We start from the raw sequence: 116,214 nt of genomic DNA, 5'->3' as shown, positions 1-116,214 counted from the left end.
CATAAACTTTCTCCTCAATACCCGGAGGGCTAAAGAGATCATTTTCATCAAAACCGACCTCCCCAAGCTTAGAATTTTCCATAGCATTAGCAACAATAGTGTTCAAAGCATTCATATTAATAACATTCCCATTAGCATGCATATAAAGTTCCATGGGTTTTTTAATTCTCTCTTCAAACACATCATGTCCTAATTCAAGATAAAGTTCATAAAGATCTCTCATATTTTTGTTGTTTTCCATTATACCTAACTAGTGTAAACAAGAAACAAAAAGATGCAATTGCAGGATCTAAAGGAAATAGCTTCGAGTACTTACAACGGCGCCGGAAAATAGCTTAGTAGCCGAGATCCGGAGTGTGAGTACCTTTTTACCTTTCCTCCCCGGCAACGGCACCAGAAAATAGCTTGATGTCTACGCCCCCTCCTTTTCCTGTAGACAGTGTTGGGCCTCCAAGAGCAGAGGTCTGTAGAACAGCAGCAAGTTTCCCTTAAGTGGATCACCCAAGGTTTATCGAACTCAGGGAGGAAGAGGTCAAAGATATCCCTCTCATGCAACCCTGCAACCACAAAGCAAGAAGTCTCTTGTGTCCCCAACACACCTAATAGGTGCACTAGTTCGGCGAAGAGATAGTGAAATACAGGTGGTATGAATAAATATGAGCAGTAGCAACGGCACCAGAAAAGTGTTTTGCTATCCAGGACTGGCGTGTGGATGATGGTGGTAATATTGCAGGCAGTACAGATGCAGTAAAACAGTAAACAAGCAGCGATAGCAGTATTTGGAAACAAGGCCTAGGGATTATACTTTCACTAGTGGACACTCTCAACTTTGATCACATAACAGAATAAATAGATAGATGCTAGACTCTACACTCTCTTGTTGGATGATGAACATCACTAACTGTGTAGGATTACGCGAACCCTCAATGCCGGAGTTAACAAGCTCCACAATATTCGATGTTTATATTTAAATAACCTTAGAGTGCATGACAGATCAACATAACCAAACCAAGTACTAACATAGCATGCACACTGTCACCTTCACACTACGAAAGGAGGCATAGATCACATCAATACCATCATAGCAATAGTTAACTTCATAATCTACAAGAGATCACAATCATAGCCTACGCCAAGTACTACACGATGCACACACTGTCACCATTACACCGTGCAGGAGGAATAAACTACTTTAATAACATCACTAGAGTAGCACATAGATAAATTGTGATACAAAACACATTGCAATCATAAAGAGATATAAATAAGCACTTCACTATGCCATTCATAACAGTGAATAAGTATTCTGTGAAATATAGCCTAAGAGACCCACGCGGTGCACACACTGTCACCTTTACACACGTGGGACTAGGAGTCTCCGGAGATCACATAAGTAAAACCCACTTGACTAGCATAATGACATCTAGATTACAAGCATCATCATATGAATCTCAATCATGTAAGGCAGCTCATGAGATTATTGTATTGAAGCACATGGGAGAGAGATGAACCACATAGCTACCGGTACAGCCCCGAGCCTCGATGGAGAACTACTCCCTCCTCATGGGAGACAGCAGCGTTGATGAAGATGGCGGTGGTGTCGATGGAGAAGCCTTCCGGGGGCACTTCCCCGTCCCGGCGGCGTGCCGGAACAGAGACTCCTGTCCCCCAGATCTTGGCTTCGCGATGGCGGCGGCTCTGGAAGGTTTTTGCGGGTTTCGTCGATCATCATAGGGTTTTCGCGACGGAGGCTTTAAGTAGGCGGAAGGGCGACGTCAGGGGGCTTGTGAGGCCACCAGACACTAAGGCGGCGCGGCCCCCCTCTGGCCACGCCAGCCTGTCATCTGGGGCCCCTGTGGCCCCCCTCTGGCGACTCTCGGGTGTTCTGGAGGTTTCGTGTGAAAATAGGCCCCTGGGCGTTGATTTCGTCCAATTCCGAGAATATTTCCTTACTAGGATTTCTGAAACCAAAAACAGCAGAAAACAGGAACTGGCACTTTGGCATCTCGTCAATAGGTTAGTTCCGGAAAACGCATAAATATGACATAAAGTATGCATAAAACATGTAGATATCATCAATAATGTGGCATGGAACATACAAAATTATCGATACGTCGGAGACGTATCAGGTAGCAGAGGCCCATGTGCCTTCGGCGGCGGGACGCGGGATCTGCGCGGCCGATGGGGAGGTGGCGCCGGCGTCAAGGCTGTCGCGTGTACGAGGGCCAGAAGCTCGACCGGCGGAGAGGGCAGGAGCTCGGGGGAGAAAGGTGGAGACGCGCAGCGGACGAGGGTGCAGCGGCCCCGTGCAGGTGAGGCGGGCGAGGGCGTGGCGGCCGTGCGCGGAACTAGAGCCGCCATGGAGCTGCTTGCGAAGGGGAGCTAGCGAGGAGTTTCGTGGGGAAGAAAGATGTGAGCGAGAGAAGAGATAAGGTGGGGCCCGCAGGGACACGCGTCGCACGATGCAAGCGGAGAAATCGATCGCCAAAACAATGCTTAATTTGGAGATGGGAGGTATCGATCCCCCTTCCTCTTCAATGCATTCGAAGTGCTCTACCATTTGAGCTACATCCCCATGTATATTAAACGCATCAACTCAAACAATTAATTTGTTATTTATTCGTGGATCAAGTAAATAATTAGCAACCCCCAAGTTAACGTCACATATCATACTTCTCACATCGATCTCTCTAGGCCGATTCCAAAAGTAAACTGGTATATCCACGAGGCGCGCTGAATCCGATGAATCGAACACGTACATACTACGTACTGTGTATAGAACTATAGATACAGCAACCCAGCTAGCTAGCTAGGGATCACGTTACAAGCAAAACGCACACGACCAAAGCAAGCATCACATTACGATACTACGTACAACGTGTATACGATGGACTTTGAGCAGCGAGTCACATAGAGCGACCGTCGATACCCAACGGAAGAGACCATAGTTTTAGAGCATGTCTAACAGGTCCCTTATAACCCGTCCACCCCGTAAAATTCCGACGAGATACGAGACATGCGTGGTTTGGGCCGTCTAGCACGCCCTGTATTCGGGTCGCCCCGTTTCGGCGGAATACGGGGCCCAGGAAATCGGCCCCGCCGCCCCTTACTTATACTGGGCGCAGGTGCGAGCCCTCACTCGCAACCCTAGCTCCGTCGTGCACCGCCGCCTCCTCCATCCTGCTCCGGCGAGAAATTACTCACTCCCCCGCGCCGCATTCTACCCCATCTCCGGCATGGACTCCCGCCGCCGCAGTACCGCCTCGCCGGCGAGCGGATCGAAGCGATCCCGCTCACCGAACAACGTGGAGGATGCCTGGCGGCTTCAATGCAAAAGATCCGCCGCCGGGAGCCGCCGCGCGGCCTGCAAGTACGACGGCGGCGCGTTCGTCCCGCCGAAGCTCCGTGACTTCACGCGGGGCGGCCGCTGGTACCACGAGGACCCACCGCTCAAACCGATGAGCGGCCCCAAGTTCGAGGCGTGGCACGCCGAGTGGGAGCGCCGCCGCCGGGTGAACGAGGCATGGAGGGCGACCATCGGGAGCACCAGCGGCGGAGGTGCTCCGCTCGCCGGCGAGGAGGAGGAGGAAGACGAGGACCAGGACCCCGCCTTCTTGAAGGCGATTGAAGAGTCCCTCAAGGACGCCGACGAGAGGAAGAGGGCGGAGGAGGAAGATAGGCGGCGGCCATCGCCGCCGTGAAGGAGGCGGAGGCGCGGGAGGCGGAGGCGGAGGCCGACGGGTACATCATCGACCTCTCCAACTAGAAGTCGCGATCCATGATCGCGCATTTTGTATGTAGGTACGTCGAATCCTATGTATGATCGACAAACTATGTGAATGAACAAGTTTCCCGGGGTTTTAAATTTACAAATATACGTGGTCAAATACGGGGTCTGCTAGACGGAGCGGTGTATCTACGAGCATTTTTTTTATACGGGGCGAAAAAGCGGCAAAATACGAGGCAGAAAAGTAAGGGACCTGCTAGACATGCTCTTATACTACTCCGTATTAAAAATATGGGCCTATCTAACCGGCAACGATCGAGGGGGAAGTTCAGACCAAGGCTCCAGCCTATTGATTACACATGAGTCTTCCAAACGAAATTAACAAATTAGCTAGCTGGCCAACCATCGGGCAGCATACTGCCTATATAAACCCATCCCTAAACCCAAGGACTCTGCAACACGTACGCCCAGATCCATCAATCAAGAGGCACGTCCATGGCTGCCACCGCTCACGACCGCGTACAAGACTACAGCACGCTACGCCTAATGCTCGGCGGTGCCGCGGGGATCCTGTTCCTGTACCTCCTGATCTTCACCATCGTACCTCTTGACCCGCTCTACTCCGCCGCCATCGATTCCGTCTCACGCCTCGATATTCCAGCGGCGCCGGATCTCCCGCTCAACCCACAGTTCAACCTCACGCTCCGTGTCGCCTCGCGAAGCCTCGGGCTCAGCACGTGCATGGAGGCTGGCACCTATGTGGAGGTGTCCTACCGCTGCGTCCTGCTCGCTGCCAGCGGCGCCACGCCTGAGCGGATCTGCGCCGAGGCGCGCAGGCCGAGGGATGTCTCCGTCGTCGCGAGCGGCGCCGGCGTGCTTGTGCCGGGATACATGATGGACGGCCTCGCGGCGGACCTGCGGAACGGGGTGCGTGCCTTCGAGATCACGGTCAGGCTGTCCAACGGCGACTTCGACAACCTGAGGCTGGGGTCGTGCGGCGGCAGGCGGATCGGCGGGGACACGGCCGCTGCCTTGGAGACTACGTGCCAATCGTCATACATGTGCCCTGACCAGGACCGCAGAAGGATCTTCCCGCAGGCGACAACGAAACGCACCTCTAGTCTATCCAAAATTATGTAAATTATAAGATCATATCGGTGGATGATCGTACCGCAGGTGAAGTTCGATTTGATGCTCAAGACGACCCCTTAAAATGCGTTATAGGGATTCACTCCAGCTAGGTTAAACATTGTTATTAGTACTCCAATTGTCTAGATACATTCATATTTTTCAGATCATCTTTCATTAGTTTTACTTGCAGACCGTCATATATAGGTGTATGATCTTGACCCTGAACTTGCTAGTCTTGCATTGTAGACATCGTTTTATTTGTGGAATACTGGATGGAGAATTTACTGCAATGCAAGCACCGCCAAGCACAAGAACGCACAACTATTAGAACTTTTTGGACTGTATTAAGAGTTCTCAACTTTATCTTTCTATTTATAATGGGCAAATAGCTCCTACGCGACATCGTGGTAGGTGTATATGATCTTGACCCTGAACTTGTTAGACTTACATTAATTGTAGACATCGTTTTATATGTGGAATACTGGATCAAGAGCTTACTGCAATGCAAGCACCCCGCGCCAAGTACAAGAATAATAGTTAATACTACTCGTAATTAAGCATAAATTTCTACCGTCCATCATCAAATATCTTGCTTCCCTAGCTTGCGCTGGGGCACTCGATCTCCAAAGCTCCTCCATCTCAAACCATCCTTGGCCCACATCACCACATGATCACACCAACTTCCTTGGCCCCGGGCCATGGAGCTAGATTTTCAAACTCCCGCACCCGGATGTGCATGTCCATCTTAAGGTCATTCGGCACATTGACCCTGGCATGAGAGGGACTCCACGGTACGACACCAGCACGTACATGCGAGGCTCGGTGCACTAAGAGGACTAGAAACCCTGCGAGGGGATGCAGAGGGTGAGGTTAAACTCTGATTCTAGCGTTTCTCTGGTGGGGAAGGTCTGTCATCTGGGTCGAGACTGTTAGGATGATGATCTATTTTTTTATTAGAAAACATAAATGTTGATTCTTTTGCATGAACATTTGCATAAACATGAACTATAGTAAAAATACAAGTACTCAAGTTTTTAGTTTTTAAGTTTCTTTTTTTTGCGAATCGATTTTATGTTTCAGTTTCATTCTTTTTTTCAAATTTACTGCTTATCCTGGAACATATGCTTTTGGGAACCAAAACTCCATTGTCATTTGTTACATTATGAGAGGTGGAATCATATTTCTAATTTATTTGTGTACATTTGCACACATATTCTGATTTCCAGGGATATTTTAGTGTACCAAAAAAGACATATTTTAGCATTTATGGTGCTTTTTTTTTAATTTGGATGGATGGACTGTTTTTTTTTTTACACAGAAGTTGTTTGTTTTGCAGGGGAGGAAATTTCGTAGTAGCCATTTGTGCTGAAAGGGTCGGGTAGTTGCTTCTTGGGCTTGAGCTCGTCAAACGCCCACAAAGCTATAGCCACGGCTGCCACGCGAATTCGTCACTACTCACTACAACATGACATACCTTTGGTAACACAATCTTGTGTTATTACATGTCTAAAATTGTGTTACTAGGACAAAAAGTAACACATTTTGACATGTGTTCCATTAGACCATGTTACTAAGTGATGTCCACAATCACACTTGTTAATTGTTGCCATATGCTAAATTTGTGTTACAAGTAACAATGCAGTAACACGCACATTATGTATTACTAACTGTGTATCTGTAACACTGTTTTGTAGATACAATAACACAGGTAGTAACATACTTCCGTAGACGTAAAATATTTGTGGTAACATAATTTTCTAACTTTGGCAACATAATTAGCAACACCTTTTTAGCTTTTAGACGCAATTAGTAACACATTATCCACATATTGTAACACTATTAGTAACACATTACAATCCTAGTACCACAATTTGTAACTATAGTAGTAACACCATTAGTACCATAATTAGTGTATTTATTATTATTATTATTATTATCAGAATACAATTTTATGTACCAATTTATGGAATATATATTTATTTAATGAAATCACTACACATACTTGATTATTTAATTCTAATAATCTTCGGCACCATTAAAATGACAAATAGATAGAAGCACGACACATCCACAAATTAAATATATCAAGATATTTATACAAAAGAGTGTAGGATACAAATGCATTATAATAAATAAATACCTATATATTCAGAATTCGCATATATATTGTGGACAAAAACTTGTGGACTTTTATCTGAATTTCATCTGAAATTGGTTTTGAACTATAACACAACACATATTTGTAGCATATATGGACAGCTCCTAACGTTATATTCTGAATATATAGGACACCATCAGTTTATGTGCCACTGCATTTTGTAGGTTCGGTTTGGCGATGCAGGTACTAAAACCCCAAAAGCAAATAACTTAGTGTTGTGCAGATGTACAATTCTAGAAATTCCTGAAATATTTCTTGATGCCTCTCCATTAATATTGTTTATCCAATCATGAATTTTGAAATAAAAGATACATCACTATTAAGTAGGGTTAAGGGTTATCATCCAAAAAATGAGCTCTATTTTAATGCCAACCCAACATAGCTTTACCTTGGGTGAAGAAGTACGCCTTCTTTTTTAGGAGCGTTATTTTTTAGTCTTCTACTAGATTAGTCTTACAAAAGAATCAGCCATCTAATCTCTAGTTTCCCTCACCTACAAAGATGCAATAATAACTGAAAGACAAATCAGAAGTAACGAGAACAAAAACCAGGCAAAACATATGCTCCTTGGATATTTTTAGTATCTCAGGACTCAATATTACTGCAGCAGGCTACTCCATATAGCATGTTGCTGCAGCTCATTATGTCTTCACATAATGAGAAATGGAAGGATAACAAGAAAATATCTCATAGTAATGTCAACAATCTAACTATATCACCACAAAGCCAAGATTTGAAAACCCCATTTCATCTAACCATCACCACAATCTTCCAACTTCCAAGTGAATAGATCAATGCATACTCCACACTGTATAATGGTAAATGCATCTCAGCTGAAACTGTGCAACTCTCCAAATTTAGAAGAAACATAAACCGTTAGCTACCAGCGCTAATGTTGGAATGCTTACTACCAATTGTAAAATGAAAAATTTATTTATATTAAATCTAGTTTCTTCTAGCTTACGAACATTATAAATGCTTGGTTCTGTAATAGACTTATATATCGTTCAACATGGAATTAGCTATTAGGTATACAACTCAATTAGACTAACCCTACGTACTCCCAAAGAACTGCAATTCTAACTAGCACAAGGGATGCAGCAGGTCTCTCCGACACCTCCATGCTCCCAGGTATAGTAAGGCCATCGCTGCAATCAGCAGATTTCAAGAACCCCTCTTCTTAGATTAAGCAAAGTTGTTGGGTACAACTCATGCACGTGCTACTAGTACAACTCATGCATGTGCTACTAGTACCTGCATGTGCTACTAAGTAACTCGTGTGTGTGTGTAAAACAAGTAGCAGCAAGTCAAGATAAGCTACATCAGGTGATAAGCTGCTGCAAGTCAGGATAGTGTTCAGGCCAGTATGCAGGACTTCAACTAGTCGAAGGCTACGCCAGCTGTACTTTAAGTCGAGTTTTCAGTTCTGGAGAAGAATAATGGTTGCCTGGAGGTGGTTGCTCTTTTACACCTTAATGGTTATCTTTTTCGTTTCGGTCGTGAGGCGGTGGGGTTCCAGCCAGACCCTCGGTTCCGACCTTTTTTCTGGAAAGAAGGAGGGGATGATGATGGTTCTCATGGCTCAGAGGAGGACAGGCACGACGAGGCCTCTGCTGATGCAGCGCCGGAGGGTGCTGGTATGGATGTTGATGGTCATCCTCCCACGCATACAGGCACAACGGCGGTGCAGACTGCGCAAGTGGCGTTGACTCCGTTCAACCACTCGCCGATGACAAATAGAGGGCGGCAGATTGTGGCTCGTGCTAGAGTCGAGTCGCCGCACTTGGTCGCCTCTTCTCCTGTGGCTCCACGGGAGCCCTCACCTTCCAGAGTTCGGAGTTTTATGCAGGGTCGCACTCGTCCGGTCTCAGTTATACCGCGGGTGCAGCAGCCACTGACTCTGATATGCGTACAGCGCGCGTCCGTTGGGAACCCCAAGAGGAAGGTGTGATGCGTACAGCGGCAAGTTTTCCCTCAGAAAGAAACCAAGGTTTATCGAACCAGGAGGAGCCAAGAAGCACGTTGAAGGTTGATGGCGGCGGGATGTAGTGCGGCGCAACACCAGGGATTCCGGCGCCAACGTGGAACCTGCACAACACAACCAAAGTACTTTGCCCCAACGAAACAGTGAGGTTGTCAATCTCACCGGCTTGCTGTAACAAAGGATTAGACGTATAGTGTGGATGATGATTGTTTGCAGAAAACAGTAAAGAACAATAGCAGCAGATTGTATTCGATGTAAAAGAATGGACCGGGGTCCACAGTTCACTATAGGTGTCTCTCCCATAAGATAAATAGCATGTTGGGTGACCAAATTACAGTCGGGCAATTGACAAATAGAGAGGGCATGACCATGCACATACATGATATAATGAATATTGTGAGATTTAATTGGGCATTACGACAAAGTACATAGACCGCTATCCAGCATGCATCTATGCCTAAAAAGTCCACCTTCAGGTTATCATCCGAACCCCTTCCAGTATTAAGTTGCAAAACAACAGACAATTGCATTAAGTATGGTGCGTAATGTAATCAATAACTACATCCTCGGACATAGCATCAATGTTTTATCCCTAGTGGCAACAGCACATCCACAACCTTAGAACTTTCTGTCACTGTCCCATATTTAATGGAGGCATGAACCCACTATCGAGCATAAATACTCCCTCTTGGAGTTAAGAGCAAAAACTTGGCCAGAGCCTCTACTAATAACGGAGAGCATGCAAGATCATAAACAACACATAGGTAATAGATTGATAATCAACCTAACATAGTATTCTCTATCCATCGGATCCCGACAAACACAACATATAGAATTACAGATAGATGATCTTGATCATGTTAGGCAGCTCACAAGATCCGACAATGAAGCACATGAGGATAAGACAACCATCTAGCTACTGCTATGGACCCATAATCCAGGGGTGAACTACTCACTCATCACTCCGGAGGCGACCATGGCGGTGAAGAGTCCTCCGGGACATGAATCACCTCTCCGGCAGGGTGCCGGAGGCGATCTCCAGAATCCCCCGAGATGGGATTGACGGCGGCGGCGTCTCAGTAAGGTTTTCTGTATCGTGGCTCTCGGTACTGGGGGTTTCGCGACGAAGGCTTTAAGTAGGCGGAAGGGCAACGCGGGGGGCCACACGAGGGCCCCACACGCCAGGGCCGCCCGGCCAGGGCCCAGGCCGCGCTGCCCTGTTGTGTCGGCGCCTCGTGGCCCCACTTCCTTTCCCCCTCGGTCTTTCTGAAAGCTTCGTGCAAAAATAGGACCCTGGGCGTTGATTTCATCCAATTCCGAGAATATTTCCTTTGTAGGATTTCTGAAACCAAAAACAGCAGAAAACAGCAACTGGCTCTTCGGCATCTCGTTAATAGGTTAGTGCCGGAAAATGCATAAATACGACATATAATGTGTATAAAACATGTAGATATCATCAATAATGTGGCATGGAACATAAGAAATTATCGATACGTCGGAGACGTATCAGCATCCCCAAGCTTAGTTCCTGCTCGTCCCGAGCAGGTAAACGATAACAAAGATAATTTCTGGAGTGACATGCCATCATAACCATGATCATACTATTGTAAACATATGTAATGAATGCAGCGATCAAAACAATGGTAATGACATGAGTAAACAAATGAATCATAAAGCAAAGACTTTTCATGAATAGCACTTCAAGACAAGCATCAATAAGTCTTGCATAAGAGTTAACTCATAAAGCAATAAATCAAAGTAAAGGTATTGAAGCAACACAAAGGAAGATTAAGTTTCAGCGGTTGCTTTCAACTTGTAACATGTATATCTCATGGATATTGTCAACATAGAGTAATATAACAAGTGCAATATGCAAGTATGTAGGAATCAATGCACAGTTCACACAAGTGTTTGCTTCTTGAGGTGGAGAGAAATAGGTGAACTGACTCAACATAAAAGTAAAAGAATGGTCCTTCAAAGAGGAAAGCATCGATTGCTATATTTGTGCTAGAGCTTTGGTTTTGAAAACAAGAAACAATTTTGTCAACGGTAGTAATAAAGCATATGTGTTATGTAAATTATATCTTACAAGTTGCAAGCCTCATGCATAGTATACTAATAGTGCCCGCATCTTGTCCTAATTAGCTTGGATTACCGGGGTCATCGCAATACACATGTTTTAACCAAGTGTCACAAAGGGGTACCTCTATGCCGCCTGTACAAAGGTCTAAGGAGAAAGCTCACATTTTGGATTTCTCGCTTTTGATTATTCTCAACTTAGACATCCATACCGGGACAACATAGACAACAGATAATGGACTCCTCTTTAATGCATAAGCATGTAGCAACAATTAATGTTCTCATATGAGATTGAGGATATATGTCCAAAACTGAAACTTCCACCATGATTCATGGCTTTAGTTAGCGGCCCAATGTTCTTCTCTAACAATATGCATGCTCTAACCATTAAAGTGGTAAATCTCCCTTACTTCAGACAAGACGGACATGCATAGCAAGTCACATGATATTCAACAAAGAGTAGTTGATGGCGTCCCCAGAAAACATGGTTATCGCACAACAAGCAACTTAATAAGAGATAAAGTGCATAAGTACATATTCAATACCACAATAGTTTTTAAGCTATTTGTCCCATGAGCTATATATTGCAAAGGTAAAGAATGGAAATTTTAAAGATAGCAGTCAAGCAATTTACTTTGGAATGGCGGAGAAATACCATGTAGTAGGTAGGTATGGTGGACACAAATGGCATAGTGGTTGGCTCAAGGATTTTGGATGCATGAGAAGTATTCCCTCTCGATACAAGGTTTAGGCTAGTAAGGTTATTTGAAACAAACACAAGGATGAACCGGTGCAGCAAAACTCACATAAAAGACATATTGTAAACATTATAAGACTCTACACTGTCTTCCTTGTTGTTCAAACTCAATACTAGAAATTATCTAGACTTTAGAGAGACCAAATATGCAAACCAAATTTTAGCAAGCTCTATGTATTTCTTCATTAATGGGTGCAAAGTATATGATGCAAGAGCTTAAACATGAGCACAACAATTGCCAAGTATCAAATTATTCAAGATATTTTAGAATTACTACATGTAGCATTTCCCGATTCCAACCATATAACAATTTAACGAAGAAGATTCAACCTTCGCCATGAATACTATGAGTAAAGCCTAAGGACATATTTGTCCATATGCAACAGCGGAGCGTGTCTCTCTCCCACACAATGAATGCTAGGATCCATTTTATTCAAACAAAAACAAAAACAAAAACAAACCGACGCTCCAAGCAAAGCACATAAGATGTGATGGAATAAAAATATAGTTTCAGGGGAGGAACCTGATAATGTTGTCGATGAAGAAGGGGATGCCTTGGGCATCCCCAAGCTTAGACGCTTGAGTCTTCTTAGAATATGCAGGGGTGAACCACCGGGGCATCCCCAAGCTTAGAGCTTTCACTCTCCTTGATAATATTGTATCATCTCCCTCTCTTGATCCTTGAAAACTTCCTCCACACCAAACTCGAAACAACTCATTAGAGGGTTAGTGCACAATAAAAATTCACATGTTCAGAGGTGACATAATCATTCTTAACACTTCTGGACATTGCATAAAGCTACTGGACATTAATGGAACAAAGAAATTCATCCACCATAGCAAAAGAGGCAATGCGAAATAAAAGGCAGAATCTGTCAAAACAGAACAGTCCGTAAAGATGGATTTTTTTGAGGCACTATACTTGCTCAAATGAAAATGCCCAAATTGAATGAAAGTTGCGTACATATCTGAGGATCACGCACGTAAATTGGCATATTTTTCTGAGCTACCTACAGAGAGGCAGGTCGAAATTCGTGACAGCAAAGAAATCTGTTACTGCACAGTAATCCAAATCTAGTATGAACCTTACTATCAACGACTTTACTTGGCACAACAATGCACAAAACTAAGATAAGGAGAGGTTGCTACAGTAGTAAACAACTTCCAAGACTCAAATATAAAACAAAAGTACTGTAGTAAAAACATGGGTTGTCTCCCATAAGCGCTTTTCTTTAACGCCTTTCAGCTAGGCGCAGAAAGTGTATATCAAGTATTATCAAGAGATGGTGCATCGACATTACCTTGGGCTTCACCCTTACCTTTCTTGTTCTTTTTCTTACTCTTTGGCTTAGGGAATATATGTCTACCCCCGGGTGTAGAGGTGAATTTTAGGTGGCCTTCTCCCATGTCTATGACTGCTCCCAATAGTTTCAGCAGGGATCTTCCGAGTGTGATTTGTCCTGTTCCTGCACATTCAATAACAAGATAATCAATGGATATTGTTCTCCCAAGAATGGTTGTATGCACACCCGCAGCTATTCCTTTAGGAATTATAACAGAGTTATCTATAAGAGTTATTCATTCTCCCCCTTCAACAAATCCCCAAAGTTTCAAAGATTCATGAATACTCTTAGGCATTAGGCAAAATTCAGACATAATATCACAATTAGCATGAAGAGTTTGGTCACCGATAGCAATTTTAATAGTAGGATCCCATAATGAAGGTTCAGATTTCACTAAAACTTGATCAAGACGGTTACGAACATATCCATAATTTTCATTCAAGCGAGATGCACTTGTCTCAAGAGTGTTTAATCTATTATAAATGCTAATGAGGGCTGAATCAAAGTTATTAGCTGAATCATGTGATGCAACCAACTTCTTTATGGCATTAAAAGCTTGATCCCCATTGCAATGAAGGAAATCTCCTCCCACTAGAGCATCCAAGGCATATCTATAGCGAATCATAAGACCAAAATAAAAATTACTAAGGAGCAAACTTAGAGTCATTTGAGGTTCAGTTTTACGATAAGAAGTAAAAATTCTGGACCAAGCATCTTTAAAACTCTCCTCATCCCCTTGTTTAAAAGTGAAGACTAATTCCTCAGGTGAAGAAGTAACAGGTGCAGAGCTAGACATGGTAACAAAAGTAAAATGCAAGTTACTAATTTTTTGTGTGTTTTTGATATAGAGTGCAAGACAGTAAATAAAGTAAAGCTAGCAACTAATTTTTTTGTGTTTTGATATAATGCAGCAAACAAAGTAGTAAATAAAATAAAGCAAGACAAAAACAAAGTAAAGAGATTGGATTGTGGAGACTCCCCTTGCAGCGTGTCTTGATCTCCCCGGCAACGGCGCCAGAAAAAGTGCTTGATACGCGTACAGCACGCGTCCGTTGGGAACCCCAAGAGGAAGGTGTGATGCGTACAGCGGCAAGTTTTCCCTCAGAAAGAAACCAAGGTTTATCGAACCAGGAGGAGCCAAGAAGCACGTTGAAGGTTGATGGCGGCGGGATGTAGTGTGGCGCAACACCAGGGATTCCGGCGCCAACGTGGAACCTGCACAACACAACCAAAGTACTTTGCCCCAACGAAACAGTGAGGTTGTCAATCTCACCGGCTTGCTGTAACAAAGGATTAGATGTATAGTGTGGATGATGATTGTTTGCAGAAAACAGTAAAGAACAATAGCAGCAGATTGTATTCGATGTAAAAGAATGGACCGGGGTCCACAGTTCACTAGAGGTGTCTCTCCCATAAGATAAATAGCATGTTGGGTGAACAAATTACAGTCGGGCAATTGACAAATAGAGAGGGCATGACCATGCACATACATGATATAATAAATATTGTGAGATTTAATTGGGCATTACGACAAAGATAGACCGCTATCCAGCATGCATCTATGCCTAAAAAGTCCACCTTCAGGTTATCATCCGAACCCCTTCCAGTATTAAGTTGCAAAACAACAGACAATTGCATTAAGTATGGTGCGTAATGTAATCAATAACTACATCCTCGGACATAGCATCAATGTTTTATCCCTAGTGGCAACAACACATCCACAACCTTAGAACTTTCTGTCACTGTCCCAAATTTAATGGAGGCATGAACCCACTATCGAGCATAAATACTCCCTCTTGGAGTTAAGAGCAAAAACTTGGCCAGAGCCTCTACTAATAACGGAGAGCATGCAAGATCATAAACAACACATAGGTAATAGATTGATAATCAACATAACATAGTATTCTCTATCCATCGGATCCCGACAAACACAACATATAGAATTACAGATAGATGATCTTGATCATGTTAGGCAGCTCACAAGATCCGACAATGAAGCACATGAGGAGAAGACAACCATCTAGCTACTGCTATGGACCCATAGTCCAGGGGTGAACTACTCACTCATCACTCCGGAGGCGACCATGGTGGTGAAGAGTCCTCCGGGAGATGAATCCCCTCTCCGGCAGGGTGCCGGAGGCGATCTCCAGAATCCCCCGAGATGGGATTGACGGCGGCGGCGTCTCAGTAAGGTTTTCCGTATCGTGGCTCTCGGTACTGGGGGTTTCGCGACGAAGGCTTTAAGTAGGTGGAAGGGCAACGCGGGGGGCCACACGAGGGCCCCACACGCCAGGGCCGCGCGGCCAGGGCCCAGGCCGCGCCGCCTTGTTGTGTCGGCGCCTCGTGGCCCCACTTCCTTTCCCCCTCGGTCTTTCTGGAAGCTTCGTGCAAAAATAGGACCCTGGGCGTTGATTTCGTCCAATTCCGAGAATATTTCCTTTGTAGGATTTCTGAAACCAAAAACAGCAGAAAACAGCAACTGGCTCTTCGGCATCTCGTTAATAGGTTAGTGCCGGAAAATGCATAAATACGACATATAATGTGTATAAAACATGTAGATATCATCAATAATGTGGCATGGAACATAAGAAATTATCGATACGTCGGAGACGTATCAGACTCCGTCTTCTACTTCGCCTCAGATGGGTTCAGTGGTGCAGCCACTGTCGGTGGAGCCGCTGTCCGCTGCGTTCGCGCAGCATGCGCAGCCGACCGTGGGGACTTTATGCGCGCCGGGGTCGACCGGGGGGAGGCCGGCCTCGCCGTCCCACCAGGCCGTGACACCCAGGTCGGGGCGGCTGCCCACGGGGCAGCAGGCCACGACGGCTTTGGCCTCGACCCCCGCGCCGGGATCCTCGCCACAGTCGGCCACGGCGTCCCCGCTTCAGGCCGTTGGTGCGGCCGCTCCGTCGGTGCAGCAGGGCGTCGCGGAATCTTCTTCGCCGGGGCAGCCTGCCTCGGAGGGCGGCACGCAGGAGGGCCGAATGGTCACGCAGGCCGTGCCTTCTCCGCCTCTACCAGGTCCGAGTGGCGAGGCGGTGGAGGAGCAGCAGACTCCGGGGACCGAGCCGCCTATGGCGGTTAAGTCTTCCGAGCCAGCGACTCCGACGGCTTCCGCGCCTACGACGGACATGGCGGGGATGATACAGGGGGCTTCTTCACCCACTAGCCCTGTATCGTCGGCTTCTTCTTCACCAGCTGGTTCTCCGCCTCGCTCGCCCACTTCTTCGCCAGCCTCCTTGCAGCAACCTTCACCCACGGTTCCTCCTCCGGTCGTTCAGCCGACGGTGAGGAGGAGTGGGAGGTTTGCTCTTTCGGAGGATGGGGCGGGGGCGACGGACGAGGACGTCATGCAGCGAGCCATGCGACGCAAGGCGGAGATGAACCTTGACACGGTAGGTATTAAACAACCGTCTAAGTCTTTTGTTTCTTTTTCAGATACTCGTATTTCTTCTAATTTGAGTAGCCTAGGGGTTTCCTTGGGTAGTCGTTCTGACGAGATTTCTGTTTCGGCTAATGTGTTGAGACAAACGGAGCTTGACCGTTTAAAAGTTGCCCCGAATGACTCCACTGGGCCTGAAATGGCAATTATAGACGATGATGAAGATGATGACATCCTAGATGGTCAAATTCTCTCGGCTATAATTGGCAATATTTCAGAAGTTGATCTAGAACACGTGGAGTTTAGTTCTGATTTACAAGCGTCCGAACGTGGTTCTCGATCATCGGCTGGAAAGAAATCTTGTAGGTATGGCAAGAACTCTAAATCTAAAATAGTTTCTCGATGAATGGCATGTTCCGGAATAGCAGAGGTCTTCGCGACTTGGCTAAGCATTCCCACATTGCTGATGGTTGTAGAGATTATGATTTAGATTTTCTTGCTATATCGGAGACGGGTAGGCGAGATTTCTCTCAAAGTTTTCTCGACCGTTTGTCGGGCGGCATTAACTTTCAGTGGTTCTCTCGCCCGCCACGAGGTAGGTCAGGAGGCATTTTACTTGGCGTCCGCATAGACACTATGACCGTCTTGGCTAGTTCTGATGGAGAGTATCATATTAAGCTCGACATTCAGAATAAAGCAGACGGTTTCGTGTGGAGTCTGGTTGCTGTGTATGGTGCCGCCCAAGAAGAGTTTAAGGCTGACTTTTTACGTGAGTTGGTAAACCTTACAAAGGATAATCCTTACCCGATTTTAATCGGAGGTGATTTTAATTTGTTGAGGTTTCCTCATGAGAAAAGTAAAGGCCGCTTTGATGGTCATTGGCCTTTCTTGTTCAACGCTGTCATTGATAGCCTTGATTTAAGAGAGGTGTTTATGACTGGTCGACAGTTTACTTGGGCGAACAGCTTGCCGGAGCCCACATACGAGAAACTAGATCGCGTGTTGATGGATACCGAATGGGAAAATAAATACCCTATGGTGTCAGTCCGCGCACTAGAACGTATTGAAAAACTGTCTGACCAGGCTCCCATCCTTTTAACCACCGGGAATCCCACATCCGTTTGTAAGCGGCCGTTCAAATTTGAACTTGGCTGGTTATATCGAGAGGGATTTCATGATATGGTTAAAAGGGTTTGGGATAGACCGGTCGGGGGGAGTACGCCCATTTTGAGATGGAATAATAAAATGCGTTCTATGCGCAAACATCTCTCTGGTTGGGCTGCCCATACGGCTGGTATTCTTAAAAAAGAAAAGTCTCGCTTATCAACTGTGATTGATGAGCTTGAGGCTGTTGCGGAGACTAGATCCCTGTCTACACATGAGATTGAGCTTAAAAATCAATCCAATGAACAGATGGCGGGTCTTCTTCGCGAAGAGGAGGTCAAATGGTATCAACGATCCAAAGCTCAATTCATCTTGGAAGGAGACTCGAATACGCGGTATTTCCATGGCTTAGCTAATGGGAGACACCGGAAAAAACGTATTCACTCTCTTATTCAAGATGAAGGGTTGATTGAAGGCCATGAGCAACTCAAGTCTTACATTACTAATTATTATAAGGGTCTGTTTGGTCCTCCGGAGGAAAGTACTTTCTCTCTTAACGAGGACTTAACGGATGATATACCCCAAGTTTCTTTGGAAGAAAACGGCTTGCTAACCGCACCTTATACTGAGAAATAGGTTAAGAAGGCAGTTTTCCAAATGGAATGCAACAAAGCACCGGTCCAGATGGGTTTCCAGCAGAGTTTTATCAAACTTTCTGGGATACTATTAAATCGGACCTTCTAGATTTGTTCAGTGATTTACACATTGGACAACTAGAATTATTTCGTCTAAATTTTGGTGAAGTTATCTTGTTACCGAAAATTAATGAGGCAGAAAGGATCCAACAATATAGACCCATTTGCCTATTAAATGTAAGTTTCAAGATTTTCACGAAAGTGGCCACCATTAGACTTAATACGGTTGCAGATCATGTTGTTTTACCATCGCAGACAGCCTTTATGCAAGGACGTAATATCCTTGATGGAGTGGCGGTTTTGCATGAGACGGTACATGAGATGCATTCTAAGAAATTAAATGGGGTTATTTTAAAGCTTGATTTTGAGAAGGCGTATGATAAAGTTAAATGGTCTTTCCTTCAACAGACACTCAGGATGAAAGGCTTTTCGCCTGAGTGGCGAGCTCTAATTCATGACTTCGTGTATGGAGGTAGTGTTGCAATTAGGGTTAATGATGACACCGGACATTACTTCCAAACACGAAAAGGGTTACGCCAAGGAGATCCGCTATCTCCGATGTTATTTAACATCGTAGCGGATATGTTGGCGGTACTCATAGAGAGAGCCAAGTCTGATGGTCAGATTGAAGGTGTGATTCCACATCTGGTTGATGGTGGCTTATCTATCCTTCAATACGCTGATGATACAATTCTTTTTATGGACCATGATCTTGAAAAAGCTCGAAATCTGAAATTAATTTTATCAGCTTTTGAGCAATTATCAGGACTGGAAATTAACTTCCATAAAAGTGAATTGTTCTGCTTCGGTGATGCCCAAGACGATGTAGCTCTGTATACAGAGTTATTTGGTTGTGGGCAAGGCCAATTTCCGATTCGCTATTTGGGTATTCCGATTCACTATCGGAGACTGACAATTGCGGAATGGAAATTAGTGGAAGAAAGATTACAAAAACGCCTCAGTAGTTGGAAAGGAAAATTGTTGTCCCTGGGTGGAAGATTGGTACTCATTAATTCAGTACTAACTAATATGGTACTGTATATGCTATCATTCTTCATCCTACCAAAAGGAATTCTGCATAAACTCGATTATTATCGATCCAGATTCTTTTGACAAGGGGACAACGAGAAAAAGAAATATCGACTGGTTAAATGGAGTATAGTTTGTAGTCCCAAAGATTAAGGAGGGCTTGGAGTTCATGACCTGGAGGTCAAGAATTCAGCTCTTCTGGGTAAATGGCTTTTTAAGCTACTTACTGAGGATGGGATTTGGCAAACTATACTTCGGAGAAAGTACATCGGCTTGAAGACATTATCTCAGGTGGTTTGGAAACCTGGGGATTCACACTTCTGGGCTGGTCTTATGGCGACAAAACATGTTTTTTTTCGATATGGGACTTTCACCATTAAGAATGGAGCACAGATACGTTTCTGGGAAGATGCTTGGCTCGACAATGCACCCCTATGTGAACAGTATCCCGCTTTGTATAGAATTGCGCGTCGCCAAGGTGATACCATTGCAACTGTAATGGCTACCTCACCCCCGAATGTGACGTTCAGACGGGTTTTACTAGGACAAAGGCTCGTGGCATGGAACAACCTAATTCAACGGCTTGGAGATATTCAGTTATGGCCAGAGCCAGATGAATTTCGATGGAACCTCCACGTAGATGGTTCTTTTTCTGTAAAATCTCTATACAATGCGATGCTACTTTCTGATTTACCAGTTGATAATAATAAGAAAATTTGCAAGATGAAGATACCATTAAAAATTAAATTTTTTGGATGGTATCTTCGTCGAGGGGTAAATTCTCACCAAAGACAATCTTGTTAAGCGGAATTGGCACGGAAGTACACGATGTGTTTTTTGTCATCATGATGAAACCATTAACCATTTATTCTTCCAGTGCCAGTTTGCGAGATCTATATGGTCAGTCATCCAAGTAGCATCTACCTTGTATCCTCCGACTAGTGTCGCTAATGTCTTTGGCAATTGGCTTCATGGTATCAGCTCAAGGTTTAAAATGCTTCTTAGGATGGGGGCGCTAGCAGTTATCTGGGCGCTCTGGCTATGTAGAAATGACAAGATCTTTAACGATAAAAATTGCTCTTTGTTGCAGGTTATCTACAGATGCACATGTATTCTCTGTTCGTGGTTACCTCTTTAGCGTGTGGAGAACCGAGACCTGTTTATGGAGGTCTGTACACGGTTGGAGGATACGGCGAGGGATACTTTTTCCCTACATGGGTGGCAGCATAGTCTACGGATAGTTGCTCCACCTAGCTCTTAGGCGTTATATGATTCATCGTTCCGATATGTATTTCGCCTATTTTTGTTTTTTTTGTAACTTTGGTCACTTCAGACAACAAACGGCTGTGTGCATCCTGGTTATGCAGAGGCTGGGTGTAATTGCTTCTTGAAGTAATAAAGCATCCTTTATCGGAAAAAAAGTCGAGTTTTCACATCATGTATGCACTAGCTAGCTAGTCGTATAAAACGATATGTAGTAGCCTCCTCTAAACGTACCAATTAACAAAATAAGTGAGAAACAGAAAGTTTGCTCCCCATATGAGAGTATCTCTCTCTAGTGTGTGCGTGTATTTCATATTTATCTTAGCAACAACATTTCTATCATTTAAGTGCCCACCAATTTCAGATGAAATTCACATAAAAGTCCACAAGTTTTTCTAGATGGATAAGAGCATATCTTTTCACTTGTCAAACATCCAGCGACAATTCAAATTGCTAATAGACACGAATTTATAGCAGATAAATGAGGAAATGGGAAAGAAGAATCAACCTACTAAAGTTCGTAGTTTTGGACATGGAAATAAATCATAACAGGTTGTGGGTGTGCCATGTGCAATTTGGGTCGCAGAACAGAACAATCCTACAAAAAAGAAACATGTGAGTGCATGATATTCCAATGTATAGGTTGCAGAGTTAATATCATACAATACAGTCAATGGTTACTGCAGGACTGCAGAATCAGATCGGCCATTTACTTCTAACTTTTTTTTGGTTTTGTTTTGACCGATCAAACTGTCCAACTAAACTAGCACAAAATGTTTATTTGTTTTTACTGGGCCAAACTTTACTCAAAGAACTTAACAGCTGATTCTAGGAGGACAAAACGAACTTTCCTTGTAACACAACCATATTAATCTACCGTTTTCGTGAGGAGCGAACCAGCAGGGGGGGCTCCTCGTCGTGGATACAGATCGTTGTTGATGGGGTAAGCTATAACAGAGGGGCAAGCAATATTGTAGGTGATCAACCTTACAATTACCAAACTTAATTTGAAATCAACCACTACATGGCAAAGAATGGTGGCATGGGAAAGAATGAGAAAAACGGACGGCAAAGAACTTGGACGGCAAAGACCCCTCGGGACGCACAGTAAAGAAAATATCGACGGTAAAGCCGTATCAAGGCGCACGGCAAAGCCACCGAACACGGCAAAGCACAAAAGGCATCGCCGTGCACGCCTTTGCCTAGTGTTTTTAACAAACGCACGGCAAAGCAAGTCTTTGCCTATTGTTTTTAACAAACGCATGGCAAAGAAGCCTTTGCCTAGTGTAAGCGCACGACAAAGATGTAAAAACTGGATTTCTTCTCAGCTCAAAAGACGTGGTATAGTTATTAACAAACGAACACTTAGCCCAGTGGCAAGGTTGCACGCTTTCCCTACTCCGCGCCCTAGGTTTAAATCTCAGGCCAGCCATTTTGGAGCTTTTTTTAGATAAAACATGTTTGGCACACAGCAAAGAAACGATCTTTGCTGTGCGGTCGCACGGCAAAGACTTTGTCGTGCAACGTTGGCGAGTCGCATGGCAAAGCATCCTTTGAAGTAAGTCAGTAGCATTGACGTGCGACCTTTGTCGTGCGGCGTCGTGCATATAGGACCCTTTGCCGCTGTGGCGGGGGACGTTCTAAAAGTTTGGTAGGGCAAAATCATAGGCATACATTATTATTTAACTTCAACCATGGGTAGTTTGGAGGAGGGGGGGGGGGGGGGGGGCAGATGCCCCCTCCCTATATTTGTATTGTGTAAGTCAGTTTTTTTTCAATTTGTAAAGGATCCCAATCAAAATTTGATCGCATCACTCAACATAAAACTTATTTATTTAAATTGGTATACTATTTATAAATGCAAGGTAATAGCAACATCTTTAAATAGAAGTAGAACCTATAAACATACCAAAAGTGAAGTTTTATTTCCATCCAAAAGTCGTAGACAGTACAAAAGATATAGCTTCTTTTCAAAAATCTTTCTTAGTTTCTCCCTATATTTGTATTATGTAAGTCAGTTTTTTTTTCAATTTGTAAAGGATTCCAATCAAAATTTGATCGCATCACTCAACGTAAAACTTATTTATTTAAATTGGTATACTATTTATAAATGCAAGGTAATAGAAATATCTTTAAATAGAAGTAGAACCTATAAACATACCAAAAGTGAAGTTTTATTTCCATCCAAAAGTCGTAGACAGTAGAAAAGCTATAGCTTTTTTAAAAAAAATCTTTCTTAAGAATGCTACACTTACGGGAGATTCGTACGGAATTCTTTTACGGGATGAGTTGGCAACCAGCGAGCGGCCACATGAGATCTTGCAAGAACTGGTGAAGGACTCTCTTCCAATCACTCAAGTCCACGTCGTGCCCGTAAAAAAATCCCATACAGATCTTGTAAGGATAAGTTTTTTGCTTTTGAATGTATATCTCGCTCTATGTAGCACACTCATATGAAACATGTCTATTATTTTGATGTTTCTAATGTTATTATTCATGATACTTGATAAGTTTTATTATATTTATTGGGACTAATTAACATATTAATATTTATAAAAGTGCACATGGTTTTTAATTACACTTTGATATGTAAGGATTAAATGTATATTAGACTAATCACGAAGTAGCCTCTCATTGTGTTGAAATTTGGAATTTCTCAAAATTTATCCCTCGTGGACTTGTTCTTCTAGATCGCCAAAAGTCTTTGGAAGGATGATATCAAATAAAGTAAATCAAGAGATGAGAGTTGTGTGCCTCTTCTAAAACTTTCGTTTGCCTATTTAAACATCTAAATCTGAGTTCTTATGGGACCAAAAAGTCTGATTTACTTAACATAAAATAATGAATATTGTATACACATAAGAACATACGTAAATATATGTAGTTTTTATCCAAAAATAAAGGTAGGTCAGCTGCCCCATCTTGCCCTAAGGGGAGCTCCGCCCCTGCTTTGCCGTGCAAATAGTTGCACGTCAAAGTCTTATTTTCCCGTAGTGAACCACAAACATCAAATATAGAAACCACTCAGGGTCTGGTGAATTACCTAGTGGTGTAGGGGTATGAACAAACTCCTGTACTCAGACAAGATGCGAGGGCCTGAACAAATTCCTACAGTAGATGGGAACAGCGAGCCCAACGTGCTAGTTGCTAGGAGTAAATTAAATATGGAGTGAAAACTAAAATGGGATACAATCAACTCAATTAAGATGTAAATGCCATGGATTGAGGTTTCCGTTAGACCTCTGACCGTATCTCTCCTACTACTCAAATCGTGTACCTAATAATAGACAGGTCAATGACCGAAGTGCATGCAAGCAGATCCGAAATAGATGAACGAGTATATCTATTGAGCTACATCGATCAGCTCGCTCAAAAGTTTATGAAGGAATTTATATTGATTATCAGTACGCGCAACCCACAAGGAACAATTGAAAAAAAAAAACATATGGAAAGCGTACAGATATATAGAATCTTTGGAGGATTATGCACGATACAATGCACTCCAGCAGTTGATCTATCTCACAAATATAAATTAGAGCGAACCTTTGGGAAAGAAGAAAGAGCAGCGCGCGCTACACAGTACGATGGCGGCTAGGTCTGCTGGCCGTTGGATCGGAACGGGACGACGGGTGCGACAAAGTCAACGCGAGCAGCGAGGGGTAGTCACCATACTCACCAAGCGGGCCGCATCCATGGTGACTCCAGGATCAGCGGAAGGACGGCGGTCACCATGAGCGGCGCGGCTCAGTCACCACGTCCGGCGGGGCAAAGTCGATCACCATGGGCAACGTTGTCGTGGCCTCGTGGGATTAGAGATGGGGACTTGGGGTGGCCTGTGGGGGGCGGAAGAGAGGGTGGCGTGCGGCGGGGGGTACCGCGGAGATCTTGGAGCGGGGGATTTGGGGAGGGTTTGCAAAATAAAAAGGAGGGGATTCAGCGGCGGTTTAGTTTCTAAACCCTTAATCACAATATCTAATTTATGACAGCTCATGAAAATTGAAATTTAGTGATATCTTCTTCATTATACTACCATTGATCAAAGAGAGTATATAGCATAGATGCTAGCATGAAAAGCTACAATACCGAGGAGCAAATAAACACACAATATCAATTGATATGAGAAAAAAACAACTAAACCCAGTAGATTGCATGCAAGCGCAATGTAACAAAATTTGGGCTATAGGAAATCCCATTTCCTCCTATGCTCAACATCATCATGCACATGAAGTTTGATCTTGGGCCATCCGTCCACATATGCTCCTGATTGAGCCGCAAAACACTCATTCTATTGGTGTACGTACGAAGTAAATCACACTGTAGTAGAGACAAATCATCAAAATGTTGAGTCAGTATTAGAAAAAAGGTGGGCCAACTTTATAGTATTGAGTAGAATAAAGATATAACATGCTTTAAAGATAAGACAAGGATACCTTCGAAAAGGGTAACATATCCATCCCAGAACGTGGGACCGATGGGATCAGCCATTGACATATCATGAGTATGCTTATGCTTATTACTAAAACTATTTGAAGTTAACTTTTTGAATTCAAATCGAGCATCTCGAGAAGCTCTGTCTTCTAATTGTAGAAGCGTGTTTTGGGTAACTCTAAAGTCATCCTTGGGGTCGTCAATGAGTCCAAATTCCATTTTCTCTATCACTTCCGCATTCAGAACAAAGAATCTAGCAAATTCAACTTCCATACCCCGGCCATAGTAGACCTTTATCGCCACTTTTTTAAGATGGAACTTGAGGCACTCAACTGGATCATCTGGTAAGGCATACTTCCTCACATTTTCCATATACTTGGGCGGATGGTTTGATAAGCAAGGACGGTAGGCCCATGTATCAAACTGAAGATATACATAATAAAAAAATTAAAACAGTTGCTAACAAGTTAATTGGTAGCGTGATAGCCATTTAAGAAAAGAAAGAGATATGATCATATGAATACTCACGCGGATATACAACCTCTGCAAGCAGGAGAAACACTTGAGAAAGTTGAGAACTGCATCTAAATCTGGGCACTTATACTCAAGAGCTAGAATCTTCACCGTGGGTATTGTGGTCGTCAAGCTAACATCGTTCCTTTTCTACTAGAAAAAGGAGTTTAGCAAATGCATGTGAAGAATAATATGATAGACTACATATAGCAACGGGATGATTTTCAGAAATATTCAGTGAAACTACCTGAAAACCTGTTTTCCCAAGGTGAAGTTGTGTTATGTCTCTACCGATAGAACCGAGTATCTTGAGCTTCGGAGCATGAACCACCCGGACTGTGGTTTCAAGTGGTGGGCTCATGTAAACATCCTTAAGCAGAAGTACCCTCTCGAGGAAAGGGGCATCCTCGATAACCAGGTCCGTAGAGTGTCTTGATGGCGGTTGACGGGCTTGGTGGAGTGTCTTGATTCGTCCCCGGCAACGGCGCCAGAAAATAGCTTGATGTCTACGCCCCCACCTTTTCCTGTAGACAGTGTTGGGCCTCCAAGAGCAGAGGTTTGTAGAACAGCAGCAAGTTTCCCTTAAGTGGATCACCCAAGGTTTATCGAACTCAGGGAGGAAGAGGTCAAAGATATCCCTCTCATGCAACCCTGCAACCACAAAGCAAGAAGTCTCTTGTGTCCCCAACACACCTAATAGGTGCACTAGTTCGGCGAAGAGATAGTGAAATACAGGTGGTATGAATATATATGAGCAGTAGCAACGGTGCCAGAAAATAGCTTGCTGGCGTGTAGTTGATGGTGGTAGTATTGCAGCAGTAGTAACGCAGTAAAACAGTAAACAAGCAGCGATAGCAGTATTTAGGAACAAGGCCTAGGGATTACACTTTCACTAGTGGACACTCTCAACATTGATCACATAACAGAATAGATAAATGCATACTCTACACTCTTGTTGGATGATGAACACATTGCGTAGGATTACACGAACCCTCAATGCCGGAGTTAACAAGCTCCACAATTCAATGTTCATATTTAAATAACCTTAGAGTGCATGAAAGATCAATTCGACTAAACCAAGTACTAACATAGCATGCACACTGTCACCTTCATGCTATGTAGGAGGAATAATACACATCAATACTATCATAGCAATAGTTAACTTCATAATCTACAAGAGATCATAATCATAGCATAAACCAAGTACTAACACGGATGCACACACTGTCACCATTACACCGTGTAGGAGGAATAAAACTACTTTAATAACATTGCTAGAGTAGCACATAGATAAATTGTGATAGAAAATACATTGCAATCATAAAGAGATATAAATAAGCACTTCACTATGCTCTTCATAACAGTGAATAAGTATTCTGTGAAATATAGCCTAAGAGACCCACACGGTGCACACACTGTCACCTTTACACACGTGGGACAAGGAGTCTCCGGAGATCACATGAGTAAAATTCACTTGACTAGCATAATGACATCTAGATTACAAGCATCATCATATGAATCTCAATCATGTAAGGCAGCTCATGAGATTATTGTATTGAAGCACATAGGAGAGAGATTAACCACATAGCTACCGGTACAGCCCCGAGCCTCGATGGAGAACTACTCCCTCCTCATGGGAGCAGCAGCGGTGATGAAGATGGCGGTGGAGATGGCAGCGGTGTCGATGGAGAAGCCTTCCGGGGGCACTTCCCCGTTCCGGCAGCGTGCCGGAACAGAGACTCCTGTCCCCCAGATCTTGGCTTCGCGATGGCGGCGGCTCTGGAAGGTTTCTGTGGGTTTCGTCGATCGTCTCAGGGTTTTCGCGACGGAGGCTTTAAATAGGCGAAGAGGCGGCGCAGGAGGGCTGAAGGGGCGACGACACTATAGGGCGGCGCGGCCAGGGCCTGGGCCGCGCCGGCCTATGGTCTGGGGGCCCAGTGCCCCCCCTCTGGTCCTTCTCGTGTGTTCTGGATGCTTCCGGTGAAAATAGGAACCTGGGCGTTGATTTCGTCCAATTCCGAGAATATTTTGTTACTAGGATTTCTGAAACCAAAAACAGCAGAAAACAGGAACTGGCACTTCGGCATCTTGTTAATAGGTTAGTTCCAGAAAATGCACGAATATGACATAAAGTGTGCATAAAACATGTAGATAACATCAATAATGTGGCATGGAACATAAGAAATTATCGATACGTCGGAGACGTATCAGCATCCCCAAGCTTAGTTCTGCTCGTCCCGAGTAGGTAAAACGATAACAAAGATAATTTCTGGAGTGACATGCCATCATAAACTTGATCATACTATTGTAAAGCATATGTAGTGAATGCAGCGATCAAAACAATGTAATGACATGAGTAAACAACTGAATCATAAAGCAAAGACTTTTCATGAATAGTACTTAAAGACAAGCATCAATAAGTCTTGCATAAGAGTTACTCATAAAGCAATAAATTCTTAGTAAAGGTATTGAAGCAACACAATGGAAGATTAAGTTTCAGCGGTTGCTTTCAACTTGTAGCATGTATATCTCATGGATAGTTGTCAATGCAAAGCAATATAACAAGTGCAATAAGCAAGTATGTAAGAATCAATGCACAGTTAACACAAGTGTTTGCATCTAGGATAGAGAGAAATGGGTAAACTGACTCAACATAAAAGTAAAAGAATGGCCCTTCGCAAAGGGAAGCATTGATTGCTATATTTGTACTAGAGCTTTTATTTTTTTTAAACATAAAGAGAGCATAAAAATAAGGTTTTGAGAGGTGTATGTTGTTGTCAACGAATGGTAGCGGGTACTCTAACCCCCTTGCCAGACAAACCTTCAAAGAGCGGCTCCCATTTTATTTTATTTTTGGGTGGCACTCCTTCCAACCTTTCTTTCACAAACCATGGCTAACCGAATCCTCGGGTGCCTGCCAATAATCTCATACCATGAAGGAGTGCCTTTTAATTTTAGTTTTATTATGATGACACTCCTCCCAACCTTTGCTTACACAAGCCATGGCTAACCGAATCCTTCGGGTGCCGTCCAACAATCACATACCATGGAGGAGTGTCTATTTTTTTAAATTAATTTGGGACTGGGAATCCCATTGCCAGCTCTTTTTGCAAAATTATTGGATAAGCGGATGAAGCCACTAGTCCATTGGTGAAAGTTGTCCAACAAGATTGAAAGATAAACACCACATACTTCCTCATGAGCTATAAAACATTGACACAAATCAGAGGTGATAAATTTGAATTGTTTAAAGGTAGCACTCAAGCAATTTACTTTGGAATGGCGGAGAAATACCATGTAGTAGGTAGGTATGGTGGACACAAATGGCATAGTGTTGTTTGGCTCAAGGATTTGGATGCATGAGAAGTATTCCCTCTCGATACAAGGTTTAGGCTAGCAAGGTTGTTTGAAGCAAACACAAGTATGAACTAGTACAGCAGAACTCACATAAAAGACATATTACAAGCATTATAAGACTATACATTGTCTTCCTTGTTGTTCAAACACCTTACTAGAAATTATCTAGACCTTAGAGAGACCAATTATGCAAACCAAATTTTAGCATGCTCTATGTATTTCTTCACTAATAGGTGCAAAGTATATGATGCAAGAGCTTAAACATGAGCACAACAATTGCCAAGTATCACATTACCCAAGACATTATAGCAATTACTACATGTAGCATTTTCCAATTCCAACCATATAACAATTTAACGAAGAGGAAACTTCGCCATGAATACTATGAGTAGAAACTAAGGACATACTTGTCCATATGCAACAGCGGAGCGTGTCTCTCTCCCACACAAGCATGATGTAATCCAATTTATTCAAACACAAACAAAAACAAAAGCACACAGACGCTCCAAGTAAAGTACATAAGATGTGACCGAATAAAAATATAGTTTCAAGAGAAGGAACCTGATAATTTGTCGATGAAGAAGGGGATGCCTTGGGCATCCCCAAGCTTAGATGCTTGAGTCTTCTTGAAATATGCAGGGATGAACCACCGGGGCATCCCCAAGCTTAGACTTTTCACTCTTCTTGATCGTAGTATATCATCCTCCTCTCTTGACCCTTGAAAACTTCCTCCACACCAAACTCAAAACAAACTCATTAGAGGGTTAGTGCACAATAAAAATTAACATGTTCAGAGGTGACACAATCATTCTTAACACTTCTGGACATTGCCCAAAGCTACTGGAAGGTAATGGAACAAAGAAATCCACCCAACACAGCGAAAGAGGCAATGCGAAATAAAAGGCAGAATCTGTCAAAACAGAACAGTCCGTAAAGACGAATTTTAAAATGGCACCAGAATTGCTCAGATGAAAATTCCCAAATTGAATGAAAGTTGCGTACATATCTGAGGATCACTCACGTAAATTGGCATAATTGTCTGAGTTACCTACAGAGAATTAGGCCCAGATTCGTGACAGCAAGAAAACAGTTTCTGCGCAGTAATCCAAATCTAGTATTGACTTTACTATCAAAGACTTTACTTGGCACAACAAAACACAAAACTAAGATAAGGAGAGGTTGCTACAGTAGTAAACAACTTCCAAGATACAAAATAAAAACAAAGTACTGTAGCAAAATAACACATGGGTTATCTCCCAAGAAGTTCTTTCTTTATAGCCATTAAGATGGGCTCAACAGTTTTAATGATGCACTCGCAAGAAATAATATTTGAAGCAAAAGAGAGCATCAAGCGGCAAATTCAAAACACATTTAAGTCTAACATGCTTCCTATGCATAGGAATCTTGTAAATAAACAAGTTCATGAAGAGCAAAGTAACAAGCATAGGAAGATAAAACAAGTGTAGTTTCAAAAATTTCAGCACATAGAGAGGTGTTTTAGTAACATGAAAATTTCTACAACCATATTTTCCTCTCTCATAATAACTTTCAGTAGCATCATGAGCAAACTCAACAATATAACTATCACATAAAGCATTCTTATCATGAGTCTCATGCATAAAATTATTACTCTCCACATAGGCATAATCAATTTTATTAGTTGTAGTGGGAGCAAATTCAACAAAGTAGCTATCATTATTATTCTCAACATCAAATATAGGAGGCATATTGTAATCATAATAAAATTTATCCTCCATAACAGGCGGTACTAAAAGACCAATATCATTATCATAAATAGGAGGCAAAGTATCATCAAAGTAAATTTTCTCCTCAATGCTTGGGGGAATAAAAAGATCATGAAAACCAGCTTCCCCAAGCTTAGAACTTTCTATATTATTATCAACAATGGTGTTCAAAGCGTTCATACTAATATTACTACCAGCATGCAAATAAGATTCCATAGGTTTTTTAATTTTCGCATCAAACAATCCATGTTTTAAATCAGGAAATAGAATAAGAAGATCATTCTTGTCCATTATGCCAAACTAGTGTAAACAAGAAACAAAAAGTTGCAATTGCAGGATCTAAAGGAAATAGCTTCGAGTACTTACAACAGCGAAAATAGCTTAGTAGCCGAGATCCGGAGTGTGAGTACCTTTTACCTTTCCTCCCCGGCAACGGAGCCAGAAAATAGCTTGCTGTCCACAACTGGCGCGTAGTTGACGTGGGAGGTTTAATGGCGGTTGACGGGCTTGGTGGAGTGTCTTGATTCGTCCCCGGCAACGGCGCCAGAAAATAGCTTGATGTCTACGCCCCCTCCTTTTCCTGTAGACAGTGTTGGGCCTCCAAGAGCAGAGGTTTGTAGAACAGCAGCAAGTTTCCCTTAAGTGGATCACCCAAGGTTTATCGAACTCAGGGAGGAAGAGGTCAAAGATATCCCTCTCATGCAACCCTGCAACCACAAAGCAAGAAGTCTCTTGTGTCCCCAACACACCTAATAGGTGCACTAGTTCGGCGAAGAGATAGTGAAATACAGGTGGTATGAATATATATGAGCAGTAGCAACGGTGCCAGAAAATAGCTTGCTGGCGTGTAGTTGATGGTGGTAGTATTGCAGCAGTAGTAACGCAGTAAAACAGTAAACAAGCAGCGATAGCTGTATTTAGGAACAAGGTCTAGAAATTACACTTTCACTAGTGGACACTCTCAACATTGATCACATAACAGAATAGATAAATGCATACTCTACACTCTTGTTGGATGATGAACACATTGCGTAGGATTACACGAACCCTCAATGCCGGAGTTAACAAGCTCCACAATTCAATGTTCATATTTAAATAACCTTAGAGTGCATGAAAGATCAATTCGACTAAACCAAGTACTAACATAGCATGCACACTGTCACCTTCATGCTATGTAGGAGGAATAATACACATCAATACTATCATAGCAATAGTTAACTTCATAATCTACAAGAGATCATAATCATAGCATAAACCAAGTACTAACACAGATGCACACACTGTCACCATTACACCGTGTAGGAGGAATAAAACTACTTTAATAACATTGCTAGAGTAGCACATAGATAAATTGTGATACAAAATACATTGCAATCATAAAGAGATATAAATAAGCACTTCACTATGCTCTTCCTAACAGTGAATAAGTATTCTGTGAAATATAGCCTAAGAGACCCACACGGTGCACACACTGTCACCTTTACACACGTGGGACAAGGAGTCTCCGGAGATCACATGAGTAAAATTCACTTGACTAGCATAATGACATCTAGATTACAAGCATCATCATATGAATCTCAATCATGTAAGGCAGCTCATGAGATTATTGTATTGAAGCACATAGGAGAGAGATTAACCACATAGCTACCGGTACAGCCCCGAGCCTCGATGGAGAACTACTCCCTCCTCATGGGAGCAGCAGCGGTGATGAAGATGGCGGTGGAGATGGCAGCGGTGTCGATGGAGAAGCCTTCCGGGGGCACTTCCCCGTTTCGGCAGCGTGCCGGAACAGAGACTCCTGTCCCCCAGATCTTGGCTTCGCGATGGCGGCGGCTCTGGAAGGTTTCTGTGGGTTTCGTCGATCGTCTCAGGGTTTTCGCGACGGAGGCTTTAAATAGGCGAAGAGGCGGCGCAGGAGGGCTGAAGGGGCGACGACACTATAGGGCGGCGCGGCCAGGGCCTGGGCCGCGCCGGCCTATGGTCTGGGGGCCCAGTGCCCCCCCCTCTGGTCCTTCTCGTGTGTTCTGGATGCTTCCGGTGAAAATAGGAACCTGGGCGTTGATTTCGTCCAATTCCGAGAATATTTCGTTACTAGGATTTCTGAAACCAAAAACAGCAGAAAACAGCAACTGGCACTTCGGCATCTTGTTAATAGGTTAGTTCCAGAAAATGCACGAATATGACATAAAGTGTGCATAAAACATGTAGATAACATCAATAATGTGGCATGGAACATAAGAAATTATCGATACGTCGGAGACGTATCACATATGAATATACAATTTCAAACAAGTTTGAAATTTCAAACAAGAACAATTCAAGAGGAATATATAATATTCAGTCTCGGGTGATCATATACAAGAACAACTTCAGACAAGTTTCCATATACAATTTATCGCATTATAAGTTTTTCGTCCTCGTAATAGTGTTCTCCTTTAGGATGGCGGACTTCCTTCATCAAAAATCCTGCCAATTCCTCTTGAATTGGTCGGAAGCGAGCTTCTGGATTAAGCTTTTTCCGCATGTCATTCCTCTACATGTTGATATCCTCAGGCCTCCGCTCAGAGGTGTATCGCCGGATGAACTCACACACATAGTATCCACATAGATTGGTCCTCGGTGGCTGAATATCCACATTAGCTATCCTTGAAAATATTAGCTCATCTTTGAATTCACCGGTTATTTTATGTTTGAACATTTCCAAACCCTACAAGGGCAAAGAAATTAAATGAACAAGGGAGTTATTAGTCACTTGATATAAGAAAACGAACGAAAGATGCCGATATAGTGCGCAAATGATTGAAAATAATTACTTTTGCAGCATTTCTCTTATACCGGACCAATGCTTTGAATCCATATTCAGAGAGTCCATGACGAGAACTCTGGAGTTATCAAATTCAATTGTTAGCAGAATCCAGTGGAACCTGCGGACACGTTACACGCACAGTCATGCATAAGTCATCGATTAGACATAACATGCATGGAGTAAACAAAAGAGAATGTGCACAAGACAGAAACACTCACCCAAAATGGTAAGTAAATAGAATTTGACTTTTGAGTGACTGCTTTGTAAGAAACCGATACAAGTCTTTCTCCACGTCTTGGGGGTATCTTTCTAACACATATCCATTAATGATATGTGGGTCAATGAATCCAACATCAAGGATGTTCTTTCTTTTGCATTCCCCAAGCTTCATTCTGCATAATAGCGTACACAAGAATATAGTTAGGACAATATAGTGCATGCAATGATAGCGTACAGAAGAAAATAAATCACTTACAGAATGTAGCAACTCGGGATAGATTTGTCGAGCTCGCGCAGATTGAACAACTAGAAAAATTCACTCGTATGAACTTGTTGTCAATAGAAAGAGTAGATTGAATCTTCACTATGGTGAGAGAGACAGACACCCGCAAAGCCACTTATGCAATACAAGTTGCATGTCGAGCGTGGAGCAAGTCTCATGAACGCGATCATGTAAAGTTAGCCCGGGCCGCTGATACGTCGCAAACGTATCTATAATTTTTGATGTTCCATGCTTGTTTTACACCAATTACTATATGTTTTAAGGGACTAACCTATTAATAGTTGCAAAAGTGCACAAGTTTTTGGTTTCAACTTTGTTGTGCAGGAAATAGGCAAATATGGAAGGAAATAGGTCATTATGGTGAAATCTGGAATTTCCCGGAATCTGTCCCTGCTGAACACTTTTCAAAGATCGCTTCGAAACTCCATCAAAACGACGTCCAATGCAAAAGTCGTGAACTACAAAGTTGTAGAGAATTTCAAGCCGAACAATTTGGACATCTTATTCGTCCAGAACGGACAACTTATGCATCCATCAGAGCAGAATTAGTGCGGAGGTTCGTGCAGTATCGGGACTCCGAAAGTTGGTGACGTATTTGACACAAACTCTTTCCATACCTGAATATTTCGGCCCAGCCACGAGTTGTGAGGCTCATGAAGGACAGAGGGGAGTCCTGGGAAGGTTCTAGAGGTGCCCAAGAGCCCTTGGATCAAAGGGGCATCCATCCCATGACCTAGATTGCATCTCCAACACTATATATTGATGGGAAACCCTATTTTTGGAGGCCCCAAGCATTGTCACGAACTCCTTGGCAGCAGCCAAGGAGGGGAAAACACTCATCTACACCAGCACCAACTCAAGGAAGAAGAAGGCTAAGGGTCGGCGCTCCCCCATGATGCCGGCGGCGGGGAAGGAGTCCCCCGCGCCGGCGCCGCCGCCCACGCCTCCGCCTCCCGGCGCTCCTCGCTGAGCCCTCCAACGTCTTCACCGCCATCTCCATCACCATCTCCTCCTTGTATTCAGTGGTTCATTCTCTCATAAACCTCTGTACCGTCCTATGTAAACATGGTGTTTGATGCTATAATATTCATCCTATGATCTATGTCATGTTTATGTAGTATATTTGTCTTTTGATTGCTTTGTTGAATGTCTATGGTTCATTAGAGTTGTATGTTGATATGGTATTGTCCTTTGGTGTCCATTATACTTGTGCGCGCATGGATCAACACCATAGGGTTAGTAGTATGTGCAAAGGAAGGGGGTAGTTCTGCCGGAGTGACAGAAACCTGAGGGCTCAAACCGGTTAATTGCATGTATGGGAGTAAGAGGACCATAAACTTAAGGCTATGGTTGGGGAAACCTTAATGCATTGTTAGTATTTACGGATGTTTGCTAACAATTCAATCATATAGTACTTGTAATCCCAAGTAGTGGAACGCTTGTATATTTAGCCTCTCCCACATTGAAAATTACATCAAAGACAATGAACTAAATGTCTTCACTAATTAATCTTGGACAAAGCCACCACAATTACCACCAATTTTCCACACTCATGGTACTGTTAGTATATGGTTACTTAGTGTACTTTATTGTTGCATCACTAACATTTACTTTCATGTATTTATTATCTTGCAAAGCTATCTCTCATACCCGTATTGCTACCATAGTTTTATTTCCCAGATAATGCAAACGTTTAGTGCGCGTAGAGTTGTATCAGTGGTTGATAGAACTTGAGAGAATACTTATCCTACCTTTAGCTCCTCGTTGGGTTCGACACTCTTACTTATCGAAAAGGCTACACACGATCCCCTATACTTGTGGGACATCAGCCGCTTCATCCCACCATCCCGCAAGATGCAAAGTAAACTAACTAAAGACAACAAAAGCATCAACGCCCACAAAACCATTGTGTTCTACTCGTGCAACCAATCTATGCATAGACACGGCTCTGATACCACTGATTGGATTCGTAGCATAGAAAACAAAAAATTTCCTACCACAAGAACGAATAACAAGCCAAGATCTAATCTAGAAGATGGTAGCAACGAGAAGATCATGAGACTAACCCTCGAAGATTTCCAAAGCCTACGAGATTAGATCTCGTTGTTGCTGTAGTCGATCACTTGCCGCTTTCGAAAGCGCGTAGAAGATCTTGACGATGCCACAGTCGGGCAGCACCACCGTACTCGGTCACACGTTCGGTGTTGATGACGACGTCCTTCTCCCCGTTCCAGCGGGCAGCGGTAGTAGTAGATCCTCCTCGGAATCCCGACAGCACGACGGCGTGGTGTCAGTGGCGGTGGAGATCTCCGGCAGGGCTTCGCCTAAGCGCTACGGGAGAGTGGTGGAGGAGGGAGTGGTGCTAGGGTTTGGGAGAGAGGGAAGGGTGCGGCCAAGGGCAGCCTTGATGTGGCCGGCCAGCCCCCCACTCCTCCTCTTTATATAGGTGGAACACCCAAGGGTTTGCCCAAAGATCTGAATGAGACCCCAATTCAAAAACTGCCATATGGACGAAACCTAGGGGGACAAGGACTTCTCCCTTTCCCCCTTTAGTGGCCGGCCAAGGAGGTGGAGTCCACCATGGACTCCACCCTCCCACTTGGTTGGCTGGTTAGGGTTGGTGGAGTCCAACCGGGACTCCACCTTCCATGGTGATTTCTTCCAGAAGGTTCTACAACATTCTAGCGCCTTCCATAAATGCACCGGATCATTTCCAAACTTGGAAAGTGACTTCCTATATATGAATCTTATTCTCCGGACCATTTCAGACCTCCTCGTGATGTCCTGGATCCCATCCGAGACTCCGAACAAACATTCGCACTCCATTCCATATTCCATATCTACTTAAAACGACATCAAATCTTAAGTGTGTCACCCTACGGTTCGTGAACTATGCAGACATGGTCGAGACTCCTCTCCGACCAATAACCAATAGCGGGATCTGGAGATCCAAAATGGCTCCCACACATTCAACGATAACTTAGTGATCGATTAAACCATTTACATACGATACCGATTCCCTTTGTCACGCGATATTTTACTTGTTCGAGGTTTGATCATCGGTATCTCCATACCTCGTTCAACCTCGTCTCCGACAAGTACTTTTTACTCATACCATGGTATATCATCTCTTGTGAACTATTCACATGCTTGCAAGCTAATAAGATGACATTCCACCGAGAGGGCCCAGAGTATATCTATCCGTCATCGGGATGGACAAATCCCACTCTTGATCCATATGCCTCAACTCATACTTTCCGAATATTTAATCCCACCTTTATAACCATCCATTTACGCAGTGGCGTTTGATGTAATCAAAGTACCCTTCCAGTATAAGTGATTTACATGATCTCATGGTCGAAGGACTAGGTAACTATGTATCGAAAGCTTATAGCAAACTGAACTTAATGGCGTGCTCTTATGCTACACTTATTTGGGTATGTGTTCATTATATCATTCACCTAATGACATAACCTTGTTATTAATAACATCCAATGTTCATGATCACGAAACCATGATCATATATTAATCAACAAGCTAGTTATACAAGAGGCTTACTAGGGACTACTTGTTGTTTACATAACACACATGTATTTCGGTTAATACAATTATAGCATGGTATGTAAACATTTATCATAAACATAAAAATATATAATAACCACTTTATTATTGCCTCTTGGGCATATCTCCAACAATATTCGCCTTCCATTTCTCGCGATGTCTCCATTGCATCTAATACCCTGATCAGACCGAGTGTCTCCATTGCATCTAGTACCACTCCAAGAAATAAAATCATTGAACCCCTGTGTATTCAACAGAATCTAGAGTATATGATTCGCATCAACTTTCCAGAATAATTATTGAATTAGTTATTCATCCATAAACTTTTTTACAGTCCATGTAATGTTTTTTTCAGATAATTTACTTTTTTGAACTTTTAATCAATGTAGGATCACACCATAGACCTCAAAGTATGTTGATCAAAAGCAACATTATATCGGACGTGCATATTTTTGATACCGTGTTTATGTAATTAAGATTTTTGGCATCTTGACAACTGAGAACATGCGATATCTTCTTGATTAAACTATTATTTATTACAAAGGGCGTGTAACATAGTTGTTAGTGGAACAAGCTACAATACCAAGGAGCAAAGAAAGTAACCAGCATCCAATAGAAAATAAAACTAAACCAGCTGGACATCATCATCATTCACATGAAGTTTGAGTTCGGCTCCTTCTGTCCATATATGCTTCTGAGTGGGCCACAACATTAATTCTGTTTTTGTACGAAGTAAATCACAATGTAGTATAGACAAATTATCAAAATGGTGAGTCAATGTCGAAAAAATGTGAGTCGGATTTATAGTACGGACTATAATAAGGATATCAACATGGTATCGTGTTGAGACAAGGATACCTTGGAAAAGGGTAGCATATCCATCCTAGAAGGAGGAACCTACTGGATCAGCCATTGACAGATCATGGGTCCGCTCGTTCTTGTTTTTATTGCTCAAAGTATCTGAATTTAACCTTTTGAATTCAAATCGAACATCACGAGAGGCTCCGTCTTGTAATTGTAGAAGTGTGTTTTGATTAGCCTTCCATTCATCCTTGATGTATTCAATGAGTCCAAATTCCATTTTCTCTATCACTTTTGCATTCAGAAGAAAGAATCTTGCAAGTTCAACATCAATAGGCATACCAAGGTAGCGCGTAAATGCCACTTTTTTAAGATGAAACTCAAGACATTCAACTGGATCATATGGTGAGGCATACGTCCTTACATTTTTCCTATAGTTTGGCGGAATATAATCTAGCTGGAGATAGAAAGAAAAGATTGTAAGGACAATTGCTAAGGGAGATAGACATTTCAGGCAGGGTAAATTAAGAAATGGTAGTATGAATACTCACCGAGATATACAGGCTCTCCAAGCATGTGAAACACCTAAGGATGTCCAAAACTGGATCCAAATCAGGACCAACATAATCAAGAGCTAAAACCTTCACCGCGGGCATTGTGGTTGTCAAGCTAGCAGCGATCATGTTCTACAAAGGAAATATGAGTTCAAGAAAACCACATATTAATTATAGACTCAATGTGTGAGTATGCAACAATGATTGGTATATATAGTGCTGCTGGCCTGCTGCAACTACGTACCTGAAAAACTGTGGTTCCAAGGTGGAGCTGAGACATGGTATTACTTAGCCAACCTAGTATCTTGAGTTTGGGAGCATGAACAAGCCGGATAGTGTTTCTGGAAGACGGGTAGCCGAAGTCGAGGTCAAGCAGAAGCAACCTGTCAAGGCTAGGGGCGTCGTGGATCACAAGCTCTTGGGCCTTAGGGGCGCGGGAGTAATAGAAGCCGATGCTCCTTAAAGTCGGGGAGCTGATACGGAGGCGCTCAAAGCCCACATTCTTCTCCAGAAGGAGGCTCCTCAACGCAGGGCAGCCGGAGAGCATGGCGCAGAGAGCCTCCTCCGTCAAGGTGACGCTGTAGAGGCTGAGCCTCTCGAGGCACGGGAAATCCACGACCAGGTTGGCCGGCAGGTGGCAGCGGGTGAAGGAGGCCACGCGGAGCGCGGGCGCGAGGCGGAACACCGATGGCGGAAGCACTTCGCCGTGGTAGCTGTAGCAGAGGTCGAGCACCTCGAGCCCGGCGACGACTTCCCAGGAGCCGACCCAGCCATCGATCCTAGCGTCACCGGCGGCTTCATCGATAACCTCGTGCCGCCGCGTGCGGTACCAGAGGGGGCCGATGCCGATGATGTGGATGCGGCGGACGGGGCCGAGGTGGCTGGAGAGAATCTTGGAGATATTATAATCAGGTAGTCGGCCGTTCCGTCCGCGGCGGCCGGCGGCGAGGTTGAGCGGCGCGGACCGCCAGATGTGGCGCCAGCGGCGGGAGAGCACCTGCGTGCGGCAGCCGTCTCTTGTTGGGAGGAGGGAGACGATGGTGCCCAGCACCGCGTCGGCTTGGTTGCTGATGAGATCGGGGGGAGCCGCCATGATTTTGTCGCCGCGAGCTGGGAGCATACGTGAACGCGACGGACGAACGAGGCCTTCACCCAATCACCCGTTTTTTTGTTTTTTTTCTTCTGCTTTGTCGTGGCTTAGTAGTAGTATTTCCGCGAGCATAGTTGGCTTGGCTGGTACTGGTACTCTGGTAGCACGTCCGAGTTGCTTTCGAAATTATATTCGAACCCAACAAACCGGATGGTTTTAGCCTCCATGTATGATCGGTGATCCACATCTGCCAGCTCACGAGTCAGCAGGTGGAGCCCATAAGCTGAAGACTCCAGAGCTGACACCAAGCCGAGGAGGATGAATGCTTAAAACGTTTATAAGTAATAAAATGCAAAAATAAGGCAAAAAATAGGTGCCTTTTATGTCATCTCCTCCTTTCAAGATTATGATTTGTGCAGCTGCGTACATCTTTGTAGAATTGTATAGGATTGATAATTGATGATTGATTGTGCCGGTTTACAAGAGGATTATATAGGAACCTAGGCACCGACCTAGTCCTATTACAAAACCAACTAGGACTCTTAAACTTAATACAACTTATATTTTAACATCCCCCCGCAGTATCAACGGTAGGCTCAACGACGTTGAGACTGAACCGAATGTCTTGGAACGGAGTAGTCGCCAAGCCTTTAGTGAAGATATCAGCAAACTGAGCAGAAGTCGGAACGTGTAGAACACGAACTTGACCGAGAGCCACCTTCTCGCGAACAAAATGAATGTCGATCTCTATATGCTTGGTGCGACGGTGCTGAATAGGATTCCCTGACATGTAAACAGCTGAAATATTATCACAGTAAACAATAGTAGCTTGATCAATAGGACGATGCAGCTTCGACAGCTGGCGCAACCAAACCGTTTCAGCAACCACATGAGCCACAGCGCGATACTCAGCTTCGGCCGACGAGCGGGAGACCGTGACCTTTTTTTTTGAAGACCAAGAAACCAAATTGTTACCAAGAAAAACACAAAATCCAGATGTGGACCGTCGAGTATCGGGACAACCAGCCCAGTCTGCATCAGAGTAAGCAATCAAAGAGGTGGGAGAGGATGTGTTTATGCGAAAACCTAAATCTAATGTGCCTTTGAGATACCGAAGGATACGTTTGACATGGTTGAAGTGTGGAACACGAGGATCATGCATGTATAAACATGCTTGTTGAACAGAAAAGGAAATTTCAGGACGAGTAAGAGTGAGATACTGAAGGGCACTGGTGAGACTACGATAGAGAGAAGGATCAGAAAAAGGATCACCGTCAGCAGAAAGTTTGGAACCTGTATCAGCTGGAGTACGGGACGGTTGACAATCAAGCATACCAGCACGAAAAAGAAGATCAAGAGTGTACTGTCGTTGAGACAAGAAAAGACCAGAGGAGTCACGGATGACAGCAATACCTAAGAAGTGATGAAGAAGATCTAAATCGGTCATAGAAAATTTTGTGCGAAGAAGAGAGATAATATGATCTAAAAGACGTTGGGAAGAAGCTGCGAGAATAATATCATCTACATATAGAAGAAGATAAGCAGTGTCGGTATTGTGATGAAAGATGAATAGAGAAGTGTCAGAACGGGAAGGAGTGAAACCAATGGTTTGAGCATAAGTAGAAAAACGTTGAAATCAAGCCCGTGGTGCTTGTTTAAGACCATAGAGAGATTTGTTAAGTAGACAAACATGATTAGGATATGAAGAATTTTCAAAGCCAAGAGGTTATTGACAATAAACTGTTTCTTGGAGAGATCCATAAAGAAAAGCGTTTTTGACATCAAGTTGATGGATGAGCCAAGAGGAAGAGACGGCGATGCTAAGAACAATACGAACAGTGCTGGGTTTGACAACCGGAGAGAAAGTCTCATCATAATCGATGCCGTGTTGTTGAGAGTAACCACAACATACCCATCGAGCTTTGTAGCGTGCGAGACTTCCGTTGGAATTAAATTTGTGTCGGAAAACCCATTTACCGGATACTATATTAGTGTTTGATGGACGAGGAACTAGTTGTCATGTGTTATTTTGAATGAGAGCATCATATTCATCTTTCATAGCTACGGCCCAATTAGGATCGAGGAGAGCTGATTTGTAGGATTTTGGGAGAGAGGAAGAGACAGAGACGTTTAGATTGAGACGATCTTTGGCAGGTAAACGAAAACCGGATTTGCCACGGGTACGCATGGCATGATCATTAGTAGGTACTGGAACAGAAATAGCGTGAGGAGGAGGTGTGGGTGATGAAGAATCCGCGCCTGGCGCAGCGGAAGAAGCGGACGCGTGAGTTGTTGGTGAAGGCGATAGTGGCGGGAAGTCTGCCGCGGGAGAGAGGTCGATGGTGGCGGCAGGAGAGGGCGCGGCAGGATCGGCTACCGCGGTAGAGAAATCGGCATGTTGTGCTGCCGCGACAGGAGCGACAGCGGGATGGGATTGTTGAGAGAGAGGAAAAATAGTGCGACAAGGGGGACTGGGAGATAATGTGGATGGGGTAGGGTCTGGAGTTTGACGCTCGGAGAAATGGAAAATATTTTCAGCAAAGGTTACATGACGAGACACATGAACACGACCACTAACAAGATCTAAGCACCGATATCCTTTATGTTCATCAGAAAAACCTAGGTGGACACACGGGATAGAGCGAGGTGAAAGTTTGTGAGGAGAAGTAGAGTAGGAGTTAGGAAAAAAGAGACAACCGAAGACACGAATATCGGAGTAGTTTGGGTGAGAAAGAAATAAAGAGAAGTATGGTGCGGTGTGAGAAGTGTCTTTGGATGGTCGAATGTTAAGGAGATAGGTGGCGGTGTGGAGGGCTTCAGCCCAAAATTTCGGAGGCATAGAAGATTGAATAAGGAGAGTACGAGTGATGTCATTAAGAGTGCGAAGGGAACGCTCGGCCTTGCCGTTTTGTGGAGAGGTATAGGGGCAGGAGAAGCGTAAGAGAATTCCATATTGGAGAAAGAAATTTTGATTTTTAAAGTTGTCAAATTCACGACCATTATCACATTCTCTAAATCGAATTGGGAGGAAGAAGTGAACCGAGACATAGCGCTAAAAATTGAGAAATATATTGTGAACGTCGGATTTGTTGCCTAAAGGAAAGGTCCAAATATAGTGTGTGAAATCATCAAGAATAACAAGATAATACTTAAAACCAGAAACACTTTCGATTGGTGATGTCCAAAGATCACAATGAAGTAATTCAAAAGGAAAAATTGAAGGAGATATGCCCTAGAGGCAATGATAAAGTGGTTATTATTTATATCTTTATGTTTATGATAAATGTTTATATATCATGCTATAATTGTATTAACCGAAACATTAGTACATGTGTGATATGTAGACAACAAGAAGTCCCTAGTATGCCTCTTAAACTAGCTTGTTGATTAATGGATGATTAGTTTCATAATCATGAACATTGGATGTTATTAATAACAAGGTTATATCATTATATGAATGATGTAATGGACACACCCAATTAAGCGTAGCATAAGATCTCGTCATTAAGTTATTTGCTATAAGCTTTCGATACATAGTTACCTAGTCCTTATGACCATGAGATCATGTAAATCACTTATACCGGAAAGGTACTTTGATTACATCAAACGCCACTGCGTAAATGGGTGGTTATAAAGGTGGGATTAAGTATCCGGAAAGTATGAGTTGAGGCATATGGATCAACAGTGGGATTTGTCCATCCCGATGACGGATAGATATACTCTGGGCCCTCTCGGTGGAATGTCGTCTAATGTCTTGCAAGCATATGAATAAGTTCATAAGAGACCACATACCACGGTACGAGTAAAGAGTACTTGTCAGGAGACGAGGTTGAACAAGGTATAGAGTGATACCGATGATCAAACCTCGGACAAGTAAAATATCGCGTGACAAAGGGAATTGGTATCGTATGTGAATGGTTCATTCGATCACTAAAGTCATCGTTGAATATGTGGGAGCCATTATGGATCTCCAGATCCCGCTATTGGTTATTGGTCGGAGTGAGTACTCAACCATGTCCGCATAGTTCACGAACCGTAGGGTGACACACTTAAAGTTGGATGTTGAAATGGTAGAACTTGAATATGGAATGGAGTTCGAATATTTGTTCGGAGTCCCGAATGAGATCCCGGACATCACGAGGAGTTCCGGAATGGTCCGGAGAATAAGATTCATATATAGGAAGTCATATTCCAAGTTTGGAAATGATCCGGTGCATTTATGGCAGGTTCTAGAAGGTTCTAGAAAAGTCCGGAAGAAATCACCATGGAAAGTAGAGTCCCGGAGGGACTCCACCTTGCATGGCCAGCCAACCCTAAAGGGGAGGAGTCCAAGGTGGACTCCCCTAGGGTGGCCGGCCAACCCCCCTCATGGAAAGGGGGAATCCCACCCCAAGTGGGATTCCCACCTTGGGTAGGTTTTCCTACATATGGGAGGTTTCATTGTTGGGGTCTTATTCGAAGACTTGGATACCAACACTTGGGGATTTCCATCTATATAATGAGGAGGAGAGGGAGGGGGCTGCCTACACTTGGCCGCACCACCTAGGGCTGCCCTTGGCCGGCGCCCTAGCCTCCCCCTCTCTCCCCAAACCCTAGCGGTCTCTCTCCTCCACCACATCCCGCACGCTTAAGCGAAGCTCCACCGGGTTTCTCCACCACCACCGACACCACGCCGTCGTGCTGTCGGATTCAAGAGGAGCTACTACTTCCGCTGCCCGCTGGAACGGGGAGATGGACGTCGTCTTCATCAACAACCGAACGTGTGACCGAGTACGGAGGTGCTGCCCGTTCGTGGCGCCGGAAGCGATCGTGATCAAGATCTTCTACGCGCTTTTGCAAGCGGCAAGTGAACGTCTACCGCGGCAACAAGAGCCTCATCTTGTAGGCTTTGGAATCTCTTCAAGGGTGAGACTCGATACTCCCTCGTTGCTACCGTCTTCTAGATTGCATCTTGGCTTGGATTGCGTGTTCGCGGTAGGAAATTTTTTGTTTTCTATGCAACGTTATCCTACAGTGGTATCAGAGCCGTGTCTATGCATAGATGGTTGCACGAGTAGAACACAATGGTTTTGTGGGCGTTGATGCTCTTGTTATCTTTAGTTTGAGTACTTTGCATCTTTGTGGCATAGTGGGATGAAGCGGCTCGGGCTAACTTTACATGACCGCGTTCATGAGATTTGCTCCACGCTCGACATGCAACTTGTATTGCATAAGTGGCTTTGCGGGTGTCTGTCTCTCCCACTATAGTGAAGATTCAATTTACTCTTCTATTGACAACACTAGTATCACCGTTGTGGTTCATGTTCGTAGGTAGATTAGATCTCTCTCGAAAACCCTAAACCACGTAAAATATGCAAACCAAATTAGAGACGTCTAACTTGTTTTTGCAGGGTTTGGTGATGTGATATGGCCATGATGTGATGATGAATATGTATGAGATGATCATTATTGTATTGTGGCAACCGGCAGGAGCCTTATGGTTGTCTTTAAATTTCATGTTGAGTAGTATTTCAAAGTAGTTGTAATAGTTGCTACATGAGGTGAACAACCATGAAGATGGCGCCATGGACCTTGACGCTACGCCGACGATGATGGAGATCATGCCCGTTGATGATGGAGATCATGTCCGTGCTTTGGAGATGAAGATCGAAGGCGCAAAGACTAAAGGGCCATATCATATCACATATGAATTGCATGCGATGTTAATCCTTTATGCATCTTATTTTGCTTAGATCGCGACGGTAGCATTATAAGATGATCCCTTACATTAATATCAAGATAATAAAGTGTTCTCCCCTCGTATGCACCGTTGCCAAGGTTCGTCGTTTCGAAGCATCTCGTGATGATCGGATGTGATAGACTCAACGTTCATATACAACGGGTGTAAGCCATGTTGCACACGCGGAATACTTGGGTTTGCTTGACGAGCCTAGCATGTACAGACATGGCCTCGGGACAACGGAAACCGAAAGGTTGAACACGAGTCATATGGATGATATGATCAACATGTTGATGTTCACCATTGAAGCTACATCATCTCACGTGATGATCGTTTTTGGTGTAGTGGATTTGGATCGTGTACCACTTAACAACTATGAGGGATGTTGTATTAAGTGGGAGTTCATTAGTAATTAGATTAAAACATGAACTAATTATCATAAACATAGTCTAAGTAGTATTTTGAATTAATTTTGTAGTATTGGCATCCGTTTACTACTATGCGCTAGTCTTGTTATTGAGATAGAAATACTGTTAAATCTGATAAGAAACTTTACGGATTAGTACCGTATTGTTAAAGAATCAAGAATTGATTAAGTCCTATTGCAAACTTTTAGTAAACCTCACATTGTTGATTCAAAGAGCTATGGTTTCAATTAGTACCCAAAGTTATCTTGTCTCCGTGAAACTTGAAGTTCAAATCTGTTTGAAAAGTAAGGAGCTGAAAATTTAGTTTTCAGAAATAATCAAGGTATGAGATATATGTGATATCTAAGACCTTATTGCAAGATGATAGAATATAAATTTGGTGAGACTACATAAACTCATAAGTTTTATGGGAATGTATGAAGGTTGAAGACGCCAGGCGTCACAATCCTCCAACTATTGGGGCACTAATAATATTCGCATATCCATGAAGTGACCATCCTTAATATGCACCGTTGCTAAGACTCGTCGTTTCGAAGCATCACGTGATGATCGGGTGTGATAGATTCTACGTGTGCATACAACGGGTGCAAGCTAGATTTGCACATGCAAATACCAAGGTTAAAACTTTACGAGCCTAGCATGTACAGACATGGCCTCGGAAAGTCGTCATGATATGATGGATAAAACTATGAGTGAAATTGTTCATCATATTACAAAGTTACTAATAGTGAAATCTGAAACACTTGTCATATGATGATCAACTTCAAAGTAAGAACCTCAAGGTTATTGGTATTTGACCAACAAACCTAGAAGTTAATGATATTGAAGTGTTTTTCTGAATAATGAGGAAAGCTAAAAAGAGAAACTACAAAAGATATTTTGGCAGAAAGAAAAGAAAAGACTAGAAAGTCTAGCTCGTGTATATCAATGATATACATGTTATGGATGTATTCCTCGTTTGGTCACACAATGAAATTCTTGGGTATTTGTACCATATTGGTTGGTATGAAGTGTCATACAAAACAACGCAATACAAGAATACAATGGCCTAAGTGACTGACAAGGAATATGATAGGAATGCACGTCTGGAACAAAAATAAAGTGTTATTATGTTCATCGTTGGCATTCTATCTAGCCCTTAGAATTTATAATAAAGAACTTAATAATTGTTATTTTGCTCTTGTCAAATAAAAACAATGAGTTGTTCAAATTATGACATTACTCCATGAACGATGGATAAGTTATTATAAATTTTAATGGTGAAACACACATACATAACACTGACGCTAAAATGCCGTAAGGCAAATGATTTGAATTCCACTTATTTGTGGAACCGCCATTTAGGTCATGTTGGAAAGGAACGCATGAAGAAACTCCATGCAAATGGATTTTTTGAGTCATTTGATTTTTGAATCATTTGGCGCTTGCAAATCTTTTCTAAAGAGAATGATTAAAATACCGTTCATAGGCCAAAAGTTGAACGGACAACTAACTTAGTGGAAAAATACATGATGATGTATGTGGTTCACTGAGCATAGTTGTGTGCGGGAGATTCTTCTACTTCATGAAAACTTTCAACAATGAATTGAGTATATATATGTGGATATATTCAATAAGGAAGAAGTTTGAAACATTTGAATGGATTCAAATAAATTTCAGCATGAAGTGGAAATCATCGTAATAGAAAAGTCAAATATCTATGATTGGATCATGGTGGAAATATTTGAATTACGAGTTTTAGCGAACATCTAAGAGAGTTATGAAATTGTTCTCCAACTCACATTTCTTGGAGTATCATAATAATGATATAGTATCCAAGATATGTATCCAAACCTTGTTGGATTAATGATGAGATAAAAATATTATGACGCCATTATATTTTTGTGGATTATGCTTTAGTGACTACCGCTTTTTACACTAAATAGAGCATCATCATGATCTGTTGAAATGACACCATACGAGTTATGGCATAGGTAAGAAACCTGATAGTCTTTTCTTAAATTTTGGTATGCATAGCATAAGTAAATAAGTTTACAACCAAAATCGGATGAATGTCTTTGTTGGTTATCCCAGAGATTTGATTGGGAATTCTTCCCACGAGACAAAGACAAAAGTGTTTGTCAATGTTTCTTATTTCCGAGAAATTGTTTCTAGTGAAGTATTTGAGTGGGAGGACAATATAATTTGATTAGGTTTATGAACCTGAGCATAATGATCAGAGTAGCGCAGCATCGGAATTGGTTTCGGAAGCGGCCACAACGATCATGGCTCCCATGACTACAAAGTGTTTTAGTCATGGAGATCGAAGTACATATTGAACCTTGTAGGTATGGTTTACTTTGTGATCAAATAAATGATTTGTGGACAAAGGATTGATTTTGAACAATGATAAACCAACTACAAACAAAGAAGTTATGATGGGCCCTGACTCCATTAAAATGGCCATGCGCCATGAAATCCAAGATAGATGAATACTTTATGAAAGTAAATGGATATATGAAATTGATAGACTTGGATGAAATATCCTTGAAGAAAGCTTGACTTGTCGAAAAATTGTTTACGACAAAGTTCAAAGAGTTGAATACGATAAGATTAGATCTTCCGTAGCAATGCTTATAGTCTATGTGGATTATTCTAGTAATCACTACATATTTCTTTTATGAGATATGCTAGTAGGATGGCAAAATACACTACTTAACAGAAATATGTATACAAGATACACCAAGAGTTTTGCTGGTCCGTGGAATACTAGATAGGTATACAAGCTTCAATTGGATGAAGTAAGTATCACGGAGTTGGAATCTTCACCATATGAAATAGTCAAAGAGTTTTTGATTTCATCAAAGACGATGAAGAGGCTTGCATTTGCAAGAAATTAAGTGGGAGCGCTAAGACACATTTATAATACTTTATGTAGGTGACATATAGGTGGTTATAAATGATGTAATTATATACTTGATTAAAAGGTTTCATTGAGAATTAACTTCAATGAAAGGATATGGACTGAAACAAATTTAGTGTCAAGATCTATGAAAATAGATTGAAACACATAAATAAGTTTAAGTCAAAGTACATATGATGGATATTGAAGTAGTTCAATATAGAAATATTAAGAAAATATTCTTGTGATGTGAAGGTTTAACAAGACTTGAGTGTATCTGACACTCAATGAGTAAAAACACATGAGTGATTATAGATCACGAATAATATGTACACAATCAGATATCATGTGCTATAAAGTGTTATGAGCATATACCAGAATGATTCATATGATGATCATTGGACGACAGTAAGAATATCCTTGAGTACTTTAGAAGAACTAAGGATATATATATATTTTTGTATGAAGAAATGACAAACAAATCGCTGTAAGGTGTTACACCGATATTGGTTTTGTCACATATAAAATATAATTTCAATCTCAAATTAGACTAAGTGTTGTTTAAAAGGTAGCACAATGAGCTAGAAGTTGTCTATGCTAGATTTAGAAGAGTTCTAAATATTGTGACGGATTCTACAAAAGAAGGCAGAGTATGTCATTGTTTTGACAATGACAAAGAATGTTAAGTCAAGAGGTTCTTTGAGAACTTGGTGTAGTTCCGATAGAGTCAGAACTTTGAAGCTATATTGTGTGTGACAATATAAGTGACATATTTCAGACAGCGGAATTAAGGTTCCACCAGAAGATCAAACATATTTAATGCCAACTCATTTGGAAATGAGTGTTGCGTTGAGACGCAAATGAATTACAAAATACATACGTTTCTGAGCGTGTCAGATCCGATGACTAAAAACCTCTCCCGTGAGCAATACATGATAAAGCACCAGAAGGCCAAGGTGTTATCTACACTACTTAAAAAGGAGGAACATGTTCCTTATTCTGCCTAGGTGCAATACGTCCAATCTTTTCGTCGTCCTCGTCGTACTCCCGTTCCGAACGCGCCTATGGGCCGCGCCAACATGGGCCGCGCTCCACCACCCACACGCAAGGATCCCCGTCCTCGCCTCTTACGCTGCCTGCTGTTCCCCGTCCTCGCCTCCGCCGCGACGCGCCGCCGTCAACGCCCCGTAGCGCGTCATCCTGGAGTGGATCTGCTGCCGCTACTGCTCCTTCCTGGTCTGGAGTCTGGACACCTCACTCCGCCTCCGCCGGTCCGCCTCCCCCTCCACCTCCTCCAGTGCCCCTAGGGTTCCCCTCTCGGCTGCTCGCGCATCGCGGGGTTCCGAGGAGGGTTGTGCTGCTCGTTGCTCGGGGATCACCCGAATCAGGCCTCGCCAGAGCCTATTTCCTCACATGCGGCGACTGCTTTCGAGGTTCAGGAATTGATCTTTCGATTTTGCTAGCGACGGGGGGTTTGGGCGTTTCTGGCCTCTAGACCGAGGTCTGCTAGCTCGCTGCACTCAATGCCGCAGAGGTTGGGCGTCAATTGCTAGGGTTTTGCTCGCGGATTTGCGGAGAGAGAGAGAGCCGGGGATCGTCTCGAATGCGGTGGCATATCCGCGGTCCGTTGCTTGGTTTGGTTTTCCCGGAGCAGCGCATCCTCGATTTGGTTTCCTGCAAAGCTCGTGAAGGCGAGGAGGAGGGGTTTTGGGGGATACTTTGGTGATTCGGTTGCAATGTCTGGGTCTAGCTCAAGGGGGTGGCTGTCACCGGCGTCTGGCGGCGGAGACTCTGAGCCGAGGTCCGCGGGGAGCAGGACCAGGTCTGTGTCTGCTACCCGGGGCCGGAAGGCGTCGCAGAGGCATGGGAGGGATTCCGTCCCCACAGCAGCAGTGGAAGAGAAGAAGCCGGCTGCCTTGCCTACATTGCTGTCGTCCCTCAGCGTACCCACGGGGATGCGCCGGCAGGAGCTGCTGCTGCGCTCAGGGTTCTCTCTTGACGTGTCGTGCTCATTGGACGTGCCGACGGACTCGTTCTGCAGCCGAGCGTCCACAGGGCGGATTGGGAGGCCGGTGTTCGGGCCGAGGAAGAAGAAGGCCATCTCTTAGACTGATCATAAGCTTCTCCGGGTTACGCTTCTGGTCCGAACAGGAGGTGTGCGTGGGTGACAGCAAATACAGGTGCGTATTTTTCCGCATTTTCTTTAACCACTGCCCTGTTGAGCATACAAGCCTGCAATTCATCTAGCACAATCATTTTAGTACTGCGGTAGTGTTTTTGTTGTAGGAACAGGTAATCTCCATCAGATCTACTCCCTCCATTCCCATGTAATCGACATGAGCTACTCCCGGCCTATGTAGTATGCACGTACACGTGCACGTTGATGAAATCGCCGAGGGACTACAATTCAGATTAGAGGTTCCATTTTTTGTTGAGTATAAAATGCTTCTAGATCCTAGATGATGCCAACCTGGGACCAGGACTTTATCATTAATTTTTGTTCAAAGCATTGCAGGGCTCTCTGATCTTTAGAATTTCAATTGTTATGAAGAGATGTTATTTCTGTGTGTTATATACTTAAGTTGCAATGACTAAGAATATGATCAAGCAGCATTGGCCTTCATCATACATCTAAAGATGCATCGGCCTTCTCTACTGCTGATCATGGTTGGTTTATACCAGACTGCACCACAGTTGGATTAAAGGTGTCTTTCCCATTACGGAATATATATTGTCATGATCTATACAGAGAAAAGTTTTAGAAGTAGTTTAGGATGAATGGGCATTACCTCAATATTTGCTAGGGAATTTCTGTTTCTTCTACAACAAATGGTCATTGTTATTGTGATGGGATTGTAAATTACTGTTTTCCCTCTTAAACTAGCTCATGATTGCATTAAAATGCTTAGGTAAATTATTGGTATTTTCTGGACAAATCAATTCATTTTTTGATTATTTTTTATGTTACTTATTTATGAAAGGTTCTTCACGACTTCCATTGGAGACGTTAGTTACTGGTATCATCACACATCTAAAGGTTCATATGGACCTTCTCCACTGCAGATCATTATTGGCCTGTACCAGACTGCGCAACAGTTGGATTGAACGTATCGCTGCCATTACGAAATATTATGATGGCACTATGGCAGTTAGTGGTCCATTATCTATAGAGCGTTTTCTCTACAGAACAATGTTTGTTCACATTCCAAGGGGATTTTGTGGATCGGCTCCTTCATGCTCAGTTTCTAGGAGAGCACTAGCAGTGTATATGGAACATCGTTGGCAGGTCAGTTGATGTTGACCATTCTAATGGTGGCGACATGTGTACCTGGGTATATAATTCATTTGAGTATGTCGAGGGCAACAAAACTAAATTTAATTGATATTGTGAAAATTTTCCCTTAAAGGCTTACATACATTTTCCTACTACAGTTCAGATATTCAGCAAACATCCTCCGTCCAATGCTCCCTTTGAGTCTTGGTTCAGGAAGTGGCTATTAATTTTTGGTGTTGGTGTCTTGCGAGATTCATTAAATGTTCAGGAACAAAATTTATTTTGGCACTTGGTACACACGGTTTTTTGCTCATTAACATCATATACCAAATTGTTTAGTGTTCTGAATTATTGGAGGTACACTCAGTTTGAGATCGGTTTTCTTAGTGCCAACTCCAGTTCATGGTGGCATGTTCTTTCCAGGTAGTGTTTAACTGCATATTTTTATTGTAACACACCATGATTATGTGTCATTAATTTTTGCGGCTGGTGTCTTGCGAGATTCATGTAATGTTCATGAATGAAGTTTATTTTGCCACTTGGTACACACGGTTTTTTGTTCATTAACACATATACCATATTGTTTAATGTTATGAAGGATTGGAGGTACACTCAGTTTGAGATCGGTTTTCTTTGGTGCCAACTTCAGCTCATGCTGGCATTTCTTTCGGGTACGTACGTAGTGTTTAACTGCATATTTCTACAGTGTTAACACACTATGATTATGCGTCGTTATACTGAAAATGTAGTTTCGGAAATTGGGCTACAAGCTGGACACTAAAGGAGACGGAGTCATTAGAAGGGAAGCTATGGGTCGGCCCTCAACGGCTTTTGGCCTGAGAAAAGAAAGCTTGTGCAGTGTCAGGATATTTCTTCTATCCGGTCATCACGGCCAGCAGGACAACAGGGGCATAGCCTACTGGCCTACATCACAACGATTCTCCTCCATGTTTTAAGAGGTAGGTTGTAGCATCATACTAATTTGCAAAGCTTCAAACTCGACACTGAGGTGATTTGAGCTTGAACATAATATTTTCCTTATATCTCTTTATGGTTCAAGCCACACAGTACACATAATATAGTATATTTTTATCTTCAGAAATACTATATGTATTTGATGTATTTTCTTTTGTTGGTGATATGAACTAAATTTGGTGTAGTTTCTGTGTATTCAAAAATCCACTATGGATTTGTTGTATATTTTAGCCTATCTAGGTGTGTGTTCTATTTTTGATGTGACTATTGGTTATTAGAATTCTGCAACATGGCAAAATTTGATGTTTTTTCTGAGTTTAATATGAAGCAATGGTGGATTTTTTTTCATAATTTTATGAGTTGAATATGAAGCAATGGTGGATTGTTCACCATATTTGTATTCCAAGGTTCAAGAAAGCGGAAACCTTAAGTGCATAAGCGGAGCAATTGGCTCGTGCCTAGAGTTTTGGTCGCTTAAGTGGCTCTAAGTGTGCTTAAGCGTTTCTAAAATTTACTGATTTTAGTTGGAGGCTTGCATCTGGGAGCAGAGTAGATAGAACCACCCCCACCAGTTCTGAACAAGCATGTGTGTTTGTGCGCGGGGGCAAAAGATCAAATGGAACTATAGAAGACAGGAACCAATGGATATAAAGGCATACATCACCATAATCTGCTACCGTACAAAGGTGTTTGTGTTTCAAAATCCTAGGCTTGTCGTTGAAGCCGTGGAGAGACAAGGGGGCCAGGTATGGCGAAGATAGGATGAAGAAGCTGCATGCCAAGGAAGCGCTGGAGTTCTTCAACCAGGTCATGGTGGATCAGCCCTTGCTCCTGCTCCTGACCGCGCCCAGCTCTCAAAGCTCAAGGTCTCCGGATGAATTGCCAGCGCCTTATATTGCATTGTCGGAGATAAGAGCGACGATGGTGAGCTCATATGGTCTCTAATCGGTTTTACATGAGGGAGATGGAGCTCGGGTACCGTTAGGGTTGATATTTTCCTGTCCAAATGCCACACTTCCAGGTTGCAACCCAGCCACCCCAACCCGTAGGAAGAAAAGTAGGCCACTGAATCCTGTTGGGGCATGTATGAATCTCCTTGACTTGCACAGGGTGAAATTTCTAGCTTGCATTTGCTTACACAACCTTAGATATATCTTCCTTTTTATGTCTTGCTTGGTTAACTTACTGAGCGCGAGTCATTTCCTAAAGCAGTCCATTAGCTAGGAAAGTTGCTATCCATGTCAAGATGTTCCTGAAATCCTGGTCTTATTACTAAAAAATGAAGAACTTGGTATCTAATGATTTTTTAATTTATTCCTATTCTTGTTGCCAAATGGTGAGCAGTTTCACTTAATGTTGGCGAATGACGATGATATCTAAAATTCAAATGTAACAAAGTTTGATGTAAGTGCCATTTCCATCTTTTAGACACCTCATATAGAAAATCAATATAATCAAGTGGTCATGAAACATAGTTCTAGATATACCTGGACCATAATGAACACAAGTATTGCATCAATGTTGGTTTATAGCTCGCGAGACTATTTTTTGGCTGGACTGTAGCTGTCAATGTGAGTGATTTTTTTTTCACTCTAGCAATTTTTCTAACCAGCAACCGAGATAGAATCAGCAATCCTTATTATTTTCTAAAAATCCTTATTAATGTTTTGTTTGACAATAATTTGCGTGAAAAGATGGTGAAGATTTACACCCTCGTGCTTGCCCTCTTCATTACCTAGCACAACTATCCAATAACACTTTGTAGCTACTATTTCAGGTTTACAATAACATTTGTGATTGTTTTTCCAATTCATGTTAGAGCATCTATATAGAGATCTAAGTGATCTTTTGGAGGAAATACAACCAGCTCGCCTTGTAGTTCGTACATCTAAACTTCAGTTGGTTATGGAACAACATTGGCTTAAGACAGTTCGTACCGTAGCCTCCTAATTTCAGCGACAAAATTTGACAAGGATGCTTGATGTGTATGAGCATCATTTTCTACTCTCACCGGAGGACTTTTCTGTACTGACCATCAAGATAGGCAATGTATGACCTAAGACTAACGTTGCACACAGTCTTAGTCTGACACCGTGCGATATACTACGGGTTTGACACTAACAGTAGTCGTGGTGAAATGGTTTCAAGCTGAACAAGTTACTTCTATTACATTTCTTGTTATCTTGTTGCTTGTGATGCATGTCAGTTCTGAAATATTAAAACATGTTTCTGTCCCTGTCTTTTGTTTTTTATATGCAGCCTTCTATGCTATACCGTTCCTAGCATGACTGCTTTTTTACCAATTTACCGTAGGAAAAATGACTGGTTTTGTTGTTATTCACTCTTTGTGAGATGGAGAAGTAAAGCCGATAAAACCTCTGACCAGCTTCCTACCTTGACTTTACTTGCAACTTGACTATAACACAATAAATAACATTGCTGGATGGTTAACACATACGGTGGTATTATTGTATTGGAAGTTTCAATGTTTCTCTTAATACTTTACTGTAGCATGTGGTAATGTATGAAAATACTGGAACATGACTACTTGCAAGAAAGGAATTGTATGACACTAAAATTAGTTAGTAGAGTTGCTGCAGTTCTATATTCCACTATTCCAGAGTTAATCATTCCCATAGAAAATAGTTGAGAATTTCTAGCTTGCTTATAGTATTGCTACAGTTCAGTTATAAACAACATTTTCAGATCTTAACTTCAGACTTCCTTAGTCCGTGCTAAAGAATTTTCACACATGACTTTGCAACACCAATACCAATTACTTGTTTGTTCCGTTGTCGTGCTTAACTCCATAATGTCTGACATTCTGTGGTGTCATCGTTGTGTTACTTTTGTTATTGATTTCCTATCGTACCGTAGCTATAAATCGCTTTATAAATGCAAGACTTGTTTCTGACTAATTAACGTTGCAGTTAATGGAGTTCACGGAGGCACATGCCAAAGAGGCGGGAGCCAGCGAGAAAGATAAAGATCTCAATGGAGCTAGAAGGTGGACTGGCGCTCATGAGCAAGCTGCAGATGTTTTAATTAAAAGATAACCAAAGCAAGAATTTAAATAGGTTAGATGGTCTTTAGAACTCACAAAGAGGATTCACATGATATAAATTTTTCATTTTGGAAACTATTACAATTCTTTCCGGTGAGTACTTCAAGTAGAAGATGGAAACATGGGAACATGTGCTAAGAGGCGAAGCAACATAATCCAGTTCAGTGGCATGGCTTTCTCTATTTTCTTAGGAAATCGGGGTGATTCTTCTGTTTGCTGATACAATCCCCGAGTGAATAATGAACTTTTCTCGTGTCACAAACTTTCAATGGACACTGCTTGACCGTTCTAATTGTACAGTCTGGTATGTTGGTTATTCTGCTCAACAAAAACAAATATACATAATTGAGAAACACAATCTTGTAGAGTATTTACGATCTTGCAGGTTTGTGTATGTCTTTTATTTTTTGTGTTTATACGTCATGCTAGGTGTGGGTGAATACTGTTTATATCACCTAGATCAGAGAACCATTAAAATTAGAAGCCTATGAATAATGGGGGGAGCATCACAAGTGGGACATGAACACTGCTGGTGGTAAGAGAATCAACGGAATGAGAACAGGCTAATAAATAATAGCGGAGCATTCTAAGTGGAAATGTGATGAGGTGGAACGCATGGAGGGAGGGGCGAATACTCAAGGTACACCTTATAAAATGTCTTGATAATGCTAAAAAATATGAGCATGTTGTAAAATAGTAGTATTATGCCTTAGCTCAGAACTCGATACTGATGATTGAAGTGTACGGAAGGTCCTAATAAGACATGTTTGAGACTCATTACGATATTTGTGTCTCGTGGCAACGCACGGGCATTTGTACTAGTATCTTTACAAATGTAAACTAGATTATTGACTCTAGTGCAAGTGGGAGACTGAAGGAGATATGCCCTAGAGGCAATGATAAAGTGGTTATTATTTATATCTTTATGTTTATGATAAATGTTTATATATCATGCTATAATTGTATTAACCGAAACATTAGTACATGTGTGATATGTAGACAACAAGAAGTCCCTAGTATGCCTCTTAAACTAGCTTGTTGATTAATGGATGATTAGTTTCATAATCATGAACATTGGATGTTATTAATAACAAGGTTATATCATTATATGAATGATGTAATGGACACACCCAATTAAGCGTAGCATAAGATCTCGTCATTAAGTTATTTGCTATAAGCTTTCGATACATAGTTACCTAGTCCTTATGACCATGAGATCATGTAAATCACTTATACCGGAAAGGTACTTTGATTACATCAAACGCCACTGCGTAAATGGGTGGTTATAAAGGTGGGATTAAGTATCCGGAAAGTATGAGTTGAGGCATATGGATCAACAGTGGGATTTGTCCATCCCGATGACGGATAGATATACTCTGGGCCCTCTCGGTGGAATGTCGTCTAATGTCTTGCAAGCATATGAATAAGTTCATAAGAGACCACATACCACGGTACGAGTAAAGAGTACTTGTCAGGAGACGAGGTTGAACAAGGTATAGAGTGATACCGATGATCAAACCTCGGACAAGTAAAATATCGCGTGACAAAGGGAATTGGTATCGTATGTGAATGGTTCATTCGATCACTAAAGTCATCGTTGAATATGTGGGAGCCATTATGGATCTCCAGATCCCGCTATTGGTTATTGGTCGGAGTGAGTACTCAACCATGTCCGCATAGTTCACGAACCGTAGGGTGACACACTTAAAGTTGGATGTTGAAATGGTAGAACTTGAATATGGAATGGAGTTCGAATATTTGTTCGGAGTCCCGGATGAGATCCCGGACATCACGAGGAGTTCCGGAATGGTCCGGAGAATAAGATTCATATATAGGAAGTCATATTCCAAGTTTGGAAATGATCCGGTGCATTTATGGCAGGTTCTAGAAGGTTCTAGAAAAGTCCGGAAGAAATCACCATGGAAAGTAGAGTCCCGGAGGGACTCCACCTTGCATGGCCAGCCAACCCTAAAGGGGAGGAGTCCAAGGTGGACTCCCCTAGGGTGGCCGGCCAACCCCCCTCATGGAAAGGGGGAATCCCACCCCAAGTGGGATTCCCACCTTGGGTAGGTTTTCCTACATATGGGAGGTTTCATTGTTGGGGTCTTATTCGAAGACTTGGATACCAACACTTGGGGATTTCCACCTATATAATGAGGAGGAGAGGGAGGGGGCTGCCTACACTTGGCCGCACCACCTAGGGCTGCCCTTGGCCGGCGCCCTAGCCTCCCCCTCTCTCCCCAAACCCTAGCGGTCTCTCTCCTCCACCACATCCCGCACGCTTAAGCGAAGCTCCGCCGGGTTTCTCCACCACCACCGACACCACGCCGTCGTGCTGTCGGATTCAAGAGGAGCTACTACTTCCGCTGCCCGCTGGAACGGGGAGATGGACGTCGTCTTCATCAACAACCGAACGTGTGACCGAGTACGGAGGTGCTGCCCGTTCGTGGCGCCGGAAGCGATCGTGATCAAGATCTTCTACGCGCTTTTGCAAGCGGCAAGTGAACGTCTACCGCAGCAACAAGAGCCTCATCTTGTAGGCTTTGGAATCTCTTCAAGGGTGAGACTCGATACTCCCTCGTTGCTACCGTCTTCTAGATTGCATCTTGGCTTGGATTGCGTGTTCGCGGTAGGAAAATTTTTGTTTTCTATGCAACGTTATCCTACAAAAATACTAGAAGACTGAGAGGAGCTAAAGGGAAGACGAACATGTTTTCCTAATTGACATGACTGACACATAGAAGAATTATGAGAATTTCTATTACAAGGTATGGAAAATTCACTAAGAATTGTAGATAACACATTATTGTTGGGATGGCCGAGACGTTGATGCCATAGATCAATAGAGGCCATCATAGACGTTGGAGGGGCAGCGGCCGGAGCACCATGAAGCGAATATAAATCACCGGAGCTATTGAATCGAGCGATCTCGATCTTGGTCTGGTAATCCTTCACAGACAAACCAAAGGGGTCAAATTCGACGGAAACAAGATTATCAGTGGTGAGTTGGCGAACGGAAATTAGATTTTTGATTAATGCAGGAGCTACAAGAACATCACGAAGAAGCAATGGTTTGATTGGGGATTGGATTTGGGCTTGACCGACGCAGTAAATAGGAATGCATGATCCATCACCGAGAGTAATAGAGGGAAAAGGTGACGATGTGCAAGAAGATAGCAAATTACTTGATGCAAACATATGACAAGAAGCACCAGTATCGAAAATCCAATCCGTACCTGAGTTTCCTTGTGCAGCAAAGTTGTTCATGGCTTGGATAAAGGCAGCTTGGTCCCAGCTCGGAGTCGAAGTAGAGGCCAGTGTAGACATGGGAGCCGGCGGGTATGGAGGCGTCGGCAGAAGGGCCGACATCGGCGTATAGACAGAGCCACCATCATTGTACTGCGATATATTGGGCTGGAGCATGTAGGGGACCGAAGCAGCGCCATAGGGTGCATAAGGAGGAGCATTGTAGGCGGGGGAGGCGTGGTACGCGGTCGTCGGCTGCCGTGGGGCCAGGATGGGGGCGCCGGCGTGAGGACGGGCGCCAGGCTGCCAGCTACCAGTGTAAGCCGGAGGAGCACCGTAGGGCGTCGGGGCGGACCAGGGCATGGGCCACGCCTGGACTAGTCCGGTCCACAGATCAGGAGAAGGATGCCATCCGAGTTGCGGCGTTGATGCAGTTGGTGGTGCGGGCGGTGGAGCCAAGGGCGGAGGAGGGGTAGGCGCCGTACGGAACTGCGGCGGTTTAGGGTTGCGGCCCCGGTAGTTGGGACTTGGACGCCATGCCGATGGTTGAGGAGGAGCCATTGGTGGAGGTGGCGGTATCGGCGGTGGCGCGGGCGGGCGAGGAGCAGCAGTGAAGAGCTCAGGACGGGAGTCCTTGCTAGTTTGAGCACAGTCGGCCCACTGGAGCATCGAGCGAACCTCGGCGAACGAGGGGCGCGGGCGCATCATAGGGATGAAGGAGGCATGTTTCTCAAACCGCTCGCTAAGACCGACGAGAAGGACGTTGATGAGCTGACGATCGTCGATCGGATCACCAAGTTCACGGAGTTCGTCCGCGATCGCCTTGAGGCATTGACAGTATAAACCGACGGGTGTATCGCCTTGCACCATGTTCTGAAGCTCGGTGTGGAGATTGTTGGTGCGGGCGTCGACGTTGTCCTGGAAGAGCTGACGAAGGGCTGTCCAGAGATCGGCGGCGAAGGCACCGTCACGGTGGACAAGATTGAAGATTTCCGTGGAGACTCGCATGTAAATCCATTGGATAATGGCGAGATCATTCTTGACCCACTGCGGATCATGAGGTTGAGGGCGAGCGTCGGCAGCAACGTGAGAGCGGAGATTGCATCGCCCGAGGTGGACGTCGAAGAGGTGACGCCAATGGTAGTAGTTGTGAGTAGCGAGGTCCAGAGTTATGGGGATATAGGGGCTAATATCGGCGATAGTGTCGGTGAAGGAGATGGCTGTGGTGGTGGTAGGAGGGGGTTTGGTTGAGGTGGATGGTTTTGCAGCGGCGGCGGCCGCGGCCATGGCGTCGCGCCACTCGAAGAAGCCCGGAGGGGGCGGCGGCGGCGGGGTAGGGGGCGTGGGAGCCATGCCCTAGAATCGGAACTAATCTGATACCATGTAGAATTGTATAGGGTTGATAATTGATGATTGATTGTGCCGGTTTACAAGAGGATTATATAGGAACCTAGGTTCCTGTTACAAAACCAACTAGGACTCTTAAACCTAATACAACTTATATTCTAACAATCTTGATCTTGATCTTGATTATGCAGAGGGCTAGTTGTAATACTTAAAACGTTTAAGTAATAGAAGGAAGTCAAAATTATTACTGATGTGTTTGTTAGCACAATATTTTTGAAGTTCTTGAGAAATACTACAATTTTCCAAATTATTGCAGTTTAGAATATTTCGATGTGTTTGACAGTGATTAAATACTGTGATATTAGTATCGAAGTATTCCACAAACTATGGTTTTTTTAATGACTAAAAAATCAACTCGGGACCTATTTTTTATAAAGCGGAGAAAGCCACAAAATGACGTCTCGCACGCTACTTCTCGATCTACACTATCCTATGATCATGGAAACATGCATCACAAATGGAGGGAGCAGAGTCCAATCTCCCAGAAAGAAGTTCAAGTCACTAAGAGCAAGTACAATAAGGTATAATCAGCTGGCTATAAAAGATAAAAATATTATAAATTTACTTAGTTGGAGGAGAGAGATTATGAGAGAAAATAGAAGTGGGCTCTTATCTAATAGCCAGCTCTACCTAGCACGTGCTCCTAGGCACTATGTAAGACTAAAAGGTGGACATGTGTTGTAAAAGTACTACAGTTTTATAGCTTATTATTGTACATGCTAGCTATAAGTTGACTATAGATGATGTGACAAATTGTTATAGCCGATTACCGGCTACACTATTGTTCTTGCTCTAAGAAGAAGAAAAGATAACAAAAGTGACATGTGGATAGGGGGGAAATGAATGGGTGCGAGCGATCTCTTACTTGGTCAAGAACTCCATGAAGATGCGGTGGCAAGTGGTTTACTCCACGACTAGGCAGGAGAGCGCCTATAGCGTGTGCGCATGAAAATTGCCCGTGGCAGTCTGTCTGAGACTCCATAAGAGTTTATGCGGACCGAGCCATTATTTTGGTGGATGGACCCAATCTTCGGACCACCCATGATGGGATCAAATATTAAGTATCTTCACACCCCGGTTTGTTCATCCAGTCCACTTCTTTTACCATCGTGTGATTTCCCATCAAATATAAATCCCATTTCTAAACCCTTAATCAATATGTGATCACCATTTCAAACCTCACTTCACAACACCACTATTATTAAAAGAGCGAGAGTCCCATCCGAAGCATCTTAACCATACACGCACCAAGTCCAGCTGTTCAAAATTAGTCCATGTTTGACGGCTCATCAACCCGGGTAGACAACGCACAACGGTTGGCCCACTAACGATACTCCCTATCTTTTTTATTGAACACAATCAATTCCACAATTGACTGTCTCCCCTAGCCCTACCCTACGCATCGGTCAAGTTGTAACATTACTTCCTAACTTTTAATTAGTACCTAATAAGCTAAATTTGGAAGATATATATCCTTGTTGCCCATGGTTGGAAAGCCTTGACATGTACAATATACTAGGAAGTGAGGCGCGGCGCACGCCGCGCCCGTGGTGGCGTTGATCGTGTGGTACTCTGTTTCCTTAGAAATAGCGGACGGAGCTTTTTCCAATTAGTGTGGGAGCGGGTAGAAATGGAAGTGCATGGTATTTCGATTTGGGTTAAGCTATAGTTGCTGGGGCGAGAGGTAGGCTAGCCTTAGCATATGGCACAGCAGCGGATTCTTTTGCCAATGTCAGAGCGGCTGCGGCAGGTGCGTGGCAGACAACGCTCCAGCTGTGGCGGCAATGGCGGGAGGGGCGGCAGATGGAGCAATATGTAATATGTGCTTATGAAGTGGCTTGTGACCATCGCACTTACAAACCTTACAGATTAGGGTAGTTCCTCTCCTGGGCAAGGCGGAAATGGTGGGAACGAATTTGTGACAACCTGAGTTTAACTTTCAGTTAGTTCAGCTCTTTGTAAGCTACAGTCTGCATTTGTCTAGTGAAATATCCATGCACAAAGGAATATAAGTTGTATAATTTAGACTGAGCACGATAAGCAAAAGAAATAATTAGTGCGTAGACTAAACCGCTTCGAAGCATATAAGAGGAATCATATACTAAATGTGGTGCTAGCCAAACTTTATCATTTAACATATATACAGCGAGTGATAGTACAACTGACAGAAACAGGATGCAGGTTGAACAGAGAGAAAAGATTAAACTGGTATACAACATCGGTTCTAGTGGCAATAGACACTGCCATACTATGTACAGTTCACTGCTACCATGTATAGCAGCGATGAAAGCTTAAGTCTTTTAGAGTAAAATGTTCAGGAGCTGGAGCTATGTCTCCTTGTACAGATACATCCAAAATTGAGCACCTACATTAGAAGGGGTAAACTCACAAACATGCTCCAAGTCAGCCATATAGCAGTGCCCATAAGTGAGTAGCTGACCATAGTTGCCAGCAATCTCATCCAGATATGGCTGCCCATAATCCTGTAATTGTCTGATCGTCTAACCACAAAAGAAATGGCAATGTATGTAGCCAAATACGAATGAGTGTTCTTTAAACCTCCCATAGATGAGAATGTCGTGCAATTCTTGGCGAGAGAGGGGATTTGGTGACTAGGTGTATACGTGAGCACCCTCTAGATGCCACACGATCTGCGTTGAGATCCGGTTCTTGTCAATTGGATCTGTTGCCTTGACGTTGTCTTATCCATCGCTAAGCATACTTGGCGTGGGCTGCGGGTCCCGCGTTTCAATGATTGGTAGCGCCAATCATTAGCGAAATCATTAGCGAAGTGTTGTTTGTGCTGATGTGGTTTGCTAACCCAACAATGATGGTAACAGTGGATTGCTAGATGTGACACGTGTCAACCAATGGATGCGTGCTCACGTATACACCCGGTCACGAGGCTTCATTCGTTCTTGGCGATAGGAGGCAATATGTCTTTCATGCTAAGTACAATACATGGAAGGATATCTGGGAGGCACCAAAGTGTACGTAACAGATCGCTGCATCCCAAATGCAGGTCAAACTTCTTCATTGTTTTCCCTGAAAACGGAGATTGTTAGGCAGCTTCCAAATAGACCACAGAACTGCAGAAGCACATATATTGATAATAGTGCATTTCGGTTCATCCCTGTTTAGAGCAAATATAATATCTTGGATAGTTTCTCAGGTCACACTCTAAAGTGTCAGAAAAAATAGACCACAGTCTTAGAAATATCACCTTCAGAAAATAGGCGATTCACACTCTCGAACTCGCAACACAACAAACATGTGTTCAGGGAGAATCATAAGAAGACAGCACTGGTCAAACAACCAACCCAGAGAGAGAGAGAGAGAGAGAGAGAGAGAGAGGCTGCTGACGAAACAGAACTGGTTTCATCAACTTAATGCTTTGAAGGAAATCTGGGAGCCACCAAAGTGTGCCATCCTGAAAACAAATTCCAAAATTGAGTTCAGAGGGAGTATATAGTCCCGTAGTCCCCACTCTACCAATTTATATTTTCCCCATTACCTAGAGACTATTTGTACAAAAGAGAGGCCCCAGCAGCCCACATATGTTATTTCCAGAAAGGGGATTTTTGGATTGAATTAGAGTAAAAAAGAGGCTGGGCTCATATTACATTTAACTGAATCTAGCCAGTCGAGTCTGTCATGTTCTAACTCGCCGATGGCATGCTGCTTTGATGTACTTGTTAAAGTTGATTGAAAGATTAGCTTAGATCAAAAATTAGGGCCAATGAAATGACTTGCTAAAATTGGCTAAAACAGAACCTGAGAAAAAAAATCCCAAGCTTGACATAACGAAAGGCTTATCTTTGTTCACACAAACATTATAACAGAAGGTTTTCCGCACATCCAAATAAATCTCAATAGATGGATGGCTTAGCTCCTATCTTCTTCAATGTTGAATAAGTTAGGATCTGAGGTGAATAAGCAAGTTGGAAAAATACAGAGCTTTTTATCATATTTCTTCAAATATTACCCGATGTTCTTCAAATTTGATGAAATGTACCATGGGCATGACACTCACACTGTTGGAGAAAACGATGCTACAGTCATATTTACAATACCAAACGGCGAAATCCACTAAATTAAATTGCACTGATATTTTCAATTGGAAAAATAGAGAAGAGCTTGTAAATACCTCTTCAAACATTACCCCAGTTAAAGGATTGTATATGGTTAGCGAAACAGTCTTATCATCCGGATGTGTTATCAGCAAAACAGCCTAATCATACCCCAGGAAGGCAGGAACAATGCCAATCAGATTTTAAGCCTGTGAATGACCCAACCAAATTTAGTAAGAGGCATCGAAGTCACAATAAACCTCTTGTAATTCACATCCCGTGCATGCCCCATCGCTGCCTCTCTTGTTTTTTCACGTCCCATTGCTGCCTATCTGGTTTTCTTATATGCATACAGGGAGGAGAGATAGTGACACATTTTTTGCATATCCATATCCTCGATGTAATTCACAGGAAGAACATGAACAGAAAAGTAAAAGCATATAAGAAGATTCCAACATCAGAGTTCGAGCTCACCTGGTGTCGCAGCGTCTCCATCATCGCTGTTGTGGAGGCCGTCTCCGCCGCCGCTGCACCTGTTTTTGGGTGAGAGAGAGGAGACCGGAGAGAGAAAACAGATGGAAGGAAGGAGCGGTCAGCAGACGCGGGCTGTCAGCGGCGGGGACTCCCAGCGACACAGCCAGGCACTTGACGGGCTCCTCCAGCCAACGCCGCCTCCCTCGGCCTGGCTCCCACCGACGCCTGCTGAGGTCCCCGACGCCGCTCCTCCAGGTACACCTTCATGGAGCATCAGCCCGTGGTCGTGGCGGCGGACGGGCTTGCGAAACCCTATGTCATCCTGCCGCCAAGATTGGGTACGGCGGAAGAAACTTCCAGAGGAGGGAGGTGGAGGTGGAGCTGAAGATTGGGTAGGGTAGGGAGGAAATCAATGGGAGAGCGAGAGATGATCTAGGGAAGAGTTGAGAGAGTACCACCGAGGCACCGATGGACACGATCCTCGATTCCAGACTCCTATCTGTTCCGTGTTGGGTCCCACCACCGCTTTGACCATCTGAACGAAGACCCACGTGACGTGATCACCAGGAATTTTGCACGGGAAGAAAAAAGAGAAGAGAAACCCACACGCCATCAATCTACCGTAAAAATTCTATCGTGTCAAATTTTAGTTGGATGTAAATGTACCATGAACAGTACCCAAACTGATGAGGTTCTTTTGGGCTTATGCTTATGAAGAAGCCGGCTTATGAATTTCGGTGGGAGGAAACTCCGGTGGGGAGAAGCTCGTAGAAACTGTTTTTACACTTCTTTTGGGCTTATGTACTATGGGCATGTTTGTTGTGTAATGTCGGCAGTACCCTGAATTTGATGTTGGTTAGATTTCTTCTTCATGTTCCTAGGAGCTCTTGAAATTCTGGAAATAGTATATCTTCTAAATTTGCTCTATTCTAATTAATATACCCGATTATCATCTGACAGTGCTAATACATTAATAAATTTCCACTAGGAATCCCACAAACTGACAGTGCTAATACAATTGGTCATGTACACAGTAGCGCTATACATTCCTGTAGATCCTTTGGTGGTTGATCGTTTTGGCCAGCGCAGCGGAGCAGGTCGCCGCGGCTATGTTGCAAGACCAGTGGATGAACTCCTGTCCTGGCCGGCAGAGCAGATTGGGCTGGGCGGGTGGAGCAGCTACCGGGTCAACCGGGCGGAGCAGATGCGGAGGAGGACGCGGACGTCAACCGGCGGGGGCGGAGCGGCCAATTCGTCGTCGACGACGACTTGCCGGTGGAGAGTCCGGCGCCGGTCACTGCTGGTGGTGGAGATGGGGAACGAGCAGGGGATGCGGCGGGTGTGCGCTTCCAGGGCGGCGGAGCCGGCTGTGGGTGGGCGGTGGAGCAGCGCCGGCGGCGGGCACGCGGAACCCTAGCTCGCGATGGACAAAGAGATAGAGCGACGCGAATTAGGAAACGCTGCCTTTTTTCCTTTTTTTCTTTTTCACTTGTTTAAGAAAGCGTTATACTCTGGGAGGGCAATCTGCTGTAAATAGAAGCAGCGAGAGGGGCAACTCGCTGTACCGGTTCGATTTAGAGCTGAGAAGCTCGGGAAGCTCCCTAGAAACACTTCGCGAGCAGTTTCTAGGTATATAGTCACAAACGCAGTTTCTCGGTGGAAATAAGCGGGACACTTCTTTTGGGCTTCAGCGGTGTGCCACCTCGAAGCTGGCCTAGAAGCCCAAAAGAAGTGGCCCAGACTGCCCGCCGGAGTCTCCTTCTCTTCTGACGGGACAGCGCCCAGCGGAGGCCGCAGGGGAAGGAGGCTACCTCTGCTCGAGAAGGAGACCGGGTCGTTCCGCGGGAAGGTAAGATCGATCGCTCCTGCCCGCGTACGTGGGTTTGATTTGCGTTGTCCATCCTAACCCTAGTCGCCGGCCGCCGCCTAACGCCTTGTCCTCCACTGTCCAACTCCGGGTGATAGAAAAATCGATCTCTTCCTGCAATTCCCCTTCCGATTATTTGCACAGACCAACGCACGCACTGGTCTCTGCATCGTCCATGCCTACAGCAACCAGTAGTATAAATCAACTTGAATTCATGCTCAGCCAAGAAATTTGCAAAATTAACTCATGGCTCGCTGGATTTGTCATAGCCAGGTCATATTTACTTAAATTAGCTTTGTTGGTGCCATTGGTGGTACTGATTCAGTGGTGTCATGCCCGGAGTACTAGCTAGTGTCAGCTCTTTTTCAACTATAATAATACTAAGTGTCGTGCCCAGAATTTTCCAACATGTTAATGTCTATATAGGACATATGCATGACTGGGTGTAGGCATGCGTGGTTTAGATGAAATATTTTCGAGGAGTGCTGTATGGTTCCTGTATTTATTTTCCATCAACTGTTACACTCATGATGGTTCAAGTTGCATACCTTGTTTTATGTGGCGTGCCGGCAGTTACAAGTGCCAATTTGAGTCGCCGCTCTCCTGAAAAATCCTCACTAAGCCGTGTCGATTTGGTCCCTAAGGACTGTCCATGCATGTATACCACCTTTTCAGAGTCAATTTGCACGCGATTGCTTCTATTTTTCCGCTACCTGACAAGTTCTGGTTATTTGGTGTTTGCAAGGACAGTTGACACAACCATGAGCCTCACTAAGATTCTGCGAGATGCTCAGGACCTGGATGACAGCATACGGTACGCAGCAGAACGCGACCTCACTGAGCTCCAGCAGCTTGATTTTCCCGACTTCCTCCTATCCTTATCAGCAGAGCTCGCTAGCAATGAAAGCCCGCCCGAATGTAGAAGGCTTGCTGGCATTATCCTTAAGAACTCTGTGGAAGCAAAGTATTCTGAAGATAACATCAAACAATGGATCAACCTGGATCCACTTATCAAATCGCAGATTAAGGAGTCATTGCTGGCAACTCTAGGGTCTTTGGTGCCTGATGCTTGGCACGCCTCATCACAGGTTATCGCGAAGCTTGCGTATATTGATATACCCAGCCGGGATTGGCAAGATCTCATTGGAAGATTGCTGGGCAACATGGCACAGCAGGGTGCATCTCCTCCACTACAGCAAGCAACTCTAGAGGCGCTTGAGTATATGTTTGAGGAGTTCTTGGGGTTGGAGCAGGATAAAATTGATGATGTTCTGGATGCCATCATCCGGGCAATGAACCGGGCAGAGCAAAGTTCTCAAGTCTGTCTTGCAGCGGTTAAAGCTCTACAGAATGTTGTTATGTTTGCTAACTTCGCAAATGACGATTGCAAAAATTGTATAATGACTGCAATATGTGATGCAGCTAAATCCGATGGAGCGGTGATCAAACATGCAGCATTCGGCTGCCTTAGTGCAATTGCGTCCAAATATTATAGAATGTTAGAACCTTACACGGAATCCATACTCAGTCTTACAACTGAAGCTTTGAAAGGAGGTGTGGAATCAGGGGCACTCCAATGTATCGAGTTCTGGATTACTATTTGTGAAAAAGTGATTGAACTCCGAAAACAAAACAAGCATGATGCTCATGCTATCTCAACTGTAGATTGTAGCTTTATTGAGAAGCCCCTCTCTTCACTTGTTCCAGTTCTGCTAAAAACTCTGTTAAAGCAAGAGAGAGATGATGATGCAAAGGCAATCTTCATCAGTGCTATAAAATGCCTAGACCTCGTCGCTATAACTATTGGGGATGCAGTTGTCCCCATTGCAATGCAGTTTGTCGAGGTTAATATCAAAGCATCAGATTGGCAGAGTCGCTGGGCAGCTACATTTGCAATAGCCGGTATCCTTCAAGGTCCCTCTATTGAGAAACTTTCTCCCGTTGTCCGTTTGTTGCTTGACAGGATGGAGGACCGAAATGTAGAGGTAAGAGGCACCGCTGTGTGCACTCTTCGTCGGATGTTTGACCTTCTGCATTCTCCAGCTTGTGCAAATAGAATCTTCACAGATGCAAACCTTCCTCGCATCGTGGCTGTGTTGGCAAAGAGAAGTGAAGATGTTCCAGACGTGTCTGAGGAAGCCTGTAGAGCTATATATTTTCTTGCCAAAGGTTACGAGTCAATCTCATCTGAGCTAGGCCATTCAAAGAAGGAAATATCATCTGAGCTTTCACCGTTTCTTAGTGATGTTTTTGATGTTCTCTTTTCTACTTCAGCACCTGCTAAGGAGACCCCTTTCAGGCTTCCAACATCTGCATCTGCTTATGAAGCGTTGTGTGAGGTTGTGAGAGTAAGCAACATACAAGATTATGAAGCTAAAGCGGCTATTGGAGTTTTAATGCCTTGTATCATGAGAAGATTGAACATGGTGCTTGATGGCAAAGCAAGTTCATCAGGTGACAAGAGGAACAAATACGATCTGCTTGTTTTGCTGTGTGATTTACTGCATGTCATAATCCAGAAACTGGGAAACACATTTCCAGTGTGGCGTACTCCATATGTGCTACTTCTGTTTTGCCGTGTCTTAACCTTCGACAGTTCTGCTGCACGTGATAAAGCAGCGCTTGCCATTGGTGCTCTCGCTCATGCTGTCGGTCCAAATTTTGTTGATCACATGCCGATATTGCTGCAGCATTTTAATGCGAAGCTACTCTTCCCAATTTATTTACAGGTGATTGGTGACATCTTTCTTGTCCTGGGAGATGAAATCCTGCCACACTGTGATTATATTATTGATGTTCTTTACAGAGGTCTCTCAAAGCCGATGCTTAAACTGGCCATTTTGGAATGTTTTGGAGAGATTGCTCTTGCTATCGGCAAGAATTTCGAGAAGTACCTGCAGGCTGTTATGAGAAGGCTGAAAGATGCTGCTGACCCGGAATGTTATGACGATGTTTTAGAAGAGGATGAGGTTGATTACAGTAACCAGCTTAGACAGGGAATTACGGGGTATAAAGGACCCGAAATATGGGTTGAAAGTAGCGGCGGATCTAATCGATTTCAGTGAAGTTGTCTGCAAGAACCAGAGCAGGTGCTCATTGCCATTTTCAGTCCCTAGCTTCTTTTTTGGTTATATATAGGGTTGACTGTCAAGCGCCATGATTTTAGTTAGTCGCATTGCTCCTGTTTCTGGTACCACATGTTTTCATTTCCATTACCTTGTTCTTCTTATATTATTATAGGTTCATGTTCCTGGCCCTTATCATTGCGTGCATCTTTCAGGGATAGCAATGTGACAAACACTGCGGTTGATGTCTTAGGTGATTTCCATTCGACGGTGGAGTCATGGACTAATGAACTGATCTAGGAGTTGACGAAATGTTAATATGACGAATGATCTCGTGGTCTTATTCTCTCGCACGGGGCTCTCAATATGCACGAGGCTTTGGCTTTTGTGGAGTCAAGATGTAGATCTTTTTGGTAATTAATTGATTCAGCCTAGCCAAGCCTCTTGTTATATAGTATACTGGTAGGGGCATCCCATGTATATACGGAGATCGGTTGATCTTCTAGCTAGTTTGTCCTATATGGAATAGTTTCACATGTGTTTTTTTTGTTGCTAGTGATATACAGTAATGTGCTACCAGTTCCATTCTCCACCAATCACCGGTAAATGCACAGTTTTGCTTTGCTTCATCTGAGAAATGAAGAGATTTCCTTGGTGTCTGAAGATCCCAGAGATCTGGTCAGGTGAAATTAAAAATAGAACATGCTTTGCTTGATTCCATGTTGTTGACAGGAAGAGGCAGGCGAGTGTTCAGTTGTAATTACAGACTTGCAGGAACTGACTTTCAGTTGAATCGACCAGAAATCTTAAGCTATAGGAGGGATTATTTATTGTTGCTTAGCGATGGATCTAATCGGGTTAACTGAAGCGGTGTGCAAGGGCCAGAGCAGGTCGCATCTTCATTTTCATTGCCTTGCTCCTTTTCTGGTTATATATACAGTTGACTATTGTGCATGTGCCGTACGGGGTGCACGTGTTCGCCTTGTTCTCTGAATATATTTTAGGTTCCATTTCTTGCACCTTATCATTATGTGCATCTTTCAGGTATACTGCATACAAGTGCAACAAACACCGCAGTTGATGTCTTGGACGATCTTCGTTTGACAGTGGAGTCATGTCATGGACAAAGAAACTGATTGGGGAAGCGAGAGGATATTAATATGAGGAATTATCTTGCTGCCTTATTTTCTTGCGTGGGACTCTCTGCAGCCTCTTATTTTATTTTTTTTGACGCTGAAACAGTAGGATCATGCCATACTCATTAATTACACAATGGAAAGAATATGCACATGTACAAAAATGCAAATAGAGAAAAGGGAGAGAGAAAAATAGATCAAAGTTATCCAGTCCTGTAATATTTGTGCTTTTTCCTGCAGCGAATGACCAAAAAATCTAGATAAATTCCCAGCAAATCTAGTTTAGCACTGCAACAGTTACTCTTTCATGACCTTAGTTTTCATAGGAACAAGTAATTACCATCCTCATCCTGTGATCTTAATTGGTAAATATCAAGAGGAACAAGTATTGTACCGTGTGCATCGAGGTAAGCTAAACCGCAGCGTACATGCCCTGATGCAGAAGACACGCATGACTCTGAATGGTGCTGGAAAACAAGCAAAAAAATCGAGCAGCATCGACCATGCTCTGCTCAAGATGAGATCATGGTCATCAGGAGGGGCACTCAGCAGTAAGAGTCAATGATGTACCTGGCAAATTTCACTTCAGCCAGGCATAGACATATTCTAAATTCAGTTAAAGCAAATTCGAACATCGGTTCTTAGGGATGCCGCTTCAGTGACTTTGAGGTACAAGTCCAGCAGCGACGCCAGCGCGAGTGCTACCGGATGTACTTCGCTCTGAGGCGGGCGCAGGCCGACGCCATCCTCCACAACGACGCGTCCCTGCCGGACGGCTGGGGCCTCAACCGGGCGAGGGTGCTGGTGCCCCCGTCGCCGGCTGACAGGCCAGCATTCAACGCGGAGGTGCGCCACAACGTCCATGCCGGTGCTCCGCCACGATCGTGCCTACCACCTACGCAATTTATGGCGCTCGTTCTTTGCGTGGGAGCGCGAGGCATGTTGCGCGACGACGGAAGTCAGGGACTTCCAGCCGGGTGAGGACTACGGCGACCTCGTCGCGGCCACCGACGACGACACGCCTCCAGCGGTGAAGCCGGAGGCGCTCCTGCCATAGGACTATGATGAGGATGTGGCCGTCGCACGAGCATTCGTGGAGTCAAATGCGGAGGAGGACGTCAACTGGTGGGAGGTAGGGTTGGACGATATCGTCCGACTGAGCGGCTGGACCGTGGCAACCGCAGACGCTACTGGCCTACCCGGAGTACCCTGCTTGGCCACAGCAGGGCCCATGGACGCCGCCCCCGCTCGTCGATCTTACCTAGGACGATGATGAGGAGTAGGCGACGGCGCTCCTGATGCCAGCGGAGGGGCGCGCCGACCGTAGTTAGTTAGGATTTATTTTCCTTTTTTATTTCCTGTAAATTATCTTTGAATGGGTGAAAAAGTTCGAAAGTTTCCCGCACTTTTAGTATTTGATTTTAAATTTTATTTCACCCACCGTGTGCAAGGGCCACATGCCATATCTTTTTTTAAAGATACTTGCTCCATCCTGCTTCTCTTCATTTCTTTCGTCACAGTAGCCTGGTATATTAATGCTAGGGTTGGCTGAAAAGAATCGATACTGATGCTTGACCATAGATGGAGCGGTCTTTTTCGCATGGGGCAATATGAAGTGGTCGCTTCCACTGCGTGCCCACGAACAACGGAAGCGACCACAACCTACTTTCCGATGGTAAAAAACAGCTCCATCTAGGTTCCAACATGAGTGTTGATTTTATTTTCTCCAAAGGAAGCAACATCTCCTCTGGCAAAGAAAGGCCGGCCACATTGCACGCCTCTCTCTGTTTTGATGGCAGGACCACGCTTTTCGCCTCGTGCATAAGTTATTCTAATAGTCTGCAAGACATCAGTTTGTCTTCCAGCTTGAGTATGAGCCTACCTGGCCTGTGGGGAAATAACTTTGAGGTAGGGCGTTGGCCATGCTCTTATTTTCAGACTGAATCGCAAATCGTGCTTAAATCCAGAATCGTCCGACGAGGTGGCGACCTTCATTTGGAGAGATTGCTGAGCTTCTGCCCTATAGGCCTAAATGGTATCCACGGCTGCCCTTGTCCTTGCTAGTATTTACGAAAGACTGCCACTGCATAGAAATAGTTGAAGAACATCTAAAAAAAGTTAAAAAAGAATAGTTAAAAAAAAAAAGAGCAAACGTTTCGGCCCAGTCCACGCGAGCCGCCCGGCATCGAGTCCACGTTCCCCCGCATTGAGTCCCAGGGTTCCAGTCTACTCTGAACCGTCGCCGCCGCTGAATCCGCCCCCGGCTCGCCGCTCCGACGCCCACCATCTCGTCCACCCGCGACCTAACAGCAGCCGCCACCTCGTCCATCGCAGCCCCCACCAACCAACCGGCGACCTCGAGCTCGTCCTCTCCATGTCTTCCTCCCAGCAGAAGCAGGTTCATATAACTTTCAGTGTTGATTTAAATTTCAGTGCTATCGGATGTTGTGTTGATTTAAATTTCAGTGTTATGTTGATTGCTAGTAAATGATTTAAGTTCATTGATAGTATATGAAAAAAAGAATTCAGTTTTCTGCTAGTAATTCCTAATGTTCTGCTTGTAAATGGTACAATTTCAATTTCAGTATATGCTAATTACAGTATGATGTTCTGCTAGTAATTCCTAATGCTGGATAGTATAAACTCGGAGGCATTCCTAATGAGGGAACGAGAAGAGCAAACCGCTTGCGACCGTATCTTCAGGGAATTCGTGGCCGGGTACCCCCACATCCCCTCTACCCACGTCCGCGTGCCCCTCTTCTCTTACCCTCTCTTCTTCTGCCCTGCCGGAAATTCTGTCCTGGAGTCCGGAGTTCAGTTCGCTCCGCGCTTGATGATTTTCCTCTGTGACTGCAGGGTGGCACGGTTCGAGGAGCTCGTGGATGGTGGGAGGCGATTCCTGACGAGATTCCGGCAAGAGCTAGGTTATATTTGATTACTGTATTTCCTCTCCCATTTATTGTCAGGAGATAAACTAGGTTAGCATTGTTCTGTATGGTTTACAGTTCTGATTCTTTTCTTCTATTGGGGTGTCCCTTCTATATTCACTTAAATTATAGTCTGTTTGTTATCACCCATCACAGACCAACGTTTCTGAAGTAATTTGTGTTCTGTTTTCAGAGTATTTTCGGAGGCCGCGGATTCCGATTGAATCGGATGTTATAGGTGAGATAGTTAGATCTAACTGCACCGACAGGATGAAGTCCTATCTCGAATCAGGATGCAGCCTTCACTGCCAGAGCATCTCCAACTTGAGCCAGTGTGAGTTATAATAAGTGCTAAAAAGGTTTATTATCCCATATGCTTTATATTCAGCCAATCATAAACAAAGTGTCATATGTGTTTTTTTAAACAACGCATATTATTATCCCGTAGCTGCATCAGGAATAATTATAATGTGTTGGAATAATGAAAAATAATTTAATAAATATGTTTCTCTAGTCCTCTTTAATTGGATATAGCTGTAAAACCTGCTTATTGCAGGGATCATTTTTTTTTTAACTTGCCCAAATAGCCTTCCACAAGCTTAGTGGTATATCTGTATATATAATGTTGCTTTCGTGGTAGCCGTGCAAATCTAGAGTATGTAGTTTTTCCTGGCCTCTCTGATCAAACATCCCAAACCCATTTTAAGCTCATTCAGTTTATGCCTCACTGTCAACTTGGCATAAATATTTAACATGTTTTTACTCGTGACCCGGTACATTTAACGAATCAGGAGAAATGTGTGAATATAGAAACATGTCCATGCAATTCTGATATGACGTTCTCAAGAATTCTCAATTTTTCATCCGCCATGCCAGTTCAGACTACAAAAGTACAGAGTATCGAATGAGCGGTGGCCTAGAGACTCTTTGCATTTTCGTAGGTTGTCTGCAGATATATCCTTGCTTCGTATTAGAAACATTCCTTGTTGGTTTGAGTGAATTAAATTTTGAGTTCTCCAGGGTAAAGGATTTAGTATACACAAGCTTCTGAGCAGATCATAAATTCACTCCCATTTTCATATAACTATGACTACATGTGTGGCGATTATAGGCACCTGGCCCATTTCATCACTTCACAATCAAACTTTTGAACAATGATTTATCGATATTGTCTTGCAATTCTTGGCTTCCTTCATAAAGTTCTGACAGCCATGATGCTTCACTTTTAATCTACAGTATGCAGTTTTGTTAGCTTGATACTAAATCTTTCATTTTGTATTAGAAGTAAATTCATGCGAGGGAGAGCTCAAAGGTTATATACACAAAGGTATTTGCTATCCTCTGTTTTCAGTAACTACTAATATTTATCCTTTCTCGCTTGTTAAAATTTGTTCCATCAACAAGAGGTTCTTGTAGTGTTAAAAGCATAACTTTGCTGCAAACTGCATGCCAAATCACCAAGTGGCTTCAAATTGCCAAATCCTTAGACTGGTTCCATAAAAGCTCTTTTATCTAGAGATTCACATCCTCACGCTGGAAAGGAAAGAAAACTGCATATTAGGGTAGAATAGGCAGCATTTTGTCCTAGTGCTCAGAAATGACACAACTGTGTCAAACATGAAAGGCGAACATGTTTATTATGATAGAGTAACCATAACTAATTTTCCAAAGAGGTCTCTGTCAGATATCATCTTAATGCTCACTAGCCAGTGGATAGCCCCTGCTCTATTTGTTCAGTACCTGGCAGTTTGGTTCCAAATTATGCTAAAGATTAGCAGAATGGCGGACGATTCCACTGTGATTCCCTGGTCTTTTCTTTCTTGTTGCTGTTATAGTGGCCGATGCATAACGTTTGCTTCTGAAGCAATCATCACCAAGTTGCACTAGTAAATTCTTATGTCTCCGAACTCCAGTTAACCGCGATGCTGTCCTTTTCTTTCCTGCTCAGTGAAGGCACTGCTTGAAGAACTTCAATGCCTAGTGGAAGGTGCTTATGACGCAACACTAACAGCCAATTTACGTGCTATGCATGTTCCAGACGAGAGCACTGCTGACAACAAGATGAACGACCCATCCAACTGCAGAGAGGTAGGGGCCTCTACCCTGGCCGCAGTTAATAATTACAGCGTTTTCAACAGACCAGAACCTGCTATTTGCACTGACGACGACACCAAGTAACATTCTTCCATGTGCCAGGAGAAGGGGGAGCAACCTGCAGATCACCTCGACAGCGATTCATCACTTGTTACATTGATGATCCTCGTCCATAACATGCTAAAGCTTGACTACACGATGCAGGTAAATTCCTGTCAGCCCATCCATCCGCTGATACGTGTTTGTTTGCTTCCATGCTTTACCAAAAGAAAAATGCTGGACCGTTTCATCTTTTTTTTTGTCGGTTTTACCTACAGGAGAAGATTGTCGGGTCACTGTCCCTCAAATCATCTTCCACGGAGCTTGATGGTTACTGCCTTATGTGGGATCTGAGGCCGTACGTCGAGGGCGACTTGATGAATCTTGCGTGGAAATCATGCCCGTAGAAACCCTTTGGGCCGTTGGTTGTTGGTAGATCATGCCCAGCAACTTCTAGAGCTAGATAGTCGCGTGTGTAATTTATGATTGTAGCACTGACACTCCAGGAAGATTTGTATGGTAGACTGCAATTTGTTATGGGGAGTCCTACTCTGAGATCTGCACAGATCCTTTTAACAGAGAGAAGAATAAAGGTCTATCTGAGTATGATCTGGATTTTTCTCATCGTTCTCTGATCTGATACGAACCGCGCAAAACACCTGGTTTTTGTGTTGTTGGTTTTACTTTGATGCGGAGACCACCGGATTTATTTCGTGTGCATCTAGTGATGCGGAGACCACGAGTTGCACCCTTGACAGTACTAGATGAAGCATACTTAAATTTTAAGTCAGGATTCAGAACCTGTTGAGAAAAGGGAGTGATGTTTTGGCACATGGGACGTCTGCTTCCTTTATTTTGAAATGCATGTTAGGCATATTTTTAAATGTTAAAAAATTTGAAATAAAATTTTTGCCCGTACATCTTCATGTGCTACGCGCTCACAAAGTCGTTTAATGAAAAATTGACTGATCCGTTTCATGAAAAATCAAGTAATCGTGTGGTGTGTGTAGAAAAGATCAAAATTCGGTGCTAAAACAAAGACTTGTGATAATTTTTTTTTTTCGCGTAGACTATAAAAATATCATTTTATCGTGAAATTTAACGAACACACATATATTATGGATATGTACATGTAATTTTTTTGTCAAATTTTTTTAACATTCATAAATACGGAGTATGTTTTTTTGGTAGAGGGATCATACCCACTAGGGAGCCGAATTGAGTTTCTGTTAAAAAATAGCTTTCAGAGATTCTTGATTCTTCAGACTGCTGACGGTTGGAAAACGACTACGGCGTTCTTCCCATCACTGCTTGCCTTGCAGTCTCTGACAAAACTCCAAATCTCTCTCTCTCTCTGCGGGCGGCGGCGATGGAGAGCCCGTCCTCGGCGGCGTCGCGTGTGGACTTCTACGGCTTCCTCGACCGCATGCGCCGCCCCGCCGCCGCCGGCCTCTTCCGCTCCATCAAGAGGTCAGTCACCCCACCCGCCGTTCCCCCAACGAATTCGCCCCCTCACACGGATCTAACCTTGCTCACCCTAACGCCCGCAGCTTCCTCGCCTCCCTCTCGCTCGACGAGCCCAGCGCCGAGGAGGACGGCGCCAGGGTCCAGGCCTTCTACGCGGCGATGGAGGCGGCCTTCAGGGAGCACCCCCTCTGGGCCAACGCCACCCACCAGGAAATCGACCACGCGCTCGAGGTCTCAACATACATCCCCTGCTGAATTTCCTTTCTGTTTATGGTGATGTTGAATTGAACGCCTCTGCTTTTCATATTGTGCGTGCCACACACTAACAGGGCCTCGAGAAGTACATCATGACCAAGCTCTTCGACCGCACCTTTGCGGCGTCGGCGGAGGACGCGGCCGCCGATGCGGAGCTCTCGGAGAGGATCGGCCTCCTGCAGCGGTTCGTGAGGCCTGAGCACCTGGACATACCCAAGGTCCTGCACAACGAGGCCTCGTGGCTGGTAAGCCGGTCTGCTCTGTTCTCGGTTGCGTTTAAGGCTTTATAATAAGCTCGTCTCATGTGGAAACAGTAGGTTTGTGTTGAGAATTTTCGTCATATATGTGGCTTCTTTACAGACTGCATTCTCATGATGTAATCTTGCAATTGACCGTGTAACTCTTGGTTTCACAATACGTGTCTACTCATCTGGATAGCTTTATACACCAATCAATAAATTTAAAGAATTATCTTCTGGACATCCTGCAGAATATATGGTAGGCCTGATTGAAGATAGTTACTACTTGTTATTCAGTTCCAGATTCTCTTGTTACCTTGCTCATGCTTTTTCTTTGAATTACATTGTGGTTTTGTATCGGGCGGCACCTAACTGGTTCATCGACATCTATAGTTTTCTTATACTCCACGTCAATTTGAACTTTCCAGTTTAGGTTTGACAATATGTGTCTACTTATTTGGATAGCTCTATACACACCAATCAAATAAATTTAAAGGATTGCCTTCTAGACATCTTGCAGAATATATGATAGACCTGATTGAAGATAGTTAACTGTTGTTTTGTTCCAGTTTCTTTTGTTAGGTTGCTCATGTTCTTTCTTTTAATTACATGTAAAAATTCATTATTTTTGTATGGTGCGTTATCTAAACGGTTCATCAGCATCTGAAGTTCTCTGATACTCCACGTTAATTTGAACCTTCCAGTCATAGAACCATGACCAAAGCTAACTATGATCTCACATGCCACTCTAGCTTGCAGTTAAAGAGTTACAGAAGATCAATTCCTTCAAATCGCCACGAGATAAGCTTCTATGTGTTATGAGCTGTTGCCAAGTCATCAACAACTTGCTGCTAAACGTGTCGATGTCAAATGACCGAACACCATCTGGGGCTGATGAGTTTCTTCCCATTCTCATTTATATTACTATAAAGGCAAGTTTCTCTTTCTACAATGTTTTCATTCTTGCTCAGTTGTTCTCATTAAGATTTGTAGCAACCAAAAAAGAGTATTCTTTAGACTTAGCTGTTTAGGATTTGTAGTTAGGGTTTAGAATCAGAAGGAGTCTTCAGTCTTCACCTCTTCATTAATATTATGTTTATTGTTGCTAAAATGAGAAGCGCTACTTATAAAATATAATGTGATCCTTGTTGATCCCTACTTTCACCTTTTTGGTAAATATTATATTGTAAGTGACCAGGCTTGCTCGCTCATTGTCCTTTTGTAGCATTGAAGGATTCGTTGGTTATTGTTGGCGTTACCACTAGATTCCATTTTTCAGTGAATTTTAATTTACCAGATGGAAGGAGATGAACATTGAGTCTTCAGTTCCATTTAGTCATCGCTATAAACTGTGAAAAAGAGTACCTCCAGTTCCCAATTTAGTTATGTTCGCATTGTGAAATGAACTTTTCATGATCTTACAGTGCAATTAAATTGCATAATCTGTTTTCATTGGTGCTGTTCGTTGTCACTTGAAGTTATTTTCCCCTTTTCTGAACCTATTGTTTTTCATGTTTTTTTTTACTAAATTGAGTACATTTGACAAACTACCTGAAAAACTAATGCAGGCCAATCCTCCTCATCTGCACTCAAATCTGGAGTTTGTTCAGCTTTTTAGAAGAGAAACTAAGCTTGTTTCTGAAGTGGAATACTATCTCACAAACCTCATTTCAGCAAAGATGTTTATAGTTAATGTTGATGGCCGCTCGCTATCCATGGAAGAGAATGAGTTTCAGATGCATATGGAAACTGCAAAACTAGGTACTCAAATATGTGCTGCAAGCCTTAGTAGTCTGCAAGGGTCGGCGACATCTACGAGGGGTCTACAAAAGCAAACTGATACAGAAGGTCCGTTGTTAACACTTTCTGCTTATTTGAAACAGGTTGGCTTAGTATAAGTTTTTATTCAGGCATATAAGGTTTCCCCTGTGCATAATGTCGTTTCTTCTGGTCGTATGTACTCCCTCCGTCCCCAAATAGGTAGCATATAAATTTGGTCAAAAAGTCAATACTTGCTAAGTTTGATCAAATATAGAAGGGAATATCAACAATCACAATACTGAATAAATATACTGGATCTATTGATATTGGTTTGGTATTGTAGATCTTAATTATTTAGTATATATAATTGGTCAAACTTAAAAAGTGTTGACTTTTTGACTCAATTTGGGGATGGAGGGACTAAGAATGCTCAGTGGCTGTAAATGAACTTTCTTTTCTGAAGCTATATTATATCTCTAGATTAGTGGTTGTCATGCTCTTCATCCGCTTGACAATTTAGGTTCAGTTTTGCTTGCTTTTGCTGTATAATCACAATCTTTCAGTTCAGCAGGTTCCAGATTCCCTTTCATGGACTCGGAAACTGAAAGTTTGACTCCAGCAGAACTCAGCTGCATGGGCTCTATAGGCAAGTAGTCACCAGATACACATCGCTGTCTACAGCTTTAAGGAAGTTATCCATAGACGAGGATCAACTCCTTGCATCAGTAGATGACGATCCCTGAACTGATGCGAAGATGCTGTCCAGACACGGTATCAGTTGATTTACAAAACTACCTCCATATCCATGTCACTCACACGGTCACACCCGTGCGATGGTGTAAAACACGTGTACAAAGTTTTCCATCAGCTGGAAGAATACGTACGAGGTTTGATGCCATGCTTGCTCGTGTTACTGCAATCAATGCACCCACAACAAGGACCCAAGGATGGGCATCAGGTATGACCGTAAATAGACTTCAGAGATTAAGATACATGTTTGTTCCTTTGCGAGCTGCCTAATGGGCAGCCTTTTGCAACATCTCTGCAGACCGGATGTTCTTCTCATCATACCTTCAGAATAGGCATTGGGTGTTGCATCTAGCAGCTGCCGGTCGTATCCGTTTGAAGTTCTCCGTGCTGAAAGATACAACCTCTGCCTCGGTGCGCCTGGCTGCAGCATCGCAAGTGACAACTCCTAGTTACCTCTGTCTCCGGTCTGCTCATGTTTCGGGTTGGTGATTCCCCCGATAAGCATCTGTCAAAGTTCTCCTCATCGTCGCTGCACTCAGCTGCAGACTGCTGCTGCTGCAACCCATACTACCTGCGTAATCTGGTCTGCTTTTGCTTTGTTTGGCAATCCCTCAATATGCATCCGTGGAAGTTTTCTACGTACATCAGTGCTGCGTGCAGCTGCAGATCGATGCTGCCGCAACCCATACTACCTGAGTAGTCAATCTCCAACTGGTTGCATTTGATACACCTTGCTACAGTACAGCTGGCTCTCAGTTGGGTCTCTCTCCTGGTGTTTCACTTCTGGACTGCTACTGGGAAAGCCATTTTCTCAAGGAATGACAAATGTCTGAAGCTTTTTCGTATGTTTGTTTGATTTTTGTATGTTTGTTTTTTCAAAGTTGTGTCTGACAATGTTATGTACAGTGTGTTAAGTACTTTGAGAACATCATGTACCGCAGACTGGGTGTAACGCACTGGTATGGTAACATAAGTTTGAAGTTACGAATGCACTAGTGCAAGTAGCATTTTCCCGATCATGTAAAACTATAGTGATTTTACAGAGGTAACATGTAGATTGCAATTTCATACCTCGGTCTTAATACGATAGCTATTATGGAAGTCTTCTGAAATCTTCATCTCTGTAGGGATTGAACTGTTGAAACTGGTACTGTATAAACTAAAAGGCATTGCTATTTGGCACACAATCTTGTGCAAAGTGATAAAAAGAACAACAGCCCCGTGTCCTGAATCAAATTTAGCAAGGGGACTTCCCCTCCCGATTTTCGCCCAAAAATTAAAATCCTGATTAAAATGGCTTGCTGAACTTTGTTGTATATGATGTTTCTCTTCTTCTGTAATGTTTTGGATACAAAGCATTCGAATTGTGATTCAATCAAGAATGATTATTGACACGGAGGTCATACTATGCAGCATTCGAATTGTAATTCAATGCTTCTTGTTGAGGCGGTGCGTTCCCTAGTGCAGGATAATGCTTGAGTTCCTATGCTGGACGGGTGCACGGTGGTGCACCTGTTGTGAGGAGAGTTGGTTGGTGCTTGTGGGGTTTGTTTGTGCTGGATATAAGGTGGTGCCTCTGGTGTTAGGACTAGGGTCCTCGTATCCGGCACAGACAATGTGCCTTGAGTTGTAGTGTGTGGTGATGCTGGTTTTAACGGTTTCCCCTGAGTTAACCAATTAACCGTGTGTTCTATAGTTTTCGGTCTGGTTTTTCTTATAAACTGGACCATTTTCCCTCTTCTATAATGCAAAGGCGGAGCTCCTGCCATTCACAGTCAAAAAAAAAAAAAATTGTAACTCAATCAAGAATGATTATTGACACCGAGGTCATACTATGCAGTTTCCGGTTTGAAACCGAAGCGGAAGGGACGAAGGTAAGGATGGATGTTTGAGCAGAAGGGCCCTCTACTAAAGGCCTTGTATAGTTGTATCAATGCTGTCTGGTCAAGAAATGTTTGCATTCTGAAGAGCGGTAAGTAACTAAAATAGTACCTTTTCTATGTACTATTTGTTTCTACTATTCTGGTCACATTTTATCATCAACGCGGGACTACAGTCATTATTACTACCTCTCTTCACAACCCTGCGTTGATTAAATAGGACCGAGGGAGTATTTGCTAGAGATAATTCCGAATGACTAATAAAGACCCGTTAGTATTCACAGGAATGCTCAACCTATTCCACCACCCGAGTTGCACGTCTAGACCTGCAATTATTTTGAATCGTTGACATTACTTTCCTGGACATGCATCTTTTTTCAACTGCTCACCCATACTTTTACATTTTGGTGTCATGTCCGAGTTACCTCATATGTATCTTTTTTTATAGATATCTCGGCTCATAGAAATGCAGGCCCCCTTGTATCTCGAGCGTCCAGCATTCCCATTTCTCTGTCCATCAACAACAGCTGTTCTTGCAAAAGATAGGAATATCTCTCGGGTCTTCTCCTGTGTATACTGTAGTATCATTCTAGTATTAAAAAATAATTCCTCATAGGGAAAACTAATTTGCAAATAGTGAGCAGTAAGGTAGGACAAGCTGAAGCTTGACATTGTCTGTACTTGGGCTGTATGCAACACAAGCGATGTGAGAAAGATACATGCCATTCCATCTGTATAGATTTTCACAACTCTGATGCCCAATTATATTTCCAATGTTGACCTGATTACTGATGTTGTCTCATGTGCTTTATTTGGAACTAACATCTAACCTACCGGAGGCTGAAATAGCTATATATCTTAAATATTTTTGCACGCCCGAATTGCGGTACATGCCAAATATATAATACAACCCAATGAAGCCTCGGAATAGGCATAGTTATAGATGAGATGGTAGCAAGCAACAAGGAGATCAATCAGTGTGTGTGCTGCCTGAGGCTGTCGTTGTTATCTGTTTGATGTACTCGGCTTTGATTTTCTTCAGCGTCACAACCACATCATGCATCGTGATCCTCTCGTCAGGTGACTCGCTGGAACAGACCAAACCAAGCTCGAATACCGACGCGAGAATGCCATCGTCCAAGCTGCAACTAGAAAGAGAAGATCCTTGCAATAGCTGGCTACCACCAACAACCTGGACAAGATCTGTAGGAAATGCCCATTGAACCCATTGCCTAAGGGTTAGTTGTGCACCGAACATGTTGTCGGTCGGCCTCCTTCCAGTGAAGACTTCAAGGAGCATTATCCCATAGCTGAAAACGTCGCTCTTGCGTGATGCTTTTCCAAGTAATCCGTACTCTGCACGGGAATAAAATTTAAATGTAGTTGCACAACCATGTTAATTTGAGTTGAGTCATAATTTATCAGTGGTTTCACTAAAAATTAGTTGAGCTAGCTAATTAAATACCTGGTGCCATGTACCCAATGGTTCCAGGCATGCTCGCACTTGTCATGGAGTTGTCATCTAGAAGCAACCTTGCAATGCCAAAGTCCGCCACATGCGCCGTCATCTCTTCGTCAAACAACACATTGCTAGGCTTCAAATCACAGTGCAAGACCAGCTCATAGTGCTCATGGTGTAGATAATCCATGGCCATCGACACATCAAGCATGATGCCTAGTCTCTCAAGGAATCCCAAGCGCATTCTTGTACTCTCAGACCCGTGAAGGAGCATCTCTAAGCTGCCATTTGGCATGTATTGAAGCACTAGTGCTCTGAAGTCAAGGTTGGAACATGTGTTAAGTATCCTTATCAGATTGCGGTGTCGCGCCATACGAAGCACTCGACACTCCGCATCAAAACTTTGGATGGCATGCTCTAGCTGCATGTCAATAACTTTTATTGCAACCACCAAACCGTTGCTGATTTGGCCCTTGAAGACTTTTCCAAAGCTTCCGGATCCCAAGATATTTTCTTCACTGAAACTATTGGTGGCGCGAACAAGCTCATGATATGAGACTCTTTGATGGCCTACTACATCAGTTGGATCAACATAAGCTTTGTCTTCTCCACTCTTAATTTTCTTTCTGAACCATATGTACATGTAAATGGCAATGGAGCCAAAAGCTAATGTGAGTGTTGGGAGTATAAATTTCAACAAGTGTCTATAATTTGGGTGAGAACTTTCAAGGCATGGTAAAATTCTCAGTCGTGGAGCACCACATAGCCCAGCATTCCCGATAAGAGATTGCAATGTGAGGTTTGAGAAAACACCTCCCTCAGGTATTGGTCCTTCTAGCCTATTATACGAGAGGTTCAAAATTTCCAAATAGGTAAAGTTGGAAAGGAACATGGGAATAGTACCAGATAGATTGTTATATGAGAGGTCTAATGATGCTAAGTCTTTTAGTTTTTTGAGTGGACCCGGAATTGAGCCTTTGAAGGCATTACATGATAGATTTAGGTAAGTTAGCATCTTAAGTTCCCCGAATGATTCTGGGATGCTTCCTAACAAGAGATTGGACGAAAGGTCTATTTGATATATTTGAGTTAGACTAGAAACATCGACCGGTAGTATACCAACAAAAGAATTGTGAGAAAGATTTATGTGAATGAGTTTATCTAGGTGGAAAAGGCTTGCAGGTATCACTGAACTTAACTGGTTCTTAGACAAGTCAATGTATTCTAAGTTACTAAGATTACCAAAGCTATTTGGTATAGAGCCCAAGAACTTATTTGATTGGAGAAACAACCGTTCGAGAGTCCCGAGCATACCCATCTGTATTGGTAAATGGCCTAACATGTCATTGCCAGATACATCAAGCTGCACGAGATTCGCCAACATACCTACAGATTCTGGGATTGGCTTGGCTAATAGGTTGTTAGAGACTTCTATCCATTCAAGGCTGCTTATGTTTGAAATTGCTACCGGAAGTCCACCTGTTAACTTGTTGTAACCTAGACCAAACTTGACTAGTGAAGTGAGATTCCCAACACTGCTAGGGACAAAGCCTGTGAAAGAATTTCCATATAGATAAAGTTTCTGGAGTTGTCTGCACTTGGAAAGGTCCGAGAAGAAGTCTAGATTTCCCACTAAATTATTGTGTGACAAATCAAGCATGTACAGAGCTGTATTTTCTCCAAGTGTTGGTGGTACTTGGCCGGACAAGTGATTGTCCCCCAAAGATAGGATAGACAATTTGGATAAGTTACCGAGGGAAGCTGGAATTTCACCTGTCAATTGATTGCCTGCAAGATGCAAGAATGAGAGTTCTGGCATACGACTTAATTGTGGTGGAATCTCCCCCGTTAGATTGTTGTTTTGGAGTTCTAGTATAGTAAGTTTTGTGAGATTGGTTAGGGCCGCCGGTATCGATCCAATAACGTGATTAAAACCCAAATTAAGAACTTCAAGGTTTGACAAGTTGGCTAACCATGTTGGCACAACGTCCACAAAAGAATTTTCGGACAAATCCATTACTTGTAGATGTTGGCATGATGCAAGCCCTGATGGAAACTGGCCGGAAAAATTGTTACCAGCCAACGAGAAAAATTCTAACTTTGGCAGTCTGAAACTTTGATTGTTTGGAAACGTTCCCGTTAGGTTATCGTTTAGTGCGAGTGCTATGTATCGCAGCATAGACATGTTGAACATGCCTCGTGGTACTGTTCCCGACAGTTGATTAACCTGTAGGAGCACGTACTCAAGCATGGATAGGGATGCAATGGAGTGCGGTATAGGACCTGATAGACTGTTATTTCCAAACTGGATGAACACCAAGGAAGGTGTGTTGTTGAACAAACCTGGTGGTATTTGGCCACTCAAGTCATTTCCGATGAGAGAGATCTTCCTAAGGTTGTGCATATGCACGAGCATCTCAGGAGGGATTTGGCCTGACAGTTGGTTCAAAGCAAGAATCAGAGACTCGAGCCTCGTGAGGTTCCCTAGGGCGGCAGGTATGCCATTGGATAGGCTGTTTCCTCTAAGATCGAGATATCTAAGACGGTGTAGCCTACCCAGTTGAACTGGGATGGAGCCAGTGAGATTGGCGTAAGTGAAGTTGAGGATGGAAAGGAAAGAGAGGTTACCGACGTGAGGCGCGATAGATCCAACAAGAGGCAATTCTGGCAGCGACAGAGCTGTGACGCGTTGTCTGCGCCGGCTGCACGAGACGCCGAACCAATGGCAGAAGGAGGTGCCGGGGGTCCAGTTGGTGGCCAGGACGCGGAGAGGGTCGGCGAGCTGGGCTTTGAAAGCCAGCAGGGCGGCGAGGTCGGTGTCGCTGCCGTTGGTCGGACTGGGAGAAGAATAGGAGACGGCCGAGAGTAGGAGTAGCAGGAAGATGATCATGGGAATGCGGGCAGACATGGTTTGCGAGGCCATTGAGCTGTTTACCAGCCTTGTGTGCGTGAACATCTAGCAGGGGTAGTAGTGAATTTATATGGTTGCAGCGATGACCTTGCCACTCAAGTCCTTGCCCGAGCGACACGGTGTCAGAGCTAAGGTACGGCTCTAGTCCTCGTGTTGTGCATGGGCACAGACTGTATCCGCGTACTCCTTTTTTCTTCTTCTTTTTTCCGGATCGATTGAATTGAAGCGCGTCCATGCCATGTATTACATCTGACGCAGGAATGACGCATCCTTTCTCTGTCAGTCACGCAAAGAATGAAGGTGATGGATCCACAACATTAATTAAAGATTCTCTTTTGATTTTGGCCCTTCATTTCTTCCGCGCGCCGCGTCCTCTTATTTGCACTAGTCTTTGTCCGGCGGAAGTTCAAGCTGCCGGGATTTCTTTTCTTTATTTTTTCCCTGCGACCCAAACTTTGTAGCGCTCGGTCAGTCGCGCGTTGACGGACCCCAAAAGTAATGCCGGACCCGCGCTTTATACCAAAATCTTGTGAAACACCAAACTTTCTACCCCATGGAACGCATCCTCCATCCGCCCTCTCCACCCAATCACAGTACCGCACCAAAGTTTGGCGATCGATCTCGGCCGTCCGCAGCCTTCCAATCCACACTCACCCTCCCAAACAAACACACACACACAGAGGAAACACATAGCAACGCGCCCTGTCCCAGCGGCAAATTCGACAAATATAACCCAAATGCTAAACTATTTCAAAAAATAAACCTTCTGCGAAACTATTTCAAGAACTAACCCTTTTGTACCACGCGAGGCGCTGCACTCACCTGTGAACTAACTATTTTAGGGAAACCCGAGTTCATCTAAAATCTAGGAATTTATGTGCACAACCAAATTTGTAGGATGTCAATAGCACGTGTGTGACTAATGGTTAGGTCTTGTTTGACCTAGATTTTGAATTGAAATGGTTACATATTATTTTAGGAAAACCCTAGCTCATAAAATAACCTAGAAATTTATATGCATTTGTAATCTTGTATGTTTATTGAAATATCATTTGTATGACTATTGTTTGTCAGTTGTGTGCTAGATTTTTTTTTTAAACAGAAGGCCTCATGGCCCGGCTTTATATATAAAGCCCTCATGGCAACAGTCAACAATACAACGAACCAGTCTGATACCCAAACTCAACGCACACCCATAAGAACACAAAGTTCAGAAACCTCGTAGTCCACAACCAGCAGACTCTAGACGATACAAAGAACAAGACACAGTAGTAGCAATAGAAGCCACTAGGCGGCCGCCGCATCCTGTCCCTCCCTTCTTGTCCTTGCATGGAGTCGCCTAACCCCATCCCGCACCTCATCCAGCACCGCTCTGTCCCTCCGTCTGGCCAGAACCCTCCAACTCTGCATATAGATAGACATTTTGTAAAGCGCATCAGCAGGGCTGGAGATCGTCTTCCCTTCCATAGCTAGCTTGTTACGGATGTTCCAAAGCGACCAACACAACGCCGCAAACGTGAACCAAGCTATCCTACGCAAGGGAGCCGAGAGCCCCTGGGCAATGGTGATAAAGTCACCGACCCCTGTCGGATTCCAAGAGCAGGGTAGGAGTTCCCTAACTCCAGCCCACAAAAAACGAGCTAGATGGCATCTAAAGAAGATATGATCACCATCCTCCAGCTCACCACAGAGAGCGCAACTGCCGTCAGTTGGGCCATTCCTTCGGGCCACCTGGTCCGCCGAAGGAAGCCTCCCCCTAATCAGCTGCCACAGAAAGACCCTGATTTTTGGGGGAACTTTGGTCTTCCACACTTCCCTAAAGTATGTGACCGAGGCCCCTTGAGACATCCGAAGGTACATCGAGTGAGTCGAATACACCCCAGAGGGTTCAAGCGCCCATAGGATCTGGTCCTCGTCAGTATGGATCGGGTGAAGATCAAATATCCTGCAGAGATTCTCCCACTCCACCCTCTCCTCTAGGCCAAACGTCCTACGGAAACGGATGTGCCATCCCTCGGCCGACCTCACGGCTGCCACCGTGGCAAAGTGGTTGTCGCAGCAGGCAAACAGCTTAGGAAACAACTGGTGTAGTGGGCCCCTGCCCGTCCACCAATCCAACCAGAAGTATGTTCGCCTACCATTCCGAACCTTGTGGCGAGCTCCTAGCTTAAAATGCCACTTCAACTTCTGAATGGAGTTCCAGAACTGAGATCCCTTAGTTTTAACCAAAGGGGAGAAGAGATCATGATCTCCCAGGTACTTAGCTTTGAGGAGGTCCACCCAAAGTCCCTCCTCATTTTGATACAGCCTCCATATCCACTGAAGCATCAGGGCAATATTCATTGTCTTTGTATTGAGGATCCCCAAACCCCCGACCTCTTTAGGCCTGCACACCGTGGCCCAATCCACCATGTGATACTTCCTCTTGTTCCCTGTCCCTTCTCAAAAGAACCGGGATCTAGACTTATCCATTTCCCCATGAGTGGTATCATAGAGAAGATAGAGTCCCATAGCGAACATCGGAAGGCTAGACAGACAAGAATTAGTCAATTCAAGACGCCCCGCCGATGCCAGGAGCAGCCCCTGCCAAGGATCCACCATGTGGCTAACCTTCTCCGTTAGGAAGATCCAATCCGCCACCGAAAGGCGTTTGTCGCTAACTGGCATCCCCAGGTAGCGAAAAGGGTAAGCTCCCAGCTTACAATTCAAAGCGTCCGCAATCCCCTGCTGCTCCTCAGGCGTGACCCCTGTCAATTTTGCTCACATATTAGTTGTTATATGGTTACTATTGCTCACACTTGTCTTTTGGCATGCTCTAATGTGTAGGATGTCGCTTCTCGATCCTCATTACGATGATAGACACCATGCGTACTTGATGTCCGAGAAGAAGCAGGTAATAGGATTGAACCTAGTAGTACATATTGTTTTGCAATGCTAAATATGCATATGTAATAATCGAGTGTCTTTGTGTGTAGGTCTTTGGACCCCTCCGACTTAGGTGTCATGAGGCCTCATCATCAAGGAAGATGCCATACGATGAGCGATACACGGAGCACATCCAGAAGCTAGGTCTCCTCCCATTCATTCATATGGTTTCCCGGTCGACGACGAACATGAACCCTTCCGCCATCACCGCTCTTGTCGATCATTGGAGACCGGAGACACATAGTTTTCACCTCCGAACCGGGGAGATGACCGTGACTCTTCAGGACATGTCGATGATCCTTGCACGCCCCGTTGAGGGGAAGCAACTCTGCATTGACACATCTTGTGAAGACTGGCGTGGCAAGATGTTTGACCTTATTGGCAAGGTTCCCGATGATATTGTAAACAAGAAGGGTGAAAAATTAAGGGTCTCCGCCAGGGCTACTTTCAGTTGGATCTCACAGAACTTCAAGACATGCCCGGAGGGAGCCAGCCAGGATGTTGTTAAGCTGTACGCACGTGTGTACGTGTGGTATGTTATCACCAGAACTCTCTTTCCTGACAGCAGTGGGAATACCGCTCAGTGGCACTGGCTAAAGGCGTTAACCAATATGGAGACTAAATGGAGTTGGGGTTCGGCGGCATTGGACTTTTTGTACCGTCAGGTAATCACTTGTTTCTATTTTGTACATTTCTACATGGCATCTCCAACTTGTACCATGACTAATATTTGTTTACCTTCATGTGTAGTTGGACGAAGCTTGTTGTAGGACCGATAAAGACGCTGGCGTTGGTGGTCCGTTGCTTCTTCTATCGATCTGAAGCTAGGAGCGCTTCCCTGTTGGAAGGCCAAAGATATTTGATTACAAAGACTATGAGGATCACGGCAACCAGTTGCGGCTCCCCACTTGGGCTTATAAGTGGGACGTGGTCTCCGAGTTCAGTGGCGACCCAGTAGCGGCCTATCGGACCTACACCAACGAGTTTGATAACCTAACCCCAGAGCAGGTGAATATTCCCAATCCCATAACTCTATTGCATGTTGACATCATTATGTGAACTCTCATGTTGACATCATTTGTGGTACGATTTAGGTGGAATGGGAGCCATATGGTCCTAGGTCGAAGTTTGGTGACCCTTTAACGTTCGCGCTAAACCCAGCGTGCATGGTGGAAGCTACTCTTTGGTATATGCATTGCCCCTTGGTATGCATGTGGGCTGTTGAACATCATATGCCACAGCGGGTTATGAGACAATATGGGTTACTTCAGCCTTGCCCGCCGGAATGGAAGGACACGAGTACAGTACTCCACGGGTATGACCTCATTTGTCGCTATTTTGTAATATGATGTATTTAACTTGGGTTTTAACATTGGTTTGTTTGTGAAAGGACGAGATGTCGCCTAGAGGGGGGGGCTGAATAGGCGTTTTAAAAACTCTTACGGATTTGGCTTGTAAGAATGCGGAATTAAACTAACGTTTATTTTATAAGCACAGACCCTAAATATGCTAGGCTAAACTAAGTGGAACAACAACAACTAGAGCTAAGCAAGATAGGCACAATATATATATGAACAACAAGTGATAGCAAGATATAATAAGTACTTCAACCTCGATGGCTATCACAAAGGAAAGTAAACTCGGGTATAGAAATAACCGAGGCACGCGGAGACGAAGATGTATTCCCGTGTTCCCTTCCTTTGCAAGAAGGTACGTCACGTTTGGAGAGGTGGGGATCCCACGAAGGATTTCCCAATACCACGAAGGCTCACCTTCTTCTTCGAGCCAATTCCACGAAGGATAATGGCCCTTTCCTTATGGCTAGCTTTTCCTCCACTCCAGAGATGGCAAGCTTCACAACCACTTCACAAGCTCCACGAAGGAGAAAGCCCGGGCCCCTTCACAACCTTCCACGAAGAGGTCACCGGGACACCAACCAAGCCAACTAGGAGGTCACCCTCCAAGAGTAACAAGCTCACGGTCTCTCACTCGAACAAATCGTGGTGGAGAGCTCAACACTATACAAGGATGCAAAGCAAGAACACCAAAGGTGTTCAAATCCCTCACACTCAAATCCCACCAAAGCAACAAATGATAGGATGGAATTGGAGAGGAAGAACAATGGAGGAAATCAACAAATGACTCCAAGATCTAGATCCCAAGAGTTCCCCTCACTTAGAGGAGGAATGGATTGGAGGAGGTTGTAGATCTAAATCTCCTCTTTCAAATCCCCCAAGAATATGCAAGAATCATAGGAGAGAAGGGAGGGGAAGCAAGCTCAAGAGGTTCAACAATGGTGGTTAAAAATGTGCTCTAGAACCCTAGAAAACTATTGGGGAAGAAGCCCATTTTATAGCCAAAAGAAATATGACCGTTTGGGGCAAATCTGAGAGTTTACGGGGCAGCCTGGTGGGAGGGCCGGCACGCCGGGCATGGCACTGGGCCGCCTGGTGGGAGAGCCGGTCACGCCGGGCGTGGCATCGGGCCAGCCCGGCAGAAACCGGGCAAGACGCCAGGCGGCACTGAGTGCTCCCTGGATTGCATCCGGTTGGCACCGGCGTGGGAGCCGGTCTGTGCCAGGCCAGCCGGTTGCCACCCGGCGACGCCGGGCGTGGTGCCGGGTGGGCCGGTGGGGCGGCCGGTCGACCGGGAGCCTCGCCAACAGGAAAACATGTTTACAAAAACAGTGATATCTTTTGCGTCCGGACTCCGATTGCGATGATCTTGGGCTTGTTGGAATCAGAACAACAAGCCCTACAACTTTATGCATAGAAACATCATTGTCCACCCATGGAGTAAAAACGACAAGATGAATGTTTTGACCTATCTATAAAAGAGACACCGGTAAAACCTCCAAACTCGAAAACGCAATAGAAGATGCATATGGATTCCGTTTTCGATGAACTTGGGCTTGTTGTGAAGCTAGCAACAAGCTCAAGAACCTCGCACGGAGAAACACCAAGAAGAAACAAGATTTATGGAATGCAAAGCATGCAAAGGATTGAGGTCCCTAAGACGATGCGATCAACTTACCCAACCGAAAGCCCCTCTTGATAGTGCGGCTATCTATCCTATAACCCGGTCTCCCAACAACCACCTTGAGACCGGTAAAAGGAAAACCTAGCAAGGCCATACCTTTGCCTTGCGCATCCCGCTTGATATTGATGATGATGCTTTATGCTTCATTCAAGCCGGAAAGCCTCACTAGATCATTGTTGCTTCGTGAAGACACATAATTTGCTCCCCCATACGCCACTATGGGATAGCTTCATTAAGCACATCTTCACATGTCCATTATCACTAAATGGATGGCAAAGCTTCAAGCATATGATCCTTTTGAGATGCTCATCTTGAACTTGCCCAACTCAACCTTGATGATGATCACCACTTGATCTCATCCTCTCATGGGCTATATTAAATCTCACTTTTGATGCACGCCCATGGAAAGATACCTAACCCACATAGAAAACACAAAGGCACACATATGATGGGTTAGTTCATAAAGCATAATTGACAAAGCTTACCATACCACATGACTTCACGTGGCACATTCTTTATTCTTCATGTGTTGACCAAACTTGAATCTATTCCTCACTCTTCGTATTGATCAACCTTGTATCTTCTCATGCTCTACCATACTATCTTGAGGTGTATAAAGAACTCTTCATTTGTTTGCATGCTCTAAATCTTAGTTAACCATAGCTCAACTTATGAGACTATCATGACATGACTTAGAGCCATATCTTGAATTCTTCACTTGGAATCAAGCACTCAAGATTTTGATCATTCATTGCTTAACAAATAAGCTAGAGCATGGCTAATATTGAGTTCCACATAAGAACTCCATCTTCATTTCTTTTTCTTGATCATATCACATATATGTCTTCAAATCAATGATCTTGATGCCAATACTCAAGATATATCTTTATCTTCATGGCATCCATACTTGAATCCAACACATGGACTACAAGTATTACCTATGGAATATTCGTTCATATAAAGTCAATGAAAACATTAGTCCATAGGGGTTGTCATTAATTACCAAAACCACCCATAGGGACAATGTACCCTTACAATCTCTCCCATTTTGGTAATTGATGACAACCACAACAAGAGGGTTTATATGATGAATATTAGAAACAAGTATGCAACTTATCCGAGAATAAGTTGAATACAAGAGGTTGTATTTGATATGGTCTAGTAACACAAAGCTACTAGCCCATATCAAAACCAGCTCTACTCACACAACTACAACTAATGCAAGGGATGTGAGTAGAACCAACATATATAGAGCAAACTCCCCCACAATGTATGCACGTGTGATGAACTTGAATTTCATTGCATACATTGTCAAGCTTAACCTTCGGGAGAGTTTCCACTATATATTCAACCATGCAAAGCATAATAAATATGAAATGCATGAGAGGCAAAACACTTAAGCACAAACCAAACTTAAGTATAAAACCATTTCCCTTAAACCCTCTAAACTTCTCCCCCATTGTCATCAAGTGACAAAATGGATGAACAAATTTAGAAGGCAAATATAGAGTGAGTTCCTCCCCAAGGTGTGCATTTCTCATAAAATGAGTGGAATCAAATGCACGTATCCAATAACGAATACATGGAGGAAAACACAATATATTGAGGATCAAAGATTGCAAAAGGTAACAAGGTGAAGAAACTTCAACGAATGAAGCAAGCAATCAAATGATCCAAAGAACCAATTGGACAAATACAAGATGTCATGATAAGAGAGAAATAGTGATCTAAATGAAATAAGGAAGCTCCCCAAGGTTCGTGCATAATTTAGAATGTTTGCATTTGAATACAATATGCACAAACATGGAATCCTCACTCCCTCTATATTATGTAGAACACAAACAAGATAAAGAGAATACTTATCAAGAAAGACTTGAGTCCAAAACAATATCATGTTGATAGATTAACACTCTTGTGTATATAAGTTTCTAAAATGGACAAGATGATCCATAGAGAAACATGCACACACAAGAGGTTAATAAAATTAAATAAGACATGATATCCAAGAGAGGAAGTCATAAAATATACCAAAAGGATGTTTGCTTAAAAGCATATATAGCATGTGGCTTCAATTTTCACTTATGGTATATAAATGAACTTCAAACAAGAAAATCTCAAAAACATCACAACTAACAATAAGGGAACTAGAGTTAGTTGGGATATTTTGAGAAAGGCAACAAGCATCATAAAGAGGGATTCATTTTGCAATTTCATCAAATATTTGCACATAAGAGCTCTTTGAGGAATTGATATGCAATAAATTGCTAAAAGGCATATTTGGGAAAGGTGAATCATAAACATGATTTATATATATTCCCCATTGTATGCGTCTTCTCAAATTACTCAAATATGCAATAAGAAGTTTTCTTAAAAGACTTTTGCAAGAATCACAAATTTTGCAAATAAAGAATTTCATGCCAAGATGCAACCTACAAGAGGTTGGATGCTATATGAGTATGCATGAGTGAGATACTTGTTACCGAGATAGCAATGAGATCGATGATGTAGTGGATAAGAGTTCATCGATCATCCTAGCTTGACTCCTATCATCATATGGTGAAAACACCTTCCTTATAAATGAGACAAGCATCCATTGAATCTCCAATGTACCTAAAACATAATTAAGTACATTTTGGTATAAACATGAGGCATACATATTTGAGGGATTTCGGTGAATGGATTATTTATCACCCCCTAACAATTATCAACTATCTTTAGCATTCCTTTTCTTTTAGGGAATATAGTTTTGGTAATTTGAAACGGCCCAAAAAATGATAAACCATCACCGATTTCTTGTAGCCATTACTTTTCACGCAAAAAATGATAAACCATCACCGATTTCTTGTAGCCATTACTTTTCACGCAAAAAATGATATACCATCACCGATTTGTTGTAGCCATTACTTTTCACGCAAAAAAGTTCAAAAAATGTAAAACGAAACAATCTAACTATCTTTGTATAGCCGATTTAGGTCATTTAGAGAAGGTCGAAAAAACATAACTTGTTACAAAAGCTGGTTTCAGTGAGACCAAACGGCATGCGCTTAAGCAAAGTGATTTTTTCGAACATCTCCAAATGACCCCAAGTTTGGCATACATGATGCCATACCTGTAACAACAAGGAATATCTAAAAAGTTTCACAAAATTCAAAATTTAGGGTGAAAATGATGCCATACATGATGTTGTTTTTCGAGGTTTTGACCTGAAATCAACTGGGTATTATAAAGGGAAATAAAAAGTTCGAAAAATGTAAAAACGAAACAATCTATCTATCTTTGTATAGAAGATCATCTGTATGATTTTTGAGGTCATTTAGAGAAGGTCGAAAAAACCTAACTTGTTACAAAAGCTGGTTTCAGTGAGACCAAACAGCATGCGCTTAAGCAAACTGATTTTTTCGAACATCTCCAAATGACCCCACGTTTGGCATACATGATGCCATACCTGTAACAACAATGAATATCTAAAAAGTATCAAAAACTTTTGACGAACCGTATGGCTCTATCAAAAAGAACCTCACCATGGTGCTAGTAAATTTTTTAGTTACAAACTTTCGTATTTTACCTAACCTTCAACATGAAACTTGTTTCAAATTCATTTTGGCGTACAAGAAACAAATCCCACCTTGATTCGAGCACCACAGCCTCCAAACGATGCCGATGCCGATATCGGCATGGTCAGAATGGCTATGCTCGCCACCACTGCTAGGTCACCGTCGGGATGCACCCTCAATCCCGTCCCCTCATTCGACCACTGACACACCAGAGATACCGCCGAGACCAATGCCGAATGTACATGCTGATGCCAATGCCGAACATGCACGCCGCTGTGGGCACGGCCACGCCGCCCCGCTATGCTGGACGCCACAGACCACCGCGAGGTCTTTCCCTTCGCCACCACACTCCCCTAGCACCCATCTATACACGCCAGAAAGGAGAGACACTAGTTTTCTCTACATTGCTCGTGTTCGTGTCTGACACCGTCAGTCAAAGTGTTGAGGTAGTCGTCGATGTCCTCGACCATTTCTTCTCTTCTTTGAATGGTTAAACGCGTCTAGTTCATATCTATCTAATGCGTCTGGTCTCGCCTCATGCAGTTCTTTGTGGACGTCGATCTCATCTCGGCACCCCGCAGGCCACCTCCTCCGTGCCATCGCTGTAGAGCTTCGTTTAAAAATCTAATCCTACCCGTGTATTGCCCCTTGTATCAGCGTCATGGCCCCACTTGTCATTCGATATACCGAAGCCCCACTAGTCCTCGTTTTGGTCAGGGATACAACGATGCTTACGGTCAAACAAAGATGGATGGTCTGACATGTCTTTGCGGGCTCTACGTGGCCCCACTAGTCAGCAGATAATGGTCAAAGTTGTTGACCCGTCGGGCAACCGGCCATTCCAGCACTTGTGTGGGTTTCAGATAAGGGCTTGGGCAAAATTGAGGAAAAACTAAGCGGCTAGGGAAAATTGAGCACACCTAAGGACCCGAGGGCACGAAAATAGAAATCCCTATAAATAATACCAATAAAATTGTATAAAGAAATTCTAAACCTTAAAATAAGAAAAAAGGAGAATTTAAACCACATCTTATTTTTAATACTTGAATCAAAGAAAATAAATATTTTCTTTGAATGAACTCTTGATTAAAAATATCAAAAGATTATAACTCTTAAGGAGTATCCCTAAATCATGCTTATTCGCCAACTCTGACATTAAATAAACATCAATTGGGGGGAAACCAACACTAAAACCCTAAAAGCATGCATAATTGGATCTTTAACCATTGGCCTTACCGGACAATAATGTTATCTTTCAGAAACAGAGGACCAGGGTAAGTCCAAACAATCCAACTGCACTACCTTGCAGCCATCAGGCAAGTTCATCGCTTGCTCATGTCAATTTGAGTATTTTTACCAAATTACTTGCAAAGTACTATACTTATCACTACTGCATTAAAAGCAAAGTATTATTTTCACAACTATGAATATGACTATGTGGTGGGCAATGGAACCATGGTATAAGTGTGGTGGAGGTTCCATTGCAATGGGTTTATATCCATCTAGGATTAACAACAAATGTCGTCCAGTGATTCTTGTGCCGTAATACCCGTGTTAACCATAAGATCTGGAGTGGAACAGAGTAGTCAGTTGTATTTCTTCCTTTCACACATCAAAGGATGCGCTTACCGTAGCAGTTGTGTCCCGAGGGAACAACCGGATGGGTGGGGAACCTTTAAGTCCTCACGGTAATGTGGTGTATGATGGGTTGCAGAAGACCGGCGAAGGTACCGAGGTCGGATGATACCCAATGGGGTATGCTGACCGACGGGGGTATTAGTCGAGGTCGGAACAGACCGGCGGGGACCCAAGGTCGAAACTGTAACAAGGGTGGGTGTGCGGGGTCGCGGAGAAATGCAATGATTGGCTATGACCTTATACCGGGCCTCACACCACGGAAGTGTGGAGAGGAAAGCTACCCGGTTGGCACCAAGGTTAAGATCTCTTATGGGTAAAGCAACACACCTCTGCAGAGTGTATCAAATCGTAGCTTGTCACTCCCTGTTCTGGGTTTTGGAACTGCGAACGCGGACGGAAAGGAACTCCATGAAGTTCTAGACACCTGGTGAAGGCTGACGGACATAGCTCTTCAGAATAAAAGCAACATTTTGAAGAAATACTTACAAGAACCTGCATTGGCCTACGACTTTCTGGTCTAGTGCTGTAGTTAGTGCATAAAACACCTCTTTCCTATAATGAACTTGTTGAGTACACTCGTACTCATCCCTCTTATAATCCCCTGCTTAGATTGCCTGAATCACTTAGAGGAAGCCAATGAAGGAGTGGAAGGAGCAGATGAGATCTGCTATGAAGAACCAGATCTATCCGGAGGGGTAGAAGGGGTGGACTACCTTATCTTCTACGGAACGGAGGAGGTTCCAGAAGGGAACAACGCTTAGGCACCGCAAGTAGCAGTAGTCGAGCAGTACCGAATTCTATAGTATTTAGCTGCTCGAATAGTAATGGTACTTCGTTTATTACTACCTATAGTTCATAGGTTAAGTAAGATTCATCTAGAACTACCGAGTTATCCTCTCTGGACCCATGAGGAGCTCCAATGTGATGTACATATGTGGCTTGTAATATTATGTGAGTAAAATAAAGACCAGCTATGTTTTTCTGTTGTATCACTCTGAGGGATGTAATATTTGCGGAATGGTACTTCGCACATGTTATGTCAACAACTGGCATACTACAACATGCAGTGGTATGCAGGGTCACCACAGTATCTAACGTCAGCCCTTTAACTCTCACATTCGTCCTGTGATCCACATCCCGCTTGGAAATTGACCTAGCTCCAAGAAGTAAACTTTTGCCACCATCAACCAAGGCCCCATCCGCAAGACTAACATCTCGGTACAATGTTATCCGAATATCCCGTCCAGTTACCTTCTTGAAGATGTCGGCTCTTTCGGCTTCTTTAGCCATCAACCCATCCTCATCAAGATCTTCATCGGGACCATCATCATCCGAGTCCGAGGCGTAACATCGGGAATAAGGAATGGAGTGGTCCATGTCCTCTTGCGTCCAAATCACCAACATTGTTTTCATTGATCTCAAAATCATTGTCACCATGCTCATGCTCGTCATACTCCTTCTCCAACGGTTCATCTTGGGTCATGGGAGGTTCGGTGGCTTCTTCTTGGCTCATGGGTGGTGGACTCCTAGCATCAATCGGGAAGGCGCTGGTTAAGGTCAAGCTATAAATTAGCATCAACCGTCTTGGTCGCAAACTGTAAGGGTATATTGCCCCTATGTGTGGTTTTGGTGATTAATGACAACCCCTATGGACTAATCGTGCAGGCTCCGCCCCGGAATGAACGCGTTCTGATTAGCGCTAATCAGCCGTCCGAGCTTAGGCGCCAACCGAAGCGAGAGCATCTTCGTGAACACCTTGGAGATCAGGTGAATCAGGCTGATGGGCCGGTAATCGTCGAGAGAGCTCGCGTCGGCGCGTTTCGAGAGCAAGGTCAACAGTGCTTGGTTGAGGTGGTGGAAACCACGGCCACGAAGCTCGAAGAGTTGCTGGAAGACATCGATGATGTCGTGCTTGACGATGCTCCAACACGCACGGAGGAATTCCGCGGTGAATCCGTCCGGGCCGGGGGCTTTGTGCGCCGGCAGCTGCTTCACCGTCTCCCAAATCTCATCCGCCGAGAAGGGCGCGACCAGGTCGTCCAGGTCGGCATCCGGCACAATGAGGTGCTCCAGGTTGAGCGTGTGCTCGCGCATAGCAGCCGTGCCCAGCATGTCATCGAAGTGCGCGAACGCAGCCTCCGCCATATCAGCCTGCCCCGTGAGCAGAGAGTCGCCATGTTGCAGCGCGCTGATCATGTTCTTCTGTCGTCTGTAACTGCACTGGCGGTGGAAGAACGCTGTGTTCGCGTCCCCGTCTTTCAGCCAAGCGATTCTAGAGCGCTGCCAGGCGATGGCTCGCTCCAGCGAGGCAAATCCCAGGTACGCGACTTTGAGCTGCTTGTGTAGCCAGGACTCATGCGGAGACAACACCCTATCCTCCTGCACCGCGTCGAATTTGAGAATCAGCTCCCGGCCGATCGCGAGCTTGAGCTTGACGCCGCCCACGGACTTGGCGCTCCAACTCGTTAGAGCACGTGCGGTGGCTTGCAACCGCAGCGTTAGCCGACGGAACGGGTCAAGATCATGCACATATGACCAAGTCGTCGCCACTGTCTCGTGGAATCCATCCAGCCGCATCCAGAACTCCTCGAACCGGAACCAGCGGCGCGCGAGTGGGAGCGGAGCGCAGTCGAGCAACAGCGGGTAGTGGTCAGAGACCACAGAGGCCATGCACCGGAGGTGGCAGTCGGCGTGGGAATCCTCCCAATCAGTGGTGCAGAAGAACCGGTCCAGAAGCACCAGCGTAGGCAGTGTTTGGCCGTTCGACCACGTGTACCTGCGCCCATTCAGGTATAGCTCTTTGAGCGCAAGGTCATTGAGAAGACGTCGGAATCTGGCCATCATCCGCCGGTTCAGGTTGTCGTTGCTCTTATCCTCGTCGAGGTATATGAGGTTGAAATCACCACATAGCAACCAAGGTCCGGGGCACTCCGCACACACGTCGCGAAGCTCACACAAGAACGCAATTTTGTCGGCGTCGCTTTGCGGCCCGTAGACGATCGTGATCCACCAGGCAGGGGAGTCGCGAGTCGTGGCCACCCTCGCGGAGAGCGTGTACGTGGAGAACTCGGGGTCAGTGATAGTCACAACCTGGCTCTTCCAAGCGAGCAGGATCCCACCACGCGTGCCAAGGGCTGGCAAGTACACATACTCGTCGAATTCAGGTCCCAGTGTCTCAAGCACAACCGACGAGCAAATCAACTCCATCTTTGTTTCCTGGAAACATACAATCATGGCGCCAGAAGAGTCGATCAGCGTGCGAATAGCTAGGCGACAGACTCGCGCGTTCAACCCATGCAGGTTCCAACAAATAATCCTAAGACCGTGCTCCATAAGCAAAGAGGTCGACAGGAGAGGTAGCGCAACGACGCTAAACCCCAGCGGGGCTGCCCGACGGCAGCACATTGATCGCGGGCGCGTTGATGTTCTGTGGCAACTCGCGGTCAACCAGCGTGGCGACGGCAGCGAGGACAGAAAACGGGATCGGCACAGCGAAGAGGCCATCGTAAGCTTTGAGCTCAGCGGCGGTGATCTTCTGGTTGGCTCCGATGATCCCCAGGGTGCGGAGGAGCTGGACCTGGGCGCGTCGTTCCGCAGTGGGTGGCGCTGCGTTCTTAGCGCGAGCAAATGTCGCAGACCTGCCCCGGCGCGGCGAGAAGTTCAGCGGCGGCCTCCGTGAGCGTCGACCATGGGTAGGGAGGGCGGCGGTGAGGTTTTTGGTGGCCTCGGCGAGAAATTCCCCCAAGATCCAGGAGCGGGGTGTGGCACGGCCACGGCGGCGCAACATGATCGGCGGAGTTGCGAAACGAGATGGGTTGCAGGCCGTGGATGGCACCGCACTGGGCTGTGGCTGGCTGGGTGTTGGACTTGGCTTTCCGCGTGGTGCACTAGGGCATACATGGGCCGTGGGCCGCTGTAGAATCATCCTCGGAGGAGTAACCGTTGCATCTGCGTCTGCTACGTCGGTGGCGGGAAAACTCGTGCCTGTTTGAGGTGCACAACCCTCATGCGTCAGCGGCGACTGGTCAGCAGAAGCAGCCAAGTGGGTGGCGGGCGCCGTGGTGGGGGTAGCGTCGCCAGGAGCCAGCAGACGATCCATCCCAGGACCAACGTCATCCTCTCCCAGCATGGAATCAGGCACTTCGTTGTCACAGAGCTCTACGGCCGTTGTGGCACTCCGATCCCCATTCTCGATCGGGGAGGTTGCGGAGGGAAAGGAGTGGTCGCAGCTTTTGTCTCGGGCGCTAGGCGACGGGGACTGTCCCTGATCCTCTCTCGTGGGCGGGGGACCAGACGTGGGTGTCGATTGGCCATTGGCCAACGCAGCGGAGGCAGATCCTGTCGGGGAGGGGACCAAGAGATGCACAGCTTGACCGGTCCCATCTATGCCCTGGCCACCACTTTGCCTCTCCCTTCTTTTTCCCTTTTTGGCTCTACGACGAGGGCGGCGTGGCCCACGCTGACCAGGACATGGGTCCAGCGATCTCAGCTTGTCGGGACCCGGGCGGGAGCGGCGGCCGTGGCCCCAGCCGCCATTGCCGGTGACCCCATCGGTGCGTAGGGTGTGGGAAGCGCCCGTCCAACCGGCGGAGTCGACCGCCACGCCGTCGGCACGCCCGTCCTGGGCGGAGCTAGAGCAGCGTCTCTTGCGTCCGCGGCCGCGGCGCCGCTGGCGACCATGACGCGTCGAGTCATTGCCGTGGTCGGCCCCGTCGCGGTCGCCATTAGCATCGTCATCGCCGGCCGTGGGATGGACAAGTGGTGTGGTGGCGTCTGCGTCGATGGGGTCGGCACGCCGGATGGCGATGGGGTACTTTAGCGTCCTCAGGGTCGGCGGGTCGGTGTGCTGCCTCGCAGGGATGAGCTCGACAATCTCCAGAACAGCACGGCGACGGATGCAACGCATGTCGCTGGTGCGCGCCGTCAGTCGGAAGGTGGCGAGGTCGGCGCGCGAGCGCGTGCGGGGGTGGAGCTGCTCGATCCAACATCCATTCCCGAGGATATGTCAGCCGTGGAGATGTGCCAGGCCTGGGCGGGGATGCCGCGGAGTTCAAGCTCGACGCGGTGATCCAACCTTCCCAGGTCGGCGTGGGCGAGCTTGCACTAGGGGCGGAGCAGGAGGGAGAAGCTAGGGTCGCTGATGAAGTGCTCGCCGGACACGCGGTCGGAGGCGGCCTTGGAGTGGAAGTGGATAAGGAAATCCTCGGGGCGGTGCAACATGACGGAGAACTCGCCGACGACCAACTCGAAGGAGGCACAGAGCAGCGCTTCCACTTGGTCGACGGAGACCTCCGGCCTGGTGCCCGTGATGGTCGCCACGAACGCACGCTGGAGCATCCTCTCTGATTCCTCGATCTCGACCGAGCGGGAGATTATGACTCGAACCGGATCGTCGGGGTCGGTGGAGGGCGCAGCGGCGGCGCCAGGGGGAGCGTGTGTAGGCGACGCGTGTGTTGTTGGCGGCGGCGGCGGGGGTGGGTTGCGCGCAGCTGGACGCGCGTCGGCCGTCCTGGGGACGCCGCCCTGGACCATCTGCCTTGCGCGAGCGCGGTCGTCGTGGGCGCGCTGCTCCGGTGTGCAGCCGCGAGTGCCGTGGCCTGAAAGGAGGCACCTACGGCAGCGAATCTCGTTCGGGCGATCGCGCACGGAGTGGCCGGCCTCGAGGCAGCGGAAGCGAGCCTGCCTCCACCGCGCTGCGCGCCGCTGGGCTCCAACGCGGCCGGGGCCAGGGCGGCGGCGCTGGTGGTTCTTGCGCGGGGCTGCTCCCAACCATCGCATCTGGTCCACGCGGCGCGGTGTTGGAGGCGCGGTGAACTTCGGAGCGAGGTCCGGGCGCGCGGCGGTGGTGGCGGCGGCGGCGCGGTCCGGCGGGCCTCGGCCGTCGTGGCAGCCGTGGGCTGCGGCGGCACCGTCGGGGTGGGGGTGGGGGCGCGCGGTGGGGAGCGAGCCACGTCGGCTGCAGGAGCGGGAGGCGGAGCTCGAGGAGGCGCCATCGGATCCGTGCCGGCGGTTGCCGCGCCGGTGGTGGTGGCGGTCGCCGTTGCTCCCGTCGGAGGAGGGCATGGCGCCGGCGGGGTTAGGAGGGTGGAGGGCAGGAGAGGTTACCGGTAGGGGCTTGTCGGCGGCGGCGGGGCTAGAGGTGGGAGGGTGGGGCTAGGAGCGGGCACATCTTCACCCAACCAAGTCTCCCTCTCGATGTGGGAGGGTCCTACTATAGTACAAAAGCTCTTTTATCTAGAGATTCATATCCTCATGCTGGAAAGGGAAGAAAACTGCATATTAGGGTAGAATAGGCAGCATTAGCCCTAATGCTCAGACACAACTATGTCAAACAGGAAGGCCGAACATGTTTTATATGATAGAATAACTATAACTAATGTTCCCAAGAGGTCTCTGTCAAATATCATCTTAATGCTGACTAGCCAGTGGATAGTCCCTGCTCTATTTATTTGTCCAGTACCGGGCTGTTTGGCTCCAAATTCTGCTAAAGATTATAAGAATGGCACACAATTCCACTGTGATTTCTTGTTTTTTTCTTCATTTTGTTGCTGTTATAGTGTCGGATGTATAAGGTTTGCTTCTGAAGTAATTATCACCAAGTTGCACTAGTAAATTCTTATGTCTCTGAACTCCAGTTAACCTCTATGCTGTCCTTTTCTTTCTGCTCAGCGAATGCACTGCTCGAAGAACTTCAATGCCTAGTGGAAGATGCCTATGCCGCTACACTAACAGCCAATCTTAGTGCTACAAAAGTTTCGGACTATAGTGTTGCTGATAACAAGATGAACCATGAGTATCACTTCATTGAGGTAGAACCATGAGTATCACTTCATTGAGGTAGAGGCCTCTGTCCTGGTCACCTCTCCCTTTCGCCACTGCTAATTGTTACAGCATTTTCATCAGACGAGGAGTTGCTGTTTGCACTGATGACTGCGCCAAGTACCATTGTTCCATGTCACAGGAAAAGGAGGAGCAGCCTGCAGATCAACTCGACCGCGATTCATCGCTCGTTATGGTGATGATCCTTGTCCACAAGATGCTGAAGCTTGACTATACAATGCAGGTAAATCCGCATCTGTCCATCCATTTGCGGATTCGTGTTTGTTTGCTCCTGTGCGTTCTTTCGACTTGAATTACCGTGTGTAATTTATGATTGCAGTATGGAGGAGTCCAGGAAGATCTGTAATACTAGAGGAAGTATGACACACTGAATACCTTGTTTGAATATATCGTTTTACTGGGCCGAACAACGGGAATTTTACATTGAGTGTAATCTGGATTTTTCATAGTCTGGTCTGATATGAATTGCGTGAGTTTTGGTTTTGGTTTGATTTTTCATAGTTTGACCTGTGCATCTCGGCGATGGAGATGCCACGAGACGGCAACCAGTGCCATTACTACATGGAACACAAGTAATTATTATTATGTACTCTCTCCGTTTTAGTATAATTCTTGTTGTGGTTTTAGCTAGTAAAAAATTATGGAACGGAGGGAGTACATATGGTTGGTTGCTATTTAATTAAGTCAGTGGCCTTAGAAAAAGAGGATTCAGAGAAACCTGTCAAGAAAAAAGAGCTTTCAGAAGTTTTTGATTCTTCAGACTGGTGACTGTAGGGATACGACTGCGGCTCCCCGGCGTTCTCTCTCTTTCTCTCTGCGCGGGCGGGCGGGCGGGCGGCGATGGAGAGCCCGTCCTCGGCGGCGTCGCGGGTGGACTTCTACGGCTTCCTCGACCGGATGCGCCGCCCCGCCGCCGCCGGCCTCTTCCGCTCCATCAAGAGGTCAGCCACCCCACCCGCCGTTCCCCCAAACGAATTCGCACACTGCTTACTTGGATCAACGAGCTCACCCTAACGCCCGCAGCTTCCTCGCCTCCCTCTCGCTCGACGCCGAGGAGGACGGCGCCAGGGTCCAGGCCTTCTACGCGGCGATGGAGGCGGCCTTCAGGGAGCACCCCCTCTGGGCCAACGCCACCCACCAGGAAATCGACCACGCGCTCGAGGTCTCAACATACATCCCCTGCTGAATTTCAGTTAAGTGACGTTTCTCGTCGCATCGCGGTTAATTGAACGCCTCTGCCTTTGATTTTGTGCGTGCCAAACAGGGCCTCGAGAAGTACATCATGACCAAGCTCTTCGACCGCACCTTCGCGGCGTCGGCGGAGGACGCCGCCGCTGACGCAGAGGTCTCGGAGAGGATCGGCCTCCTGCAGCGGTTCGTCAGGCCTCAACACTTGGACATACCCAAGGTCCTGCACAACGAGGCCGCGTGGCTGGTAAGCCGGTCTGCTCTGTTCTCAGTTGCGTTTAAGGCTTTATAATAAGCTCGTCTCATGTGGAAACAGGAGGATTGTGTTGCGATTGGTGATTTTTCGTTATGTGTGGCTTTACAGACTGCATTCTCATGATGTAATCTTGTAAATTGACCGTGTAATCTAGGTTTCACTGTACGTGTCTACTTATCTGCATAGCTTTATACACCAACCAATAATTTTAAAGAATTAGCTTCTGGACATCTTGCAGAATATATGGTAGACCTGATGGAAAATAGTTGCTTGTTATTCAGTTCCAGATTCTCTTACTTTGAATTTACATAGTAAAATGTCACTGTTTTGTATCGGGCGGCACCTAACTGGTTCCCCATCGACATATATAGTTTTTTTTGAAGCTTTAACAGTAGGAAAGGCTCCTACTGTTTTCTTTTTGTATTACTATAAGATATCAGGTTACATCAAATTACATCATACACTGTACATCAAAGTGGAAAGTATCCCCAAAAACAAAGTGTGAGGAAGCAAGACTATTTCCTAGAGATTATTTGAGAGATCAAGAATAAAGGAATGTAATTCCTCTTTGGTCCTATGAATTAATAGTGGGAAAATCTCTTTGAACCTTCTCTTCCAGGATTGCAATGTCGGAGCTATGTTCTTGAAGATCATGTCATTTCTTTCCTTCCATATGCACCATGCTCCAACAGTGAAAATTTCCATGAACATCAAGCTTTTCCATTGTTCTTTCCCTTTTTCAATAATCTGTAATCTTGTACCACTTTGTTGCCAATGGAAGTTCAGTTCAGTCCAGCAGGAAGTACTGAACTCACAGTGAAAGAGCAAGTGCTCGATTGTTTCCTCACGTGTTTTGTGACAAAGTACACAGTCATATGATGAGTTGATGTGATAATGTCGTCTTTTAAGCATGTTGCGTGTATTCAACCTGTCAGATAAAACCAACCAGGCAAAAAACTTCAGCTTGGGTGTACATTTGGACTTCCAGATCCATTGAAGGCACAATGGGGTGTAATCTCTTTGAAGCAGAATTTATAATACATTCTTGGCGAGTAGCAATCAGACCCCCAAGCATATGTCCAGGTATCATGGGTATTTCCTGTAAGGGTGACATCCAAAGTTTGTGTTTGTAGCCTTCTTAGTTCACTCATTGCTTCTGGAGATAGAGGGAGGAAAAAATTATCTGATAACCTGGAGGCAGTTAGAATTTCCTTAACTGAAGAATCCTCCCTGATGGCATAAGAATAGGCTCTTGGGAATTCCTCATTATTAATATGTGATAACCATAAATCTTTCCAGAATAATACAGAAGTGCCATCTCCAATTTTGGCTGTTGCAATTCCTCTAAAAATAGGTGTTAACTTGAAAACCTCCTTCCACCAAAATGATCCACATGGAGCAATGCTATGGGGAATATGCTCCCTGTAATAAGTATTCCAAATCAACTGTACCCATGGAGTGTCCACCTTGTTGTAGAATTTATGTAAGGAGGATCGGCCTCCTGCAGCGGTTCGTGAGGCCTCAACACCTGGACATACCCAAGGTCCTGCACAACGAGGCCTCGTGGCTGGTAAGCCGGTCTGCTCTGTTCTCGGTTGCGTTTAAAGCTTTATAAGCTCGTCTCATGTGGAAACAGTAGGTTTGTGTTGCGGATTTTTCGTTATGTGTGTGGCTTTGCAGACTGCATTCTCATGATGTAATCCTGTAATTGACCGTGTTACTCTAGGTTTCACAATACGTGCCTACTTATCTGCATAGCTTTATACACCAATCAATAATTTTTAAGAATTATCTTCTGGACATTTTGTTGAATACTCTATATGGTAGACCTGATTGAATATAGTTACTTACTTGTTATTCAGTTCCAGATTATCTTGTTACCTTGCTCATGCTTTTTCTTTGAATTACATAGTAAAATGTCACTGTTTTGTATCGGGCGGCACCTAACTGGTTCATCGACATCAATAGTTTTCTTATACTCCACGTTAATTTCAACTTTCCAGTTTAGGTTTGACAATATGTGTCTACTTATTTGGATAGTTCTATACACACCAATCAAATAAATTTAAAGGATTGCCTTCTAGACATCTTGCAGAATATATGGTAGACCTGATTGAAAATAGTTAACTGTTATTCTGTTCCAGTTTCTTTTGTTAGTTTGCTCATGTTCTTCCTTTTAATTACATGTAAAAATTCATCATTTTTGTATGGTGCGTTATCTAAACGGTTCATCAGCATATGAAGTTCTCTGATACTCCACGTTAATTTGAACCTTTCAGTCATAGAACCATGACCAAAGCTAACTATGATCTCACATGCCACTCTAGCTTGCAGTTAAAGAGTTACAGAAGATCAATTCCTTCAAATCGCCACGAGATAAGCTTCTATGTGTTATGAGCTGTTGCCAAGTCATCAACAACTTGCTGCTAAACGTGTCCATGTCAAATGACCGAACACCATCTGGGGCTGATGAGTTTCTTCCAATTCTCATTTATATTACTATAAAGGCAAGTTTCTCTTTCTATGATGTTTTCATTCTTGCTCAATTGTTCTCATTAAGATTTGTAGCAATGAACCAAAAATAGTATTCTTTAGACTTAGCTGTTTAGGATCTGTAGTTAGGGTTTTGAATCAGAAGAAGTCTTCAGTCTTCACCTCTTCATTAATATTATGTTTGTTGTTGCTAAAATGAGAAGCACTGCTTATAAAATGCAATGTGATCCTTGTTGATGCCTACTTTCACCTTTTTGGTAAATATTATATTGTAAGTGACCAGGCTTGCTCGCTCATTGTCCTTTTGTAGTATTGAAGGATTCGCTGGTTATTGTTGGCGTCGCCACTAGATTCCATTTTTCACTGAATTTTAATTTACCACACGGCAGGAGATTAACATTGAGTCTTCAGTTCCATTTAGTCATCGCTATAAACTGTGAAAAAGAGTACCTTCAGTTCCCAATTTAGTTATGTTCGCATTGTGAAGTGAACTTGTCGTGATCTTACAGTGCAATTAAATTGCATAATCTGTTTTCATTGGTGCTGTTCATTGTCACTTGAAGTTATTTTCCCCTTTTCTGAACGATTATCAATTATAATTTTAATTTTGGCTTCCTTGGATTTCACCAATGTACATGAGACTCTGTAGGGACTAGGGAGGATATAAGTTCACACCAATATGTCTTCATGTCTTTGTGGTACTTTGTTTTATCCACCTATTGTTTGACAAATAGGTTCTGAACCTATTGGGTACATTTGACAAACTACCTGAAAAACTAATGCAGGCCAATCCTCCTCATCTGCACTCAAATCTGAAGTTTGTTCAGCTTTTTAGAAGAGAAACTAAGCTTGTTTCTGAAGTGGAATACTATCTCACAAACCTCATTTCAGCAAAGATGTTTATAGTTAATGTTGATGGCCGCTCGCTATCCATGGAAGAGAATGAGTTTCAGATGCATATGGAAACTGCAAAACTAGGTACTCAAATATGTGCTGCAAGCCTTAGTAGTCTGCAAGGATTGGCAACATCTACGAGGGGTCTACAAAAGCAAACTGATACAGAAGGTCCGTTGTTAACACTTTCTGCTTATTTGAAACAGTTTGGCTTAGTATAAGTTTTTATTCAGGCATATAAGGTTTCCCCTGTGCATAATGTCGTTTCTTCTGGTTGTATGTACTCCCTCCGTCCCCAAATAGGTAGCATATAAATTTGGTCAAAAAGTCAATACTTGAATACTGGATCTATTGATATTGGTTTGGTATTGTAGATCTTAATTATTTAGTATATATAATTGGTCAAACTTAAAAAGTGTTGACTTTTTGACTCAATTTGGGGATGGAGGGACTAAGAATGCTCAGTGGCTGTAAATGAACTTTCTTTTCTGAAGCTATATTATATCTCTAGATTTCTTTTTAGTGGTTGTCATGCTCTTCATCCGCTTGACAATTTAGGTTCAGTTTTGCTTGCTTTTTGCTGTATAATCACAATCTTTCAGTTTAGCAGGTTCCAGATTCCCTTTCATGGACTCGGAAACTGAAAGTTTGACTCCAGCAGAACTCAAGCAGCTGCATGGGCTCTACAGGCAAGTAGTCACCAGATACACATCGCTGTCTAAAGCTTTAAGGAAGTTATCCATAGACGAGGATCAACTCCTTGCATCAGTAGATGACGATCCCTGAACTGATGCGAAGATGCTGTCCAGAGACGGTATCGGTTGATTTACAAAACTACCTCCATATCCATGTCACTCACACGGTCACACCAGTGCGATGGTGTAAAACACGTGTACAAAGTTTTCCATCAGCTGGAAGAATACGCACGAGGTTTGATGCCATGCTTGCTCGTGCTACTGCAATCAATGCACCCACAACAAGGACCCAAGGATGGGCTACAGGTATGACCGTAAAGAGACTTCAGAGATTAAGACACATGTTTGTTCCTTTGCGAGCTGCCTAATGGGTAGCCTTTTGCAACATCTCTGCAGACCGGATGTTCTTCTCGTTATACCTTCAGAATAGGCATTGGGTGTTGCATCTAGCAGCTGCCGGTCGTATCCGTTTGAAGTTCTCAGTGCTGAAAGATACACCCTCTGCCTCGGTGCGCCTGGCTGCAGCATCGCAAGTGACACCTCCTAGTTACCTATGTCCCCGGTCTGCTCATGTTTCGGGTTGGTGATTCCCCCGATAAGCATCTGTCAAAGTTCTCCTCATCGGCGCTGCACTCAGCTGCAGACTGATGCTGCTGCAACCCATACTACCTGCGTAATCTGGTCTGCTCTGGCTTTGTTTGCCAATCCCTCAATATGCATCCGTCGAAGTTTCCTACATCAGTACTGCGTGCAGGTGCAGATTGATGCTGCTGCAACCCATACTACCTGAGTAGTCAATCTCCAACTGGTTGCATGTCCTACACCTTGCTACAGTACAGCTGGCTCTCAGTTGGGTCTCTCTCTTCTGGTCTTTCACTTCTGGACCGCTACTGGTAAAGACATTTTGTCAAGGAAGGACAAATGTCTAAAGCTTTTTTGTATGTTTGTTTAGCAAAGTTGTGTCTGACAATGTTCTGTAGAGTTTTGTTAAGTACTTTGAGAACTTCATGTTGTTGTACCGTGGACAAGGTGTAACACACCGTCACGGTAACGTAAGTCTGAAGTTACGACTGCACTAGTACAAGTAACATTTTCCTGATCATGTAGGTCTTCTGAAATCTTCATCTCTGTAGGGATTGAACTGTTGAAACTGGTACTGTGTAAACTAAAAGACATTGCTATTTGGCACACAAATCTTGTACAAAATGATAGAAAGAACAACAGCCCGTGCTCTGAATCAAATTTATCAAGAGGACTAACCCTCCTGATGTTCCCCAAAAAAATCGAAAATCCTGATTAAAATGGCTTGCTGAACTTTGTTGTATATGATGTTTCTATTCTTCTGTAATGTTTTGGATACAAAGCATTCAAATTGTAATTGAATCAAGAAAGATTATTCACAGGGAGGTCATACTATGCAGTTTCCAGTTTGAAACCGAAGGGGAAGGGGCAAAGGGATGTTTGAGCAGAAGGGCCCTCTTAGGAGGATGTAACCCAAACTCTTAATTTTCAATGAAATGAAGCGCAAATGTTCTTTGCGTTTTCTCGAAAAAAAAAGCAGAAGGACCCTCTACTAAAGGCCTTGTATCAATGCTATGTGGTCAAGAAGAAATGCTTGTGTTCTGAAGAGCGGTAAGTAACTAAACCTTTTCTATGTACGGAGTAATATTTTTTGTACTTGCTAGATATAATTCCAAATAACTAATAAAGACCCGTTAGCACTACGCCCTTTGAATTTTATTCAGAAAGCTCATACTATTCCACCACCCGAGTTTCATGTCTAGACCTGTAATTATTTTGAATCGTTGACATTACTTTCCTGGGCATGCATCTTTTTTCAACTGCTCATCCATACTTTTACATTTTGGTGTCATGTACGAGTTACCTCATATGCATCTTTTTCACAGATATGTCATAGAAATGCAGGCCCTGCTGTATCTTGAGGGTCCAGCATTCCCATTTCTCTGTCCATCAACAACAGTGCACCCCTGTTCTTGCAAAAGATAGGACTATCTCTCGCTCTTCTCCTGTGTAGACTGTAGTCTCATTCTATTAAAAAATAATTCCTCATAGGGAAAACTAATTTGCAAATAGTGAGCAATAAGATAGGACAAGCTGAAACTTGACATTGTCTGTACTTGAGCTGTATGCAACACAAGCCATGTGAGAAAGATACATGCCATTGCATCTGTATAGATTTTCACAATTATGATGCCCAATTATGCTTCCATTGTTGACCTGATTACTGATGGTGTGCTTTATTTGGAACTAACATCTAACCTACCGAAGGCTCAAAATAGCTATATATCACAAATCTTTTTGCACGCCAGAATTGCGGAATATACAATACAAACCAATGAAGCCTCCGAGCAGGCATAGTTAGATGAGATGGTAGCAAGCAACAAGGAGATCAATCAGTGTGTGTGCTGCGTGAGGTCGTCGTTGTTATCCGTTTGATGTACTCGGCTTTGATTTTCTTCAGCGTCACAACCACATCACGCATCGTGATCCTCTCGTCAGGTGACTCGCTGGAACAGAGCAAACCAAGCTCGAATACCGACACAAGAAAGCCATCGTCCAAGCTGCAGCTAGAAAGAGAGGAGCCTTGCAATAGCTGGATACCACCAACAATCTGGACAAGATTTGTAGGAAATGCCCATTGAACCCATTGCCTAAGGGTTAGTTGTGCACCGAACATACTGTCAGTCGGTCTCCTTCCGGTGAAGACTTCAAGGAGCATTATCCCGTAGCTGAAAACGTCGCTCTTCCGTGATGCTTTTCCAAGTGATCCGTACTCTGCACGAGAATAAAAATTAAATGTAGTTGCACAACCATGTTAATTTGAGTCGAGTCATAATTTATCAATGGTCTAACTAGAAATCAGTTGCGCTAGCTAATTAACTACCTGGTGCCATGTACCCAATGGTTCCAGGCATGCTCGAATTTGTCATGGAGTTGTCATCTAGAAGCAACCTTGCAATGCCAAAGTCCGCCACATGCGCCGTCATCTCCTCGTCAAACAACACGTTGCTAGGCTTCAAATCACAGTGCAAGACCAGCTCGTAGTGCTCATGGTGTAGATAATCCATGGCCATCGACACATCGAGCATGATCCCTAATCTCTCTAGGAATCCCAAGCGCATTCTTGTACTCTCAGAACCGTGAAGGAGCATCTCTAAGCTGCCATTTGGCATGTATTGAAGCACTAGTGCTCTGAAGTCAAGGTTGGAACATGTGTTAAGTATCCTTATCAGGTTGCGGTGTCGCGCCATACGAAGCACTCGACACTCCGCGTCGAAACTTTGGATGGCATGCTCTAGCTGCATGTCAATAACTTTTATTGCGACCAACAACCCACTGCTGATTTGCCCCTTGAAGACTTTTCCAAAGCTTCCGGATCCCAAGATATTTTCTTCACTGAAACTATTGGTGGCGCGAACAAGCTCATGGTATGAGACTCTTTGATGGCCTAATACATCAGTTGGATCAACATAAGCTTTGTCTTCTCCATTCTTAATTTTCTTTCTGAACCATATGTACATGTAAATGGAAATGGAGCCAAAAGCTAATGTGAGTGTTGGGAGTATAAATTTCAACAAGTGTCTATAATTTGGGTGAGAACTTTCAAGGCATGGTAAAATTCTCAGTCGTGGAGCACCACATAGCCCAGCATTCCCGATAAGAGATTGCAATGTGAGGTTTGAGAAAACACCTCCCTCAGGTATTGGTCCTTCTAGCTTATTATATGAGAGGTTCAAAATTTTCATATAGGTAAAGTTGGCAAGGAACATGGGAATAGTACCAGTTAGACTGTTATATGAGAGGTCTAATGATGCTAAGTTTTTTAGTTTTTTTAGTGGACCCGGAATTGAGCCTTTGAAGGCATTACATGATAGATTTAGGTAAGTTAGCATCTTAAGTTCCCCGAATGATTCTGGGATGCTTCCTAACAAGAGATTGGAAGAAAGGACTATTTGATATATTTGAGTTAGACTAGAAACATCAGCCGGTAGTTTACCAACAAAAGAATTATGAGAAAGATTTATTTCAATAAGTTTATCTAGGTGGAAAAGGCTTGCAGGTATTGCTGAACTTAACTGGTTCTTAGACAAGTCAATGTATTCTAAGTTACTAAGATTACCAAAGTTGTTTGGTATAGAGCCCAAGAACTTATTTGATTGGAGAAACAACTGTTCTAGAGTCCCGAGCATACCCATCTGTATTGGTAAATGGCCTAACATGTCATTGTAAGATACATCAAGCAGCACGAGATTCGCCAACATACCTACAGATTCTGGTATTGGCTTGGTTAATAGGTTGTTAGAGATTTCTATCAATTCAAGGCTGCTTATGTTTGAAATTGCTGCCGGAAGTCCGCCTGTTAACTTGTTGTAAGCTAGATCAAAATAGGCTAGTGAAGTGAGATTCCCAACAGTGCTAGGGACGAAGCCTGTGAAAGAATTTCCATATAGATAAAGTGTCTGGAGTTGTCTGCACTTGGAAAGGTCCGAGAAAAAGTCTAGGTTTCCCACTAAATTATTTTTTGACAAATCAAGCGTGTACAGAGCTGTATTTTCTCCAAGTGTTGGTGGTACTTGGCCGGACAAGTGATTTTCCCCCAAAGATAGGAAAGACAATTTGGATAAGTTACCGAGGGAAGCTGGAATTTCACCTGTTAATTGATTGCCTCCAAGATACAAATATGAGAGTTCTTGCATAAGACTTAATTCCGGTGGAATCTCCCCCGTAAGATTGTTGTTTGCGAGGTCTAGTGTATCAAGTTTTGTGAGATTGGTTAGGGCCGCCGGGATTGACCCAATAACGTGATTAAAATCCAAAAGAAGAATTTCGAGGTTTGACAAGTTGGCTAACCATGTTGGCACAACGTCCACGAAAGGATTATCGGACAAAAACATTACTTGTAGATATTGGCATGATGCAAGCCCTGATGGAAACTGACCAGAAAAATTGTTACCAGCCAACCCAAAATATTGTAACTTTGGGAGGCTGAAACTTTGATTGTTCGGAAACGTTCCCGTTAGGTTATTGTTTATTGCGAGTGCCATGCATTGCAGCATAGACATGTTGAACATGCCTCGTGGTACTGTTCCTGACAGCTGATTAACATGTAATACCAAGATCTCAAGCATGGATAGGGATGCAATGGAGTGTGGTATATGACCTGATAGACTGTTATTTCCGAAATGGATGAACATCAAGGAAGGTGTGTTGTTGAACAAATTCGGTGGTATTTGGCCACTCAAGTCATTTCCGAACAGAGAGATCTTCCTAAGG

At 44.2% G+C, this 116,214-nt stretch overlaps 7 protein-coding genes and 1 long non-coding RNA gene across 15 annotated transcripts in view; 4 read left to right on the top strand and 4 right to left on the bottom strand.

The window, feature by feature from the left end:
• Positions 1-24,961: 24,961 nt before the first annotated feature.
• On the bottom strand, positions 24,962-40,012 carry LOC127323648 (uncharacterized). The gene is made up of 5 exons (XM_071828872.1): positions 39,164-40,012; positions 38,917-39,051; positions 25,609-25,743; positions 25,083-25,503; positions 24,962-24,966 (listed from the first exon to the last, which is right to left on the bottom strand). Exons 1-5 carry the CDS (start codon positions 40,010-40,012, stop codon positions 24,962-24,964), a joined length of 1,545 nt encoding a protein of 514 aa, XP_071684973.1.
• Positions 40,013-63,185: 23,173 nt separating this feature from the next.
• On the bottom strand, positions 63,186-66,032 carry LOC127323667 (uncharacterized). The gene is made up of 2 exons (XR_011742375.1): positions 65,548-66,032; positions 63,186-65,282 (listed from the first exon to the last, which is right to left on the bottom strand). It is a non-coding gene; the product is annotated as an uncharacterized lncRNA (long non-coding RNA).
• Positions 66,033-67,288: 1,256 nt separating this feature from the next.
• Positions 67,289-71,295, top strand: LOC127323695 (importin subunit beta-1-like). Its single transcript, XM_071818482.1, has 3 exons — positions 67,289-67,396; positions 68,160-70,503; positions 70,695-71,295. The coding sequence occupies exon 2, from the start codon at positions 68,176-68,178 to the stop codon at positions 70,477-70,479; it is 2,304 nt and encodes a 767-aa protein (XP_071674583.1). The 5' UTR covers positions 67,289-67,396; positions 68,160-68,175; the 3' UTR covers positions 70,480-70,503; positions 70,695-71,295.
• A 2,514-nt stretch (positions 71,296-73,809) lies between these two features.
• On the top strand, positions 73,810-77,281 carry LOC127323704 (uncharacterized). Of its 4 annotated transcripts, none has more exons than XM_051351825.2 (8): positions 73,810-74,013; positions 74,233-74,333; positions 74,472-74,539; positions 74,736-74,876; positions 75,828-75,869; positions 76,581-76,630; positions 76,742-76,840; positions 76,954-77,281. In XM_051351825.2, exons 2-8 carry the CDS (start codon positions 74,242-74,244, stop codon positions 77,080-77,082), a joined length of 621 nt encoding a protein of 206 aa, XP_051207785.1. In that variant the 5' UTR covers positions 73,810-74,013; positions 74,233-74,241; the 3' UTR covers positions 77,083-77,281. The 4 variants fall into 4 exon arrangements, with proteins under 4 accessions (XP_051207785.1, XP_051207784.1, XP_051207783.1 ...); XM_051351824.2 differs by having other exon boundaries at positions 76,739-76,840; XM_051351823.2 differs by having other exon boundaries at positions 73,813-74,013; positions 76,491-76,630.
• Positions 77,282-77,985: 704 nt separating this feature from the next.
• LOC127323701 (vacuolar protein sorting-associated protein 9A-like) lies at positions 77,986-82,215 on the top strand. 3 transcript variants are annotated; one of them, XM_071818480.1, is made up of 7 exons: positions 77,986-78,145; positions 78,226-78,373; positions 78,472-78,642; positions 79,389-79,568; positions 80,205-80,484; positions 80,969-81,355; positions 81,446-82,215. In XM_071818480.1, exons 1-6 carry the CDS (start codon positions 78,045-78,047, stop codon positions 81,049-81,051), a joined length of 963 nt encoding a protein of 320 aa, XP_071674581.1. In that variant the 5' UTR covers positions 77,986-78,044; the 3' UTR covers positions 81,052-81,355; positions 81,446-82,215. The 3 variants fall into 3 exon arrangements, with proteins under 3 accessions (XP_071674581.1, XP_051207773.1, XP_071674582.1); XM_051351813.2 differs by having other exon boundaries at positions 80,966-81,355; XM_071818481.1 differs by having other exon boundaries at positions 80,961-81,355.
• A 1,598-nt stretch (positions 82,216-83,813) lies between these two features.
• On the bottom strand, positions 83,814-87,409 carry LOC139829670 (uncharacterized). The gene is made up of 2 exons (XM_051351800.2): positions 84,493-87,409; positions 83,814-84,383 (listed from the first exon to the last, which is right to left on the bottom strand). Exons 1-2 carry the CDS (start codon positions 87,407-87,409, stop codon positions 83,998-84,000), a joined length of 3,303 nt encoding a protein of 1,100 aa, XP_051207760.1. The 3' UTR covers positions 83,814-83,997.
• Positions 87,410-106,198: 18,789 nt separating this feature from the next.
• On the top strand, positions 106,199-112,140 carry LOC127323700 (vacuolar protein sorting-associated protein 9A). 3 transcript variants are annotated; one of them, XM_071818478.1, is made up of 8 exons: positions 106,199-106,334; positions 106,417-106,555; positions 106,658-106,801; positions 108,381-108,407; positions 109,165-109,344; positions 110,116-110,395; positions 110,835-111,225; positions 111,316-112,140. In XM_071818478.1, exons 1-7 carry the CDS (start codon positions 106,234-106,236, stop codon positions 111,008-111,010), a joined length of 1,047 nt encoding a protein of 348 aa, XP_071674579.1. In that variant the 5' UTR covers positions 106,199-106,233; the 3' UTR covers positions 111,011-111,225; positions 111,316-112,140. The 3 variants fall into 3 exon arrangements, with proteins under 3 accessions (XP_071674579.1, XP_071674580.1, XP_051207772.1); XM_071818479.1 differs by lacking the exon at positions 108,381-108,407 and having other exon boundaries at positions 106,658-106,828; XM_051351812.2 differs by lacking the exon at positions 111,316-112,140 and having other exon boundaries at positions 110,827-110,964.
• Positions 112,141-113,083: 943 nt separating this feature from the next.
• The window catches only part of LOC127323693 (uncharacterized), a 3,695-nt gene continuing 564 nt past the window's right edge, over positions 113,084-116,214 (bottom strand). Inside the window, exons 1-2 of the mRNA XM_051351801.1 lie at positions 113,825-116,214; positions 113,084-113,715 (exon numbers count right to left, since the gene is read on the bottom strand). The exon at positions 113,825-116,214 is cut by the window's right edge and continues 564 nt beyond it. Of these exons, the coding sequence (XP_051207761.1) occupies positions 113,330-113,715; positions 113,825-116,214 (2,776 nt within the window). The 3' untranslated portion in view covers positions 113,084-113,329. The remainder of the gene's footprint in view (positions 113,716-113,824) is intronic.

This window comes from Lolium perenne, chromosome 4, assembly GCF_019359855.2.
Source record: "Lolium perenne isolate Kyuss_39 chromosome 4, Kyuss_2.0, whole genome shotgun sequence".
In the NCBI taxonomy this organism is placed as follows: domain Eukaryota; kingdom Viridiplantae; phylum Streptophyta; class Magnoliopsida; order Poales; family Poaceae; genus Lolium; species Lolium perenne.
Note: the sequence above shows the minus strand (reverse complement) of the source record. Positions and strands in the feature narration are given on the sequence as shown.

Coding starts and splice junctions, on each gene's coding strand:
- LOC127323701 (XM_051351813.2), top strand. CDS start 78,045: ATGGAGAGCCCGTCCTCGGCGGCGTCGCGTGTGGACTTCTACGGCTTC. Junction 78,643..79,388: donor ACAACGAGGCCTCGTGGCTG/GTAAGCCGGTCT, acceptor ATGCCACTCTAG/CTTGCAGTTAAAGAGTTACA. Junction 79,569..80,204: donor TCATTTATATTACTATAAAG/GCAAGTTTCTCT, acceptor AAACTAATGCAG/GCCAATCCTCCTCATCTGCA.
- LOC127323648 (XM_071828872.1), bottom strand. CDS start 40,012: ATGGCGGCTCCCCCCGATCTCATCAGCAACCAAGCCGACGCGGTGCTG. Junction 39,052..39,163: donor TTGGAACCACAGTTTTTCAG/GTACGTAGTTGC, acceptor TTTCCTTTGTAG/AACATGATCGCTGCTAGCTT. Junction 25,504..25,608: donor TGCAGAGGTTGTATATCCGC/GTGAGTATTCAT, acceptor GTATATCTTCAG/TTTGATACATGGGCCTACCG.
- LOC127323700 (XM_071818478.1), top strand. CDS start 106,234: ATGGAGAGCCCGTCCTCGGCGGCGTCGCGGGTGGACTTCTACGGCTTC. Junction 106,556..106,657: donor AAATCGACCACGCGCTCGAG/GTCTCAACATAC, acceptor CGTGCCAAACAG/GGCCTCGAGAAGTACATCAT. Junction 110,396..110,834: donor AAAGCAAACTGATACAGAAG/GTCCGTTGTTAA, acceptor TCAGTTTAGCAG/GTTCCAGATTCCCTTTCATG.
- LOC127323704 (XM_051351821.2), top strand. CDS start 74,242: ATGCTGGATAGTATAAACTCGGAGGCATTCCTAATGAGGGAACGAGAA. Junction 75,870..76,490: donor CAAAGGTTATATACACAAAG/GTATTTGCTATC, acceptor TTTCCTGCTCAG/TGAAGGCACTGCTTGAAGAA. Junction 76,631..76,738: donor ACCCATCCAACTGCAGAGAG/GTAGGGGCCTCT, acceptor TCCATGTGCCAG/GAGAAGGGGGAGCAACCTGC.
- LOC139829670 (XM_051351800.2), bottom strand. CDS start 87,409: ATGGCCTCGCAAACCATGTCTGCCCGCATTCCCATGATCATCTTCCTG. Junction 84,384..84,492: donor CATTGGGTACATGGCACCAG/GTATTTAATTAG, acceptor ATTCCCGTGCAG/AGTACGGATTACTTGGAAAA.
- LOC127323695 (XM_071818482.1), top strand. CDS start 68,176: ATGAGCCTCACTAAGATTCTGCGAGATGCTCAGGACCTGGATGACAGC.